The sequence below is a fragment of the Thamnophis elegans genome, chromosome 12, assembly GCF_009769535.1.
Source record: "Thamnophis elegans isolate rThaEle1 chromosome 12, rThaEle1.pri, whole genome shotgun sequence".
Lineage (NCBI taxonomy): Eukaryota > Metazoa > Chordata > Lepidosauria > Squamata > Colubridae > Thamnophis > Thamnophis elegans.
Genome location: NC_045552.1, coordinates 43940293 through 44059148, shown reverse-complemented (window position 1 = coordinate 44059148; position 118856 = coordinate 43940293). Strand labels below are relative to the sequence as shown.

The 118856-nt window shown below is 42.1% G+C and overlaps 2 protein-coding genes across 2 annotated transcripts; both read right to left on the bottom strand.

The window, feature by feature from the left end:
* Nucleotides 1–29842: 29842 nt before the first annotated feature.
* LOC116515176 (transmembrane protein 182-like) lies at nucleotides 29843–60698 on the bottom strand. The gene is made up of 5 exons (XM_032227079.1): nucleotides 60546–60698; nucleotides 56201–56324; nucleotides 46780–46878; nucleotides 43644–43781; nucleotides 29843–30174 (listed from the first exon to the last, which is right to left on the bottom strand). Exons 1-5 carry the CDS (start codon nucleotides 60696–60698, stop codon nucleotides 29945–29947), a joined length of 744 nt encoding a protein of 247 aa, XP_032082970.1. The 3' UTR covers nucleotides 29843–29944.
* Nucleotides 60699–65617: 4919 nt separating this feature from the next.
* Nucleotides 65618–102282, bottom strand: LOC116516131 (sodium/hydrogen exchanger 2-like). Its single transcript, XM_032228536.1, is given in 12 exon segments — nucleotides 65618–65891; nucleotides 66603–66663; nucleotides 76423–76557; nucleotides 79295–79399; nucleotides 81324–81492; nucleotides 82033–82103; nucleotides 84967–85056; nucleotides 93445–93641; nucleotides 95287–95504; nucleotides 97548–97798; nucleotides 99204–99667; nucleotides 102105–102282. Coding segments are annotated over 12 exon segments (2076 nt in total). The 3' UTR covers nucleotides 65618–65754.
* Nucleotides 102283–118856: the final 16574 nt, after the last annotated feature.

Here is a 118856-nt window from a genome sequence, read left to right as displayed (position 1 = left end):
GCCTTGCTTTCAGTTCAATATATTTTCATTGTGTCCTGACTTAGGCTTCACCAAATCACGAAGCAGACGCCTTGTCATGAAAAAACCCTTTTTAGTAAGCTAGTATGAATTTCTCTTGTTCACATCCAGAAAAGTCCCAGCAAACAGTCTTTCAAGGGTGCATTTACAACCACAGACCTTATCCGGCTTGGAGTGCTGCCAGGCTGATATCTTCCAAACGCTGTACAAGAAAATATTTGGGAAGGAGTCTCTGAGAGTCAGGAACAAATCTTCACACTAATTAAGTGAACTAATTGTCTCCTGCAAACTCCACTCCACTTTCACTCCTCTTTTATTTTCTCTGGGAGGAGCCATTCACCGTCCACCTGTAGCCTTACTCCCAAGTCGACCCCTGTTCTTTAGCTGTTCCCTTCGTCTGGCAACTCTGCGCATGCGCACACTGGGAACAGGCTCCAGCTGTTCTTCTGCCTCACTGATGTCTGACTCCGAACGCAGGTGATAACTGTCGGAAGGCTCTGGCCCCCTCCTCTGCCTCCAACACAGAGCCCTAATTACAGCCTTCCCCAGAGTCCAGGACTGGCCCATGTTCCTCCCCAGCCTCCTCACTGTCTGAGTCTACTGCCAGCGCCATTGGCCACTGGCAGGCCACAACAATGTCCTCTAAAGGTAGTCCTCAATTTACGGCCACAATGGAGCCCAAAGTTTCTGTGGCTAACTGAAAGAGTTATTAAGTGAGTTTCAAGCCATTTGATACCTTTCTTGCCATGGTCGTTAAGTGAATTGCTGTGATTGATAAGTTAGCCACACTGTTCTTAAGTGAATCTGGCTTCCCCACTGACTTTGCTTGACAGACGGTCGCAAAAGGAAACCACAGGACCCTGGGACACCACAACCGTCATAAACATGAGTCACTTGCCAAATGTCCGGATTTTGATCGCATGATCACAGAGATGCTGCAACCGTCATAAGTGTGAAATACAGACTCAGAATGTTCTTCCAAACTCAGAGTGACACCAGGGAATATCACTGTGTTTCTGCACCCATAAATGCTTCCTGCTTTCAAATGGTTCTGAGAACCTCTGGAGAGCAGAAGATGAAGAATGGAATGGAATGGAATGGAATAGAATAGAATAGAGTTGGAAGGGACGTTAGAGGTCTTCTAGTCCAACCCCCTGCCAACAGAAGATTATCCAACTTCTTCTTTAAAACTTCCAGTGTTGGAGCATTCACAACTTCTGGAGGCAAGTTATTCCCCTGATTAATTGTTCTAACTGTCAGGAAATTTCTACTCAGTTCTAAGTTGCTTCTCTTCTTGATTAGTTTCCACCCATTGCTTCTTGTTCTGCCCTCAGGTGCTTTGGAGAATAGCTTGACTCCCTCTTCTTTGTGGCAGCCCCTGAGATATTGGAACACTGCTATCGGGTCTCTCCTAGTCCTTCTTTTCATTAAACTAGACATACCCAGTTCCTGCAACCGTTCTTCATATTTTAGCCTCCAGTCCCCTAATCTTCTTTGTTGCCCTTCTCTGCACTCTTTCTAGAGTCTCCACATATTTTTGTGGCGACCAAAACTGGATGCAGTATTCCAAGTGTGGCCTTACCAAGGCATTATAAAGTGATATTAACCCTTCACATGATCTTGATTCTATCCCTCTGTTTATGCAGCCTAGAACTGTGTTGGCTTTTTTGGCAGCTGCTGCACACGGCTGGCTCATATTTAAATGGTTGTCCACTAGGACTCCAAGCTCCCTCTCCCATACTACTATTGAGCAAGGTACCACCCAGTGGTGGGTTTCAAAAATTGTTCGAACCTACTCTGTGGGTGTGGCCTCCTTTGTGGGAGTGGCTTGCCACCCATGTGACTGGATAGGAGTGGCTTGCCGCCTATGTGACCAGATATGAAGATGCCGACGACACTTGTCAGAACCACCTTAAATTACCTCACACACAGCACTGGCATGCATAAGAATAGGATGTAAACTTGTTTTTAAAAGGCATCTTTGGTTTGCGTTAAAACAACTTCAACACACGGAATGTTCTGATTGCACCACAAATGCAGTAGTCATCCTTACCTTTCACAGAGGCACTGAGTTTTATAAATATGAGCATGATCGTGTAGAATAATCATATCCAAGGACCAGTGGTGGGTTTCAAAAAATTTTGGAACCTCTTCTGTAGGTGTGGCCTGCTTTCCGGGTCCACTGGTGGAACCTCTTCTAACCGGTTCGGTAGATTTGACGAACCGGTTCTACCGAATAGGTGCGAACTGGTAGGAACCCACCTCTGGTACCACCTATACTGTACCTGTGCATTTTGTTTTTCTTGCCTTACTTTTTTCAAGAGGTGTTGTCCTGTACACAACAGGGCCTCTAGAAAAGGCCCCGTTCGCCTGGGTGCAAAATGGCCATGATTTTCCCTAGCAGGATGGATGTGTTCGGTGCCCATCACGGAAGTGATATGCAACTGGCAAAAGCAAAGCGAAACAACTAATACGTTACTTAAGAGGCTTCCCATCCTTACGCTGACAGTTTGTGGTGATGGAATTTAATGGTTTGGGGTGGGGGGGAGTTGAGAGAGAGAGAGAGAGAGAGAGAGAGAGAGAGAGAGAGAGAGAGAAGCCTTATAATTTGAGCTGAATGTCATTCAGTTCATTCAAACTGGGAATCACGGATATTTCGAACAAAGGTTTTCAAACTTCTTTTGAAATCAGGAAGCTGCTTCGCACAGATAAGAGGGAAGGTTTAAGGATTCTCTATCGGAAATTTCAAGGTTTTTCCTTCCTACCCCCCCTCCCAGCCCCCCCATCTGCTTTTTCACATTAACTGGTAATTATCCAGAAAGGCACATAATAGCCCCGAAATGGCAGAAGCTGACAAAAGGTTTCCCTAAGATATGTAAATTGTCAGTGATAGGCAAGATTCAACAGAACAGCTTTCTACAGCACAATTATTTATGCCAGTTTCATGTGCTTTTAGGAAGGGAGGATGGCAAGACGCTTGGCGGCTGCTTATCGCATGCGCTGCACATTAGCTTCGCAACCATGCACTAAGAAAATATGGCAGGTATATGCACACACACACATATATATACATACACCACACACACACACACACACACACACACACACACACACCACATATATATATATATATATATATATATATATATATATATATACACATACACACACACATATATGTTTGTAAGTATACACACACTATACATATACATATACATATACATATACACATGTTTTTACATGTTAGGCAGTTGTATTAGCCACTAAGCCATAAGCTTAGAGCTGAAAGGCAAAAGGGAAGCAGTATGCTCCCTCCCATATTTGGGCATACCAGGTGCTTTGACATAAAACTTAATGCATATATCTAGGCACCCATCCTTGTGTGTGTGTGTATGTGTGTGTGTGTGTGTGGTGTGTGTGTGTGTGTATATATATATATATATATATATATATATATATATATATATATATGTGTGTGTGTGTGCGCCTATGCGTTTGCCTGTAAATAGTTTGCCACATGCGCAGAACATTAAAAAAGGACCAAAAAAATGTAATGGCAATGGCGACCTGGGAACCGATTTGGGGTGCGGCCAGCCTGGATCGTTACTGTTCTGCGACCCAGGCCAACATACCACCACCGGTTAGCCACCCTCCTCTGATATATACATGCATACATACACACAAGTGAATGTGCCAAGGCACACACACTTACTTCCACAGTTCAGAAGTTTTCTTTTTCCTAGCAATTAGATGCTTTCGATAAATACAATACCAGCTGCTGTTTTTCAAAAGTAATCAATGTAATTCACTTCCTCCTCCTGCTCTGCTCCTCCTCCTCTTCTTCTTCCTCCTCCTCCTCCCTCAACCCTGTCAAACTATTTACTAAGTCTGCACTACTATTAATCTTCTCATCATTCCTATCACCCATCTCCTCCCACCTATGACTGTATGACTGTAACTTTGTGCTTGTATCATTACGATTTATATTGATTGTTTCCTAGTATGATTTGATTGCATATTTGTACCCTATGACTATCATTAAGTGTTGTACCTTATTATTCTTGATAAATGTATCTCTTCTTTATGTACATTGAGAGCATATGCACCAAAGACACCCAATTCCTTGTGTGTCCAATTGCATGTGGCCATTTTATTTAAGGTGTAATGGTACTGTAGGATTTTTTGAAATAGCTAATGAATGCCATTATGTGGTTGTGTCTTTAAGTATGAATGATTTGAGGTAAAAGCATGTTCAAATAATTGTAATCAAATAACTGTGGTACATTAATAGTAAGATATACAAAGATTTTTGATTTAAAGTGTATAATCTAATATGATCTATAAGTAATGACTGTGGAAGTAATGCACGAAAGTTATCTGTAACCAATCGACACACTTTCTACAAGATATAATGAAGGATGATTTTTTTGTGTGTTTTTGTTCAATTAAAATAAAAAAAAATTCAAAAAAAAGAAAACTCAGCAGTTTGGAGATTCAAATCCCTAGCACCGCATAACAGAGTGAGCTCCCATTACTTGTCTCAGCTTCTGCCAACCTAGCAGTTCAAAAGTGCATAAAAATGCAAGTAGAAAAATAGGGGCCACCTTTGGTGGGAAGGTAACAGTGTTCCGTGCACCTTTGGCATTGAGTCATGCCGGCCACATGACCACGGAGACGTCTTTGGACAGCACTGGCTCTTCGGCTTTGAAACAGAGATGAGCACCACACCCTAGAGTCAGGAACAACTAGTACATATGTGCGAGGGGAACCTTTACCTTTACTTGCATCCTTAAAGATATACCCTGAGAACCTTTAAGGAGCGGCTGTCTTGACCCTCTTTCTCTCAACTAAACCTTCTAAACTTGGCTGTCTCTTCCAGAATGTAGCCCTCCCTCCCTTTTGGGAATCCAGGCTACATTCCACTACAGGGGTTTTCTTACTGCAGTACTAACTTTTGTGAAATCATTCAGTGATACACCATCTTGAGGCCTTGAGAAATTCCAAATGTTCTGGATGCTTTTACAGATTACAGATTAACAGAGTTGGAAAGGACCTTGCAGGTCATCTACTCCAACCCTCTGCCTAGGGACCCTATACCACTTCTGACAGATGGCAGTCCAGTCTCTTCTTGAAAACCTTCAGGGATGAAGCTCCCACAACTTTTGAAGGCAACTTTTGTTCCATAGTTGATTGTTCTCCTTATTTCTCCTTATTTCTCCTCTACGTTGAATCTCTCCTTGTTCAGTTTCCATCCATTATTCTTTGTCTGGCATTCAGGGCCTTTGGAAAATAGCTTGACCCCCTTCTACTCTGTGGCAGCCCCTCAAATATTGGAACGCTGCCATCATGTCTCCCCTGGTCCTCCTCTTCACTAGACTAGCCATGCCCAGTTCCTGTAACTGTTCTTCATTTATTCATTTAGTGTAAAACAACTCTTTGCATGCTGTATCTAATTTGTAATTTTATTGGGTTAATCCCTAGTCTTCTAGGACATAATTCAGAAGGGGGGGAGTTTCACCAACAGTGTTCCATCAAAATTACGTAGAATAGAAACCAAAGTGATGTTAAAGCGTTGCAATAAAAGAGGGGAAAACCCAAACATAGCAATAATGCCATGTGAACAAGGACTAGGAATAAAATAACCGGAGTGAAACTAAGAAGCTTATTTTCAGCTAGAGTAAGAATCTCTTTTTTTGATATCAGGAATTACTAACTGCTGCCTTTTATACTTGCATAACTGCAAACTCTCTGGGAAAAATTATTCTGAATGTGGTCTGTTCTAACCCTCTAACCCTCACCGATTCTTTTTGGGGGTGGACGAAACAGTGTAAATTCCACTAGTTTCTTGTTTCAACCACAAGATAGTTGAGCTCCAATGTATTTGATGGTCTTGGGCTACAATTTCTCTCCAGTACTAAGATTTTCCAGATCCACTGTCCATATGCCAATAAAAATAAGACTAAAACATGTAGAGCACTAAATGTTAGGCCACAGACAATGGTGGGATTCAACCTTTTTACTCCCGGTTCTGTGGGCGTGGCTTGGTGGTCATGGCTTGGTGTGTGTGACAGGGGAAGGATATTGCAAAAATCTCCATTCCCTCCCCACTCCAGGGGAAGGATACTGTAAAATTTCCATTCCCTCCCCACTCCAAGGGACAATACTGTAAAATCTCCATTCCCACCCCACTCCAGGGGAAGGATACTGTAAAATTTCCATTCCCTCCCCACTCAAGGGAACAATACTGTAAATCTCCATTCCCTCCCCACTCCAGGGGAAGGATACTGTAAAATTTCCATTCCCTCCCCACTCCAAGGGAACAATACTGTAAAATCTCCATTCCACCCCACTCCAGGGGAAGGATACTGTAAAATTTCCATTCTCTCCCCACTCCAAGGAACCATACTGTAAAATCTCCATTCCCTCCCACTCCAGGGGAAGGATACTGTAAAATTTCTATTCTCTCCCACTCCAAGGGAACAATACTGTAAAATCTCCATTCCCTCCCCACTCCAGGGGAAGGATACTGTAAAATTTCCATTCTCTCCCCACTCCAAGGGAACAATACTATAAAATCTCCATTCCCTCCCCACTCCAAGGGAAGAATACTGTAAAATTTCCATTCTCTCCCCACTCCAAGGGAACAATACTATAAAATCTCCATTCCCACCCCACTCCAGGGTGGGATTTTGCAAAATCCCCATTTCCTTCCGATTATCTGGGACTCGGGAGGCAGAGAATAGATGGGGGTGGGGCCAGTCGGAGGTGGTATTTACAGGTTCTCTGGAGTACTCAATATTTCCGCTACTGGTTCTCCAGAACTGGCCAGAACCTGCTGAATACCACCTCTGGTCACAGAAGACTCTGCTTTGAATGCCAGGTTATTGAGTTTTTGCAGGGACAGGAAAGATCTTTTGAAACTGGAAAAGTAAGGAGGAATCAAAGAGAGAAAATGCTGTTCCATATGAAAACGTTGAGCTTTCTTTATGTATTCGAGATCTGAAAATAAAGAACTGGAATATTTCAGATTAGTGCCAGGAAAGACATTTTTTTTCTGCATTTTCCTTATAGTCACACTCAAGTTTATAGGGGGAAATTGCTTTAGAACTTCAATCAAAGGAGAAAACTTCAAAGAATTGTGGTAGGTAGTGTCTGAGGTTCTTATATTTATTTAATGACAAGGTAAACAAGGGATGGATAGAAGGGTCCTGATCAGTGGTGGGTTTCAAAAATTGTTGGAACCTACTCTGTGGGTGTGGCCTCCTTTGTGGGAGTGGCTTGCCATCCATGTGACCGGATGGGAGTGGCTTGCCGCCCAGTGACCGAATATGGAATTATGAATTAGTACTTAGGTCGGTCCAAGTAGCTATTCAGAAACTCTGGCATTGAAGCATGCAAGTCTTAAAGCTGTCAGGTTACAAGTGGTGGGTTTGAAAAAATTTTGGAACCTCTTCTGTAGGTGTGGCCTGCTTTCTGGGTCCACTGGTGGAACCTCTTCTAACCGGTTCGGTAGATTTGACGAACCCTTTCTACCGAATAGGTGCGAACTGGTAGGAACCCACCTCTGGTCCTGATTTCCACTATACTGTCATCCTTCAGTGGTCTAGAAATTGCCCAATCTGACCACTCATTCTATGAAATGTGACTCCATTTCAAGGAGCTGACTTGATAGCAATAGCAATTACTAGTGTGGGCTCTCTCTAAGCAGTCTACAAAGTCAGCATATTGCCCTCAACAATCTGGGTCCAGATTTTATTGACCTCGGAAGGATCAACCTTGAGCTGGTAAGAATCAAACTATTGGCGGTTGGCAAAACTAGCCTCCAATACTGCATTCCTGCATACGCTTGATTCCTGGTTCCATTTTCAAAAATAATAATGATTTTTTTTAAAAAAAGTAATAACCGTAGTAATTTAGATTCAAGCCCAGATCTGATCAGAGTCTGGTAAGAACATTTAACAGCGTATCTCAAAGCAAGTCCTGAACCTTTGACATGTTGTAAAAGTTAATTATAAGGTATTAATATAAATCAGCCTATTAGTGGCACTCTGCTTTCTCAGCTAAAAGAAATATTCCCTGGATATATTATTTTTTATATAGTTACATATTCTAGGAGTGTATTTCACTTTGTTTCTGTTTTCTTAGAAAGGAAGAGAATTATATATCTGATTTGTGTTTGGTTAGCTGTCTAGATTTTCAGTAACATAAAGCCTGATCTTTTTTTAAAAAAAATAGAATAACTGATTGACTGTGAACCCTGAAATTTCAGCATCATACTCAACATGTTATTTTGATTGATTTGACCAAAAATCTCCAAGCTTGGGACACCTTTGGACCTGGCTGACAGAAAGGGCTTGATGACAGATATTGTTGATAGCTCAGAGTGAAAATTTCAAACTGGCAAACTTCCCTGAAAATGTCCTAAACCAAAGAGTTTATTTTCCTTTAATCTGTAAAAATGAAGTTTGCATATTGAAAATTCAGAAGGAGGCTGATCCTATTTCACATCATGTCCCAAAGGTGCTTTTTCAAAGAGGCAGTTGGACTTTCTTTTTTTTTCTTGAAGATGTTTCGCTTCTCGTCCAAAAAGCTTCTTCAGTTCTGACTTCTTGGTTGAGAAGTGAAACATCTTTAAGGAAAACCAGGAAACTCCAGTTGCCTCTTGAAAAAGCACTTTGAGATAGACATAACCATGACAAGAGCTTAGGTGGCGCAAGTGGTTAGGGTGCAGTACTGCAGGCCACTTCAGCTGACTGTTATCTGCAGTCAGCGGTTCAAATCTCACCGACTCAGGGTTGACTCACTTCCATCCTTCCAAGGTGGGTAAAATGAGGACCCGGATTGTTGTTGGGGGCATATGCTGACTCTGTAACCGCTTAGAGAGGCATGAAAGCCCTATGAAGCGGTATATAGTCTAACTTCTATTGCTATTGCTATTGGATGACTGAGAATATCATAGATATTTCACAATATGAGATCTTAAAACTCTGCCAAACAGTATGGAAGATGTCTTATGAATCATGTATGTCTTTCTTTGGGAAGTGACCAGCCAGAAGGTTGGAGGTCTCTCTCTCTCTCTCTCCTCCCTTCCCTCCCTCTCTCTCATCTCACACACACACACATACAAACACAGAGTTTCATTTATGTTTTCTGGAATCCACCCTTTCTGGAATTGGTTTCCTGGATTTCTGGAATTTGTACCATTTCAACATTTGACATTGACAAGTTCACTTCTAAATTTCTTTAGCTCCTGAACTGTCAAGCCAACCTATAACCTGCAATTAGTAAAAAGGTAAAGGTTCCCCTCGCACATATGTACTAGTCATTCCTGACTCTAGAGGGTGGTGCTCATTTCATTTCCAAAGCCGAAGAGCCAGCTGTCCAAAGACATCTCCATGGTCATGTGGCCGGCATGACTAAATGCCAAAGACGCACGGAATACTGTTACCTTCCCACCAAAGTGGTTCCTATTTTTCTATTTGCATTTTTATGTGCCTTTTGAACTGCTAGGTTGGCAGAAGCTGGGGAGAAGTAACGGGAGCTCACTCAATTACGCAGTGCTTGGGATTAGAACCACCAATTGCCAGCCTTTCTGATCGAAAAGCTGAGCATCTTAACCACTGAGCCACCCAAACCAATTATGGTATAACTTGCAATTAGTAGAGAGACGGCAATAAAAGATGGGATAGTTTGCAACAAGAGTAGGTCCATTCATAAAATAAGATGGATGCCAATAACATTTCCAAAATTTTCCTCCACATTTTAGGCAGAGAAATCAGATCATTTCCCTAAATTTCTCCAGAAGACCATTTCCAGTGAAGTTTCCATGGGAAAGAGGAAGACCTTTTTTTTTCAGACTGCAAAAGGCACCCAGCCTGGGAGGCTGAAGAGTGATGAAAGATATGATTTTTAAAAAATTCTCCAGCAGCAGAAGCAATGACCGACGCTACCTTTGATGATCAAGACACTTCAGAAATATCGTTCAAAGAAACTCTCATGCACCCGTAGAACAGGGTAGCGAAACAGACATTCTCTCGCAGGCAAATTTTTACTTCTGAGAAAATACTGGCACACTCTTCATTTCAATACCACTTTCTGCCTTCATCTCTGTTCCTTTTTTTCCCCCCAGTGAAGTTGGTTCCCCCGAGGCAATTCACACTGTCAAAGAGAAAGATGGACGAAACGCAACAGTGGACTGATAGACACTCAATGGAATCTTCAGGAGAAAAAAAAATCTATAACATTGCGTCTGCTTTAAGCTGTAAGTGTTGCTGTAACCCATCTTCTTTGTATACCTCTGAAAACTCAATACCAGGTTACACAAAAGTGAAGTCTGTGGAAACAAGTTCCCTGTGTTTAGCATCTAATTAGCCTCCGATGTGCTGCTTTCTGCGTGTAGACAGTCACATCAAAGACGGGCCTTGTATCTCTTCCCTTCAGCACAGTCAGGCAGATAGTCAACAAGAAAGAGGAGAGAGAATTTTCAGTTACCCAGCCCCATTCAACTTGGAGTAATGATATATCAACTTTCTTTCCCCCTTGAGTGCTTAAGAAATAAACATCTGCAGTTATTTATCACTACTGTTATCAAACCTATCATCATTTCATCTTAAATGAGTTTGTCTTTACCTAAACACCAAGGACGATTGGGTCTAAGCCTGAAAACAAGTGAGATCCAATAGAGGCCAGTTCTTTATTTGCTTACACCTAATAGACAGAGTCTTGCCAGACTAAATAGAGATCCAATAGAGGCCAGTTCTACATTTACTTACACCTAACAGACAGAATCTTGCCAGATTAAATAGAGATCTAATAAAGGGCCAGTTCTTCATCTTACTTACACCTAATAGACAGAATCTTGCCAGATTAAATAGAGATCCAATAGAGGCCATTTCTACATTTACTTATACCTAATAGACAGAATCTTGCCAGATTAATAGAGATCTAATAAAGGCCAGTTTCTTCATTTACTTACACCTAATAGACAGAATCTTGCCAGGTTGAATAGAGGTCCAACAGAGGCCATTTCTACATTTACTTACACCTAATAGACAGAATCTTGCCAGATTAATAGAGATCCAATAGAAGCCATTTCTACATTTACTTACACCTAATAGACAGAATCTTGCCAGATTAAATAGAGATACAATAGAGGCCATTTCTACATTTACTTACACCTAATAGACAGAATCTTGCCAGATTAAATAGAGATACATAGAGGCCATTTCTACATTACTTACACCTAATAGACAGAATCTTGCCAGATTAAATAGAGATTCAATAAAGGCCAGTTCCTTCATTTTACTTATACTTAATACAATCTTGCCAGATTAAAGTGTAACTTCCTAACCTAACAGGTTTACTCTAGGAGATTCTAAAGTAAGATACCCTGAATCTTTTCCTCTACATTCAGTTCAGGACTCCTCAACCTTTTGTTTTCAGCCCCCTTTTTGAAATGTGCTGTCTCTTTGCTGGGGAGTCGTGATGCTACTGCTGGCATGCCACTCCAATGCTTGCTGGCTCAGGATTTCTGGGAGTCAAAGTCCCCCTATCTTTGAATTGCTAAGGTGAGAAACCCTGGATTAAGCTACAATCACATACAGATGTAACTTGTGAGTAAGCACCACTGAACTAAGCAAGGTTCATCTTGATGTCAAGATGTGCTACTTTGTATGGAATCAGCACAAGAACCATACGCAATGTCATTTAATTTTGAATGAAGCTTAGACAAATTAAGCACATTATATAAAATGATGCCCCCTGTGTTCAGTAAAGGTAAAGGTTCCCCTTGCACATATGTGCTAGTTGTTCCTGACTCTAGAGGGTGGTGCTCATCTCCATTTCAAAGCCAAAGAGCCAGCATTGTCCAAAGACGTCTCCGTGGTCATATGGCTGACATGACTAAATGCCAAAGGCGCATGGAGTGCTGTTACCTCCCCACCAAATGTGGTTCCTATTTTTCTACTTGCATTTTCACGTGCTTTCAACTGCTAGGTTGGCAGACAAGTAGGGAGCTCACTCCATTATCCGGTTCTAGGGATTCGAACCACCAAACTGCCAACCTTTCTGATCGACAAGCTCAGCATCTTAGCCACTGAGCCACTGTGTCCCTGTGTTCAGTAGGTTCCCTCATTAAAGAGGACAATTCTGCACCAACCTCTAGGGAAGGTCATCCAGATTTTAAGGGAGGGAGGAGGAGAGACATTGGAGTCATAGGGTGAGTAGCCGCAGGTTGTGCAACTTTGCTTTAAGGAGAGGTGCAGAGTTGCATACCTGTACAGGTTTATTAGATGGAAAGCTGATAAAGTTAGAACTGCATGCCATTCTCAACCTGCATACTTTTATCTATGATATACATTTTGATGAGGTCACAGGTTTATTGTCGGGGTTCCAAATAGCATCCAAAAGTAAATCAGAGTCCAAGGCAAAGTATTGCTCAAAGTTCCAATTTATTAAGAGAGCCATGTTGGCACATCTGGGAAAACCCAAATCTGAAAGCTTCCCGGTTTTCCCACCCAGTTGAAAGTTCAAGATCTTGCCCCCACACCCACAAATCCATTCACATGGTCCAATCTCCCACTGCCATGTTGGCAGCTTCACCCATCCACTCCGGTCAGATGCAGAGGTGCAGAGAAAAAGGATGACCTTGGCTTTCTAGAAAGAATTTTGTTATGGCTACATCATATCTAACTCCTTACAATCCCCCTCCCATTTTCCCACAATAGAAAAAGGCATAGTAGAATAATAGAAAGTGTGGCAGGCCAAAGATCTAAAAGAAAAGATTGCTGCAGGCCTGACATTTGCTTTTTACTCTTGTCATCTTTCACTTTCAGATACAAACACACACACACACACACACACACACACACACACAATCTCCATATGCAACTCCAAAAAATTCATTGCCTTTTTTCCTTCCTTTGCTCATTCTATGCCGCTAAGGTTTCTTTCTCACCCTTCTGGGCCCAACCCTCACATTTCCACTCGCAAAAGGCATCTGTGATTAGCACACTCCTCAGGGCTATGAATCACCAGTCACATGCCTCACCCCTAGCGCTGGAGAATGCAACAAGCTGAATTTTATGTACGATTTGCTCAGTGATTCTAGGCAGCGCCTGTTTATGAGAAACGAGTTTTTATCTCTCCCTCTCTGCTTTTCTCCTCTGCCTGTTGATCTTTTAAGGTTTTTAATTTATTGCACGGTTACTTTTATGGCGCAGCTGACATGTTTTGTGGGAAGGGAGAGGCGGAACGAGGGAAGGGCTGCTCTGTAAAACCTACCAGTTTAGATCTGGAAACATCTTTCTTCTTTCCCCCCCCCTCCTTTTGTTACGACGCGTGTCACTGACGATGGAAAGCAGCTAGGGATAGAGCCATAGATCAATGCAGTCCAAACTCAGCTCTTTGCAATTCTATCCAACACGTTTACTTCTCTTGTTGTAATTGGTGGATTAAAAAGCTCTGTTTATACCCTATCTAAGTCATCCATAATAAGTGGAGCTGCAGAATTTGCTTCCCCATCAACAGTCCTGGGCTTATTGGAGGATGATCCAAACACCAGCTCATAATAACCAATGACTGAATTCACCCATGGCTTAAAATCTTGGTTTGCTTAACGATGTTTTATCAGATAAACCTGTTCTGACCTAGGCTTCCCCAAAAAGAGTCCTGGTCCTGACAAAAACCCCTTTTGTTAAATGAATGTGAATTCCTCTCATTCACCTTCAGCAAAGGCCTGGCAAACAGTCTTTCAAAGGCGAATTTATGACCACAGACCTTATCTAGCTTGGAAAGCTGCCATGTAAATATTTTCCAAACTCAGTGCTATGCAAGGAAGACTTGGCAAGAGTCTCTGAGATTCACGGACAGATCTTCACACTCCTGAAATGAACAAACGAAGTGTTTCCTGCAAAAACCCACTCTCCTTTCACTCCTCTTTTATTTCCGATGGAGGGGCCATTCACTGTCCACCTGTGGCTTTACTCCCAAGTTGACCCTGATTTCTTAGCTGTTCTTTTCTTCTGGCAGCTCTGGGCATGCACACATTGGGAACAGGCTCCAGAACTTCACACACACACACACACACACACACACACACACACACACACACCAAATATGAATGAATGTCTCTCCTTGCTTATAGCCAGAAGATGCTGGTTTAATGCATGCTATTTTAATAACCCTGTCCTGTCTTTTATAAGAACAGCTTCCAAAAGGAAGAATCAAAAGAGCTGAGAGCTCAGACAAGGCTTGGTTCTGGTAAGAAACTTACTGTATTACTAACCAACAATATAATATAAAAGCACAAAATGCAATTTTACTCTTAAACTTACAAAATTTCACCTAACAAGTAAGGCTCCTTAAGTATAGTAGAGACAAGAAAACCACAGCCTGCACTTTGCACAATTTCTGGTGAATGCACTTACAATTAACTTTATAGTAAATATTACAAAGAAAGAGAAAGAAGGAGAGGAAGAGGGAGGAAGGAAGGAAGGAAAGAAGGGAGGAAAAGAGAAAGGGGGAGGGAGGGAGGAAGAAAATGATATTTGCAGAATTTGTGAGGAATGCAATTATAGTTAACATTGGGATAAAATATTGACTACACCCAGGAGGGAGAGAGAAAAAAGAAGGAAACCCAAAGTATGATAGGAATATAACCACAGCCGGCATTTTGCACAATTTGTGATGAATGCAATTATAATTAACATTATGATAAAATATTAAGTCAAGATCGTAGCGTGTTGATTGATCCTGATTAGCTATATTATCCTTAATTAGAAATCACACCATCTTTCAGTTGGGGCTGGCATGTTTTGCTTCTGAATGTCGCGCACAGCCCTGACAAGGGAGAAGCGTGAGTCAGCTTTCGTGCCCGCTTTATTTATGCATTTAATTGAGGCAAGGGATGGCTGTAAATACAGCAGAACAGGGCAAAGCAGTAATTACATTCTAACACTGAGAAATTTGCATGTAGGACCAGCTCAGCTATGCAATAAGTAATTCATGAATACAGAAAACAGAGGAATTGGTTACTGCTGGTTGTATATATTCATTAGATGTCTTCTGGGGGTATAGTATGTAGAACCAGGTTTAAAAAAACCACTAGCCGAATAACAGACTTGAATGGATCTTGGAAGTCTTCTGATGCACCTTCTGCTCAGAAGGAAACCCTATATACCATTTCAGTCCAATCTCGTCTTTAAAATCTTTAAATCTCCAGTGTTGGAGCACCAGAGGTGATTCCTACCAGTTCGCATCTATTCGGTAGAACCGGTTCATCAAATCTACCGAACCGGTTAGAAGAGGTTCCACCAGTGACCCGGAAAGCAGGCCACACCTACAGAAGAGGTTCCAAAATTTTGAAATCCACCACTGGTCCTTGGATATGATTATTCTACACTATCATACTCATATTTATAAAACTCAGTGCCTCTGTGAAAGGTAAGGATGACTACTGCGTTTGTGTGCAATCAGAACATTCCGTGTGGTTGAAGTTGTTTAACGCAAACCAAAGATGCCTTTTAAAAAACAAGATTACATCATATTCTTATGCATGCCAGTGCTGTGTGTGAGGGAATTTAAGGTGGTTTTGACAAGTGTCGTCGGCATCTTCATATCCGGTCACATGGGTGGCAAGCCACTCCCATCCGGTCACATGGGCAGCAAGCCACTCCCACAAAGGAGGCCACACCCACAGAGTAGGTTCAAACAATTTTTGAAACCCACCACTGTGGAGCACCCACAATTTCTGAAGGCAAGCCATTGCACTGGTTAATTGTTCTCTCTGTCAGGAAATTTCTCCTTAGTTCTAGATTGCTTCTCTCCTCCCATTGCTTCTTGTCCTACCCTCAAGTGCTTTGGAGACTAGCTTGACTCCCTCTTCATTGTGGCAGCCCCTGAGATATTGGAACGCTGCTATAATGTCTCCCCTAGTCCTTGGCCGGCATGACTCAACACCAGAGGCACACGGAACGTTGTTACCTTCCCACAAAGGTGCTTCCTATTTTTCTACTTGCATTTTTATGCGCTTTCAGATGGCTAGGTTGGCAGAAGCTGGGGACAAGTAATGGAAGCTATATTCCGTTACGTGGCACTAGGGATTCGAACCGCCGAACTGCCAACCTTCTGATCGACAAGCTCAACGTCTTAGCCACCGCATCCCCTGAAAAGCAAAATGCAAATCTCCATTTCAGGAAACTTCATTCACAGGGCTGTGCAAATCTTTAACATGGAAAATTGATTCCCCCCCCTCCTAATCAGTCCAGTCAGTTTAAAGGCTTCTGCGCATGTGCAGAAACAGTCTTTTTTAAAAAATTACTTTGATTCAATTAACTGATTCAATTCAAATGGCTGCATTTTCTGAATGATTCAAATTGGATTCTGCCTGATTCACACAGGCTAAGAAAGCACCTACTGTATTTTTCGGAGTATAAGACGAACCTTTTTTCCTCAAAAAGAAGCTGAAAATCTGGGTGCATCTTATACACGGAATGCAGCATTTTTTGGCCTCCCCAAACCCTGCCCCCTTCATCAAAATGGCCGTGCATAGCTTGTGGGAGGCTTTCAGAGTGCTCCTGGGGACTGTGGAGGGCAGAAATGAGCAAACTACAGGCCAGTTTTTTGCTCAATTCCCTCCCCCAGCCCCCAGGAGCACTCTATAAGCCTCCTAAAGGTTATCCATACCCCTTTTTTGACAAAAAAATGGGCCTGTTTCGTGAAAAACAGGCCTTTTTTGCTTGTTTTTGCCCCCCCCCCAGGAGCACTCTACAAGCCTCTGAAGGGCTATTCATGCCATTTTCACAAAAAAAACAGGCTGTTTTGGGAGGTTTGCAGATTGCAAAAACTTTTTTTTTAATTTTCCTCTTCAAAACCTTGTTGCGTCTTATACTCCGGTGCATCTTATACTCCAAAAAAAAATATGGTATTTATTGGAAAGCAAACCAGTTTTTGCCCTTCGTAAAGTGTTTTTCACCAGCTTAGTATGAGTTACTCATGTTTTCTCAGCAGATGGACTTCTTTCCAATCCAGATCCCCCCAATTTTATTTTCTAAGGTTGCTTCTGCAGTCCACGGATGGTTTAGAAATATTCTTATACATTTTTTAAAAAGATATTTTTTATATGTGTGTATGTGTAAGAATACCTCTGAATCATATATGTATGGTTTTTGTATATATCCCACCTCCTATAAATGGGAAAACCATTGACAAATATATTCTTCCGCCTTTAGTTATTCTCTGATTTAATTTATACTCCCCTTAATGATTTTTCCAATAATTCCTGGTACATTAATCATCTGTCTTTGCCTTTTTTTCTGTTCTACAAAGTGCTTCTTGTGCTGAGATCATAGAAGTATTTCAGGCAAAGTTTGGGTTTATATCTATTCCATATTCTCCATATCAAACTTCTGATAAAATGGCTTTTAGAATCCATGTTGACTTTAACCTTATCCCATGCCATGGTTGTGGCCTTCCAACTCTCAAAGGTGGGTTGTTGCTTTTTTTGTTTCTCCCCAACATCCATTCTTTCATCTGAACCAAACAACAAGCCGCAAAAAGTGTCATTTCAAAGCAGGTAAATCCAATCCCCCTCCTTTCCTTTTCATCTTATAACGCTTTATATTTTAACTTGTGATTTCTTTCCCTTGCTGTACAAGTTTCATCTTGGTTTCTAAAGCAATTATTTAAGCAGGTTTTTTTTAATTAGCATTTCCAAAAAAGAACTTCAGAAGAGAGTGTGAGAAATCTTTTGCTATTTCTTCCACAGTCTTTACTCCCCCCCCCCCCCGCCTTTAATTGGTTTTAAATGACAGAGAAGTGATTCATGCTCTAAGATCCTGAAACCACCAGCATCAGGTGACACACCAACATTTTCAGAGCCTTCTCTTTTGCAGATGCTATGACAACTCTTTTTGCCTTTTGGTACTGTCCATTGGGGTTTTCATGGCAAAGATACTGGAGTGGGTTACCATTTCCTTCTCCAGTGGATCACGTGTTTGTCAGAGCTCTCTGCTATGACCCATCCAGCTTGGGTGGTCCTGCAAGGCATAGATCATAGCTTCACTGAGCTACGCAAGCCACTTTGCCATGGTTATGGTTTTCCCAGTTGCAATGTATGGCTGTAAAGTTTGGACCATAAGAAAGGTTGAGCACCAAAGAATGGAGGCCTTTGAACTCTGGTGATGGAGAAGACTCCTGCGAGTCCCTTGGACTGCAAGGTGATCAAACTGGTCAGTTCTAGAAGAGATCAACCCTGACTGCTCTTTAGAAGGCCAGATCCTGAAGAGAAAACTCAAATACTTTGGCTGCCTAATGAGAAGGAAGGATTCCCTGGAGAAGAGCCTAATGCTGGGAACGATTGAGGGCAAAAGAAGAAGGGGACCACAGAGAGTAAGGTGGCTGGATGGAGTCACTGAAGCAGTCGGCGTGAGCTTCAATGGACTCCAGAGGATGGTAGAGGACAGGAAGGCCTGGAGGAACATTGTCCATGGGGTTGTGATGGGTCGGACATGATTTCATAACTAACAACAACATAACAACTCTTCCCTTTGATGTCTTCTGAAGTTTCATGGCATAGTCTAAGACACTAGGGATTAAAAAGTGAGTGGTTTTTCTACAGATGAGCATATAGCCTCAGGCTGGGCAAAGATGCTCGTTTCATAAATGCAAGAAATGTGCTGTGTACTTTAAGAATTCCAGAACCAGGATTATAACTTCCGAGAAACTACAGAGTAATCCCACCCACTTCAAGAAGGAAAAAGGACTGAAATGGATGGAAATATTCTAAATTCATCATGATTATTTGCATAGGATTACAGATCAAACTATGACCGAATGGGTTCACCCATCACAAGGAACTATAAACTATGGTTTTCAAATAAGAGTAGAGTAGAGTAGAGTAGAATAGAATAGAATAGAATAGAATAGTTGGAAGGGACCTTGGAGGTCTTCCAGTCCAACCCCCTGCTTAGGCAGGAAACTGTACACCACTTCAGACAAATGGTTGTGCAATCTCTTCTTAAAAACTTCCAGTGTTGGAGCATTTACTTCTGGATGCAAGTTTTTCCACTGGTTAATTGTTCTAATGGTCAGGAAATTCCTCCTTAGTTCTAAATTGCTTCTCTCCTTGATTAGTTTCCACTCATTGCTTCTTGTCCTGCCCTCAGGTGCTTTGGAGAATAGCTTGACTCTCTCCACAATCACTGGATTCCCATTACAGATCACAGATTACAAACCATGATATGGTAATAACATTTAGATGTCCAAGGTTCTCTTGGAGCCTTCAACCTAGCATATTTTCCTGAAAAAAGACTATGTTTTTTCCCTAATAAAGGGGAAGCAAATCCAAGTTTGCTGAGAATATAATAGTGAGACTGATTATTTTTTTCCCCTTCCTTACCAATTTTTTCCCTTTGCAGTCTTTCTGTCTGTTGTGTAAATTTTAATTTAGGAAATCTTCCTTTTCAGGAAAGGAACGAAAAGAGAGTAATTGAAATCCAGTACCATGGAGAGTTCCACACAGAACTAGGGAGCGGTTTGCCAGCATTAATCTGGAGTATGTTGATGGCTGTTCTCCAACTTGATGTCTCTTAGCCATGCAACATCACAGTCTCTGTGGGCATTCATGCAGTCATCAGCCACTCTTTTGGTTTCCAACATGCACATCTGTTTTCCGGCCCATTTGTCCAGCCCTTTTTCGAGGCATTTTTGGGGCATTTGGGGGACATTTTCTAGGCCGCATTAGACCATTTTCAGGGTTGTTTACAGGGTCATTTTAGGCCATTTTAAGCCTGGTTTCAGGCCGTTGTTTTACTTCCAAAATGGTCAAAAACAGCCTGAAAACAGCGTGGAAAATGCCCCCCAAAATGCCCCAAAAATGACCAAAACCAGGCCATTTTCAGGCCAGTTTTCAGCTATTTGGTGCTAAAGACAGCCCCCCACAAAAAAAAACAACCTGCAAATGGCCTGAAAAACAGCCCAAAACAGGCATGCACACCAGCCAGCTGGTTTTCAGGTTTCTGGTGCTCCAGTCGTACACGCATGCACACACATTCCAGTTTGGGCACTCGGTGCTGAAAAGGTTCACCATCACTGATCTATATCAAACCATGAGATTCCTATTGCTTTCCTTTATCGAATAATTATACTGATAGCAATAGCAATAGCAGTTAGACTTATATACCGCTTTATAGGGCTTTCAGCCCTCTCTAAGCAGTTTACAGAGTCAGCATATTGCCCCCAACAACAATCCGGGTCCTCATTTTACCCACCTCGGAAGGATGGAAGGCTGAGTCAACCCTGAGCCGGTGAGATTTGAACAGCCGAACTGCAGAACTGCAGTCAGCTGAAGTAGCCTGCAGTGCTGCATTTAACCACTGCACCACCTCGGCTCTGTTATGATGATGCCACCACCATCTTAACACAATAAATTAAGCTCAAATACCCTTTCCAAAGAAATAGTCAAGAAATTCCAAAGGAAAAGAGATAGGGAAACAGAAGGAAAAATAACTGCCAGGACAGATTTCTCTACCCAATGTTAATCACAAACTCAACGCTACAATATTGTTTCTTAGTTCCTTGAAAATGTATTCAAGTTAAGAGTCAAGATGTCCTCATTCCACTATTCTAGACAACCAAAATGTACACAACCTAAATTTCCTTATAAATTCCTGTATAAATTATGCAAAGGTACCTCCAAAATGCTCCATTCAGTTTCTTTCGAACAATTAAGTCTGTCTCATTGGGTTTTTCCATACACTCGGCATCTGTATGTGTAAACACATGTTTTTAACATGTACATTTTAGGGGTAACTGCTAGGAGTAAGGCAAAGCTTGGCAATAATGACAAATGAGAAAAAAGAGGTGCCATTTTAATGTTTATCTCACCCTTCCAATGATACTTAAAAGGAGCGATAATGCCTCTGACAACATTTAGAAAAGATGATAACAATCTGAAAACTGTCCCAGTTTTCCACAGTCATCCTTGCTTTGCAAAAAAAAAATATGATTAAAAATCCCAATAAGTAATACAAATGCTAAAGCAGGAGATCACCACTGCTCTCCAGAAGATTTATTTCTATAGCCACTTGCCAAGAGAAAGCATTTTAATCAGGTCACATAACCAGAAGAAAAGTGCTCGCCCTGTGAAGGGGGAGAACCTCAAAGAAACTAAAAGCATTTGGGGTAAAAAGCTGTAATCAGATGTGAAATCAACTGGCAGTGGAATTAGCATCTAATTGCTGATTTCCCATCTGATCTACAAACCCATTTAAGTCTGAATGCTTTGATTGTATTTGATTTCATTTCAAAGAAGTCAATAGAATTTCTTGGGGTTAAATTTGCATATGTAACTGGTTTGCCTATGGATGACTGTATCTTCCATGTTTCTCTCTGTTTCCAACACGGTCTAAGAAATACTCAATATGTTCAGATGCATTTCCATTGTTTTTAATATCCTATTCATGCATGTTAGCAGTAGCACTTAGCAGTTACACTTATACACCGCTTCACAGTGCTTTCACAGCCCTCTCTAAGTGGTTTACAAAGTTAGCATATTGCCCCCCCCCAACTATTTGGGTCTTCATTTTACCCACTTCGAAAGGATGGAAGGCTGAGTCAACCTTGAGCCTGGTGAGATTGGATCTGCAGTTTGGGCAATGGAAGGCTACATGTATATAAATAATGTCAGGCCTGCAATTATATTCCTTTTAGAATTTTGGCCTGCCACCCTTTCTCTTATTTCCTTATGCTGTTTCTTAGTATAGGTGATGAGAGGGGGAATAGACAGGAGTGAGACTGTGGAATGTATTGTTTTCATTCTTTACTAGAAGCCAAGGTCATCCTTTGTCTCCGCACCAGTACACCTGACTGGAAGAAGCTGGGTGTGGATGCCAGCATGGAAGAAGAAGGTTGGACCATGTGATGGATTGTGGGTGTGGGGACAAGATCATGAACTTTTAACTGGGTAGAATTCTGATGTCATTTCCAGTATTGGGATTAACACAGATGTGCCTAAGATGTCTGCTTTATTAAATTGGAACAAAAAGGATAGTTTTGCCTTGGACTCTGATTTAATTCTACATGATACTTGGAATGCTGACAAATAAATTCTATGCACTCTGCTTTAAAGTGTGATTTAGACCAGTTAAGTTTCTTTTTCATCCTTGAGTTTTTGGGGTAAACATATCACTTTTCCCCTACCAATTGCCTTCACGAAGAAATCGAATATGCTGGTGCAAGATGAAAGAAAGTGGGGAAATCCACATTGTTCTCATCTGAAAGTAAACATGTTTTCATTTGGTGCATGAGTGTGTGTGTGTGTGTGTGTGTGTGTGTGTGTTGTTTTGGCTCTCCTGTCTATGAACAAATATGTATGTGTTTATTCATTTGATTTAGACACACTTTCTGTATGGAATTCAATACAATATACATGACACTCTGTCGTCTCTGTTCTCCCCATAACAACACCTTTGCACAGAATGGGCCAACTTGCAATGGGCAACTCACCATGGGATAACTTGCTATGGGACAATTCAGCTTGGGATAACTCAAGAGTGGGAAAAGAAAAGTGACTGACTCAAAAATTACCCACTGAGCTTCTGTGGCTGAAGATGGCTTAGAATCTGGGTCTCCTCATTTCTAGTCCAACATTTAAGCTAGTGTGTGTGTTGTGTGTGTGTATTGTACTTGGGTCTTGTAAAGATCCTTGTAGGCTATTGAGTGGATAGCAAATCAGGCAGGGAGGGCTGCCAAGAAAAAAGTGGAATTATTCATTGCTAACTAGAATCAAATGCTAATGGGAGAAAAGTATCCTTGAAGAGAACCTTGACTTCAATTCATTAGAAGGAGATCAAATCAGTTTTAATTATGCAGTTTTGAAAAACTGCACTTATTAGGATCAATTCCAGCCTGACCTCTTCAAGCTTTTGATATTCCAGGGATGCCTCCCACTTTGACACAGTTGATTTCAACATGCGGAGAGCAAAGTCCAAACTTGTGATACTCTTATCTCACCCCTTTTCAGCAACCTTTGGGCTCGCTCCCAATCCAGAAATCTAATTCTCCAGCCCCTTTGCTACATATGAAGGCCCAGACTATGACAAAGTGACATCAATTCACCTAGATGTGTGCCAAGTTGGAAGCTGAATCAGGGGATGTAATTTTCCCCAGATCTTCCTTCAAGCATTGAGCTATTACAAAGTCAACAGGGTGTAGACCAATCGAAACATATCAAATTCAAAGGGGACTTCATCACCAAGGACTGAGAAATTGCTACAAATGAGATTGTCAACTTGCAAAGCACTTCCATGTCTGAGAATCCTGGTTTAGAATATTCTAAACCAGGGCTCTCCAACCTTAGAAATTTTAAGACTCATGGACTTCAACTCCTAGAATTCCCCAGCCAGCATTCTGGGAATTGAATTCCACAGGTCTTAAAGTTCGCAAGGTTGGAGACTTAAACCATTGTCCTTCCCAGAGATAGGAAGGAGATAGAGAGATAGATGGATAGATACAAAGAGTGAGATAGAAAGACAGAGAGACTGGTGGAAAAGGGGAGAGAGAAAGAGAGAGGGGGGGGTAGGTGGATGGATGAATTGATGGAGACAGATATAGAGAGATGAAGAGATAGATAGATAGATAGATAGAGAGAGAGAGAGAGAGAGAGAGAGATGGTAGATGGGATGGATGGATGGATGGATAGATGGTAGATAGGTAGGTAGGCAGACAGACAGACAGACAGAAAGACAGAAAGGCAGAAAGGCAGAAAGACAGAAAGACAGACAGGCCCACTCCAATATATCACTTCAGACAATCAGAACAATGGGAAGTTCTTTACATACCAACATGTAGCTTGTTTTTACACAATGATTCTTTCAATATAAATCACTCTTATTGGGGGTGGAACCCACAATGCACATGGAAGTCCATTTATTTCTTCTCCCCCTCGTGTAATTCTGTTTCAAAGGGAAGTGGAGGTAGATTGTGGATTTAGACCAGTGGTGGGTTTCACATTTTTTTAGAACCTCTTCTGTAGGTGTGGCCTGCTTTGTGGGAGTGGCTTGCCGGCCATGTGCCTGGGTTGGCATGGCCAACGTAAAATGTGGTGAAACTCACTTAACAATGCTCTTGCTTAGCAACCAAAATGCTGGCTCAGAAACTCTGGCATTTGAAGCATGCAACTCTTAAAGCTATCAAGTTAAAAGACCTTTGCACCCCTAACCCTTTAGAAAAAAACCCCAGGGGTGTTCAAATGACAGTTTTAAGACTTGTGGACTTCAACTCCCAAAATTCCTCCTCTCACTCTTCATCTTGATGATGTGAGGACGGGTGTGGAGAGGGAGCTGGAACAGGTTCTAAACGGCACTGTAGATTTGTGGAACCTCTTCTATAGAAGAGGTTAGAACTGGCAGGAACCCACCCCTGATGTAGACATTTATATTGGTACCAACAATATATTGTACATTTTGCAACTATTCCAGAGAAAAAGGGAAATTTCACTCTGAACCTTGATAGGAAGGGAGATACATTATCCATTCCAGTTTGTCTGTTGTTCCTGATTTTTTTTAAAAAAAAATGTTCTCCATTGACATATTTTATTTTAAAAATATTAAATCTGAGTTAAATGATACTGTATAGTGAAAAAAAAATTACATTGAGCCTCAACCTGCAAAGTGATACTACTGGCTTCTTCCAGTGCTTGTGTTGGATAAAAAGGAACGCATAAAATGTGTGATAAAGGATGCTTGGATCACTGTGAAATTCAGCACAAATTATCCCCTTAGGAGGGAATGAGACGTTTCTTAACAGAATTAATTGACCATTTTATTGATTCAGTGAACAGATCTCATACTAAAACTTATGCATCAATTAACACACTGAGGTGAATTTTTTTTTTTTCAAATTGGATAACATTTTAGCTCATGTTATAATTGCACTTCAGTCAGCCATCATCTCAACTGCTGTGAAATTCCTTATTTTCAAAAGCACGTTTAGATAAGAACTGAAATTATTATATTTTTCTCTGTTCCTAGGGAAGGTAAGTTGGTTGATTTCAAATCAGCTGATAAAACACTTTTTTCCCCCTTCAGCCACAGATTATTCACTTTTTTATACTAGGTTGCTTCATCTCATAAGACGTTTTTAATCACTTGCAATAACATCGATGTTCATACTGTAAATTGTTTTTATTATGCTTCATAAATTTTAAGTCACAGTAGTTGCATCTACTCAAACTTAAAAGGTAAAGGTTCCCCTCGCACATATGTACTAGTCATTCCTGACTCTAGGGGATGGTGCTCATCTCCATTTCAAAGCTGAAGAGCCAGCGCTGTCCGAAGATGTCTCCGTGATCATGTGGCTGGCATGACTAAACACCGAAGGTGCACGGAACGCTGTTACCTTCCCACCAAAATGGTCCCTATTTTTTGCATTTCTTACGTCCTTTCGAACTGCTAAGTTGGCAGAAGCTGGGACAAGTAATGGGAGCTCACTCTGTTACATGGCACTAGGGATTCAAACCGCTGAACTGCCAACCTTTCTGATCACAAACTCAGCGTCTTAGCCATTGAGCACTGTGTCCCACATCAGTAAGTAAGCCATAGGCTAAAACGAAAAAATTCAATTCCATGAGCCGGAATTAAAGCAGTTTTCAAAATTGTTTGTATTTTAAGAATGTTTTGTGTGTGTACAAACAATTTGACTGTATGTTTCAAAAGTATATTCTGAAAAATGAATCAATTTATTCCAAATTACCAAAAAAGAGTACTCCAAATGGTTTCTTGCCCACCTGATATTTAGTCATAAGTCTTGACCATCTTCTGATGTGTATCAAAGATCCATTTTCACAACACCTTAACGTGCTCAAAAGAGAAATAGGAAAGATTTTTAAACATATCCATTTTATTTCCCTGTGCTTGCTACTTCTTTAAGTGATTCTTAGAGTCTCAAAGGAACTTTTTTTTCCTCCAAGGAATGTACACAATATTCAATTAAATGCCTTCCATAAATGGCATGTTGACATGAAATGTATTATTTCAAGGAGAAGAAAGTAATAATTTTCAAATAAAACATTCATTTTCATATTCTTAATATCAGAAATTCAGCAGTTTTAAATATATTGATAGGGCTGATGGTTTTTATGTAAACTTCTTGTGGAACAAAACCCAGTTGACAGTTGGCAAAATATTTCTTTACGTTCAGGTTGATTGGGGGAATCAAGGAACTATAAAGTGTTGCAAATCTTATTGGGTTTCTGGAATACTCTTTGCATCTCTTGAAGTCAGATTGGAAATGTTAAAATTTATCCAAAGAAAATAACTTACAAAGTGAAATTAAACTGCAAAAACATGAAAGCTATCAATTTTATCCAAAATTCCCCAGCAGGATGTCCTCCAGGATGTTGAAATTACAATCTTTGGAATTCCAACTGTCATTTTTGTTCATAAAAAATCTTGGGTTTTGTATGAGAGAAGTATAAAACACAATGTTTATAGTAGCCAAAAGACCCGATTCAGGAAAGTATTGATAAAATAATACAGTTATGGGACTGGAAGAGACCTTAGAGGTCTTCTAATCCAACACCTTGCCTAAGGCAGGGGTCTTTATATTATCCCTTATATTATTTTTGCCTTGCAAATAGGACTTCTGTTCACACAAGCAAGACTTCCTTCTTTATCTTCCCGATGTAACCCGATGCGTAAAATATTTAAAAGATATGCTAAAACTATCCTTTTATATTAAGAATGGCTTTAAAAAAATCAAATTAGCATTTACAAATAGTGTTAATAGCATACATCATCCCAGCCAGATCTGATTGCACTTAACAAAAAAAAAAAAAAAAAAAAAAGCCAAGATGAGACTTAAAATTGAATACTTATCACTATGCTTGAAAGAAATGTTGAAAACAAAACCAACTTTTCACCAATCTGCCATCAGGAACAATTTGTGTCTTTTCACATTCACACATGTACTTCAGTTCAGTTTCAATCAGGCCAATTATGATAAGCATCTATTATGCCTCCCCCCCATCCACCCTTAGCTATTTCATTGCTATGAGATTTTGGCTATTCTGAAAGCCAAGAGAACATAAATACTGTTGTGAAGAGAAGACACAAAAGGGGAATATTTGTAGCTCAGGATTTAAAATGAGGGGCCCTTGGTTTTCTCTGAGCTTGGCTGTTTTCTTGCAGACATTTCATTACCCAACTAGGTAATATCATCAGTGAACCATCATCAGTGAAAGGTCTGCAAGAAAGCAACTAAGCTCAGAGACCACCAAGGATCCCTTTAAAGAGGTCATATATAATCTTCTCATGGACATGGATTACTCAGAGAGAGGAGAACTGAGTCAGTGCATAGATTGGCATTAGGAACCCAATGGTGCTGTTTTCAAGAGGCAACTGGATTTTTTTTTTGTTTTTCTTTGAACATGTTTCACTTCTCATCCAAGAAGCTTCTTCAGCTCTGACTGGATGATGGGGAATGGAATCCAGCCAGAGCTGTAGAAGCTTCTTCGATGAGAAGAGAAACGTCTTCAAAGAAAAACCAGACAGGCCAGTTGCCTCTTGAAAAAGGCCACTTTTGGGGACAACCATGAGCTGGATGACTGAGAATCTCCATAGACATCATTAGGAAGCCATCAATTCTCACAATCTTTGTTTCTTGTCTCATTGCTTACACAGGTTCATCTACTCTTATCCAGGGTGGGATTCAGCCTGTTCGCTCTGGTTCGGGGCAAACCAGATGTTAATTTTACATCTGGTTCACCGAACCAGTAGTTGCCAGGACTGGCTGGCCCCATCCATCCCAACCCGGACCTCCCATGAGTCTCTACGTGGCCCATTCATGATGCCAGGTAAGTGCAGGGCCCACACAGAGGCTCTGGGAGGGCGAAAAATGGGCCTTCCAGAAAATGAGCCTCCTGAAAGTCCAGAAACGAGCCCATTTCCAGCCTCCAGAGCCTGGAGGAGGCCGTTTTAGCCCTCCTGGAGGCTCAAGGAAAGCCTCTGGAGCCTGGGGAAGGCAAACAACAGCCTACCAGAAGTACCAGAAGTCTGAAAACGGGCCCGTTTCTGGCCTCCAAAGGGCTTCCAGAGCCTGGGAGAGGCAATTTTTGCCCTTCCGGAGGCTCGAGGAAAACCTCTGGAGCCTGGGGAGGGCAAAAATGCACCCCACCATGGTGCAGGAGACCAAATGGGTCACGTCTACCATGGCCACGCCCACCCAGCAACCGGGCAGAGAACTAGTTGCTAACATTTTTCAATCTCACCCCCTGCTCTCATCTACTCTCATCTAAGCAGTAAGAGGAACATGGAAAACTAGACAAATCACTTTCATATTCTACAGAGGGATAGCAATTGGGACCACAGGGCAAGGACCCAGGAAATATGATAGAAGTCTTGGATATCTATCTAGTATCTCTCAGGATATATCTAGTTGGTTAGACCAAAGCTAGCATGCTTTGGCCATGTCATGAGAGCCAACTCATTCAAAAAGTCAATCATGCTGGGAGTGATCATCAGAAAAAGGGGAAGGGGGCTAACCTAGTTCCCACTGGCTGAACCCTATAAAGGAAGACACCAGGATGACTATGGAGGATCTGAAGGAGGCAAAGGGAGACAGAGGGGCATGGAGATGTTGATCCACAGAGTGGCCAAAGGTTGGACACAACTGAATGGCTGATGATGATGATAAGATGGTTGTAGCTTCAGCTAGGCAAGATTGATGTCAGCCAAGCCCAGAGACAACACCCCGAAATCCAGTAGGGTTTCATCCTTTTATTTACTTACACCTAAAGGACAGAATCTTGTTTTTGAAGGCAAAGTCATGGAGCACCAATAATCCAAGCTTCCAGTGTCCAGCAAAGAAGTCCAGGAGCCCATCAGTTCAATGGGTCTTGACAGTTCCTAGTTGGAAATTCCAAATCCACAGGATAGGATAGGATAGGATAGGATAGGATAGGATAGAGGATAGGATAGGATAGGATAGAAATGATAAGGATAGGATAGGATAGGTTAGAATAGAATAGAGGATAGGATAGGATAGGACAGGACAGGACAGGACAGGACAGGACAGAAAATAGAATATAGAATATAGAATATAGAATATAGAATATAGAATATAGAATATAGAATATAGAATATAGAATATAGAATATAGAATATAGAATATAGTAGAAAATAGAAAATAGAAAATAGAATATGGAATATGGAATATGGAATATGGAATATGGAATATAGAATATAGAATATAGAATATAGAATATAGAATATAGAATATAGAATATAGAATATAGAATATAGAATATAGAATATAGAATATAGAATATAGAATAGGGAAGGGAAGAGGAGAGGAGAGGAGAGGAGAGGAGAGAAGAGAAGAGAAGAGAAGAGAAGAGAAGAGAAGATAAATTGGAAGGGACCTTGGAGGTCTTCTAGTCCAGCTCCCTGTTCAAGCAGGGGACCCTATACCATTTCAGCTAAGTGACTCTTTAGTCTCTTCTTAAAAACCTTCAGTGATGAGCACCCAAGATTTCTGAAGACAAGCTGTTCCACTGGTTAATCGTCCTCACTGTTAGGACGTTTCTTTTTAATTTCAGGTTGCTTCTCTCTTTCTTTAGTTTCCAACCATTGTGTCTTGTCCTGCCCTCTAGTGCTTTAGAGAATAACTTGACATAGAAAGCAGCTTAGAAAATTGCTTGCTCACATATCTCCTCTCAGAAACATAGAGTCTTGGAAATCGACCATTAAAAAAACAACCCAATGAAACAAGGTAAATATTAGAATCTCTGTGTCTAATCTACTTTTTGCAACTTGGGAGATTCCACAGCATTACTTAACACCCCTGGCACAATATCACTCATTCTAGAAATAAATAAGTAAGAAGACAGTTCTCCTTCCTAGGTGGTAGCTAAGGTGCAACCTCCTTCTCTTTACTCAAGCTCCTTCAGGATGCTGTGTCCAACCAGATAGAAGAGAAGACCAGACAGGAGCGCTAATGGGATCCCAGCAGTCGCAAACATGAAAGACCAGCCGTAATAAACAGATAGTGGGGTGTCATCTGGGCACCTTTCACTTCTTTCAAGGAGTATGTATTTACGGAGATCAGCAGCAAATTCTTTCCACACCACAAACATAAATATGAGCAGGGTAAATAAAAATCCTGTTGGACAGAATGAGAGAGAAAGAAAGAGAATGAAAAATGAGAGAGAAGAAAAAGCCGATGTGTTAGTGACGGCGCAAAACATCCTAGCAAGAGAAAAAGTTCAATTCCCTGGATGAAACCGACAAAAAAAAGGGCAGGTAGTCCTCACTTAATGACAGTAGTTGGGAGTGGCAACTCCGTGACATAAAGTGCAAGATCACGTGGCTATGTTGACTTACAGCAGTTGTTCAAGCAATTCTAGTTGGCCTTGTTAAATGAATCCCATGCATTTACAATGTCCCACAATCACATGATTGCTGTTTTCAACCTCCTGCTGGCTTCCCCAATGACTTGACTTGTTGGAATCAGTGGTGGGTTCCTACTGATTCAGACCAGTTCAGCCATACGGTAGTGGTTTGCCAGCCTGGGTCAATGGACTCAGCAGCGACCCAGGCTTGCCATGCCCCCAAACTGGTTCTCTAGGTGGTGCTGCAGGCGCCACCATCTTGTTTTTCGCTTCTGCACATGTGCAGAACAATTTTAATTGCAGTGTGCATGCACTCACAGCGCATACACAAGCGAACCGGCAGTAGTTCTTGCCGGAACCCACCCCTGGTTGGAAGCCAGCTGTGAAGGTGATGAATAATGTTCACATAACTGTGGCATATTGTAACAACCACAACTACAAAGACTGATTGTAAGTCTCTTGTTCAATGCGGTGATGATTGCAAAGAGTCACTGAAAGAGGGCTTACAAAATGAGGAATACCTGCACTTACAATTGGTCTAAGGTGTTATTGTTCAACCCTAATTAAAGAAGCTTAAAGCTTGGATAGATTGGTTCCTACCATCTTTAAAAAGATGCCCAAGATCTGCAAGAGTTGCCAGCTACTTTCAAATAATGGCAGATTTGAAGATCCAGTGCATAATTCAACCGATAAAGCTTTTGAACCCCATTTCAAATCAAAGAGGGATTTTTTTGGCAGAACTGTTTCTGTTAGATGGAATTATAGAATCAGAGAAGTAAGAGAAATCACTCTTCATCTGTTCTGTGCTGCTTTCCAAAAAACTTTCCCTCACTTGCTGAAATGGATATGGTGTTAATTTCTACATTTAAGTCTCTACCCAACCAAGGAATTCGCTGCTGAATTTGTGGGGTGCTTGGTGCTCTCTGAGCTTGCTTGTTTTCTTGCAGACATTTCACTACCAATCTAGGTAACATCATCAGTGCTGGAAGGGAAGGGGAGAGGAGTAGGAGTAGGCGGAGTACTGTGGGATCCTTGGTTCTCTCTAAGTTTGGTTGCTTTCTTGCAGATGTTTCATTACTCAAACTAGGTAACATTATCAGTGCTAGAAAGGAGTGGGAGAGGAAGAGGAGGAGGAGGAGGAGGAGGAGGAGGAGGAGGAGGAGGAGGAGGAGGAGGAGTGTAGGGTCCTTGGTGCTCTCTGAGGTTGGTTGTTTTGTTGCAGACATTTCACTACCAAACTAGGTAACATCATCAGTGATGGAAGGGAGTGGGAGAATAGGAGGAGGAAGAGGAGGAGGAGTACTGTGAGGTCCTTGGTGCTCTCTAAACTTTTTTTTTCCTTGCAGACATTTCACTACCAAACTAGGTAACATCATCAGTGCTAGTCACTGATGAACGTTTTATAGTCACTATCTTTTAGCTTAACCTGGCTTAGAGAGTCATTGCTGTAAGGGTAAAATGAAGGAAACTGTAGGCACCCTCTTGAACCTATAGTGGAAAGGTAAATAAATCCAACCAGGATGACTTATGTCACACAACTTTATATTTGCTGCAAAGCTATAGATGCACAAATGACCTCTCATTAAAAAAAAAATAGAACAAATAAAATGCCAAAGCAGGAGAAACAGGTGGCCAAAGCAAGGGGTTTTTTTCCTCGTGATCTAAGGTAATTGTCAGCTAATCTTCTGCACTTAACAAATAAAAGCTTCCTTCAGAATTTCAGCTGAGTAGCCGAATGATCAAATGAAGAAAATTCCACAGAGATTATAAAATGAGCTTATAAGTATGAGCCGTATAATTTAATACCTTTGCTTGTCCTCATTTTTTTCTCATTTGAACCACGTTTCTTGTTGTTGTGAAGCAATCGGATTATTATCTTAAATCTTGATTCTTTTTCATTGCCAAAATCTCTAATCCCACAACTTGCATAAACTCCTGTTTTTACATTTCTTATATTGATATCTTTGTAGCTTTCTGATTTCTGAGATTTTCATACATACATACATACATACATACATACATACATACATACAATAAGACCTAAACAGTAAATAAATAGCATGATTTTTCAGGGTGGTTGTAATATAGGCCCTACCCCACAAAATAAGCCCCCCCCCCATTAAGATTGTCAGCCAGATGGATGCATTTAGTGCCGTATTTCTCTGAAAATAAGCCCTAACAAGAAAATAAGATCTAATGCATCTTTTAGAGCAAAAATTAATATAAGACCCAGTCTTATTTTCAGGAAAACATGGTACATTCATACATACATATTCTTTTCCAAAAGTCCACATTGGAATTAGTTGATCCTGAGTAACTCACAATTTTCCCTCTCCTTTGTCATTTGCAAGATAGATTCCCTTTACAAATATTGGACCAAATGGATGTTGTTGCAATTTTGGATGGCACAACCAAGCCCCTTCATTATATCAGCCCAAGGTTCAACCAAACTTGATTCAGACAAACATGACTCCAGATGGGAGTCTGACAACAGCCAATAGAATACATGTTCTTGCACAGGAACAGGAAGCTCAAGTTCAAAGAGCTTCCTGAGAGAAGGTATAAATACCTCTCCCTCTTCACTCCATGTGGTCAGATACCCAGAATCACGTCTGCTTGGTGGTTCTGTTTTACCATTAAACCCTCTTTCCAATCAGTCTCCATGTTTCCAGTGTTTTTCTCCCCACTTGGAACTGAACCCAGATGGACATTTCTTCCAACTCTACTTACTACTTATCTCTGAACTACTGTAATTGGCCCCAGATAGGATTACCCTTGGAGGCACTCAGAAGTGATATTCAGCAGGTTCTGATCAGTTCTGGAGAACCAGTAGGAAAATTTTGAGTAATTCAGAGAACCGGCAAATACTACCTCTGACTGGCCCAGCCCCCATTTATTCTCTGCCTCCCAAGTCACGGCTGATCAGGAGGGAATTAGATTTTACAGTATTCTTCCCCTGCCACACCCACCAAGTCATGCTCACCAAGCCACACCCACTAGTAGTAGAAAAAATTGAATCCCACTACTGAGTCAGAAGTTAGAGTTTGTAGATTCATCTTTTGATACAGATAAGCTTCTATAACAACTTACACCTATTCTGTGTAACCATTGTAGGTTGCTCCCAATCCAGTTCAAAGTGACTGTTATTATTAATAATAAATAGATAATATTAAAGCCCTTTATGGCTTGAATCTCCTCCCCATAGAAACTGCCTGTCCTGTGTGTGAGCCGGAGAAAGCAGGGGGTGAAGGCTCCATCCCCACATTTGAAGCAAGGGAAGAGTTCAAAAGAAGCTCATCTTTATGGTGGCCCCAACTGATGGAACAACTTGACTTCAAGCTAAGTTTGTGTCCATGTTATCCTAACCAATTAGAATCAGGGCAAGACGTTACTGTACTACTCCTCCATCAAAAACTTGGGGAGCAAGAGGTAATAGATTGGAACAGTTCTTCTTCGTGCCAGCTTTTAATTCTGCAGTTGACTTGCTTGGTTTATGAGCTGCTGATTCTGGACTTAGTCCATGGGTTGGCAACCTTAAAGATTCAAGAAGCCCCCTGTTCAATTCTGGAGCCAACCGGAAGTCTGTTTTTCCCATCATAGACTCCTCTTAGTATAGCGTCCTTTTTCCTCTACTGTCCTAATCGAAAGCCCTATCAATTTGGAGCTGACCAACAACAGGGAGCCACAGCAGGATGAAAAAGCCACATGCGGCTCCAGAGCCGCAGGCGCTGACCCCTGACTTAGCCCACGTATTTGCGAGACCCTCAGAATCCTATCTACTTTAATAAATGAATAAATATCCTGCCACTGACCTTAAATTCACCTAATTCTACTGGTTGATATTTCAGGGCAGAGTAAGAGAAAACACTTCAAGACTGGAAGAGTTATTTATAAAACAAATATAGAGGTAGGATAAAAATAAACTTATAAAAGAGAAGACAGATACGTTGGGGCAGATAAGTAGGGAACAAGGGGAAGGGGGAGATATTTCTTCCTTCATCCTCCCTGTTCTTTCATAGGCACCCACCATAAACCACCCAAATTTTGATTTGCAGCCCACCGAGACACAGACAGCATGGATTCAACTTTGTTTGCTTGTGACATCAGCCAAACAGATCCAATTCTCCAGGAGATAATAATGAAAATAACAGTGATTGATGAATTAAACCAGGGTGAAAATATTTTAAGAGAGTTGAAAAGAGAATTGGATGTACGAGAAGATACTAGGCAGTGGAAGAGGATAGAAATGGGAATAATTCTTAGATTGAACAGCCAAGAAATAGATGCAGGTAGGATGAAAGATCCAAGAGAAGAATATGGTAGGCAAGTCCAAAGAAAGCATAGCAGTTAAAATACTGAAGCGGGCAAGAGACGATGGATAGATGGTTTCTCTTTTTTGTTGTTCTGATCTGTTTTTCTTTTTCTCTCTCTTTCCTTTCTTTTTTAGGTAGGTGACATGATTAGAAGTTAGGTAGGACAGAAAGAAAAAGTCTTTTAATAAAAGGATGACATGATTAAAAGTTAGACTAAGGGACAGAAATAAGAGATAGGGGGAATATTCATGTATACACTTTTATATAATAAAATAACAAGAGAAAACATGGAATGATTAAATAATCATTTAATATCTTAATGTAAATGTGTATTATTATTAGAAATATAGGTTGGTTGAATGTAATAACTATGATTACCACTTTATAATGCCTTGGTAAGGCCAGACTTGGAGTACTGCATTCAGTTTTGGTCACCACGATGTAAAAAAGATGTGGAGACTCTAGAAAGAGTGCAGAGAAAAGCAACAAAGAGGATTAGGGGACTGGAGGCTAAAATATGAAGAATGGTTGCAGGAACTGAGTATGTCTAGTTTAATGAAAAGAAAGATTAGGGGAGACATGATGGCAGTGTTCCAATATCTCAAGGGCTGCCACAAAGAAGAGGGAGTCAAGCTATTCTTCAAAGACTTGAAGGCAGAACAAGAAACAATGGGTGGAAACTAATCGAGAGAAGCAACTTAGAACTAAGGAAAAATTTCCTGACAGTTAGAACAATTAACCAGTGGAACAACTTGCCTCCAGAAGTTGTAAATGCTCCAACACTTGAAGTTTTTAAGAAGATGGTAGATAACCATTTGTCTGAAGTGGTGTAGGGTTTCCTGCCTAAGCAGGGGGTTGGACTAGAAGACCTCCAAAGTCCCTTTCAACCCTGTTATTCTATTCTATTAATCCTACTAGTTTTATTTGTATTAGAATGTATGCCACACTGTTCACGCATTGATACATAATAAAGTAAAGTAAAGTAAAATAAAATAAAATAAATACTTGAAACAAACAGATTTGATTCTTGGTTCCTTTTTTTCCCCCAACCAACCCTGTTCTACTTGTATGTATGGAACGAAACGCACAAGATTAAACTCTTATTATTTGTATCTCAGTTGTATCTTCAGGTTAATCGTCTTCTTCTGGGGAGAACTTAATGGTGAGAGAATTGAACCATGATATGAAACTTTTCTCCTTTCTATTCTCATAGCAATTGTCAAGGGGCTAACCAGGAAGCTTTCTAACTTCCAGGGAAGCAGGCACCTTCATTTTGTGTAAATCGTGCCACTCAACCTTCCTTGCCTTCCTTTTGCGGTTCACAGCCTCGCAAAACCTCATTGGCTAATTGCAGTGGGAAATGGGTGAACTCCTGACTTGCTTTAGAACTTGCAGAATTTATCTATAATTTGCTAATTATAGGGAAATGAACCTCGGTCCCCTTTCTTCCCACCTCCGCGCCTAGCAGAAACTTCAAAACTCTAATAAAAAATAATGAGATGTTGAGATCTTTCTTAGCAAATTTCAAGAGCACAAAAGCACGTGAAACGCATAGAGTTTACAGCTGTCACAGTATGGAACTTTTAACATGTATGGAACAGCTTTGAATTAAAAGGGTAGGTCTGTATTTTTCTGCTGATTCCATTTAAACAACCTCTATTCATGAGCTGGAAAGAATAATTGAAGACGGAGTTAGTCGTTACCATTCAGCCTATTGAGAAGGCTACCTTATCATGAGCGCAAACTATTTTCCATTGGGATTGTTACTGTTGTTCGAGGCAGATTCTTGGTATGTGCAAGAATTCATCATAAATTTCCAGAAAGTCTATGTCAGGCCTGCAGCCATCTTCTCTTTTGTATCTTTGGCTTGCCACACTTTCTATTATTCTGCTATGCATTTTCTATTGTGGGAAAGGGGGAGGGGGATTGTGTGGAGTTGGATGATATGTAACCATAACAAAATTCTTTCTAGAAAGCAAGGTCATCCTTTGTCTCTGCACCTGACTGGAACTAGATGGGTGGAACTGCCAGCATGGCAGTGGGAGATGGACCATGGGATGGACTTGCGGGTGTGGGGGAAGGATATTGAACTTTCAACTGGGTGGGGAAAACCCAGATTCAGGTTTTCCCAGATGTGCCAACATGGTTCTCTTAATAAATTGGAACTTTGAGCAATACTTTGCCTTGGACTCTAATTTTTTGGATGCTATTTGGAACCCTGACAGTCTATCGTCATATTTTGTTAATTAAGACAATGGATTTCTATACCCCAACTTTCATGATGGGGCTTAAATATGGCATACAGGGAGTCCTTGACTTATGACCACAACTGAGCCCAAAATGTTGCTAAGCGAGACATTTTTAAGTGGGCTTTGCAACCTTTTACGACCTTTCTTGCCAGAGTTGTTAAGTGAACCACTGCAATTATTAAGTGAGTAACACAGTTGTTAAGTGAATCTGGCTTTCCCATTGACTTCACTTATCAGAAGGTCACAAAAAGGGATCACATGACCCCAGGGCACTGCAACCGTCATAAATGTGAGACAGTTGCCAAGCAACCAAATGTAAATCATGTAACTATGGAGATGCTGCAATGTATGTATGTATGAAGAACAGTCATAAGTCACTTTTTTAGTGCTGTTGTAACTTCAAACAGTCATTAAGTGAACTGTTGTAAGTCTAGGACTGTCTATATCTAGACACTAGTTGATAACCCAACATTATCCAGGTATTTATTCATAGGGGGGGAAATGCCCGGACCAAACGTAATTTCTAATGTTGGATTTTTTTTCCCCTAACCAGAGGGAGCCCCCTTGTGGAGTACTGTGAAGCTGTTACCATGGCTTCATAGTACACCATGTGCTACTGCACTGTACAGTAGAAGCCATTTTACAGCAGTACAGTAGAAGTCATTTAAGGTACAACAGGCTGTATCTTAACAGAACACACACCCCGAGGGGTATTAGGGGTGTCTTACCCCCACATTATTTGTTTCCAGGGAGTAAGTCATATGTGTACCAAGTTTGGTTGAAATTCCTCGAGGCATTCCAGAGTTATGCTGGAACATAAACAATCACAGCTACACAAACACACACACACACACACACACACACAGAGATTACATAATTTACCCCACACTTGCTGTTCACAGAGAAACAGCAGCATACAGAAAGAGGCTTAAATCATCAATATCTAGACAACACCCACTCTCTGGGCTACAACCAGTTCATCAGAGATTAAAATGTTTTAACCTCCAGTCCCCTAACCATCTTGGTTGCATTTATCTGCACTTTCTCTAGAGTCTCAACATCTTTTTTATGGTGTGGTGACCAAAACTGGATGCAGTACTCTAGGTGTGGTCTTTTAATTATATATTTTAAACTTGTAATTTGTATTTTAGATTTGATGCCATATAACATGCATTATTTTAATTGGGATGCTTCCGACACAAACAAACATCGGATCTCATTGCATATGTGCATGCACATGGGTGCAAGAAAGAAAAAGACAGTGCTTTGACCGAGGCTTCCCAAGACCTGAAGCAAACTCCTGGTCCGGGCAAAAAACCCTTTTATTATTTGACTGTGAATTCTGCTCATTCACATCCAGCAAACTCTTTCAAGGGAGGATTTACAGTCACAGACCTTATCTGGCTTGGAGAGCCGCCAGGATGATATCTGCAAAACTTAGCAAGGAGTCTCGGAAAGTCACGAACCAATTAAGTGAACTAATTGTCTCCTGCAAACTCCACTCCCCTTTCCTTCCTCTTTTATTTCCTCTGGGAGGGGCCATTCATCATCCATCTGTGGCATTACTCCCAAGTCGACCTCTGTTCTTTAGCACTTCCCTTCGTCTGGCCACTCTGCACATGCTCACACTGGGATCAGGCTCCAGTTTTTCCTCTGCCTCACTGATGTCTGACTCTGAAGGCAGTTGATAACTGGCATACGGCTCTGGCCCCCTCTCTGCCTCTGACGCAGAGCCTTCATCAGAGCCTTCCCCAGACTCCAGGAGTGGCCCATCTTCCTCCCCAACCTCCTCACTGTCCGAATCTGCTGCCAGCTCCACTTGCCACTGGCGGGCAGCCACAACAGACAGAGATAAAAAGAATGTGAGAGTTTGGAGAGAAAAAACTGGAAAAAACACCATGGAATATTGTTGAGTTCTTGAAAGCCCCCCTCAGATAGTTCATGGCCCTGCCTTTGACATCTTTCCTTGACATGTGGAAATTAGCCTTTAATGAGGCTGCTTTTTTATCCCCCTCCTGGATATACAAGCCAAAAGGAAATCCTTACAAGTTGAGCTTTGTATGTCAAACATGGTTAAGAACATTTGGCAGAAGAGAAGACCCACTCCTGGATCGCCGAGTTACACAGCTTTGCAAGGCAAGTTGGGAACAAAGCCAACAAGGAACTTGGTGAGGGAAATGAACCAGAAGCAATCAATATCAAACAGCTTCTTTCGGCTGAGTAACTTTCTCTGACTATCTGACTATTCTCTGACTATCTCTGACTATTCCAAGCAAGATGATCACTTGCCAAGGTGGCGCAGTGGTTAAATGCAGCACTGCAGGCTACTGCTAGATCAGCAGGTCAGCGGTTCAAATCTCACCGGCTCAGGGTTGACTCAGCCTTCCATCCTTCCGAGGTGGGTAAAATGAGGACCCAGATTGTTGGGGGCAATATGCTGACTCTCTGTAAACCGCTTAGAGAGGCCTGAAAAGGCCTATGAAGCGGTATATAAGTCTACTGCTATTTTCCCCCTTCACTTTTCTTCTTTTTCTTTTTCACCCTGAAAGAGTTCTCCAAAACAATCTCCAGGCGAGATTTGTTAAGGTAGCTGGACAACTGCCAGATGGATGTGCTTAAAATAGCCCAAATAATTGTGGTCCGTTCTTACAAAGAAAGAATCTAATGCAATCAAAACTGCTTAAAAAGAAGGAGCCCAGTGCGATGACATCCAAAAGCCACAATTTTAATAGGGAAGGAAAGGCTTTCTATTTGCTGACTGATCCAATTTAGCCACTTGGAACATGAAGTTCCACAAGTTTTAAAGCTCGTTTTTCCCCTTCTCCTTCCACATTTTGAACAGAGAAAATCATTAGTTTCAAAGAGGGAATAAACAATTTTAACAATTTTAATAAGGGAATAATTGAAAACTGGTATATATATGCAGTGACGTCTTGTTGAAAAATGAAGGAATAAGATCTCTGTTTGAAGGTATGAAGTACAAGGATAATAATGAACATAAGTATATTTTCTGGAAAAAAATAATACTAATGTTAACTGAATATATATTGTAGAATGAAAATGAGGTTTTTAGTTATACTAGATGAAAAGTTTGAGATGGTAAATATTATTCGAGGATGTGGATGTTAAAACACTTGTAACCAAACGACATGCTGTATGCGATGATGGTTTTTTTTCTTTTTGTGTTTTTTTTTATTCTATTTTATTGTTGTGTCTATTAAATATATAACAGAGAGATACGGGGTGTGTGTGTGGGGAAACGTAGTTGGGATGGATTGCCACAGGTAGGGGAATAAGAAACAATACTAAATTATAATCTATTAAATGAAACAATGAATGTATAAGAATGATAAATGTTAAAACACCTGTAACCAAACGACATACTGTATGTGATGATGGGCTTTGTTTTTTTTTCCTTTTGTGTGTTTTTTTTCTTCTTTCTTTTCTGCTTTTCTTTTTCTATTGTTGTGTGTATATGTTGTCTATGTAACAAAAATAAAAAAAAATTATTAAAAAAAAAAGAGGGAAGGGGAGAACCCACCAATGTTACAATTGAACACCCCTCCCTCAACAGAGGGGGAGGAATAAGTCACGGAATAAAGTGGCTCGATGGCTAGGACGCTGAGCTTGTCGATCAGAAAGGTTGGCCGTTCGGCAGTTCGAATCCCTAGCTCCATGTAATGGAGTGAGCTCCCATTACTTGTCCCAGCGTCTGCCAACCTAGCAGTTCGAAAGCATGTAAAAAATGCAAGCTGAAAAATAGGGACCGCCTTTGGTGGGAAGATAACAGCGTTCCGTGTGGCTTCAGCATTTAGTCATGCCGGCCACATGACCACAGGGACGTCTTCGGACAGCGCTGGCTCTTCAGCTTTGAAATGGAGATGAGCACCACCCCCTAGAGCCGGGAACAACTAGCACATGTGCACGAGGGGAACTTTTACCTTCACCTTTATCTCCAGTCTACAACACAACTCTTGCAGCAGTTCCAAGAAGATTCCACAACCAATTGCACCCTGATTCAGATGCCCCGAGGCAGAGATGTGTTGCTGCCGGCATTACTGCGGGTTCAGCATGCAAAAAATTTTGTTCAACTGGTAGGAGGGCAGGAGCTGGGGCAAGGAATGGGAGCTCACCCCGTCTCATGGTGCTTGGGTCTCAAACCCAGGATGTTAGCTTTCCAGCTGACAAGCTCAGCATCTTTAACCACTGAGCTATCGCGCTCCTTCTTCCCTCAACACACTGTTCCACAAACTACCAACCGTAACACAGCATCTTGGGAAAACCAGTCCAAGGAGATTAGCATCAGAGGATAAAAGTCTTCTGGGCAACAAAGAAAAAAAGGACCATAACTGAGACCGGGAACACCTGTTGTGGTCCACCAGATTCGGACAGTGATGAGGTCGGGAAGCAACATGGGCCAGTCCTGGAGTCTGGGGAAGGCTCTGATGAGGACTCTGTGTCAGAGGCAGAGAGGGGGCCAGAGCCATATGACAGTTATCAGCTGTTGTCAGAGTCAGACAGCAGTGGAGCAGAGAAACAACTGGAGCCTGTTCCCAGTGTGCGCATGTGCAGAGTTCCCAGACAAAGGGAACAGCTTAAGAACAGGGGTCGACTTGGGAGTAACGCCACAGGTGGACGATGAATGGCCCCTCCCAGAGAAAATAAAAGAGGACTCCGAGACTCTTTGCCAAGTTTTGCAGATATTGGCTTGGCAGCTCTCCAAGCCAGATAAGGTCTGTGACTGTAAATCCTCCCTTGAAAGACTTTGCTGGATGTGAATGAGCAGAATTCACAGTCAATTGATAAAAGGTTTTTTTCTCGAGAAAAGTAGTTTGCTTCATGCTCACGGGAAACCTAGGTCAAAACAAGACCACTAGTAAGGTTGAACCTCCAAGGTGCTTAAAGATTAGCAGCCTTTATTATTTTAAACATTTGCACGAAATTTGCCCTGTACATCTGGTTTTTACCCCGAAGGCGTAACCCCCCCCCCCCATCCCTGTAAAACGGTCTGATAATGAGGCCACCAAATTATGGGAAGAACATTCCAGAATATTATTTCAGTGCAAAAGCTTTGCTTTGGGACTTCAAAGGACAGCCTCTTGATTTCCTTCCCTCAGAAATTTCTCTCCAGACAAATTTCCCCCTTGATGAATTATAAGCACTTTCACCTTTCTCCAAGGAACAATTACTGGGATACAAAAGTTAATTGCAGCCGATCTGCCATCCATAGCAGATGACAAATAAGGCTCCCCCATTGCAACTACTGTACCGAACGAGACTAGAAAGGCAGACAGACAGACAAAATAATTTAGCAAAACTACAGTAACCGCTGGAGGACTAAAATGTGGGGCTGTTTAGGCCGTCTGCTAAATATTACCTTGTCGCTCTAATTTATTTATTTGTTTTATGGGATGTGGCACAAAGAAAAGCATGGAAAGATACATGCTCAGCATTAGAAAAAAAAATAGAAAGATGCTTCGAATTATTCCGATTCCAATTCTCTTGTAAGGAACCCTAACCTAACAAAACCAAACTAAAGGAGAATTCCATCTAACAGACTAGAGACAACGTTGTGTTCCACTGTTCTCCAATAATCACGTTATTTTAATGACCCCATAATCCAGTGGTGGGTTCTGTGCGGTACGGCCCGGTACAGGTGTACTGGTGGCCGCTGGGAGCAGCGGCCACCATACCGGAACAATGTTTCATTGGGCCTGCCCACCCTCCTGCATTCCTTACCTCTTTTTGAGGGAAATGGGTGAATTGCGCATGTGCACACAGCATACGGCACCTGCGTGACTTCACCGAGCAGTTGAGGCATCACAGCGGTGATGTGCACATGTGTGTGCAGCACATGTGCCCGAGGTTGACGTCCGGCCCCATCCCAGCGTACCAGTTGTGACGGGATCCGGAACCCATCACTGCCATAATCCCTTGTCGGGCAGGGTCTGGGCAACTGAATGGAACTAGCAGAGTGTTTTAATGGCCAGATGCCTTTCCTGTCGCCAATACAGAGTTTTGTTCAGCAGATATATTCTCAGTGTGCCCAGAGAGAGAAATACCTGCCTCTAGTCAGGATAGAACTCACAGCCTCCTGATTGTGAGGCGAGAGCTCCCCCTCTAGGCCACCTCACCACTGTTCTCCAGTAATGTTCTAACACAGATATCACCTTGGTGCCCTCCAAAGGGACAGACACTTTTCTCAAGTCAGATAGTGTTGCCCATGTCTCTGCAGGCTAGATTGTTTCCAGCTCTGGTTCTTAAGAATTTTGAGAAGAGAAACAATCTAAGCTCTTCTGCTTTGCCCTTGTCTGCAAGAATAACAAGTCAGATAAAAAGCTTAAAAGATAGTGCATTCCCTTTTAGTAGCAAGCAAGCATTATTAGGCAACTAAGTTAAGATTCAAAGCCACCAACGGAAGGATCCAAAACTGCTTCCTTGAAATGCAGCTGCCCAAATGCACAAGAACTAGCCTAGAGTTCCAGAGCTCTTAATTCCAGCACTTCTGAAGCATGCTTAATAAAATTAACAAGATTAATAAAACATGCAACTGCCTTGGTTATTAAGTGCACATTTTCTTTCAAGTCTCTTTCTTAGGCACACTTGCATTCTGTTCCGCATGCGTCCTTAGGATTTTAGCATTCCACTAAAGCAGTGAACCCTGCACTGATCACTTACCAGCAGCCATAAGGAATCCACCTCCAACTTTATAGAATCTTGCATTGACAAAGGGCACACCGCACACCAACAAAAACACCCCTACAAGGCTGGCAGTGATGGCCAGGACAATTAGCGCTGTCCAAAATCCCCTGTACACTGTGCATGGAAGGAGAGACTGTTAGGAATATAATCTAACGGTTGGGTTGGCAATATATAAATCATGTAACAATGCTATACCTGTTTCTTTAAAGCATACTGTAAAATGTGATTGGTTGCTGTTTTCCACAATCGGCCATAAGAGGGAGCCAGAATGACTGTTAGCTCTCTGTTTGTTAGATGCTGGGCTGATCTGATCTGAGTGTTTTGGAAGCTGGCTGTTAGAAAGTGCCATGAGCTATTGTAAGTTTTGCAACTGCTAGAAAACTTTGAGTACTGAACTGATTATATGATACTGGACTATGTTATTTGGATTATCCCTTAACTGAAAGACGTTGATAACTGACTGTCTTATCCGTGTATGACTTGGACTGTTTGATGGACTCTGATACCTCTATTTCCATGAAAGTAAAAGCCTACTTAAACTGCAGTGTCTGCTAGTCATTCCCGACTCTAGGGGGCGGTGCTCATCTCCATTTCAAAGCCGAAGAGCCAGCGCTGTTCGAAGATGTCTCTGTGTCATGTGGCCAGCATGACTAAACGCCAAAGGCACACAGAGACCTGTTACTTTCCTACCAAAGGTGGTTCCTATTTTCCTACTTGCATTTTTTACATGTTTTCAAACTGCTAGGTTGGCAGAAGCTGGGACAAGTAACAGGAGCTCACTCCGTTACCCGGGGCTAGGGATTTGAACCGCCAAACTGCCAAACTTTCTGATTGACAAGCTCAGCCTCTTAGCCACTGAGCCACCGCATCCCTGACATGCATTCTAGTTTTCTCATAAATAATTTGGGATTGCATTATGTCGGATGTAAAGCTCCAACGCATAGAGAGCTTGACACACCTATACCTTTTAGCACTCATAGTTAAGCCAGATAGTTCAGAATATACAATGTAGTTGATACAATGCTATAAATGCTGGGCAGATCATAGAATCAGAGAGTTGGAAGGGACCTTGGAGGTCTTCTACTCCAACCCCCTGCTTGAGCAGGAGCTCTTATACCTTATGAGGGTTTTTCCCTTGTATCCCCAACTTGACCCTCTCCCCAAAGTACGGATAATGGGAGTGTTCTGAACCAGCCTTTGCAAATAATGATGTTATTTACTTGCAAGTAAAACAACCCCCTTTTTATAACAGGGCAGTAACAGTCTTTTATTCATGTGGATAAACAAAGTCCCAAGAAACTTGATTCTGGCTAAGGAATCCAAATTGTTTGCTGTATACTAGAAAATAAATGGTTGTCTGTTACAACCAGCTACTCTCAAATCCCTCCTATTTATTTCCCTGCCAGGAAGGTGCTGGTTAGCGTCTATATCTTCTTTTCTCTGAGAGCCGGCTAATTGCTGTCCATTGCTCTCCTCTCCTCTCTATGCATTAGTGCATCTGGGATGGGCCCCATCTGTTCCTCCCCCTTGCTCAGCTGAGGCTCCAAAGACAGCTGCCTCTCCAATTGGGGGAGGACAGAAGGCCCCAGGCTCTGCCTCTGATTCTGCTTCCCCATCAGAGCCTTCTAAAGGTTTTGACGTTGGCCCAGGTTTCCCCTCCTCATCCGCCTCCCCCTTGTCTGACTGCTGCTATCTCTGCTGGCACCCGACGGGCCACAACAGAGAGTTTGCATATAGCTGAAGGAGTCTATAAATCAATATGAATCAATATTGGCTCTTCGCTTTTATTATGAATTGCTTATATTACTATATAATTGTTACTGATTAAACCAATATTTGCTGTTTGCTTCTGGTATGATATACTGCTAGAAATCATTTATTAAGAATTTGTTATTGGCTTCTGCTTATATTATTGTATACTGTCAGAAATTAATTGTTTGCTAGCATAGCAAATTGTAACCTTAATACTGGATAGTATTACTGCAAATGTTATCTCACTGCTGCATCTCGCTTCTATTCTTGGCTTCAAAGCTAGGCACATTCTTGAAAACATAGAAGAAATTGTTACACAGGAATATCAGGCCCCATAGATAAAGGAATCAAACTAGGGAATTTTCCTGGCTCATAAATCCTTAAAGCATTCTGCTGAAAAAACAACTTGGCAGACGGGGGTTGCCACCCTCTACACAAGGCTATAGGAATACTTCATAGATAAGGTAGACAGGAGTTTGAACAAAAGAACACTTTAAAGATCCCATTGGTAACAAATTTTTGTCTCTGATTGGATAAACTTTGTTTCTCTCTACCTAAAATCTATATTATACTCTGTAAGGAATACAGGGTGTAGCTATTCCTTACATGCATTTTATTTGTATGTTTTGGATATAGTTTGTCACCCAGCTTTTGCTATGGCCATAAATAAAAGCTGATTTTGTGTGTGTGTGTGTGTGTGTGTGTGGTATGCCCAAATATGGGAGGAAGTTTACTGCTTCCATTCTCTGTCTATCGGCTCGTCACAAGAGACCATTCAGACAGAAACCCAATATTTTTACTGTTTCCTTTGTTACATTTGTGTTGTATTTGTGCTGATAAATAAATAAAGGGAGACTAGTATAGATCTATTTCAAGCTATTTAGCTCTCATCAGCTAACCATACCCTTACTGGGATTCGAACCTGGGCTGTATTACATATTAGGCAGATGTGTTAACCACTAAGCCACAAGGTTCTCCTCCTTTATCAGCTGAGCCAGGGAAATATGTATGTATGTATGTATGTATGTGTGTGTATATATATATATATGTATATATATATATATATATATATATATATATATATATATATATATATATATACATATATATACACATACATACATACACATACATACATACACACACACACATACATACATACATACATACATACATACATACATACACAGCCATATATATATATAATTGCAAGCCTCATCTGGAGTCTCACTCTCTTTGGCATTTCAGTGGCTCGGGGAAACTGCTGGCACCTTACCTAGCCATACATCTTATCGTACATCTTAGCACCATTAACGAGGCCTAGGTATGAAGTTGGATTCAAGTTTTCCCCAGCACATACCTGCAGTTGCGTCATACGAGGGGTGAGGATGAGGCCCAAGCACAATAGGCATTGGAAACAGGTAGGCGTTCATACAGTGCTTAGGATGAGCTTGGCTGGCTGAAGAAGAAATGAAAAATCTCAATGGGGTAAAGGCACAAAGAGAGCAGAGAGGAAAAAAAGGGGAACGATATCCGGAAAAGAAATGAGCCAAAAATAAAGAGAGAAATAAAGGGAGATGGGAAAGAGAAACGTGGGGGAGAAATACTCAAAAAATCAATCGAAAAGTGTGGAGGGGGGATACAGAAGAAAAGATAGAAAACACATAAAAAGAAGAAAAAGAGAAAAGAAAATTTAGAAATAGGAGAATAGCAGAATGATGTGATCCAGTAGAAAGAAATATTGCTAACAAGGTAAAAATATGTTTTAATTAGAATGGGTGGGAATTATATTAAGAACCTTAAAGCTGTTAAATAATTATGTTATGCTGATTATATAAAACTTGAAACTTGAAGATTCGTATTGTTAATGGAAAATTAATGGAAAAGAAATGATAAATTGTTTATTTTTAAAGAGAAAGAAAAATTATATTGCTTGTACATGTTATAAGAAAACTAGAAATTGGAAAATAGGACAAGAAAAGTAATATGGCTAGAATTGGAAATAAAGGAAATATAAAGTAAAATGAACTGTGTCTTTCGGTGGGAATGTTAAAGGGGGAATTTGGACCACACTCTGTTCACAAAAGAAGATTTATTGTGTAACAAAAATAAATAAAAGACTTAAAAAAAAAGAAATGAAAAATCTCTCTGAGTCTGTTTCTGTATAGCGCTGAATGGCTACATTTCCAATTCTACACATACAGGTTGTCCTCCACTTACATCCGTTCATTTAGTGACCATTTGCAGCACTGGGGAAAAAAACCCATCCTCATGATCCCAGGCTCAAAATTCAGAGGCTTAGCAACCGGTTCATATTTATTATTTATATTTATTCATATTTTGGACACGCAAAGTCAATTGAGACGCCGGATTTCACCCCACCACAGGGTTACTAACTTAACTGTAAAGAATTCACTTAACGACTGCAGCAGGAAAGGCCATAGAATGAGACAAAAGTCACAACTGTCTTGCTTAACAACAGAAATGTTAAGTTCCAATGTGGTCATAAGTCAAGGAGTAACTGTCTGTTAATACTGGGCTTGATTCTGTAAGGCAACTCAACTATTTTCATATTAGGGCCAATTCTTCCTTCCAGCTTCCTGGCACTCTCTTTTCCACTGTTTTGCCTGGGGATTTCAAAACCTTTTGATGGCAACAATGGATGTTACCTCTTTATGTGTTTATATTACCTCTCTAATACTCTGCAGCTGCCTTGCTCTTCCTGGCTTCCTCGTCTGTAAAGGTCCTATTTGAAGTACCAAGCATGTATGTTGGAGTAACAGCTTTTCTTGGGACACAACAGATGGGAAGCCCAGGCAGGTGCAGCTTATAAGATGATTGACTCATCCGATTGGTTCTTGCCACATTCACAACCCTCCTTCAGGCATCTCACAATTAAGGTGTATGTGAGAACAAGTAACTGCCTTCATATTACAGCCATAGTGTCTTCTGAGGATCAACTTAGATCAACCTTCTTAAATCTCTTCTTACACAGTCTTGAACCTTTTTCTTTGACACAAAATTATCCAAGAGAAGAGAAATAGAAGTAGTAGAGGAATGGGAATGGAATGGGAATGGGAATAGGAATAGGAATGGGAATGGGAATGGGAATAGGAATAGGAATAGGAATAGGAATAGGAATAGGAATAGGAATAGGAATAGGAATAGAAAATAGAAAATAGAAATAGAAAGAAATAGAAATAGAAATAGTAGAGGAATGGAATAGGAATAGAAATAATAGAAATAGAAATAGAGGAATGGAATAGGAATAGAAATAGAAATAGTAGAGAATGGAATAGGAATATAAATATAAATATAAATAGTAGAGGAATGGAATAGGAATAGGAATAGAAACAGAAATAGAGTAGAGGAATGGAATAGAAATAGGAATAGAAAGAAAAAGAGTAGAGGAATGGAATAGAAATAGGAATAGAAAGAAAAAGAGTAGAGGAATGGAATAGGAATAGAAATAGAAATAGAAATAGTAGAGGAATGGAATGGAATAGGAATAGGAATAGAAAGAGAAAGAGTAGAGGAATGGAATAGTAATAGGAATAGAAATAGAAATTGTAGAGTAGAGAAATAGAAAAACAGAAACAGAAACAGGAACAGAAACAGGAACAGGAATAGAAAGAGGAATGGAAATAGGAATAGGAATAGGAATAGGAATAGGAATAGGAATAGGAATAGGAATAGGAATAGGAATAGGAGAAATAGAAATAGAAAACTAGGACCTTGGAGGTCTTCTAGTCCAGCCCCGCTCAAACAGGAGAACCTATGCAATCTCGGACAAGTGACTGTCCAGTCTTTTCATTAAAAACTTAATTCATTAATAAGAAAATATAATAATAAAAATAATTAATTAATAATGAAATAGAGTTGAAGCTTGTTCTCAGAGGAGATGAGCTTCTGCTGTCACCCTGACCACGACCAAATAGGGTGCCAACTAAAAATTTCCCAATGCATTTTTTTGCATCTGGTCATGAACAAATACTCGGGTAGAAATCGAACACAGCCGCGATGATTTCCCCTTCCATGCCTTTTTTTTTTTTGCATGCGCATGCGCAATCAGTCTTGCTTCCAGTAACAACCAAATTGGGTTGCGACCAAAGTCCTGGAATGGATTACGGTCATGACCAAAAGTTCCACTGTACAGTGTTGTAGCCACTGATGCTGTGTGTGTTAGGAATCACGAGAGATCCTCTGAGCTTACGGTGTGGTTTAGTGAGATCCAACCTGTGAAAATCCACTGAAGAGAAGCCCAAACATTTGCAAAAGAATATATTAAAATCTTGAAAACGATAGATTTTTCTGATGCTCTTCTGGACCGTCTGAATTTTGTGGAATTGCAAAATCAGCCTTTTATCTCCTCTTGTGAAGCAATTAGCTAGGTGAGGGTATTTAGTTCTCTTCACTAAACCCGTGATAAGTGGCAGCAATAAAAGAGAATATTTGTAGCTCAGGGTTGAAATGCAGGGTCCTTGGTGCTCTCTGAGCTTGGTTGTTTTCTTGCAGACATTTCATTACCAAACTAGGTAACATCATCAGGGCTAGAAGGGAATGGGGTTTGCTCTCTGCTTATATACAACAGTTCTCTGCAATTAGAACTGGTTATATTCAGTAAGGGACCCGGTGGCTCAGTGGCTAAGACATTGAGCTTGTCGAGCAGAAAGGTCGGCAGTTCAGCGGTTCAAATCCCTAGCGCCACGTAACAGAGTGAGCTCCCATTACTTGTCCTGGCTTCTGCCAACCTAGCAGTTCAAAAGCAGGTAAAAAATGCAAGTAGAACAATAGGAACCACCTTTGGTGGGAAGGTAACAGTGTTCTGTGCGCCTTTGGTGTTTAGTCATGCCAGCCACATGACCACGGAGACGTCTTTGGACAGCGCTGGCTCTTTGGCTTTGAAATGGAGATGAGCACTGCCCCCTAGAGTCAGGAATGACTAGCACATATGTGCGAGGGGAACCTTTACCTTTAAGGATCCTTTATCTCTCCCTTCTAGCTCTGATGATGATTCTTAGTTTGATACTGAAACGTCTGCAAGAAAACAACCAAGCTCAGAGAGCACCAAGGACCCCGTACTCCTCCTTCCCCTCCTCCACCCCTTTTAACCCTGATGATGTTACCTAGTTTGGTAATGAAACGTCTGCAAGAAAACAACCAAGCTCAGAAAGCACACAAGACCCCTCACTATAACTGAGTTCACATGCCATGTTAAGCTTTGGTTTGCTTGCTTGCATTATTTGTTGAATAAGGAACATCCTTTAGCCACAATGCATAGTTTACAAACCGTAACTCGCCCAACTTGCTATGAGACATTACAGTCTAGGAACTTACTTACAGTTGCCTATGGCTCTGCTTGGCAAGCACTGAATTTCCAAGCCTTTCTTGTTTCCAGAGAGGAACTTTCTATAGCACATCCATGCAGCTCAACCACACGTTAACAACCATGTTGCAGGCTAAGAGAGAACAGATGCTCGCTTTCTGCACATTTGCTAAGGAAGCTTGCAATTACAGACCTAATTCAGAACTGATGATTTCGTTGTTCCTTGCATGTGTGAAGCATTAAGCGTCACCTACGCCTTAATTTTCCCAAGAGAAGCAAAATAAAGGATAGAGGCGAAACCTGCTTAATGAAACACTTTGTACAGATTGCAAAAAAAAAATGTAACCCTTTTTTTCAATAGAGAAACTTAAGATGGGATTTGGCAGAAAGTTGACTTCTCAGCACAACCTGCCACATTAAATACGCACTTTGTCTCTTTTCTAATTGCTGCTCCTTATGTAGCTTAACCATGAAACCGACACCAAAAAAACAGAACTGGATTATCAGCATGTTCAGAAAACTTCCAAAAGGAAAAAAATATGCCAGTGTACCCTGGCCCCAGAATGGTGATCAATTGAAGAGGAAAGAAATATATATAAGGTAAAGGTTCCCCTTGCACATATGTGCTAGTCATTTCCGACTCTAGGGGGCGGTGCTCATCTCTGTTTCAAAGCCAAAGAGCCAGCGCTGTTCAAAGACGTCTCCGTGGTCATGTGGCCGGCATGACTCAACGCCAAAGGTGCAAGGAACACTGTTACCTTCCCACCAAAGGTGATTCCTATTTTTCTACTTGTATTTTTTATGTGCTTTCGAACTGCTAGATTGGCAGAAGCTAGGACAAGTAATCGGAACTCACTCCGTTATGCAGCGCTAGGGATTCGAACCGCTGAACTGCCAACCTTTCTGCTCAACAAGCTCAGCGGCTTAGCCACTGAGCCACCGCATCCCCTATTGTATATAACCAGTTCTAATTGCAGAGAACTGTTGTATATAAGCAGAAAGCCAACCCTACTCCTTTCTAGCCCTGATGATGTTAATTAGTTTGGTAATGAAATGTCTGCAAGCTCATTTCAACCCTGAGCTATAAATATTCTCATTTATTGCTACCACTTATAACAGGTTTAGTGACGACAACTAAAGATCCTTTATTGCTTTATAATCATATATATATACATATACATACATACATACATACATATATACATATATACATATATACATACACACACACATATATACATACATACATTTATTTATTTATTTATTTATTTATATTAGAGTCACAACCCCCGATATGCCCAAATATGGGAGGAAGATCACTACTTCCATTCTCTGTCCTTCAGCTCGTCACAAGAGACCATCCAGACAGAAACCCAATATTTTTACTGTTGCCTTTTTGTTACATTTGTTGTATTTGTGCTGATAAATAATAAAGGGAGACTAGTATAGATCTATTTCAAGCTATTTAGCTCTCATCAGCTAGATTCCCAGTAAGGATATGGCTAGCTGATGAGAGCTAAATAGCTTGAAATAGATCTATACTAGTCTCCCTTTATTTATTTATCAGCAGAAATACAACGTGTGTGTGTGTGTGTGTGTGTGTGTGTGTGTGTGTGTGCTGGTCTTGTTGTATTTGGGTCTTTTCCCATGTAAGATTGAGATTGTGTTGGCAACGTTTCGGCGAGGTCTCACTCACCATCTTCAGGCTGGTGTTTTCGGCTTAAAACATGGTCGGAGCTGCCGTCTTTCTATAAATCTTGCTGTGTGTGAGTGTGGAGTGCTGGCGTTGTTTCAGTAAGTGGATTGATTGGCTGTGTGGTTGTATCATGATTGGTAGATTGGTGATGATTGGTGCTGGCTGTGGGTCCGTTGTTGTTTTGTGTTGTAATGGCCTGGGTGGTGGGTGGGGCTCGTTTGTTGTCTAGGGCTGGTTTCCAGATGTCTACAAAAATGTGTGTGTGTGTGTGTGGTGTGTGTGTGTGTGTGTGTGTGTTGCATTTGTGCTGATAAACAAATAAAGGGAGACTATTTCAAGCTATTTAGCTCTCATCAGCTAAACATACCCTTACTGGGATTCGAACCTGGGCTGTATTACATATTAGGCAGTTATGTTAGCCACTAAGCCACAGGCTCTCCTCCTTTATCAGCTACACAATGACACAATACATACATACATACATACATACATACATACATACATACATACATACAATTTTATGTAATTGTATATAAAAATACAGTTAATCCTTGACTTACAACAGTTTATTAGTGACCATTCAAAATTATGACCCTGAAAAAAATTATTTATGACCATTTTTCAGATGGATGACTATTGCAAGATCCCCCTGGATGATCAGAATTCGGACGCTTGCCAACTGACTTGCGTCCTCAGGGTCATGGAATCCCCTTTTGCCACCTTCTGACCAGCAAAGTCAACGGGACACAGCAACCGTCATAAGTGTGAGTCAGTTGCCAAGCATCCAAATTTTGTTCACATGACCATGGGGATGCTGCAATCGTCATCGGTCTGAAAAATGGTCACAAGTCACTTTTTCCAGTGCCGTCGTAACTTTGAATGGTCACTAAGTGACCCGTTGTAAATCGAGGACTACTTGTCGTAATGACATTGCAGGATTGGAATTAAAAATAAACGGATTGGGTTTTCCTCATTTTATCTCCAAGTCAACCTAGTTATGTTACGTCCACCCCCAGGGCCGGATTTAGATGAAAAGAGGCCCTAGGCTATTCCACTTATGAAGCCCTTTCACCTCCCATTTTTAAGTTTGTAAATTACATGAGAGACAATAAAATACATCATTACTGTGATATATATCAATATATATAGCTGGCCTCCCAACGGAGGGCGGCTCTGCTCTGCGGCAAAGGCAGCGAGGCCAGCCGCCTCCCCTGCTGCACTCAGCTGCCCGGCTCGGCCCCCTCGCCCTCACCTGCCTGGCTACTGGGAGCGGCCGCGCCTCTCGCCCGACCGCCGGTGCCAGGAACGTGGGCGAGCTCCCCAACTGCCACGGCGCTGGAACGATCTTAACCAATACATTTTTATGTTTGTTTATTAGTCGTATGCGTAGAATTTCTCCTTATTTTCGGTTCAGTGTTTTAGTGTTCCCTGTTTTTAGAATAGTGTAATTTTAATTTTGCTAACAATTTGAATGTAGGCCCCTCTTGATCTTGAGGCCCTAGGCTGAAGCCTAGTTAGCCTATAGGAAAATCCGGCCCTGTCCACCGCACAATCACGGCTACTATTTCAGAGTTACTACAACCTTCCAGGAACAGGATTTCCCACAGGTATTAATGACCCCAAAGCTTATCGTGACGAAGAGTAATAGGATGAATGTTAAACAAATTAATTAATGATTATCCACTTTGCTTTAAAATGTTTCCCACCGAACGAGAGCCCTTCATAATAAATGGACATTCGTTCGTGCAAAATGACTAATGAAATTTCTACTGCATTAATTATTGCAACGGCAGAAAGGAAGGAAGGAAGGAGGGGGAGAAAAAGTCCAGCCAAATGAATTTTTCTCTGATCGGTCTCATTAACAGAGACACCAAGAGTAATAAAAGATCTCCTAGTTATCTCGTCTATCTCAAGCCATGGGAATGCGTCTCGAGTGAGGCTTAATTTGATCATTTGACTTAAGGTAATATCCTGTTAAACAATGCATTCTAATAATTAGGCTTAGAAGGGTCTCCACGATGACATTAATGTGCAATCCAACATTATCTGCGCTTTATCAGCTCTGGAAGTTCAAGGCAAGGAATCATCTTGGGCTCTGTTGGTGTGCTTTGCACATTTACCCATATTTTTTGGACTATAAGATGCACCGGTGTATAAGACGCACCAAGATTTCGAAGAGGTAAGTAAGAAAAAAAAGTTTTTGTCCTCCCCGGGCAGAAAATGAGCAGAAAATGGACCATTTTTTGCAAAAATGGTGGCATTTTTGCCTTCCCCCAGACCTGCTGAAGCCTGTAGAGTGCTCCTGGGTGCTGGGTGAAAGCAAAAATGCCTCTGTTTTTGCAAAAAATGCTCCATTTTTCACCAGTTTTTTTGCAAAAATGGGATGTGGGGGTGAGGCTTTGGGAGGCCAATAATGGCTGTATCCGGTGTATGAGACACACCAACATTTCCATGCTCTTCTAGGTGGGGGAAAAGGTGCATTTTATACTCCAAGGTGGGCATCTTCTCAACCACAGTGATGGCAAAATGATGGCAAAAGTACCTTGGGACATTATAAGTATAAGTATAATCTTTATTGTCGTTGTACTGAAATACAATGAAATTGGTTACAATTACAATGCAAATTCCACCCTTTCGTGCTTATAAGGGTAGTCCTCGGCTTACGACCCACAATTGAGGCTAGATTTTTGGTCGCCAAGCGAAACATTCATTAGGTGAAATTTTGCCCCCTTTTGCAACCTGTATTGCCATAGTTGTTAAGTGAATCACTGCAATTGTTAAGTGAATCTGCTTCCCCTTTTCTCATCAGACGGTGGCAAAAAGTGATTGCATGACCCTGGTACACTGCAACCGTCATAAACATGAATCAGCGGCCAAGCGTCTGAATTTTGATCACTTGAGGATGCTGCAAAAAGTGTGAAAAACAGTTGTAAGTCACTTTGGTCAGTGCTGTTGTAACTTTGAACAGACGCTAAATCAGTGTTTCTCAACCTTGGCAACTTTAAGTCCTGTGGACTTCAACTCCCAAAATTCCGCAGCCAACTGGCTGGGGGATTCTGGGAGTTGAAGTCCACAGGACTTAAAGTCGCCAAGGTTGAGAAACACTGCGCTAAATGAACTGTTGTAAGTCGAGGTGTCAGACCTGGAAGCCATCTTTTACCTTTGGGCCTTCAGTCCTGCTACCTTTTCTACTGTGGGGAAAAAGGGAGGGGGGAATTATTCAGAGTGTGGATGAGATGTAGCCATAATAACATTCTTTCCCAGAAAGTCAAGGCCACCTTGACCTGCAGCTGTCATGAGGTGACTTGGGAGGTGTCTCCAATTTCGGGTGGTGCCTGATTCAACCATATGATGGACATGTGGATGCTGGGCAGGGACTTGAACTTTCGTTTGGGTGGGGAAAACCTGGAAACCTTCAGATTCGGGTTTTCCCAGATGTGCCAATATGACGTCTCTAATAAAATGGAACTTTGAGGAAACTCAGGCCTCGGAGTCTTCTTTTGTTGTAGGTGTTACTTGGAACCGTGATACAAGGTCTACCTGTATAGTGAAATTTCTTTCATTGGCCCTCCCAGGATGCCAATTGGGGAAGTGTGGGGTGGGTGGAAATTTCCAAGATGACCTACTGAGAAAAAAAAGGCATACACTTGGAGTCCTAAAACAAGACAAAACCTGGACAGATGAGCGAGAATCTAAAACAGAAGACCTCCCTTTGAGATAATATACGATCATTCTGACGTTGCTTCCTCTCGTACTCACTAAACCAGAAGTTCCATATCGTCTCTCTGTAACCTTCACCAAAGAACCAGCATCTCCAAAAGAAACCCTCATGGTGGAAAGTCAGGATCCCTTTGCCGCTTTCTTCCCAGACTGGCTTCCCATCCTGTTTTCAAAACAAACCAGAACCATTTAGAAACAAGTTTCACTTTGGCTTAGAGAAATTACATTCTCACAAACAGTCTGAGTCCAGCCCTTCCTGAATTCTGTTAATTCTTATGTCTATGGAGATTCTCATTCCTCCAGGTCATGGTCACTGTTCCCTCTAAGGTGCGTGGCTGCGCGGCCGCGCACGTGGCAAGAAACCTCCGCGCAGAGGTTTCTAACTGCCGCGCAGAGATTTCTATCAAAGCAAACGTGGGGAAGTCCTTTGCAGGCAGCTAGAACTGGCCGCCCGCAAAGGACTTCCCCAGACTGGGAGAGATATTAAAAAAAAACGGCGGTCCTTCTAGCTCGCTTTGTTGCTTGGTTTGCTGCAGCCCTGGGGAGCCATGGAGAGGGCGAGTCAGAGGCAGCCCAGCACCTGGCGTCCCCCCCCCCTGCCTCAGCAACACCGAGATGGCTCTCCTGAACGCCTGATCTGCCGGTATCTCCCCCCTCCCGCTTTCCGCCTTCCGGAAGCCCATCGCTTCGGGCGCTTCAGGCTCTTTCCTTTCCTCCCATCCCTTGCCCTGCTTTCTGCTCGAACGGAATATCTGCTGCTGCCTCCTCCCCCCCCCCCAACAGCACTGCCGGATTTGCCACCCAACGCTGTGGCTGAGGTGAAGCCGCCAAAGCTCCCGCCAGCACCCCTGCTTAGGTGAGGTGTTCCGAACGGAGGGGGAGGCAGGCACCACCACCGCTGCCATGGGTGGGGGCGCCTGCGGGAGCTTTGGCGGCTTCACCTCGGCTGCAGCGCTGGGCAGCAAATGTGGTGGTCCTCTTGGAGGAGGAGGGGGAGGCAGCAGGAGTTATTCTGGTGGGGGGAGGCTCGTCGGCATCTTCAGCGGCAGCCCTGCCCCCTGTGAAAAAACCCGAAGATGGAGCAGATCCACGCAGATGACGTCGCCGCCACATGACTGGAGGAGGAATTCTGGGAGTTGAAGTCCACAGTCTTAAGCTGTCAGGTTTGAAGATCCCTGTGTTTTTTTTCCCTAAAGGGTTATGGGTGCAAGGATCTTGTAACTTGACAGCTTTAAGACTTGCATGCTTCACTGCCAGAGTTTTTGAGCCAACATGACTGGAGGAGGAATTCTGGGAGTTGAAGTCCACAAGTCTTAAAGCTGTCAGGTTTGAAGACCCCAGAGGTTTTTTTTCTAAAGGGTTAGGGGTGCGAGGGTGTTGTAACAATAGCTTTAAGATTTGCGTGCTTCAAAAGCTAGACTTTCTGAGCCAACATTTTGGTTGCTAAGCAGGACCGTTGTTAAGTGATACTGATATTATATAACACTTTTAATTAAGCGGGTACCTTGAATAAACATAACTTTGAGTTTCAAATAATACTGATTTTGTTGTTGTCTTAGGTGACATCTGTTAAAAAAATTCAGGTGCTCAGGCATGAAAATGTACCGCTCAAACACTATACTTTTCCGCTCACGCTGAAAAAAAATTAGAGGGAACATTGGTCATGGTTGTCCCAAAAGTGGTTTTTTTTCCCAAGAGGCAAGTGGACTTTCTGTTTTTTCTTTGAAGACGTTTCACTTCTCATCCAAGAAGCTTCTTCAGTTCTGACTGGATGGTGGGGAATGGAAGGATTTATACTCCTTGCAGACAGCCGGTCATTTGCATTCTTTTAGAGGGTTGTTGAGGCTCTTTGGAGGTTGATCTATGTCTTCAGGGTCAGCTAAGTAGTGCAAATATACTTAGTACCCTAGGGTGGTTTATGCTGATTGTTTATTTGGGATCCATGACTATCATTAAGTGTTGTATCTAATGGTTTATGAGGAACACATTTTTTATAATGACTGTGATAATGATCTATCACTATTGTTGTATGTATGCTGAGAGCTTATGCACCGGAGACAAATTCCTTGTGTGTCTAATCACACTTAGCCAATAAAGAATTATATTCTATTCTATTATTCTATGCTATGCTATTGTGCTGTGCTGTGCTATTCTATTCTATTCTACTATTCTATTCTATTCTATTCTATTTTTTCTAGTCTAGTTCTATTCTTTTCTGTTCTGTTCTGATGCTTGTGGAGCCTTCTTGGAACTGCTGAAAGGACTGTTGTAGATAGGAGATAGAGGATGTCGTATCCCCCCCACCCTCTGTTGAGAGAGGGTTGTTCAATTTTGACATAGATGACCATAAATGTGGACTTTGCTGTCTTCAAAAGATTCTTATCTACTGCCAGTTTGAGTCTGTTGATTCTTATCCAGTGTCAATCTATTGCTGACCATTAGCTGACTACATTCTTGTGAACAGGTATGAATAATAAATTATCTTAGTTGAAACTTAAAGCATGGTCCATAGTTTTTGCACCTAACATTTTGTCCTCTAAGTGGGCCCATTCTCCTAAAGTTACCATGTGAGAGATGGGAATTTTTAGATGTCACTTTATTTTCTACTATCTTCTCTGATCCTTTTTCCAGATGAATTTTACAATAGCAATAGCACTTAGACTTATATACTGCTTTACAGTGCTTTAACAGTCCTCTCTAAGCAGTTTACAGAGTCAGCCTATTGCCCCCAACAATCTGGGTCCTCATTTGACCCACCTCGGAAGAATGGAAGGCTGAGTCGACCTTGAGCCTGTGAGATTTGAACTGTCAATTTGTAGGCGACCGGCAGTCAGCAGAAGTAGCCTGCAGTACTGCACTCTAACCACTGCACCACCATGGCTCAATAGATCTGAACTGTTCACTTACAGTCAGGTTTTGAGATTAGGTAAAGGGTGTCCTACGGTGGCCCACCCCACATCTGCCCTGCCTTAGTATTTTAACAGAGAACCAAAATCCCCCACCACCTCACCCCGAGCTGTGCAGCCATCACATTGTTTCCACTTCTGCTATTTCTCTTTAAATGATTGTCACCACTTCTGAATTTGCATCTCAGGTGTAAAATTGTAAACGTACCTTTTCTATCAAGCTTCATTCTCTTTTGGGGAAGATTGGATTCATTAGCCTGGGGGGGCTAATAAAACCGTCTCTTCCTCCCAACCTATCAGGCAGAAATATTGTATACCTAAAATGTTCCCCCCTCTTCCTCTTTTGCTGGGGAAATAGTTAAGAAATCAAAGAGGAGCTAAAGGTTTGAAAGGGCAGATAGCGATTTAGCCATTTGTTTTCTGCAGGAATGTTCCTAATTTTTAAGTAAAGCAATGGAGAAATCACCCACTGACCCTTCCAGGATCAATCCATTAAATCTGTAATATTTCCTATGTAAGATTTACCGATGATACACAATGCGATCCAACTGCTTAAGAAAGCATTCTATCTCAAGGGTACATGGAATGTACTTTCTATTTGCAGAATACAGATTGACAGAGTTGGAAGGGACCTTGAAGGTCTTCTAGTCCAACCCCCTGCTCAGGCAGGAAGCCCTATAACCTTTCAGACAAATGCCTGTCCAATCTCTTCTTTAAAAAAACAAAACCTTCCAGTGTTGGAGCATTTACAACTTCTGGAGGCAAGTTATTCCACTGATTAATTGTTCAAGAAATCTCTCCTTGGTTCTACGTTGCTTCTCTCCTTGATGAGTTTCCCTCCAGTGCTTCTTGTCCTGCCTTTAGGTGCTTTGGAGAATAGCTTGACCCCAGGGGTGGGTTTCTCACCCCGTTCCAACCAGTTCGGTTGGAACAGGGCCAGCGGCGTCCTCGTGCACGCGCGCAGTGCACGCATGCGTACTAGCGCCTGTGCGATGCTCCAGCTGCTCCTGGAGGATCACGCAGGCGCTGTATGCGTTCTGCGCATGCGTGGAAGCGCAGAACTTGTCAAAACCGGGTAAGAAACGCAGGCGGGCGGGTGGATCCTTCGGCGTTCCTGGAAGTTACTTACTTCCGGGTTCGGCGACCAACCGGTTCGCGGGGACCGCCGCAAACCGCCTGAAACCCACCCCTCCTTGACCCCCTCTTTTTGTGGCAGTCCCTGAGATAGTGGATCACTGCTATCATCTCACCCCTAGTCCTTCTTTTCATCAAACTACTCATACCCAATTCCAGCAACTGTTGTTTGTATGTTTTAGCCTCCAGTCCCCTAATCATCTGAGAATAATAGTCCCAAATTCTGTCTTTTCCTCTTGTTTTAAGCAATATCCTTCAAATCAAGCCACCATGACCCCAAACTCCCAATAACGACATTCTGGAGTTACAAAAGTTTGGGGTTCTTTTTTTTTCCTTCCCTTTACCTCTTCAGAGGAGTGGTTGTTGTTCTCCGCTTCAAATCCTCCACACTTTTCCGTCACCAGCAGCCAGTAATCTGTCCCGAAGGCTACTAGAAAAAGGAAGACGCCGAGGACGCCCAAAATTGCAGCTAAAAGAGCTGCTATTTTGATCTTCATGGTGGGGAAAGGAAAGGGAAAGAGGGGCTTGAGCCAAGGAGCCTAGAAGGGGGAGGCCTTTTTAAAAAAAAATTAAGAAAGAAAACATCCAAGGGCTGAGTGTGCTAGGAGCTGAAAGGAGACCTATTTTAAGAATGGGGACTGGCAGCGTTTCACGAGTGTATGCATTGCACGAGGCAGCAAGGAGACAGCTCTGGGTTGAGTTTCCAGACAGCTGAGGCATTTCAAGCAGGATTAGGAGTGAAGGCTGGAACGAGAACGCTTCCCTCCAGTCCAGAGAACGCATAGAGAAAACATGTTTTCTGCTTCATGCCTCCAGCTAGACAATCTATTTCAGGTTACAACACGACTGGCCTGGACAGACAGGCACCACTGCTACTTGCCTGGACAGACAGGCACCACTGCTACTTGCTGTCCAGTAGGCTAGGATGGGCATGCATGCAAAGGCCCCTTTGCCAAATTTGGAGAGGTTGGCAAGTCGACACCTAGGATGGGTGAATCTATTGAGCTTGGCTCCTCCCATGTTTGCAAATGTGTCTAGTTTAGTTTGTCACCTGGAAGATGTATGTACACACACACACACACACACACACACACGTTAGGCCCAGGATGACGATCCTATGGCACGCGTGCCTTTTCTGAGGGCATGCGAGGCATTTCCCTGTCAGCATGCTGGCCCATTTTCTGCCCTCTGGAAGCTTCAGGGAAGCCTCCTGAAGCCTCCAGAAGGAGAAAAATGCCCTAACAGGAAACCTGGAAGCTGGAAAATGGGCCATTTCTGGCCTCCGGTGGGGCAGGAGAGGCCGTTTTCGCCCTTCCCAGGTTCCAAGAAAGCCATGCGCACATGTACAGGGGCCACATTGCTGGGGGGAATTAAATTATGGGGTGGGCACGCACAAGTGTGCTTTTGGTACCTGAGGCAAAAAAATGTTCACCATCACTGCTATAGACCATATCAAAGCACAAGGTTCAAACACACATCACCGATAAGATCTTATACAAACAAGTTAAAATAAGGGTAAGGGAAAATACAATAGTTATAGGATAAGATACCATATAATTTCATACATAAATGTATAAAGTAGAATAAAATGACATAAAATTATATTTCGGCATCACCCTTACAATCTACCCCAATCAGTCACACGTATGCAGATCTCAACTGAACCATTTTTGTTTAAGTACTGTGCGGTATTAAATGTTATTTTCTGGTTCTGGCCGCACATAAGGGAAGTTGTTATGATATGGGGATCCCAATGGGTTCTTGGTATATGGACCAAGGTACCTGTCTCCCACTCCCTCATACAAGCAACAATCCAATAGGATGTGAGCCAGGTCTTCTACCTCTGCCTCTCCGCAAATGCAGAGATGCTCGTTGTAGGTTATAGAATGGAATCTCCCATATCTGACCATTGTGTCAAGCTGTTCAAATCTTGCTCACGTAAATATCTCCCTAAGATATTTTGGCCATTGTAACTTCAAATAGCTGTCTACTTGAAAAGTAAACATACATACATACATACATACATACATACATACATACATACATGTTCTGAAACCCCCCCTCCGTACGGTGAGTCACGCCAATACAAGGTTACTGTTAGCCAATTTATTCACAGTAATTACTCACAGACAAGACTTTGGCAGCAACCCAAACTCCCACAGATAAGAAATACAAACAAGAGCTTCTCCAGCTTTAGTAAAATGGTTGTGTCCTGCAAAAGGTCTCCTCCCAAAGTCTCTTCTTATATACTCTCTTGGGAAGAGCCTAATCACAACGACCTGGGCCCGATTATCTTCTATGTCTCCATAATTGCTGCCGGCGCTTATCTGCCCGTCTTTGCCTGGAGTCCGGGACCAACTCCCTTTGCTCCTCCCCACTGTTCCAGGGCCTGACATCTTCACCACTGTTCCAGGGCCTGACGTCAGGGACAAACCGCTGCTCCATTCCTCAGGCACCTCCTGTTGGCCAACCAGCCTCTCTGGTCCCTGCTCAGAGTCTGAACCTTGTCCAGGGTCCTCCACATCGTCCTGAGCTGACTCATAGGGTCCCTCGCTATCGGAGTCTTTGGCAGCTCCAATGGCTCCTGCTGGGCCACAAAACACACACACAGAGACACACAGAGACACACAGAGACACAGAGACACAGAGACACAGAGACACAGAGACAGAGACACACAAATATATATATATATATATATATATATATATATATATATATATATATATATATATATAGATAGATAGATAGATAGATACACACACACACACACACACACACACACACACACACATATATATATATATATATATATATATATACATTTGTCTACATTTTAGTACCTACTTTTACAGATGTGCTTGTAGTTTCTGCTCGCCATTCGTCATGAAACAAACATTTCTTTTAAAAAATCTACCCACTATCATTTATTTATGTCCATATCTATGGAGATTCTCAACCATCCAGGTCATTTTTGTCCAAAAAGGCAACTGGACTTTCTTGGTTTTTAGCTTGAAAACATGTTATTTCTCATCCAAGAAGCTCCTGCATTGTCTAACAAACTTGTTTTGTCTTACAAATCATATTCCACTTATACACTCTTGTGTTTGTGTTTGACAAAGCTGAACGGATTTATCTCTTTCAACAAGCTTTTCATGTTGAGATGATACAAAGCAGCTAGGCAAACTGCATTGTTTCACTCCCAGTGCGAGAGCAATTCTTTGACATGCTCTGGACAGCCCACACATTTCTGTTGCATTTGAAAGTTCATGTTCTGTTTCTCACCCAGGCAAGTTCTTGGCATATTCCAGCCAAAAAAAAAGGGCACTGGCAGCAGATTTGGACAGTGAGGACACTGAGGAGGAACATGAGCCAGTCCTGGAGTCTGGGGAAGGCTCTGATGAGGGCTCTGTGTCAGAAGCAGAGAGGGGGCCAGAGCCGTATGCCAGTTATCAGCTGCCTTCAAAGTCAGACATCAGTGAGACAGACGAACAACTGGAGCCTCTTCCCAGTGTGTGCTTGCACAGAGTTGCCAGACGAAGGGAACAGCTAAAGAACAGGGGTTGACTTGGGAGTAAGGCCAAGGCGGACGATGAATGGCCCCTTCCAGAGGAAATATAGGAGGAATGAAAGGGGTGTGGAGTTTGTAGGAGACAATTAGTTCGCTTAATTGGTTCGTGACTCTCTGAGACTCCTTGCCAAGTTTTGCAGATATCAGCTTGGTAGCTCTCCAAGCCAGATAAGGTCTGTGACTGTAAATCCTCTCTTGAAAGACTTTGCTGGATGTGAATGAGCAGAATTCACAGTCAATTAATAAAAGGGGTTTTTGTCAGGACAAGGAGTTTCCTTCATGCTCTCGGGAAGCCTAGGTCAGAATAACTTGTGGACAGAATCTTGCCAGATTAAAGGAACTATCTGCATAATTATAGATATCCTCTATGAACTGCTAGGGAGGTTCTATCTTTGTCCTCTTTCTGCCTACCAGACATTCCCAGCAACACTGTTTCTTTGCTCTCTGGGAAAGCTCACCTCCCTCCTGCAATTCCAGACTACATTCTGATGCATCACAACATTTACCCTGGCTGGCTTCCCTTGAAAGACAAAGATGACAAAAGATATAATATGCTTCAACAAGAAACACGTTTATTTGCAAAGAGACACAATGAACATAGAAGGAGCAACCTCTTAAGATAAACAACACTTTCCAGGGCCCCTTAGAACAATCTCATAGGGCAAATGTGAATCTGAGATTCCCCAGTTCTGACTAATATGGATTAGTCAAGAATTAACATCCAGCATCAGGAAAGTTGAAGTCTAACCCACTAGGGACCAGGTGGCTCAGTGGCTAAGATGCTGAGCTTGTTGATCAGAACACTCGGCAGTTCAGAGGTTCGAATCCCTAGCGCCACGTAATGGAGTGAGCTCCTGTTACTTGTCCCAGCTTCTGCCAACCTAGAAGTTCGAAAGCACGTAAAAATGCAAGTAGAAAAATAGGAACCACCTTTGATGGGAAGGTAACAGCATTTCATGTGCCTTCAGCGTTTAGTCAGGCCGGCCACATGACTATGGAGACGTCTTCGGACAGCCCTGGCTTTTCTGCTTTAAAAGGAGATGAGCACCACTCCCTAGAATTGGGAACGACTAGCACATATTTGTGAGGGGAGGGAATCTTTACCTTTAACCTACTATATTATGTCAAGAAAGGTACGTCCTTTTAATAGCATGATGCTCATTGGGGATGTTCATTGTCAAGAGTGTGCCAAGAAGAGCATGGCAGGCTGGGGAAATCTAGGAAATCCACACATCTTCAAGTTGCCACGGTTGAGAAACAATGCTCTAAAGCATGCTTCTTGTTTACAATCACTCAAGCAAGGTGTAATTATTGATCTAACACAAGCAGATTCTTGGCTAGCCCTACACTAGAAATGTACTCTACTATCAATCCCCCCAAGATCAGCCATTTCTCCTCATCAACAATTGGATTTAAGTTGACTGCAAAGCAGTTTTCACACACACTGAACTTCATGGAAAACAAAGCTTCTTCAACTACCTTGAACATGGGAATGGAAGGGACGGGAGAAAAGTGAGAGGAAGGGAGGAAATTAGGAAATGATAGGGAAGGGAAGAAAGGGGAAAGGAGAAAAGTGAAATTAGGAAATGATAAGGAAGGAAAGAGAAGGGAAGGGAAGGAAATGGAAGAGACGGGAGAAAAGTGAGAGGAAGGGAGGAAATTAGGAAATGATAGGGAAGGGAAGAAAGGGGAAAGGAGAAAAGTGAAATTAGGAAATGATAGGGAAGGAAAGGGAAGAAAGGGGAAAGGAGAAAAGTGAAATTAGGAAATGATAGGGAAGGAAAGAGAAGGGAAGGGAAGGAAATGGAAGGGAAGGGAGAAAAGTGAGAGGAAGGAAGGAAATTAGGAAATGATAGGGAAGGGAAGGAAGGGGAGGGGAGGAAAGCCAAGTGAGAAAAGTGAGAGGAAGGAAGGAAATTAGGAAATGATAGGGAAGAGAAGGGATTGATTAGAATGAATGAAAAGAAAAATGCACAACTGTGTGCTACTTCTCCTTAGAAATCGCTAGTTGGTCAGTTTCTCCTTCCACATGCTGAATTGCATCTGACCACCCAAGTGAAATAAAACCAGTTGACTTTGAGCGTCTCAATTTCGGTAACGATACTTTTCTGGAATGTTTGGCTGTAGAAATAAAGGAAAGATAAGCATCCAGTGAGAAAGTTGTGCTAACATTAGTAAAAAAAAAACATGAGTAAAAGAAAGCAGAGTAGGATTTCAGCACCTCTGTCTGGTAAAAAGCATTCTCTGGGTTTCTCCCCCACAACAAGCCATTCTCGGGCCATTGAAAAAAAAGAAGAAGCAAAAAGGCAGCATCTTGTGACTCACTAGATGTCTGCTGTGAGTCTTTTCGGGAAACAAGATTCATTATGCAGCTGGGGCTGGTTAGAAGCAAGTTTGGAGATAAAAGGATGGATGCTGCCACGCCCTAGTCACTGGAGTCAACGTTCCTTCGTGCGTGCCTTGGTTTGTACAACATTGTTTGATCATCAGTTGTGGTTTCTGTAAGATTCACTTGGATAAGTGCTCTGTATGTCTGTAACCCTGATTCATAGAGACTTTGGGAAGAAGTGTTTTGCTTTCGTTTTGTTCAAATTGAGTTGCCGTAAGAAAGATTTGTTTTCATTACGTTATCTGGTCAAAGACTTGTATTTATGTTATTTTTGGGCTCGAAGCCAGTTTGAACTGTGAACTGATAAAGAAAAGTTCCTTTTAAGTTTAATTGTCTGCCGTGTGTTAAGAGCCGTGAAGGGGGGGACAGAACAGATGCCCATTTGATATATTCCCCATTTTTTAAAAGTGGGATTCAAATGAGAATGAGTTATTCCAACTTACTGGTCAGGGACCTGTGGAGCTTGAGTTTGGGATCCGTTTCCTCCGCGGATGAGTCCTCTTCCTACAATGAAGAAATGATTCAGTGGAATCGTTAATCACTTAGAAATCATTGCAGCCTAGAGAACTAGAACTGGCTATTGGGAAGCAGGGCGTTTTGGAGATTTGTAGCTCATATGCTAGAGTACCTGAGTCAGATTCAAAGCCTGAAAGGTTTCCAACTGATTAATAACATCATTGATTAAGTTCAAGGACCACCGTACAGTAGTGGTCAAAAATTGTGGAAACCTTTTGGGAAAAGTGTACAGTTTTTGAGGTTTGATAGCTAATAACACCCCATTTTTAATAGTAATATATACATATATACATATATACATATATACATATATACATATACACATATACACATATACACATATACACATATACACATATACACATATACACATATACACATATACACATACACACATACACACATACACACATACATACATACATACATACATATATATATAAAGATAATTTAATCAAGAATGCAATGCAACAAAGTTTGTTCAATTATCTGTATCCTATGAAATGTGATAGCCAAATAACCAAAAAAAGAAAGCACAACTTGCTTAAGTAGCTTTGCTTCATCTGATTGTAGCCAATGAGCATGAATGTTTAGAGAGCCAATCAGATGTCATCTTGTTTTGGCAATGAGCCAATCAGATCACAGTAGGATTCAGTTATTGGTGTATTGAAGCTGGGAGGAGGACATTTGTCAGAGATAATTTTTGTATATCTCATTTTTTCTATGTGTTTCACTTTTCTTCTTTGTAACTGCTATTCTAATAGCAAATCCTTCATAAAAGTAATTGCATTACATTCTTGCTTAAATTATCTTTCCATTGATATATAATTTTATGGTACTATTCCACCACCACAAAGTGGTGTTACTAGCCATCAAAACTCAAAAATACACTTTTTTCCCCAAAAGGTTTCCACAATTTTGGCCACTTCTGTATGTTCTTAAACTCCAATCCAATAGAGCTTTACTACTGGAGTTGGAAAAACTACCCCAAACACCCCCCAGCATCAATATTTTAATCAAGAACATTGAAATCTCATGTATTCTGGCCATCCTATGAAAATTCTGACATTAGTTACCTGTTACCTTTTTAAAGCTATTTTAAATTTATTTTGGAAAGCAGTTAGTATGTTTGGGACTGAGAATACTCAAAGGGCCATGGCTAAAGACAACCTTGGATATGACACATGCTTCCAGAAAAGGAGAGTTGCATTTATTATCTTTATTATCTATCTATTATCTAAATGTTCATTTAGTTACATAACTGTATTTCTCTATTTATCACTGAGCCGTGGTGGCGCAGTGGTTAGAGTGCAGTACTGCAGGCTACTTCTGCTGCCTGCCAGCTGCCTGCAATTTGGCAATTCGAATCTCACCAGGCTCAAGGTTGACTTGGCCTTCCATCCTTCCGAGGTGGGTCAAATGAGATTGTTGGGGGCCATAGGCTGACTCTCTAAACTGCTTAGAGAGGGCTGTAAAGCAGTGGTGGGATTCCAAAAAATTTACTACCACAGTTCTGTGGGCATGGCTTGGTGGGCGTGGCTTGGTGGGCATGGCAGGGGAAGGATACTGTAAAATCTTCATTCCCACCCCATTCCAGTGGAAGGTTACTGCAAAATCCCCATCTCCTCCCGATAGGTTGGGACTCAGGAGGCAGGGAATAGATGGGGATGGGGCCAGTTAGAGGTGATATTTACCAGTTCTCCAAACTACTCAAAATTTCTGCTACCGGTTCTCCAGAACTGGTCAGAGCCTGCTGAATACCACCTCTACTGTAAAGCTCTATAAAGTGATACATGTCTAAGTACTCTTCCTTCCTTCTTTCCCAGTGATTAGAATGTGGTATTGCATGCTAACTCTGCCCACTGCCAGGAGTTTGATCCTGACTGGCTGCAGGTTGACTCAGCCTTCCATCCTTCCAAGGTAGGTAAAATGAGTGCCCAAATTGTTCGGGGCAATATGTTGACTCTGTAAACCACTTAGAGAGGGCTATAATGCTCTGTAAAGTGGTATATAAGTCTAAATGCTATTGCTATTGCTATTTCTACTGCAGCTGTGCTTGTTTTAGTAATACAGACAAAGTCCAATCTACCTTGGTTATAACAATCTAGTCTGGAAAGCAGCATATTTGACAAAAACAGAACAGAAACTTGGCCCGTTTATGAGAAGGGTAATGTTTGGCTTTGGACCAAGCTGTAAAAGACAGGCTTGTTAGGTAGATAGACTCATGTGTATAAATACTTTGTCCTTTTGATAAGCACTAATCTTCATTCATCAAGAACTCCTGTTAGCAGGTTGAATGCTTTGAGATGCCTGTAGCATTTCCAACTATCAAAAGCTGTTGTCTGACGGACGCTCTGTCAGGTTTCTGAAAGGTGCCCTAATTAATTCATGAACCTCGAGCCAAGTTTCAAACAAAATCCAGTCATTTATTAGGAACACCATTTTGGCATTACCCCATTGCAGTCAGATCTGACCTCATTTAAATTATGGCTGAACTTTGTCCCTGTTTCAACTAGATTCCTCGCAGTCAGGCCACCAATCAACTTTGGATACCTCCCAGTCCAGTTTTCCCATGCTGTCTTGTTCCTTGTTTTTTTTCTTTCCACAAAAGAACCTATGCTCTTTCCCTTGGCTTGATTCTCTATCTCTTCAAAGTGGACAACAGGTTTTGCCATTGTAAAGAAGTTGAATGGCTCCTGAGAAGGATAGCCGAAGGGATACAGCAGCCCCCCCCAAAAAAAAAACCACACTAAGATAAATTGTTCCTAAGCACCACACACCTCCAGGTAATAACATTTCGTAGCCTTTGATGATGAAAAGGTCAACGAGGACATTGAATGACCAGTGTGTTTTGTTATGTTTTCCTTGGTTTTGAGAACACTTCAAGTGTGACATTTATGCTGCAATGTGCTTTCTTCACTTGAACTGTTCTTTGTCCACTGACACTGACTTGGAAAGAAACGGAGTTAACCTGAAGTTTTTTTGGCCTCAGAATCAAACCAAAATCTGAAAGAAGAGGACCACTTTCTTAAATTTGTATATATGTGGCAGTGGTGGGTTCCAACCTCTTCTGTAAGTGTGGCCTGCTTTGTGGGAGTGGCTTGCTGGCCATGTGACCGGGTGGGAGTGGCTTGCTGGCCAGCTAGGAGTGGCTTGCCAGCCATGTGACTGGGTGGGCGTGGCCAACTTGTAAAATGTGGTGAAACTCACTTAACAATGTTCTTGCTTAGCAATCAAAATCTTGGCTCAGAAACTCTGGCATTTGAAGCACGCAAGTCATAAAGCTGTCAAGTTACAAGACCCTTGCACCCCTAGCCCTTTAGAAAAAAAAACCCAGGGGTGTTCAAACTTGACAGCTTTAAGACTTGTGGACTTCAACTCCCAGAATTCCTCCTCTCGCTCTTCATCTTGAGGATGTGCGGACCGGCGGGGGGAGGGAGCTGGAACCGGTTCTAAACGGCACTGTAGATTTGTGGAACCTCTTCTATAGAAGAAGTTAGAACTGGCAGGAACCCACCCCTGGTATGTGGGCCTGTGTGCTTTTAAGTCAGTGTCGACACCAGGCGTCTTCCTGGACAACTTCTTGACGGTAGTTTGCCATTGTCTCCTTCCTAGGGCTGAGAGAGAGTGACTGGCCCTAAGTGTCCACCTGGATCCATATTTAAAGCGGGAACTAGAATTCAGATATATTCAGATAACTATTTTGTTTGGGAATCATAAACGATAAACATAACAAGGGGGTAATCGACTTAATAATACATATTATTATGGAAGCAAGAATGGAGCAAGAATGGTCTTTACCCCAAACTGGAAAAATAGGGAAATTCCACAAGAAGAGAAAGTAATTAGGAAAATTCTGAGTTGCGCTGAAATGGATAAATTGATGTGGGAATTGAAGAACAAAGACAAATCAGAATATTATAAAATCTGGGATAAATTTTATCGATGGTCGGAACAAAAAAGGAAAAACCCCAAATAAGCAATGACAAAGATTTATAGAATGGAGATTAGAATTATGTATGAAATTATAACAGTGAAAATGTTTAAGACAAGAACAAAGCAACATGGAGGGAAATATGATTTCCTTATATTTGTAAATACTGAATAGACCAATTATAAAAAAGCATGGTGGTTATAATAGTTAACTTTATATTCTAGTATGTGTGGCAAAAACATTGCCAGGACAGTTATGCTGTGTCCAATGTTTTAATATGTGCTTAATTTTTTAAAAAAACCTTTTAATAAAAAAAATAGAATTCAGATATATGAATCCTAAAAGACAGAAGGTCCATCACTGGAACTCTTGTTTTATCATCCTTCTCGTCAGGACTGTTGTTTTAATTTAGCAGTATCAGTACGGGGGGTTAATATCGAGTGATGTGGTGGCCTAGAGGAGGAGCTCTCACCTCACAATCAGTTCAATCCTAGGTAGGGGCAGATATTACTCGCTCTGGGCCCAATGAGTAAATATCAGTTGTGAACTCTGCCCTGGCGACAGGAAAGGCATCCGGCCAGTGGTGGGATTCAAAAAATTTCCACTACCGGTTGTCCAGAACCTGTCAGAACTGGCTGAATCCCACCTCTGCATCCAGCCAGTAAACATTCAGCCCCATTCAGTTGCCCCAACTTCACCCTGATGCAAGGGATTTCAGGGTCATAAAAAGACAAAGAAAGTATGAGTGTTATTAGGGTTATTGGGACTAGATCTGTTGTTTTCATGTAAAGCATGCAGTAAATCACGAGCTTGGGAGAAAAATATATTTACTTTGTTCTCTGATATAACTCATCCTTTGCTATCATCAACTGCTATTAAGCTCACTGAGAAAATGAAGGTGCATAGAAATACTTTTATCTCTGTTTCTCTCTCTCTCTCTCTCTCTCTCTCTCTCTCTCTCTCTCTGTTTCTCTGTCTGTCTGTCTGTCTCTGTCTCCCACTTTCTCTCTTTCTCTCTCTCTTTCTTTCTCTTTCTCTCTCTCTCTTTCTTTCTTCCTCTCTGTGTCCCTCTGTCTCTCTCTCCCTCTCTCTCTTTCTTTCTCTCTCTCTCTTTCTTCCTCTCTGTGTCTCTCGCTCTCTCTTTCTTTCTCTCTCTTTCTCTCTTTCTTTCTCTGTGTGTCTCTCTCTCCCTCTGTGTGTGTTTCTCTCTTTCTGTTTCTCTCTCTGTGCATGTGTCTATCTCTGTCTGTCTCTGTCTCTCTGTCTCTCTCTCCCACTTTCTCTGTCTTTCTTTTTCTCTGTGTGTCTCTATTTCTTTCTTTTTCTCTCTCTCTTTCTTTCTTCCTCTCTATGTCCCTTTCTCTCCCTCTCCCTCTCTCTCTTTCTTCCTCTCTGTGTTTCTCTCTCCCTCTTTCTCTTTCTTTCTCTCTCCCCCTCTCTTTCTTTCTGTCTCTCTTTCTCTCTGTGTGTGTCTCTCTCTGTGTTTCTCTGTCTCTCTCTCTGTCTCTCTCTCTCTCTCTCTGTCTCTGTCTCTCTCATACACACACACACACACACACACACACACATGAAAAACCAGGACTAATAGCAGCTTTGGGAAAATGCATTAGTGAGGATAAGACTAATAGCTTTCTCCATTTCTCAGTGTTGCTGATCCTTTCAAAATTAGAGGGCTCCAACCATGAAAACCTGTGCTTAATCAGATAAAACAGAGAAAGCTTCCAGATACTTTTTTTCCCCTTACATCTTTGTCAAAAGAGAAAAGAACAAGGCATGAACCAGAAGCTCACAACTAACAGGACAAGCCGGCTCTTGCACAACTTCTGTCCTTACCACAAAGGGAGAAGTTTTACCCTCCAAGTAATTTATCTTCGTAATGGATTTTTACAGAATTGGCTTAGACTCACTGAGCATATGATACAATAAAAGAGGCAGATGAGTTATTTTGTCATCTAGTCTTCCTGGTGGGCAGAAACATTTTAAATGCGGGGTCATCTTCCCTTGGAGTAATTGTGTAATATTTACTCCAAATCTGCCTACCAATTTGGGAAAATGTTCACATCCTGCAAAAGGAGATACTATTTTTGTACCCACTTTTTCCAAAGTGTTTTATACTTTCTAAATTTCTGGGAATTGATTTGTGGCTGATTTTATTGTTTCAAGATGGGGGGAAATGGTAGCAATGTTCCCCCCCCCATTACACACACACACACACACATACACACACACACACACTGCAGTCAGTTAGCTTACCCAGTTTTCTGATTTAAAAACAAATACAGCACGGACAGGGTTCTGCGGAGAATGTGGATTGCTAAAGAAAGGATTGCTCATTGAAAGGTAGAGTACACATAGAGCTCCCTTGGACAAATTGTTAATAAATAACTATTGGAATATCACATTCTACCTACGAAAATTGCATCAATATTCCCTTTTGCTTTACTCATGGGTTATTCCACCCCTGGACTTTGAAGAAGCAGGATAGAAGCATTGATTGCTTTTCAATTTTGATATTGGGGAAGACTTCGGAGAATACCATGGACAGCTAATCTTTCTTTCTTTTCTTTTTTCTTTCTTTTTTCTCCCTCCCTCCCTTCCCTCCTGTAATAAATTCTTGTTCAATTTGCTAAGTAAGTAAGTGAGTAAGTAAGTAAGTAAAGAAGGAAGGAAGGAAGGAAAGAAAGAAAGAAAGAAAGAAAGAAAGAAAGAAAGAAAGGTTGAGAGAAGGGAAGGGAAAGAAAAGGAAAGGAAGGGGAGGGAAAGGAAAGGAAAGGAAAGGAAAGGAAAGGAAAGGAAAGGAAAGGAAAGGAACCAATGGGTCATCAAACAAATCAACTCAGATTTCTCACATGAGGGACACATGACCATGTTCAAATTATCATATTTTGGACACATTGCTTAAAGACTCAGCTCTCTGGAAAAAAAACTCTAATCCTGGAAAAAGTGGGTGGACAAATCCCTCTTTGGAAGTTTTCTACTTGGAAACCTGGTAAAAAAGAAACTTTCTAACAATCTCTCCAGTCTGATCAGCAGTAGCATCGCAACTTGAAAATAACAACCAGTAACTAAAAATGGGAGAGAATCTCAAGTGAGAATAAAATTGTTAATAATAATATTGTTAGATTATTTTATGATAAATTGCACATTTACTTCTCCTTTTAGATTTGGATACCATTTTCATCCAAAAATGCCCTGTGATGTTGTAACCCTTAATTAACACAAACAGCTAACAAGGGCTCAGTTGATGGTTATTAAGAAAGAAGTCCTTCAGATGTCCCAAAGATGCTTTTTCAAGAAGCAAATGAACTTTCTTTGTTTTTCCTTCAAGGCGTTTCACTTCTCATCCAAGAAGCTGCTTCAGAACTTCAGTGTGAGAAGCGAAATTTCTACAAGGAAAAAACAAGTCCAGTTGCCCCTTGAAAAAGCACCTTTAGGACAACCATGACCTGGATGGCTGAGAATCTCCATCGACAAGTCCTTCAGATATAACAAGAGCTCTGACCATACTTCATCTTCCTAGCAATGGCCCCAGTTGTGATTTGTCTTCCCAGGGAAAATCTGGGAATTCATCAGACATCAGGACATCTGTCCAACCCACGTATGTTTGATTCAACTTGCACTTACTCTAAATTAGCTCTGTCATACTGAGATCATCTGGAGTGACAAAGATGAACTGAATTGGGGTGATCAAATTTCCATCAAAGAAGTCACATTAGGAACAAGCCGTTTGCCTTTTCTTTCTTCCCTATCACAGAGAGCAAAACTCCCAACTTTTCCCGTTTGTTTTTTTTTCGAAACTGAGAAAAAGGATGACCAGATTTGAATAGGTTAGGACAGTCATGGTGAACCTTTTTGGCATCAAGGGCCCAAACTGGAACACCTGTGCATGTGAGAACATGTGCGTGCACCAGAGCACCCAAAATTTGAAGACCAGCTGGCCGATGCACGCATGCCTGGTTTTTTTTTTTTTTTTTTTTTTTTTTTTTTTTTTTGGTGTTTTGGGGGCATTTTTCAGGCTGTTTTCAGGCTGTTTTTCTAGCTATTTTCAGGCTAGTTTTGGGGCCATTTTCTGGCCATTTTCTGGCTGTTTTCAAGCCAATTTTCAGGCTGGTTTTTGGGCCATTTATCAGGTCATTTGGGGGACCGATTTCAGGGCATTTTTTGGCCTGAAAACAGTCCAAAAATGGCCACAAAATGGCCCCAAAATGGCATGTTTTTTTAAACCAGAAGAGCAGCTGGCGACAGCACATGTGCCCACAGACAGGGCTCTGCGTGCCACCTTTGCTATCACGAGGTTAGGATTTTTTTTTTTAATGGCCCAAAGTTGAATCCTTGCAAAGCTAGTCATTAGATTTCTTTAACTTGGATGAAATTGAAAAATAAAGTTAATAAAAGATCTTTGCAGCTTGAGCGAAGGGCATCCCTGTCCAGAGAAGATGCTTCTTCATCATTTAGGACCAGAGGTGGGTTCCTACCAGTTCGCACCTATTCGGTAGAACCGGTTCGTCAAATCTACCGAACCGGTTAGAAGAGGTTCCACCAGTGGACCCGGAAAGCAGGCCACACCTACAGAAGAGGTTCCAAAAATTTTTGAAACCCACCACTGGTCCTTGGATATGATTATTCTACATTATCATGCTCATATTTATAAAACTCAGTGCCTCTGTGAACGGTAAGGATGACTACTGTGTTTGTGGTACAATCAGAACAATCAGTGTTGAAGTTGTTTTAACGCAAACCAAAGATGCCTTTTAAAAAACAAGTTTACATCATATTCTTATGCATGCCACTGCTGTGTGTGAGGTAATTTAAGGTGGTTCTGACAAGTGTCGTCGGCATCGTCATATCCGGTCACATGGGTGGCAAGCCACTCCCACAAAGGTAGCCACACCCACAGAGTAGGTTCGAACAATTTTTGAAACCCACCACTGTTTAGGACAGTGGAGCGCTAATTTTATTGTTGAGTTATCATTTAATATTTACTGTTTTCAGCCGATGGTTTCCGTCTCTCTCCCCACCTTAAGTGCCCTATGCTCTTCCCACCCAGAAGGTTAACTGATAAATCCACGTTTAACATGCCTTTCCAATTTTTCAAATTATGTTTCTCTTTGCCTCTCCTTCCCTCCCTGCCCTCCCCTTCTTTTTCTCTTGCAAATGTAGTTATATGGGCTCCATCTTGTGGCCAAATAAAAGATAGACTTTGAAATGAAACTAGACTTACTAGTAAAATGAATTGCCTTACTCTTAGCTTAGATCTCTTCCATGCTAGCAAGCCACACCAACTATTACAAACATTATTCAGTTATTATTTACTATTATTTCAGAGGTTAGATGTCTCTAGAAAACAATGTTGACACCAATATATAGAGACGACACCAGATTGAGAATAAAGGTAAAAGTTCCCCTCGCACATATGTGTTAGTCGTTCCTGGGGGGCAGTGCTCATCTCTGTTTCAAAGCCAAAGAGCCAGCGCTGTCTGAAGGCATCTCTGTGGTCATGTGGCCAGCATGACTAAATGCCAAAGGGGCACAGAACACTGTTACCTTCCCACCAAAGTGGTGCCTATTTTTCTACTTGCATTTTTACGTGCTTTCGAACTGCTAGGTTGGCAGAAGTTGGGACAAGTAACGGGAGCTCACTCCGTTATGCAGCGCTAGGGATTCGAACCGTCGAACTGCCGACCTTTCTGTTCGACAAGCTCAGCGTCTTAGCCACTGAGCCACCGCATCCCGTGGAAACTTTAGCTCACAGTAAATGCTGAATGAGCTGACCATGATCTGAATCTACTTCCATGATCTAACAGCCATTGTACCTCCTCGCTGAGATAATCCGAGGGACTTCTCTCTGGGCAGATTTGCAAACTTTTGTGCCTGAGGATGACGATTTCTTTGACTTGCTCTGCTGGTTCTGCTTCACAAGGAAGTGTGTGTCGATTATAGGCTGACACCTGGTCATGGAAAATGTAAACAAACCAACATCAATATTCATTCTTTCTTTCTTTCTTTCTTTCTTTCTTTCTTTCTGTCTCTGTCTCTGTCTCTCTCTCTCTCTGTCTCTCTCTCTCTGTCTCTGTCTCTGTCTCTGTCTCTCTCACTCTCTCTTTCTCTTTCTCTCTCTCTCTCCCTTTATTGGTCATCTAGTCTTTCTGGTGGGCAAAGTGGGAACATTTTAAATTCGGGCTCATCTTCCCTTTGAGTAAATGTGTAATATTTCCTCAAAATCTGCCTACCATCTTGGGAAAGTGTTCTTTTCCTGCAAAAGGAGATAGTATTTTTGTACCCACCTTTTCCTAAGTGTTTTATACTATCTAAATTGCTGGGAATTGATTTGTGGCTGATTTTATTGTTACAAGATGGCGGGAAATAATAACAATGTTCTTCCCCCATTATATATCTCCCCTCCCACCTCCCCTCCCCCCACACACTCATCCCTAATTCACGGTTCCACCACAAAACCGCGCTCGACTAAACTGCGTCTGACTAAACTGCGTCGCTGACGTCATCAACAGGGCGACAACAGCGCGGAGACAGAAGCACGCTGTAAACCCTAAACCTAAAATTAACCCCTAAACCTAAACCTAACCCCCCTAAACCTAACCCTAAACCTAACCCTTAACCTAACCCTAAACCTAACCCTAAACCTAACCCTTAACCTAACCCTAAACCTAACCCTAACCCTAACCCTAACCCTAACCCTAACCCTTAACCTAACCCTAACCCTAACCCTAACCCTAAACCTAACCCTAACCCTAACCCTAACCCTTAACCTAACCCTAAAGCTAACCCTAAAGCTAACCCTAAACCTAACCCTTACCTTAAGTTGAATCGGCTTGCTTTCAAAGCACTATTTAAAGCGCACTTCTTTCTCCGCGCTGGCTGTTGTCGCCCTGTTGATGACGTCAGCGACACGGTTTAATCGGGCGCGGTTTAGTCGAGCGCGGTTTTGACGGGTCACGTAATTAACACCATTGTAAAATGCACCTTCACTTGGCCAGACTGCTTAGCAAGGGCTGCTCTAGCAGTGAGGATGACTCATATGGCTCTAGGGAGGGATCCTTGGTGCTCTCTGAGGTTGCTTCTTGCAAACATTTCATTACCCAACTAGGTAACATCAGTGCTGGAAGAGGGGGAGGTTTTGAGGTGGAAGAGGAAAATGACAACTTGGGGTCCTTGGTGCTCTCTGACCTAGGTTGTTTCTTGCAGATGTTTCATTACCCAACTAGGTCACATCATCAGTGCTGGCAGGGGAGAGGGAGGAGGACGAGGAGGACTGTGGGGTCCAGTGACGTGCAGTCAGCTTTACCCCTGGTGAGGCACTTTTTAGACTTGTGCACTTCAACTCCCAGAATTCCACAGCCAGGCATGCTCAGTTCCGATTTAAAGCGACAGCATTTTTGCCCCTTGCAAAATAAGTTTTCCCATTCTTTTTCTTCTCCCTCCCCCTCCTTCCTCCCTCTCTCCCTCCCTCCCCCCTCTCTCAAACAGACACACGCACACAGAGAACTTTGATCCCTCTCTCATTCACTTACTCTCAAACACAAACACAGAAGTTGGATTGGATATATTTTTCCAAGGCTTGAAAGCAGCTCCTCTGCCATACCCCTCCTTCCCCTGCTGCCTTCCGATCAAACTTTTTGAATTCCTCCCCCCTCCCCACACACGCACCTTTTCCAGCTGTTTCAGAGACGATTTCAACTCTGCTTCTCTCTGCCCTCCCCTCATGAAAGGCCAGGGCTCTGTCAGACTGAGCTAGTTGCTCCCAGAGAACTCTAAAAAGCCTCTAAAAATGCCCTCTACAGGAGGCGAGAGAATACGTCCCACATTTGCATAAGGAATTTTTTGCTTGTTAACCCTTGCTTAACTCTTAAAAGGCAAAAAATTCCTTATGCAAAAGAGGCCCCTAGTTCTCTGGCCTCCTCCTATGGTTAACACAAAGCACGGTTCCAAGTCACTGTGAATCTGGCAGCAACTACCTTGGCTTTAATTATTTTTAAAAAATTCTTTAAAATCCTTTCCTTCTCCTCATGACTGGTGAGGCCACGCCTCCCTTGCCTCTAGTGACTGCACGTCCCTGGTGGGGTCCTTGGTGCTCTCTGAGCTTGGTTATTTTCTTGTAGACATTTCATTACCCAAACTAGGTTATGTCATCGGTACTAGTTGACCAGCATTGAGGATGTTACCTAGTTTGAATAATGAAATGTCTGAAAGATAATAGCAAGTTCACAGAGCACCAAGGAGCCCTCTTTTCAAATATTATTTATTGGTACATGAGAGAAGGGACTCTGTGATAGCCAGAACTTCAAGGACTGGCCATAAGTCCCACTTCTTCAGAGATGTTGTAAGTTCAAACACTTGCTGAATGAGGGATTGTTAAGCAAGGATCACCTCTATGGTCAGAGATTATTAGTAACAATAGAACATTTGTAGCTCAGCTGAATTGTAGGGGACTTGGTGCTTTCTGAGCTGGGTTGTTTTCTTGCAGATATCTCGTTACCAAACTAGGTAACATCTTCAGTGCCAGATAGAAGTGAGGTTTCCAGCACAAATGATATTAGTGAAAACAACCAAGTTTAGAAAACACTAAGGACCCCACAGCACCAAGTCTCCGGCTTACATGAAACCCCTTCAAAGCTTTTATTGATTCCCCACTTCCTGGAAAATATTCTCATTGGAGAAATATCTCACCATCCTCCTTGTTTTGTACAAGTTCTTCTCCAATATCTTCTGGATTTCATTCATCTCGTCTTGACTGAGACTCTCGGTGTCAACACTTATGGTAACAGGATTGTCCTTTTTGCTAGAAAGGGGGTGGGGAGAGGAAATGAGCCATTATAGAAAAGGGTTAACATTTATTTATATGTCAATGGACCAGGCTGATTTTGAATTCCAAAAATAGCATCAAAGCTCAGGGGTGGGATTCAGCCGGTTCGGGCTGGTTTGTGCAAGCTGGTAGCTCCAACAATCAGCTGGGGAGTGAACTGGTAGGTCCGACGTTCATGTGGGGAGTGAATGGGTAGCTCGGATGATCAGCTGGGGAGCGAACCGGTAGCTCTGACGATCAGTTGGGAAGCGAACTGGTAACTCCAACAATCAGCTGGGGAACAATTTGGTAGCTCCGACGATCAGCTGGGGAGCAAACCGGTAGCTGCAATGATCAGCTGGAGAGCAAACCAGTAGCTCCGATGATCAGCTGGGGACCGAACCGGTAACTCCAACGATCAGCTGGGGAACAATTTGATAGCTCCAATGATCAGCTGGGGAGCAAACCAGTAGTTCTGACGATCAGCTGCAGAGCGAACCGGTAGCTCCGTTGATCAGCTGGGGAACAAACCGGTAGCTCTGATGATCAGCTGGGGAGCAAACTGGTAGGTCCAACGATCATCTGGGGAGAGAGCCGGTAGCTCTGATGATCAGCTGGGGAGAGAACCAGTAACTCCGACAATCAGCTGGAGAGTGAACCGGTAGCTCTGATGATCAGTTGAGGAGAGAACAGGTTCACTCCAACGATCAGGTGGGCCTGCCCACCCGCCTCTGTGCTTTCCTTACCTATATCCTCTCATCTGATTCACACAGCAGAGCGGATTGCCATGCCTCAGCTGTATTATTCCCCAAGAAGTAACGTGGAAGGTAAATTTTGTTAAAACTGCACACGCATGCAGAACTGGTTGTTAAACCAGCAGGATCCCACCACTGCTTGAAACTCTACTGTATCTCTCAAAACAGATGGAATGAGCAATTGTAGTTTAAGATGCTGGATTTTAAAAAATGCCGACTCTAGTCCACCTTCAACTGCCAAAAATTCTTTGGGTGGCTTTGGGTCAGTTAGACCAACTTGTATCTCAAGGTTGTTTTGAAGACGAAATGGAGAGACCAATGGTGAAATTCAATTTTTTTTTATTATCAGTTCTGTGGGCGTGGCTTGGTGGGCGTGGCTTGGTGGACATGGCAAGGGAAGGATACTGCAAAATGTCCATTCCCATCCCACTCTGGAGGCCAGCCAGAGGTGGCATTTGCTGGTTCTCCAAACTACTCAAAATGTCCATTACCAGTTCTCCAGAACCTGTCAGAACCTGCTGGATTTCACCCCTGCGAGAGACCCTAGTAATTCTGCAAGAGAGACAGACAGACAGACAAATAGAGACAGAGACAGAGAGACAGAGAGAAACAGAGAGAGACAGAGAGAGACAGAGACAGAGAGAAACAGAGAGAGACAGAGACAGAGAGACAGAAACAGGAACAGAGACAGAGACAAAGAGACAGACAGAGACAGAGAGACAGAGAGACAGAGAGACAGAGACAGAGAAAGAGAGAGACAGAGAGACAGAGACAGAGACAGAGACAGAGACAGAGACAGAGAGACAGAGACAGAGACAAAGAGACAGACAGAGACAGAGACAGACAGAGACAGACAGAGACAGACAGAGACAGAGAGACAGAGACAGAGACAAAGAGACAGACAGAGACAGAGACAGAGAAAGAGAGAGACAGAGAGACAGAGACAGAGACAGAGAGACAGAGAGAGAGACAAAGAGACAGACAGAGACAGAGAGACAGAGACAGAGAAAGAGAGAGACAGAGAGACAGAGACAGAGAGATAGACAGACAGACAGACAGAGACAGAGACAGACAGAGAGAAAGAAAGAGAGAAAGAGAGAAAGAGAGAGAATCAGAATGAAAAGGCGCTTTCACTGTGTCAACTGAAGAAAGGAAGGACTCACAGCAATGCTTTTTGAGATGGTCTCCAGGAGAGCTGACCTGCTTCAGCTAACTCAATCGCACGCTTCCTCTCCAGTTTCTCATGCAGCAGGACAATACTTGATTTGGGTTGCTTATATTCCCGGAGCAAATATTTCTGCAAGTGTTTGCTGTTGAAATACTCTAATCTGTCCAGAAAGGAAAACAGAAAAGAAAACCAGAGTCAGGGAAAGACAGAGAAGGAAAGTCACTCATTAATGTCACTCGTTTAAAAAAAGCAACACTCTTGGTGTGCAAGAACTACTTGAGCACAAATTTGGGAAACACAAGCGACCTGCTTGGCATTTGATTTGATTAGATTAGATTAGATTAGATTAGATTAGATTAGATTAGATTAACATTGGTTAGATTAGATTAACAGAGTTGGAGGGAGGGAGGGAGGGAGGGAGGGAGGGAGGGGAGAAAAGGAACAGAGAGTGAAGGTGAGAGAAAGAGAAAGAAAGAGGAAGGGGGAGGGAGGAAGATGGATGGGAGAGAGGGAGGGAGGGAGAGAGGGAGGGAGGAAGGAATTCTTCTTATTATTGTGAAATAATAATCTGCTTTGTAACACAAGGATGAATACAGCTAAATCATCCCTCAAGGGAACTTTATACAGTCATGAAATCAAATGTACAAGCTTTTCCCCCTCTTTATACATGCAGAGACTTGTATTTTTAACAAATCCTTACTTGTCTTTCCAATAATACTGTCCCCAGTGTCCCGATATATCTTCAATCCCAGCCAACAAATGATCCAGGAACTGAACACAGAGCGAGAGAGAGAAAGGAGGATTTTGATTTACATGTTTGTATTGTTGTTGAGGCATAAAGGATGGACTCCAGGCATCTGAAGCCTCAAGACAAAACCAGAAACACACTGGGTGGCAGAAGGCTTCACACTGCTCCTTGCGTGTCTCTGTCTGTGTGCGCGAGTGAGTAAAACCACAGGGAAAATTCTCCCATACCTCTTACACTCACTTCGATGAAAGAGAATTGTCCTCTTGAAATTCGTTTCAAAGAGCAGAATTTTGTGGAAAACTCTGAGGAGTTGGTTGACAAGCCAGTGATACTCCGTATAATTTTTGACGTACCCGAAACATTCGTTTCATTTATGCTTCATTTATGTTATTCCATTTTTTCTCTGTCCACTTAACTAGCTTAGTGGGGACTAATGATACGAAATGGAAGGCTTGACAAATCACAGGCAATTTGGAACTTATGTGAAGATTTGGATTACTAATGGTTTCGCCTTATATTTTCTCATGCAGATTATTCCTTGGAACCTGACCTGTCTTGATAAGCACTAAAAATTGATAATTGTTTGAAAAATATAGTTATACAATTAATAAATAGATTGATGTACTGCTGGTGTTAAGCAACAATAAGGTAAAGGTTCCCCTCGCACATAAGTGCTAGTCGTTCCCAACTGTAGGGGGCGGTACCAGTGGTGGGATTCAGGCCTGGGTACAGCATGGAAACTGCTTTGGTCGCCCTGACTGATTATCTCTGGTGGCCCATGGATAGAGGACATTCCTCTATCCTGGTGCTTCTTGACCTCTCAGCGGCCTTCGATACCATCAACCATGGTATCCTTCTGTGACGCCTGGAGGAAGTGGGAGTGAGAGGCACCGTTTTACGGTGGTTCTCCTCTTACCTCTCTGACAGATCGCAGTCAGTGTTGGTTGGGGGGCAAAGGTCGACCCCTAGGCCCCTCAAATGTGGTGTGTGCCACAGGGTTCAGTCTTGTCCCCCCTCCTATTTAACATCTACATGATGCCGCTAGGTGAGATCATGCAACAGCACGGGATAAAGTACCACCAATACGCAGATGATACACAACTGTATATTTCTGCCCCATGCCAGCTCAGTGTAGTGGTGGACGTGATGTGCCGACGCCTGGAAGCTGTTAGGATCTGGATGGGGGTGAACAAACTTGTGCTCAATCCCGATAAGACTGAGTGGCTTTGGATGCTGCCCCCGAAGGATAGCCTAGACAGTCCATCCTTAACCCTGGGGGTGAAATTTACACCCCTCAGAGAGGGCTCGCAATTTGGGGGTCCTCCTGGATTCACAGCTGACAATGGAACATCATCTGTCAGCTGTGACCAGGGGGGCCTTTGCCCAGGTTCGCCTGGTGCACCAATTGCGGCCCTATTTGGATTGGGAGGCACTTCAAATGGTTACTCATGCCCTTGTCACCTCAAGGCTGGATTATTGCAACGCGGTCTACATGGGGCTACCCTTGAAAAGCGTTCGGAGACTGCAGCTAGTCCAGAATGCGGCCGCGCGAGCGATATTGGGTGTACCGAGGTACACCCACGTTACACCTGTCCTCCGCGAGCTGCACTGGCTACCAATTGGTCTCCGGATGCAATTCAAGGTGTTGGTTATTACCTTTAAAGCCCAACATGGCTTAGGGCCAGCGTACCTTCGAGACCGCCTACTGCCACATACCTCCCAGTGGCCAATAAGATCCCACAGATTGGGCCTCCTTCAGATGCCGTCAGCCAGACAGTGTCGACTGGCGGGGGCCCGGAGGAGAGCCTTCTCTGTGGCTGCTCCGACTCTTTGGAATCAGTTACCCCCAGAGATCCAGACCTTACCCACTCTCATGGCCTTCAGGAAAGCTGTAAAAACCTGGCTGTTCCGGCAGACCTGGGACTGTTGATCTCATTGTTGAGGTCCAGCCCCAGTTAGAATGAATGCATGTGTTTTGTGATTTTAAACTGTCTTTTTTCTTATTTTTTCTTTCTTTCTCTTTTTCTTCTTTTGTAAGCCGCCTGGAGTCCTTCGGGATTGGGCGGCATATAAATTTTAATAATAAATAAATAAATAAATAATTTAACAATCGGTTCTCTGCCCTAATGACCAGCTGGGTAGGTGTGGCTTGGTGCTCATATGACTGTGGGCATGGCCAACTCACCATCACTCAGGTTGATGGGCGCTTCACCTTAGCTGTTACAATGTAATAAGGGTTAACCGGAGAGGCAGTTTCTGTAAGCAGGGCAATAAAGGTTAGGCTAGAAACAACACCAGAACGTTTCCTTCCTGCCTTCCTTACAGGATTAGCCCTGAAAAGTGGGGGGGAAAGTGAGATTTCTTCCAACAATCGGTTCTCCGAACTGCTTAGAAAGTTAACAACCGGTTCTCCTGAATAGGTGCGAACTGGCTGAATCCCACCACTGGGCGGTACTCATCTCCGTTTCAAAGCCGAAGAGCCAGCACTGTCCGAAGAAGTCTCCGTGGTCATGTGGCCGGCATGAGTCAACGCCGAAGCGCATGGAACACTGTTGCCTTCCCACCAAAGGTGGTTCCTATTTTTCTACTTGCATTTTCACATGCTTTTGAACTGCTAGGTTGGCAGAAACTGGGACAAAATGGGAAGTCACTCCGCTACGCAGCGCTAGGGATTCGAACCGCTGAACTGCTGACCTTTCTGATCGACAAGCTCAGCATCTTAGCGACTGAGCCACCTCGTCCCCTTAAGTAACGATAGACATCCTCAAAAAATGAGGACAAACATCCAGGTCTACCACGCCATCCTCTTTCTGAGCTGCTTCAGATTTAGAAATAACATTTTGAATAATTCTAGATCATCTTCCAATGTCCGGCTAAGAAACTTACCCGGATATGAATTTGTTCTCCCACGGTGGGGGCACTTTCTTGTTTTCGAGTGACATGCAGCCAGTCCACAAGAGGACGGATGGTCATCCCCTGCAACATAAGAGAAAAAACAGAAGGAGGAATGGGTAGATCCAATTCAAATGTTGGTTCAATTGTCAGATAAATCACAAGGCTGGAAAGATACAAGTGATGGAGAAGTAGGGAGCAGATTTGAATGTAGATCTTAAACTTGAACTGGGCACCGCCTCAGATGTAGCCACTGTAGCTTTTCTTAAACTGGGAATTGCGTCTTGTTTTTAGGCTCTATTTATTCCCCATAATCTAATTTCTACCTTTCACTTATATTTTTAGAGGGGGAGGAGGAGGTGGAAGGGGAGGGGGAGACTCAGGAAAGAGTAGTTTCAAAAGTTATTTTTTTAAAAAATAAACATGGAGGCTGACTCAAAGTTTTCTTAGGAAGGATGACCACCTGTCAGAAAAGAAGGCAAGATAAGTAGTGGTGTCAGAAACAGATTAATGGAGTTGGAAGCGACCTTGTAGGTCATCTAGCCCACCGCCCCTGCCCAAGCAGATGCTACACCATTTCTGACAGTCTCTTCTTGAAAGCCTCCAGTGGTGAAGCTCCCACAACCTCTGAAGGCAACTTCTCTTCCATGGCTTGATTGCTCTCAGTCAGAAAATATATCCTTATTTCTAGGATGAATCTCTCCTTGATCAGTTTCCATCCATTGTTCCTTGTCTGGCCCTCGGGTGCTTTGGAAAATAGCTTGACCCCCTCCTCCCTGTGGCAGCCCCTCAGATATTGGAAGATGTTATCATGTCTCCCGTGGTCTTTCTCTTCACTAGACTAGCCATGCCTGCAACTGTTCATCATATGTTTTAGCCTCCAGTCCTCTAATCATCTTTGTTGCTCTTCTCTGCACTCTTTCTAGAGTCTCAACATCTTTTTTTATGGTGTGGTGACCAAAACTGTATGCAGTACTCTAGGTGTGGTCTTACTAAGGCTTTATAAAATGGTATTATAGAGTGATATCTCTTTTAGTTTGCCCTTTAGTTATTAGGCATCACTAAATGAAGCTTTCGAGTGACATGCAAGATTCTCAGTCATCCATGACCTGGATGACTGAGAATCTCTATAGACATTTAGTTATTAGGATTTTGTTTTTAACAGTGACACTCTTGATATTGCTGAACTGCCACATATTCAACAGCCATATATGAATGGTGCTGTTAGAAGTCATATCTGAGGATCATTTCTGCTGTCTCCTCCAGAGGAGTCTTCCTTCCTCTTCAGCATCTTCCAGGAAGTCTGCATCATTCACAGCAAAGATCAATCTGACTGGAAAATTCCACAAGTTGATTTATCCGTCTGAAAAGAACCCAATTTAGGTTGGGTAAAGATGTTCAAGGGGACGCAGTGGCTCAATGGCTAAGATGTTGAGTTTGTCGATCAGAAGGTTGGCAGTTTGGCAGTTCAAATCCCTAGCACCGCATAACGGAGTGAGCTCCTGTTACTTGTCCCAGCTTCTGCAAACCTACCAATTCGAAAGCATGTAAAAATGCAAGTAGAAAAATAGGGACCACTTTGCTGGGAAGGTAACAGTGCTCCGTGCGCCTTTGGCGTTGAGTCATGCCGGCCACATGACCACAGAGATGTCTTCGGACAGCGCTGGCTCTTCGGCTTTGAAACAGAGATGAGCACCGCACCCTAGAGTCGGGAACGACTAGCACATATGTGCAAGGGGAACCTTAACCTTTTAAGGATGTTCAAACAAAATACTAGCTTAAAAGACTTCAGAAGAGCTTAATAAACCTATGGGGAACCAATTAAGGCAACCAACATGGAGTTGAAGTCCTACCAGACTTCTATTCCAGGTGCAAAATGTCCTCTCCAGATCTGTTTGACCTTTTAGCAAGCTTTTAGAGACCCAACTTTTTCTGTCAGAAATTAAATTTACCACAAGGTGGCACTAGATGTCAAAAAAAACCCACTCAAATTCTCAGTCCCTATTTTCCTAAGAATCTTGGGGTGGGAAAGTCGTGAAATGCTTCCCATGTTTTTATATTTTGGGGGGAAGGGGTATATTTCTTGAAGCCAGTCACAGAGAAAACCACAAAACGTCTGTTTTAGGCAATTTTAGTGCTCACAATGCATTGGCCAGAATATAAAGCTAAGCTTAAAAAATGGGGAAAAAAACATGCTGAATGCTGGCCTTCCCCAGCAGGTGACATATCTGTTAGACTTTGCCATTGGTCCTGTTGGGAGAACATAAGCTCACCATGTCCCACCCACAAAAAAAAAAAAGGAATCCAGTTGCTTTGCTCCTCCAAACCCTTTTGAGACCTGCCAGCTATGAGGACCTAACTAAAAGAAGATGAGATGAGTGATTGACTGGCTGAGACCATATTTTCAGTTAACAGATCAACAGAGTTGTAAGGGCCTTGCAGGTCATCTATTCCAACCCCCTGTTCAAGCAGGAGACCCTACACCATTTCTGACAAATGGCAGTCCAATCTCTTCTTGAAAGCCTCCAGTGAGGAAGCTCCCACAACTTCTGAACGCAACTTCTGTTCCATAGGTTGATTGTTCTCACTGTCAGGAAATTCCTCCTTGTTTCTAGGTTGAATCTCTCCTTGTGTCAGCGTTCCAAATATCATCCAAAATTAAATCAGAGTTCAAGGCATAGCTTTCATCAAAGTTTCAATTTAATAAGAGAGACATGTTGGTACATCTGTGGGAAACCCGAATCTGAAAGCTTCCTGGGTTTTCCACCCAGTTGAAAGTTCATGATCTTGTCCCCACACCCACAAGTCCATCACATGGTCCAATCTTCCTCTGCCACGCTGGCATTTCCACCCATCTAGTTCCGATCAGGTGCAGAGGTGCGGAGACAAAGAATGACCTTGGGCTTCTAGAAAGGAATGTTCTATTTTGACACCTTTGTGAGTTTCCATCCATTATTCCTTGTCTGACCTTCAGGTGCTTTGGAAAATATCTTGACCCCTTCTCTCTGTGGCAGCCCCTCAAATATTGGAAGACTTCTATCCTGTCTTCCCTGGTCCTTCTCTTCACTAGACTAGCCAGGCCCAGTTCCTGCAACCACTCTTCATATGTTTTAGCCTCCAGTCCCCTAATCATCCTGGTTGCTCTTCTCTGCCCTTTTTCTAGAGTCTCAACATCTTTTTTATAGTGTGGTGACCAAAACTGGAGGCAGTACTCTAGGTGTGGTCTTACTAAGGCTTTATAGAGTGGTATTAGTACCTCCCTTGATCTTGATTGTATCCTTCTATTAATGCAACTTAGGATTGCATTGGCTTTTTTTGCTCACTGCTAGCTCCTATTTAGCTGGTTTTCCACTAACTCCAAGATCCCTCTCACTATTACTGCTATTAAGCCTGGTTTCACCCAGTCTATATGTGTTAGAAACCTTCCCCAAACATCTAGTTTCTGTCTGCATCCTCCATGCCTTTCTCTCAGCCCCAAAACAGCCCTGGGATGACAATGACCCTAGAGATGTCCTTATCCTTTGAAGGCCAAAGTGCACTTTGACCATTTTGAGAACATGCCATGCCCACTCATCTAAAATATCTTTCATAAGGATGTGATCAGTTGCAAAACATCCATATAAAGAATAGAGTGGCGATATTGCTTCCAATATTCTCCACTATTTCAACGTCATTTTTAATTATTATTTTTTTATGAGCAGGTAGTTGTCAGGCACGAAAGATGAGGTCCACCCATGAAGGTCCAATTAAACTGATTTATTGCTATTCATGCCTGTGCAAGGGAATCTTCTCAACTAACAGTTAGCACCTGCTAGAGCTGGATAAGGGTCAACAGAATTCAAGATGGTTGGACTTGTTTCACTTATTTTGAGCCGTGATGGTGCAGTGGTTAGAGTGCAGTACTGCAGGCTCCTTCTGCTGACTGCCGGCTGCCTGCAATTTGGCAGATCGAATCTCACCAGGCTCAAGGTTGACTCAGCCTTCCATCCTTCAGAGGTGGGTCAAATGAGGACCCAGATCAGTGGTGGGTTCCTACCGGTTTGGACAGGTTTGGCCAAACCGTTAGTGGTTTGGTGGTCTGGGTTGCTGGAACTGGTAGTGACCCAGGCCTGCCACGCCTCTGATCTGGTTCTCCATCTTGTTTTTCAGTTCTGCACATGAGCAGAACATTTTTTATTGTACTGCGCATGTGCTCGCAGCGTGCATCAAGCATATATATGCACCAGTGGTGGGATTCAAGTGATTTAACAACCCGTTCTCTGCCCTAATGATTTCTTCCAACAACCAGTTTGCCAAACTGCTCAGAAAGTTAACAACCGGTTCTCCCGGAGTGGTGCGAACTGGCTGAATCCCATCACTGATACACACCCATGAGTGAACTAGCAGTAGTGGCTGCTGGAACCCACCCCTAACTCAGATGGTTGGGGGCAAAAGGCTGACTCTGTAAACCACTTAGAGAGGGGTGTAAAGTACTGTGAAGCAGTTTATAAGTCTGAATGCTATTTCCATTGCTATTGCCTTTCCTTCCTTCCTTCCTTCCTTCCTCCCTCCCTCCCTCCCTCTCTCCATCCATCCATTCATCCTTCCCTCCCTTCCTTCCTTCCCAGTGATTAGAATGCTTTATTTTTGGCTAATTCTGCCCACTGCCAGGAGTTTGATTCTCACTGGCTCAAGCTTGACTCAGCCTTCCATCCTTCTGAGGTTGGTAACCCAGATTGTTGGGGACAAGATGCTGACACTGTAAACTGCTTAGGGAGGGCTGTAAAGCATTGTGAAGCGGTATATAAGTCGAAGTGCTACAGCAGTGGTAGTCAACCTGGTCCCTACTGCCCACTAGTGGGCGTTCCAGCTTTCATGGTGGGTGGTACAGGTTTTGTCCGATACTGAAGCACTTTCCTTTTTCAATTTTAATTGACTTCCCTACTTTATAAATCACCATTACTGTGGAACCGGTGGGCGGTTAGAAAATTTTACTACTAACAGAGATACAAAAGTGGGCGGTAGGTATAAAAAGGTTGATTACCCCTGTGCTACAGAATTGCTATTGCTTGTGACTATGTAAAGATTCTAGTTTGATTCCACTTTTAACTCCTCCTCCAAGTTCTGCCACTCCTTCCCCTACAGTAGGCCAGTTTCTGCAGAAAGCCCTTGGGTGAAGCCTCCCTCCACTGGTATTTTCTGAGCACCCCGTTGCTTCAAGAAAAATAATAGGCAGCATAAATACAATGCTGAAGGTTAAAACTTTGCACTGCAGCTACCCAGCTTCCCATTTAGCTGTATGTGAAGCAATTATTATTTGCTTGCACATACATGCAAATCCAAAATATGGCTAGCTCAATCCCTCTTTCCATCTGAATCCTGAAGATAAATATTTCCCAACCTTTACGGCCAGTGAACTTCAGCACCCAGAATTCCCCAGCCAACGGGGAGATTCTGGGTGTTGAAGTCCAGACGTCTTCAAATGGCCAAAGTTGGGAAACAGTGCTATAGATCAAGACAGTCTCCCTCCATTTTATACAACATGTTTGCACATATTGCTGAATCTGTGACTAGCAGTCTGTGAGGCAATTCACTAATGGAAAGAAATTACCCAAGAATTACCCAGTTCCAGTAATAATGCTTGGCTGTTTCACTTCCCCAAATTTCATATTTTCACATTTCACAATTATTATGGGTTTTTTTTTTTATTTATCTTGGGGGAACCATTGTGAAGCGATAAGAAGGTTTTAACAGGGGAGGACCTCAGTCATCCCCCTGCAAATGCTAGCCAATCTTAATTTGCAATTCCATATCTCTTACTTCCTATGTTGCTTCTCTCTGAATGGCTGGCTAGGAATGGTGGGGGTTTTGCTCAGATATTCTGCAAGTTGCATGTTGATCCAGTTTTTTAAGAAAAAACATCAATTCATTGGCTACTGATTGTCTGTGCACACGTACTCCATTAAGATCTCTGAGAGATTATATATCATAAAAAAGTGCAAGTAGAGCTGGGCGTGGAGCAGTGGTGGGTTTTCAAAAAATTTAGAACCTCATCTGTAGGTGTGGCCTGCTTTGTGGGAGTGGCTTGCTGGCCATGTGACCAGGTGGGAGTGGCTTGCCGGCCATGTGAGTGGGTGGGCATGGCCAACTTGTAAAATGTGGTGAAACTCACTCAACAACGCTCTTGCTTAGCAACCAAAATGTTGGCTCAGGAACTCTGGCATTTGAAGCATGCAAATCTTAAAGCTGTCAAGTTACAAGACCCTTGCATCTCTAACCTTTTAGAAAAAAACCCCAGGGGTGTTCAAACTTGACAACTTTAAGACTTGTGGACTTCAACTCCCAGAATTCCTCTTCCAGTCATGTTGGCTCAGGAGCTCTGGCATTGAAGTGTGCAAGTCTTAAAGCTGTCAAGTTACAAGACCCTTACACCCCTAACCCTTTAAAAAAAACAGGGGTGTTCAAATGTGACAGCTTTAAGACTTGTGGACTTCAACTCCCAGAATTCCTCCTCCAGTCATGTTGGCTCAGGAGCTCTGGCATTGAAGTGTGCAAGTCTTAAAGCTGTCAAGTTACAAGACCCTTGCACCCCTAACCCTTTAGAAAAAAAAACCCAGGGGTGTTCAAACTTGACAGCTTTAAAACTTGTGGACTTCAACTCCCAGAATTCCTCCTCTCGCCCTTCATCTTGATGATGTGCGGATGGGTGGGGGGGAGGGAGCTGGGACCGGTTCTAAACGGCACTGTTCTATTGAAGAGGTTAGAACTGGGAGGAACCCACCCTGGCGTGGAGTTAAGAATGTCATCAGTTTAGAATCATTACGTTGCCACAAATGGTCTAAGTCAAAGCCCTCATAATCCCATTGACCATTATCCAGCACCAATTTAGTACTGATCTATCTCTAACTAGATTCTTGTGTATAAAGTTAAGCAATAAATCTTCAACTGTAACTTAATGCATTCAGTTTTGGTTGCCATGATCTAAAAAGATGGTGAAACTCTAGAAAGAGTGCAGAGAAGAGCAACAAAAATGATTATGAAAACATATGAAGAACAGTTGCAGGAACTGGACATGATTAGTTTAATGAAAAGAAGGACCAGAGGAGACATGATAGAAGTGTTCCGGTATGTCGGGGGCTGCTACAAAGAAGAGGGAGTCAAGCTATTCTCCAAAGCACCAAAGGTAGAACAAGTAGCAATGGGTGGAAACTAATCAAGGAGAGAAGCAACTTAGAACTAAGGTGAAATTTCCAGACAGTTGGACAGGTGGCGCAGTGGTTAGAGTGCAGTACTGCAGGCTACTTCAGCTGACTGCTAGTTCGGCAGTTTGGCTGTTCAAATCTCACCAGCTCAGGGTTGACTCAGCCTTCCATCCTTCCGAGGTGGGTAAAATGAGAACCCGGATTGTTGTTGTGGGCAATATGCTGACTCTGTAAACCACTTAGTGAGGGCTGAAAGCCCTATGAAGCGGTATATAAGTCTAACTGCTATTGCTATTAATCAGTGGAACAGGAATTGTAAATGCTCCAACACTGGAAGTTTTTAAGAAGAGATCAGATAACCATTCTTCTGAAGCAGTGGAGGGTTTCCTGCCTAAGCAGAGAGTTGGATAGAAGACTTCCCAAGTTCCTTCCAACTCTATTATTCTATTCTATTTGATTTACTCCTGATCTTTTGGACCTGACAATAGTTGGAGACTGAGATATTTCAGAATTTCCAAAGAACGTGGCTGCTGACCCATTTTAGATCAGAATTATAATCTCAGCTCATTGGTCAAAAATGAACATCAGAACAAATATTTAAGAATATGTTCCAGATCTCTCTCTCTCTCTCTCCTCCCTTTCTTTCTCTCTCTCTCTCTCTCTCTCTCTCTCTCTCTCTCTCTCTCTCTCTTTCTCTGTCACTCTGTGTGTGTCTTTTTCTGTCTCTGTTTCTCTCTGTTTCTCTCTGTTTCTCTTTCTCTCACTCTCTCTCTTTCTCTGTCTCTGTCTCTGTGTGTGTGTGTCTTTCTCTCTGTCTCTCTTTCTGTTTCTCTCTCTCTCTTCTCTCTGTCTCTGTCCCTCTCTCTCCCTCCCTCTCTTTGTCTCTCTCTCTCTTTCTCTCTCTCTTTCTTTCCCTCTCTCTTTCTCTGTCTGTGTGTGTGTGTTTTTCTGTCTCTGTTTCTCTCTGTTTTTCTCTCTGTGCTTCTCTTTTTCTCTCTCTCTTTCTCTCTCTCTTTCTCTGTCTCTCTCTCTCTCTGTGTGTGTGTGTCTTTCTCTCTGTCTCTGTTTCTCTCTCTGTTTCTCTCTCTTTCTCTGTCTCTCTCTTTCTCTGTCTGTCTGTCTCTCTCTCTCTCTTTCTCTCTTTGTCTGTCTCTCTCTTTCTTTCTCTGTCTCTCTCTTTCTCTGTCTGTCTCTCTCTCTGTTTCTCTGTCTCTCTCTTTCTCTGTGTGTGTGCGTGCATGCCAATGGGTAAAAGAATTCTTCCCACCGGACCCAAAATATGCTTGAATACCTGTACAAAGACAGTAAAGAAGATGACAACTGTGGTTGCCGCAGTGAAGAGCTTCTTCCTCTGGAAATCAGGGAGCAAAACCACCAAGGAGAAGCAGATGGCCCCTCTAAGGCCACCATAGGCAATAATGAACTGGTCCTTGCGGGTAACTGCATTGATGTGCAACCGGTTGATGATGAAGGTGAGCACCAGAACACCTAAAAGAGACGAAGCAAGGCAATCGGTTTTTAAAAGGGTAGGAAAACCAAGGATCGCCCATTAAGACCATCAAACTCCTGTAAGAGTTGCCACAAACCCTGTTTCCATTAAGATATCAAGGTTCTGAGCCCAAGCAAACCAGAACTCAGAGACTCAGATCTCTCTCAAAGAACTTCTTTATTGGACACATCATATCGGCACGGTTACATGTAAAACCAACTCTGGATATTTCCCATGGTTTCTATATAGTTAATATAGCAAACGATTCCCTCCCCAGGTGTCACAGGTCACCTTGTCCAATTAGGTACATTGGCAGGCTCCTTAGGCAGTTCCACTCCTCATCCGACACCTATGGGGATGACCTTGCTTCCCATGAGATTTCACAGATTAACAGAGTTGGAAGGGACCTTGTAGGTCATCTAGTCCAACCCCACACCCAAGCAGGGGACCTTGCACCATTTCTGACAAATGGCCGTCCAACCTCTTCTTGGAAGCCTCCAGCGATGAAGCTCCCACAATTTCTGAAGGCAACTTCAGAACAGGCAACTGTGTTCCACTGGAGATAGATCGGTGTTGTGTCTGGCAGTGCATTCCATCTGCCTCCCCCTTGCTCCCCCCCATACCACGTGGCAACTGAGAACCAACAAAATGGCTTCTTCCAGGTTGAGTTTAAGGGTCTTGAAGAGTGTTGAATGATAGAAGTGCCCAGCATGCTAGGCTGGGCTTATGTGAGATTAGTTTATAGTTCAGCATGATGGGCAATCCTAGCCCTTGTGTTAGCATGTGGTGTGAATCGGGCCCTCATGTCACATAAATGATGTAATAGGAGCAGAGCAACTGATTTTTGTTGATCTGGGTTTAGGACTTGAGTTCACTGTATAAACCTCATCAGAGCTGAGCTCAGTGCATATAAGATTTTGCCTGTATTAGTTGATGGTGGTGGGAGGAGGAGAAGGAGGGGGAGGGGGAGGAGGAGGAGGAGGAGGAGGAGGAGGAGGAGGAGGAGGAGGAGGAGTGGTAGTGGTAGTGGTAGGGTAGGGGTAGGAGAAGAGGAAGAGGAAGAGGGAGAGGGAGAAGAAGAAGAAGAAGAAGAAGAAGAAGAAGAAGAAGAAGAAGAAGAAGAAGAAGAAGAAGAAGAAGAAGAAGAAGAAGAAGAAGAAGAAGAAGAAGGGAAACCAAGGAAAAATAAAGGACCATGTATGCATGTATTTGCCAATATGTATGCATGCATGTATTTTAACTTCTTCCCCATTTTTCCCAGGTCTATCCCTCTCTTGCTAAAACTATAATCTCTCAATTGCTCCATAGTCCTTCCTAGCCAGCATTGGACACCCCCCCTGCCCTCCCTCCGCTCCCCAAAAGCTGTACTTGGAGCTCTACTCAATGTTCCTGCCAATTTGTAACTTCAAACACCACAGAGGGGGGGAAATTAAATCCACGAGGAGTACCGTATTTCATTGAATTGAAACTTGATGTTAATTCAATTTAATCGCAGACCAAATTCAGTTCTTCCTCCTGGCACCACGCCTTGCCTCTCCACATCCTCTCTGCCTGCCACTTCAAAGCAAATATGGTTCTCCCCCAACCACCCATCAGAGGATAATTTGCCCATCCTTGAAGCAGATCGTTTTCCCTCCTCCTTACCCAGTGCTCTCCAAAGGAGACAGAAAATGAGGGTGAAGAAAATGTAGGGCCAATTCCACTCGTGATTGTCCCCAACAGTGGAGACACCAAGAAAGATGAAGATGAGGGTGTCACTCACACTGCTCCACATCTTCATGAAGTATTTAATCGTTGTGTGGGACTTGAGGGAGATGTTAGCTTCCACATAACGCTTCATGCCCAAGGCACAAGATATGATTCTGAGGAGAGGGGAAAGAAACAATTTAATACTTTTCCATTCAATCCTTTTCCATTCAGTTGGGGCATAGCCAACTTATCGGAGCAGGATAGGAAAATGAAAAGTTGAACCAAATAAAAATTCTCAACTTCCAAAGATAGTTGCTTCTCACCTGCAGTAATGTGAAAATACCAAAACAAGGATTGGAAGCAACTTGGGTGTTTACAATACAATACAATAGCAGAGTTGGAAGGGACCTTGGAGGTCTTCTAGTCCAACCCCATGCCTAGGCAGGAAACCCTACACCACTTCAGACAAATGGTTATCCAACATCTTCTTAAAGACTTCCAGTGTTGGGGCATTCACAACTTCTAGAGGCAAGTTATTCCACTGATTAATTGTTCTCATTGTCAGGAAATTTCTCCTCATTTCTAAGTTGCTTCTCCCCTTGATTAGTTTCCATCAATTGCTACTTGTCCTGCCCTCAGGTTCTTTGGAGAGTAAATTGACCCCCTTTTCTTTGTGGCAACCCCTGAGATATTGGAACACTGCTATCATGTCTCCCCTAGTCCTTCTTTTCATCAAATTAGACATATCCAGTTCCAGCAACCATTCTTTACATGTTTTAGCCTCCAGTCCCCTAATCATCTTGGTTGCTCTTCTCTGCACTCTTTGTAAAATCCTCCACATCTTTTTTACATCGTGGCGACCAAAACTGGATGCAGGATTCCAAGTGTGGCCTTACCAAGGCATTATAAAGTGGAATTAAGACTTCATGTGATCTCGATTCTATCCCTCTGTTTATGCAGCCTAGAACTGTGTTGGCTTGAATGTTTGAACCTTTTGTGGCTGGGAAATCTTGGGCCATGGGACAGGCATCCCAATTTTTTTTCCAACACATAAGTGTCCAAAATCTGACAAGATACCAGCAATCTCAGTTGTTTCATAAAACTCTTAAGTTAGTTTGCGGTCATTGAGTACAATCTCAATGCAAGGAGGAAAAGCTCTCTCTCTCTCTCTCTCTCTCTCTCTCTCTCTCTCTCTCTCTCTCTCTCTCTCTCTCTCTCTCTCTCTCTCAACATCTCTGTGGATGGATGGTGGTTCTATCACTTCTGTTTCTTCAAGTTTCTTCTGACATTCAGTCAGAACCTGTCTCACTGTAACTTTAATCCATTACTAGCTGATAACCTGGAGTTGCCCAGGTATTTATTTATCCTAATCCTATATTAGACAGGAAAAGCCCTGATGTTGTTGAAAATGTCTGGACCAAACATAATTTCTAATGTTGGATTTTCCTCCTTACCAGAGGGAGCCCCCTTGTGGAGGGCTGTGAAGCCACTACCATGGCAACTCCACTGCGCTGTACAGTAGAAGCCATTTTACAGCAGTACAGTAGAAGCCATTTTAAGGCACAACAGGCTGTATCTTAATAGAACACACACCCTAAGGGGCGTTAGGGGTATTTTAGCCACCCACCCCCACCCCCCACGGTATTTTATTCCAGAGAGTAAGTCATCTCTGTACCAAGTTTAGTTGAAATTGTCTGAGGCGTTCCATAGTTATGCTGGAACACACACACAGCAAGACAGACAGACAGACAAATGGATATTTCACAGATGCCATTTGGTAAGTATGGTCATCAGGGGCTGTTAGGAAGACCAGTGAAAGGAATGCAGTAGAAAGTCTAAAGCCATTGGAAAGGAACTCTTTAAAAAAATCAACAACTCTCTCTGTAGGGGGAAGAAAATTTGGGAGGAAACTATCCCTAAAATTTAAGGCAGTGGGTGAGTTCAAAACACAGCTGAATCACTGGAAACTGAAAGCAAGTTCTCACACTTCTGAGTTCTGTGTTTCTAGTTTTTTTTTAAAAAAAAACTGATGAGAACTGCATTCTATCTATTTATTATCACTTCCTAAAACTTGTTTTTGTCCCTATTTTTTTTTCCAAAATGTGTTGAGGCTCAGACCTTAATGGCTACCACGATGGTGCTGAAACTTTCAAACTAAGATTCATTCTGGTCAATACTGAATTTCGGAAGCCATTTTCAGCTTCCATTTTACTTACGCCACAATGCCAGAGAGATGGAACATTTCTGCAGTGAGATAGGATAAGTAGCTGTAGAGGAAGACGAAAAGAGGTTCAATCACCAAGATATTTTTGGTAAAGCGAGTGGTGAAGGCTGCAGTCACAGCGTAGAGAAGGCCTACCAAAAGCCCACCGATGCCAACTACAAAAAACTTCCCAATGCCCACAAACACATCTACAGTTCTGATGGTTGGCATTTCACAGAAGGAGCGGAACAGCCTGTAAAGCACCTGAAACGAAAACGGAAGTGATGCTGTTTTTCCCAAGAAAAATAAAATGCCAGAATATCCCTTCCAGATTTCTCCAAAGTTATCTTCCTTGGAGAAATGGGCTCTTGTTTTCTACCTTATTTTTAGGATATATGAAAAGACCTTTTAAGTTTTTTCTAGCCTAGGGGTTTTTTGTTTTGTTTTGTTTGTTTTTGCATAATTTATTGTTGCAAAGTAGTGGAAGTATGCTTGCCATTCTTTTTATTATATATTTCTAAATCTTTATGGAGGCCCACACCTTCCAATCAGAGAAAGTCCCATGAAAAAAATCCTGGGATCTAATGCCAGTCTGAGAAGCCAAAGAGATGTGAAGGAGAAGAAGAAATAGGTCAGATAAATATCCATTTCTAAATAAATATCCACTCCTAAATAAATATCCACTTCTCTTCCTGTAAAGCAGGGTTTCTGAAACTGGGCGTGTTTGTTCTGAATTAGGCTTCCCAAGAGCATGAAGCAAACTCCTTGTCCCGACAAAAACCCCTTTTATTAATTTGCTGTGAATTCTGCTCATTCACATCCAGCAAAGTCTTTCAAGGGAGGATTTAGGGTCACAGACCTTATCTGGCTTGGAGAGCTGCCAGGCCAATATCTGCAAAACTTGGCAAGGAGTCTCGGAGAGTCACGAACCAATGAAGTGAACTAATTGTCTCCTGCAAACTCCACTCCCCTTTCACTCTTCTTTGATTTCCTCTGAGAGGGGCCATTCATCGTCCACCTGTGGCCTTACTCTCAAGTCGACCCCTGTTCTTTAGCTGTTCCCTTCGTCTGGCAACTCTGCGCATGCGCACACTGGGAACAGGCTCCAGCTGTTCATCTGCCTCACTGATGTCTAACTTGGAAGGTAGCTGATAACTGGCATACACGTCTGGCCCAGGGGTGGGTTTCACAGTTGCTTGTTAATTTTTCAGTGCATGTGCATAACATTATAAAACGAGTAAAAAATATGCTAGCAATGGCATGGGTGACCTGGGAACCGGTTCGGGGGCGTGGCCAGCCAGCCGTCCTTATCAGTTCGGCAACCCAGTCCTAATGTCCACTACCAGTTTGCCCAAACCGGTGTGAACCTGTAGCAAACCACCTCTGCTCTGGCCCCCTCTCTGCCTCCAACACTGAGCCCTCTTCAGAGCCTTCCCCAGACTCCAGGACTGGCCCATCTTCCTCCCCAACCTCCTCACTGTCCGAATCTGCTGCCAGCTCCCCTTGCCACTGGCAGGACGCAACAACCTTCAAGACACCTGGACTTCAACACCAAGACTTCCTCCAGCCAGCATGCAAAAGGCTGATTTAAGGAAAAGATCATCTTATGTTGAAGCCTTTGAGATAAATACTTTGACATGCACTTGAACCCTAATAGTTCAATACTTACAACACTCACAGCATCGTTGAGCAGAGATTCCCCAAATACCAAAATGTGAAGCTTTTGATTGACATGGATCTCCTCAAAGACTGAAAGAACAGCAACTGGATCAACAGCAGCAATCAAGCTACTGAATAAGAGGTTATGAAGCAAGGAGATATCCCCCAGCTGGAAGGCATCTGCTTGACATATCAGGTAAAGAGAAAATCCGATGCCAAAGACGTTCCAGATTGTGCCCACCACGGCATACAAGAGGATGGTTCCAATGTTCCCAAAAAAAGGGCGGCTTGGCATGAAATAGCCTGCATCCAGGACAATGGGGGGCAGGAGATAGAAGAAGAAGATATCACTGTCCATAACGGGAGGTGACTTGTCATTCAAGCCAAAGATTATGCCTCCCATGATAAGGCCAACCACGATCAGTAGGCAGCTTTCAGGGACAACGGATGGTAGCTTTTCAAACAAATGGAAACCTGACAAAGATAAGAGGACATTATTGAGAAAAACCCAAGACTCCCAACATAATTTAGTTTCATTGTTTGACGGATACTTGAACCGGCTGCATTCCAACTGTAGTGTGAGTGGAAGGCTAAGGTAAAGGTGAAGATTCCCCTTGCACATATGTGCTAGTCGTTCCCGATACTAGGGGGTGGTGCTCATCTCTGTTTCAAAGCCAAAGAGCCAGCACTGTCCAAAGATGTCTCCATGGTCATGTGGCCGGCATGACTAAATGCCAAAGGCGCTGTGACCTTCCCACCAAGGATGGTCCCTATTTTTCTACTTGCATTTTTACCTGGTTTCGAACTGCTAGTTTGGCAGAAGCTGGGACAAGTAACAGGAGCTCACTCCATTACGCGGTGCTAGGGATTTGAACCACCAAACTGCCAACCTTCCGATTGACAAGGTCAGCATCTTAGCCATTGAGCCAAGGCTAGGGAATCCTAAATTTGATTTTTTTTTTCTCAAGTTATGTGTGAATTCATTCAGAGGACCCAGCTGGAGAAAGCTGGTTTTAAAACACAGTGGTCATTCAAAAGCATTTGGGGCTCTTTTCTAAGAAAAGCCAAATTCACTAGGTCAGTCTTAAAATTTTGAAATTAGCTAAGTGAGAAACAATTTGGAAGCTTAGAAATCAAAGTTGCATAATTCTGTGCAATTCTGTACATTTCCCTAATCTTACGCAAATCACAGGATTTCTAGAAAATATTTTTAACGTAACAAATGTTTTTGTTTCTAGCCAAAAAATTTTTAACACATTAACAGAGTTGGAAAGTATCTTGTAGGTCATCCAGTCCAACCCCTCGCCCAAGCAGACCCTACACCATTTCTGACAGATGTCACTCTAGTCTCTTCTTGAAAGCTTCCAGTGATGAAACTCCTGCAAGCCGTTCCATTGGTTGACTGCTCTCATTGTCAGAAAAGCTATCCTTATTTCCAGATTGAATCTCTCCTTGTTCAGTTTCCATCCATTGTTCCTTGTCTGGCCTTTGGGTGCCTTGGAAAAAGGTTGACCCCCTCCTCTCTGTGGCAGCCCCTCAAATATTGGAAGGCTGCTATCATGTCTCCCTTAGTCCTTCTCTTCACTAGACTAGCCATGCCCAGTTCCTGCAACCGTTCAGTGTATGTTTTTGTCTCCAGTCCCCTAATCATCCTGGTGGTTTTTCTCTGTCCTCTTTCTAGAGTCTCAACATCTTTTTATAGTGGGGTGACCAAAACCAGTAGCCTCCCACTGTCCAGTGCGATCCCACAGAGTTGGCCTCCTCAGGGTGCCAGACAGTGTCGGCTAGCGACCCCCAGGGGGAGACCCTTCCCTGTGGGAGCGCCTTCCCTCTGGAATGAGCTGCCCCCGGAGCTTCGCATAATCCCCGACCTCTGGGCCTTCCGACGCACCCTAAAAAGTTGGCTTTTCCAGCAAGCCGGTCTTCTGATTGATAAGTTTTGCATCTGATTAGCATCTGGCCTGATTAGAATAAAATACAGGATTAATTTAGTTGTTAATTTTAATTTAATTTTTAAAATTTTATTGTAAATATCAATTGGGGGTTTTTTGGGATACTTTATTTAATGTCCCTTTTAATTTTTGTAACATGTGTTTTCTTTTATGTTGTACGCCGCCCTGAGTCCTTGGGAGACGGGCGGCATATAAATCCAATAAACCTCAACCTCAATACTCTAGGGGTGGTCTTACTAAGGCTTTATTTTGAAAATCCACTGTCACAAATATTACTAAGTTCTTTAAAAAATGTAATACATAACCAACAAATGGAGAACAATAATATTTATTTTACATTCACCTGTAGAATCTTGATGTAAGACAAAGTTCCTGAATTTTCAGCAGTCGTAAAAACGGTATAATATATCTGTGCAAACCGTTGTACCCAAATAATGCAATACAACTCAAAGAATTGTTGCAAAGATATAGAGTTATATACTTTCCTATATATGTGCATAAATGTTTGTTAAATATGGTGCTTTTTGCGGACATTGACTGCAGAAGCTCTCTACGTGATAATATCTTTCCTGGAACACACAATGTGATACTCCAGAAGAAGGCAGCATCAGTGAAAATTTCTCACAAATGTTACAACAACTGTAAATTTTAGTCTCACAAATTTCACAAACTGTACATCAGCTCTTTAAGCTACACCAATATTTTTTCTTCAGTCCTCAAAAATAATTTTCTAAGCTTATTAATATACATAATGAATAATACCGAAATAAATACAGGTGGGTCCTCAGCATATGACCACAGTTGAATCCAAATTTTCATTACTGAGCAAGGCAGTCATTAAATGAGTTTTGTCCCATTTTATGACTTTTTTGCCCTAGTTGTTACTGTCCTGTCCTGTAGTTGGACTGCCTCCCAAAAATCTCTGTTTAGAAATCACTCTTTGCATTTCAGAAACATACCTATTTTGGCCAAGGAAGCCAACAAGATCCACAACGTAATCTCAAAGGGAACCTGGACATGCTGATAATCGAAGAAGCCTGCAGCATCTTTGGATTCATTTGTCCAATTGGTCTCCCAGTTTGTTTCACCCAGAGACTCCAGAACTGTAGTGTTCTGGAAACTGGCAGTCCTTGGCATTGAGGAGAAGAAGAAGAAAGACCCTAGAAGACAGAATCTGGGAGCAACCATCTCACTTAGGATGAATCCCATCTCCTTCCACCTGCCGTCGTTCCGTCTGCCTAGGGAAAATCAACGCTGGCAGATTATCTTCTCACCAAGCATGGATGTCCCTGCTTGCATGTTTCCCTTTAGGCTGTTCCAAGTTGACTATATCCTCTACTGTCCTCTGAATTACATAAATGGAGCTGCAGTACTGGACAGGGCGAAACAGAGAGTTGCCTCAAGGCCAGAAACACGCAACTCCCAATTAAAATAAGATTTACACGATGCAGCCTATGGTTAATTAAACAGAATTGGGAGTGACTCTGTTCAAAGGAGATTTCAGTTGTAGGAAACTGGAACTGCAGTCCTCAAGTGAGATAAATACGAGATTTATTCAGAAAAGGCCCAACATGAGGATGTCACTCTTGGCTCTCGCAGAATTAGGACTGACGGGTTTGCAGATCTGAATGTTACAGACTTTGGTAATGAAAATCCTAGAGGAGAAAGCTGAAATTTTGAGGGGCTGCCACAGAGAGGAGGGAGGTCAAGCTGTTTTCCAAAGTATCTGAAGGCCAGACAAGGAACAATGGACGGAAACTGACCAAGGAGAGATTCAACCTGGAAATAAGGAAAAATTTTCTGACAGTGAGAACAATCAACCCATGGAACAGAAGTTGCCTTCGGAAGTTATGGGAGCTTCATCACTGGAAGATTTCAAGGAGACATTGGACTGCCATCTGTCAAAAATAGTGTAGGGTTTCCTGCTTGGGCAGGGGGTTGGATTAGATGACCTACAAGGTCCCTTCCAACTCTGTTAATCTGTTAAAAAAAAACTAGGCTTACTAATTGAACTCATCAGAACATCAACCAGGATCAAAGTCCTAAAACATGGGCAAAGTTCATGTCAATAAGTCCATAAATAAACCAGCTCCATTTTGGCTTCATCCATATTGGGTAAACTGGTTGTCTGAAGAAGTTTTGCTTCTTTCTGAAGAATTTCTGAAGATGTTCAGTTATATAGAGCATTGCTTGTGGTCTCTAATGTCTAAATCGTTAAGTGGGGCAGAAATACCTCTCAGTAGTGAATGAATTCTCCTCAAAGTCCTACCTCACGTCCTCCAACTAAGTTCCAATCATTTCAATTCTCCATTCCATGTTCAAACTCTTGTTTAGGGAATGTCATATTTGCTGGTCAGATTCAAGAGTCCCACCTCTAGCTGATGCGTTAATATTCACTTCTAGAGATTGATTTATTTCCCCCCTATCCATAAGAGAGGAAGAACAAACCTCTATCTATGCCATCATATCTGTATGGCCAGAATGTTGTATTATAGACCTCCTTCCTTCTATCCTTCCTTCCTTCCCTCCATCCTTCCTGCCTTTCTTCCCTTCCTTTCCCCAACCCTTCCTTGCTCTCCTTCTTTCCTTCACTCCTTCCTTCCCTTCCTTTCCCAACTCCGTCCTTCATTCCTTTCTTTTCCTTCCTTCCTTCTTTCCTTTTTTCCTTCTTTTCTTCCTCCCTTCCTGAAAAATCAAAGATATAAGTACAGATTAGGTGAGAGAAACAGTAACTGTGAGAGGGACCTTGGAGGCCTAGTAGATGACCACTTGAATGTGAGCCAACAGTGGGCATCAGCAGCCTAAAAAGCTAATGCAATCCTGGGTTGTATAAACAGAGGCATAGCATCAAGATCATGTGAAGTATTAGTGCCACTTTATAAATATGTTGTTTGTAAAACCCCAGGAAGATCACAGCTGGACTACTGCAACCAATTTTGCTCACCATACTACAAAGAAGATGTTGAGACCTTGGAAAAAGTTCAGAGAAGAGCAACTAAGACGATCAAAGGCCTGGAAACAAAATCATATGGAGAACGGCTGCAGGATTTGGGTTTGACTGGTCTAAAGAAAAGAAGAATTAGGGGTGACATGACAGCAGTATTCCAATATTTGAAGGGCTGCCACAAAGAAGAAGGGATCAAATTATTCTCCAAAGCACCAGAGGGTAGAACAAGAAACAATGGATGGAAACTAAGCAAAGAGAGAAGGAACCTGGAATTAAGGAGAAACTTCCTAACAGTGGGGATAATTAACCAATGGAACAGCTTGCCTCCAGAGTCCAGACGTTGTGGGTGCTCCATCACTGGAAGTTTTTAAGAAGAGTCTGAATAGCCAGTTTTCTGAGATAATATAGAATCTACTGCTTGAGCAGGGGGCTGGCGAGAAGACCTCCAAGGAGGTGGTGACCCTTTGAGAGCTGTATGCAATCAAATTTCATTTTAATGTATGGCAATTAGTATACATTTAAAGTGGCAATAAAATTATTCTACGTTCTTTCCAGCTCTGCTCTGATTCTGATTCATTGATTGATCCTGTCCATCCATCCTTTTTTCCTTCTCTCTCTCTCTCTTTCTCTTTCTTTCCTTTATTCCTCTCTTTCTTTTTTCCTTCCTTTCTCATTTCTCTTTCTGTTTTTTCCTTCCTTCCTTCTTTCTTTCTTTTTCTTTCTTTCTTTCCCCCTTCTTTCCTTCTTTCTCTTTCTTTCCTTTCTTTCTTTCTTTCTTCCTTCTCTTTCTTTTTCTTTCTTTCTTTTTCTCTTTCTTTCTTACCTTCACTCTTTTACTATCAATAACACAGCACATCTGGTGAGAGGCCACTTTCTCAAGCACAGCAGTGTTATAGGGAGATTCCAGATTAGGGTCTTTTTGAAAAACAGATGAAGGAAGTAAAACCAGCCAGAGCCTTGACCATTAGCGTAATGCAGAGAGGTGGGATAAAAAAATGTGCATACAGAGAGGGCTCCTGCAAGAGATTCCAGGCCTCTCACCCTATCGGCTTCCTCACTACAAAATGCTTTTTGTTAAACAAAGGCATTTCAGATGAACATAACTGTTGCTGACATCCCAGAATCAATCTTTATCTCCTCCAGCGATGCATTTTCATCCGGATCCTTGTTAAATCAATGACATGACGTGCATGTCACAAGAGAGGGAGAAAGACACGACGAGAAAGGTTGTGTTATGTTTTTTTTTAAAAAAAAAAAATGCAATCGATAAATAATGTAATCAAAAAAATAATGCAATCATTCGCTCTACGAGAGTTGGCCAAAAGCATAGAACAGAAATGCTGTAAACAAACAAGGAATGCTGTAAACAGCAGCCTGACATAAATTATCATTTAAAAAACACCACTTTTCTTCTGAGCAGCTTACATTTGCCTATTGACCAGGATAGGGAAAGGGAAATCACCCTCACAAAAGCTTCTGAAGACATTGACAGGTTAATATAAACCTGTAAGAATAATATAAGTAATAATGAACCATGCTTATATAATTTTTTTCTTCCTGCATTTTCAGGCAAATTTTCTCAAGGCGCCCTCCAGATTGCAAATCCCAAACTTTCAGGAGAAATATGGTGAGCTGAAGAAAACTTGGTGAAAGCAAAGCCAATGACTGTGGTGAAGAGCAAGGAACTGGTGAGTACACTGCTTCCTCAGAACCTCTCCACTTAAGGAGAGGATAGGAGATTGCCCACATGCGCTCCAGACAGCTGCTCCTCACAAAGCAACTGCAAGACTGCAGTTTTCTTTTCTTTCTCTTTTGATTTTTTTTAAAAAAAAATTGATTTTCTATTAATGACATTTGTTAGTGCTTAATAAACATTGTGTTGTCTGGGTATTTAGTTTGCTTATCAATATAGATCACATTCTTAATTTCCACCCCTTTTTTTCCAATCACTGATAAAATAGATCCCATGTTTGACAATATTCTGTGTCTTCTTTCTGCTTAATTTTCTTTTTTTTAATTTTTTTATTTTTAACATAAAAAAAATCTCATCCATTACATACAGCATGTTGTTTGGTTGCAAGCCTTTGTGCATCCATATTTTCAATTACGTATACAATCACAAAATTTCCGTCTGATATAACTAGGTACCTCACTTTCATTGTACATCATATATTCAATTACGGTTAATATTTCTTTCTTTTCAGCGAACCTAATTTCCTTGCATTTTTTATTTAATAAGAATATACCTTTATGTAATCACTTATCTCATTCTGATTATTTTTACAGTGTAAAAGAATTTACCAACTGTTTATGTTTATATATCGCTACTTTCAATTATGCATAATCCTGCCAATCATCCTTTCTGCTTAATTTTCAATGTCAGTCTATCCATTTCTGCACAGTTCTTTAAAGGACACTAAATTCACAAATCTCATTTTCTAATCACTTTCACAAATTGCCTATTCATAATCTCAAAGTTATACAATACAATACAATAGCAGAGTTGGAAGGGACCTTAGAAGTCTTCTAGTCCAGGCAGGAAACCCTATACCATTTCAGACAAATGGCTATCCAACAGCTTCTTAAAGACTTCCAGTGTTGGGGCATTCCCAACTTCTGGAGGCAACTTCTGTTCCACTGATTAATTGTTCTAAGTGTCAGGAAATTTCTCCTCAGTTCTAAATTGCTTCTCTCCTTGATTAGTTTCCACCCATTGCTTCTTGTCCTGCCCTCAGGTGCCTTGGAGAATAGTTTGACTCCCTCTTCTTTGTGGCAACCCCTGAGATATTGGAACACTGCTATCATGTCTCCCCTAGTCCTTCTTTCTATTAAGCTAGACATACACAGTTCCAGCAACCTTTCTTCATATGTTTTAGTCTCTAGTCCCCTAATCCTCTTTGTTGCTCTTCTTGAGTTGTACCGAAGGATGTTGAAAATTATTTATCGGATTTGTTTATGTTCAACTCAGGAGTTTTGTGACTTGCGTGCTTAGGATACTGGGCAAGAGGTCAGCAAGTCTGCGTTTGAGACCCGAGTGTTGCTCTAGGGTGGGATTGAGCTCCTGTCCTTTGCTCTAGCTCCTGCAAGGGACATGAATGGAGCCCTTCTTGATATATTCTTCATTTTTTTATTAAATTGTTTTTCTTTTTTCATTCTCTCTTTTTCTCTGCTTGTATTTAAAAGTCTTAATAAAAATTAAAAGCCTTAATAAAAATTATCTTTAAAACAAAGGATTGCAAATCCCGATAGCGTTGCAAATGATAAGGGTGATGGGGACTTATTCCATATTTGTTAAGCCTGTTTTATTCACTGATTTTTCCTTTATTAACGTGTATAAATCCACATGCATCCACGTATATACGCCAAACATACCAAGTAATAATATGATTTTAATATCACCCAATTTAGCTCAAGACCAGATTTTTATTTCAAAACAAATATCTTCATGCATGTTCTTCCTTCATTTTTTTCATTTCATTTCCAAAGTTACATTTAACTTTGAAGAAAGTCAAATAATCATAATGCTTGTAATATTAATATCGAAAATTGTAAAAGGAATATCCATTTCCCCTGCTTACCTATACTCAATACTCTAAGGCACCGAAATATGAAGAATCATAAGTATATTATCTAAAAATCATGGTGTTTAAATAACATATTGTATTAAAGCTGAGAAGATGGAGCAATAGCTAGTTCCATATTGACACTTTAAGGATTGATTTTTAGTTTCTTCAAATGCCACTGATTTAATCACTATAGGTAAAGGTAAATGTTCCCCTCGCACATATGTGCCAATCATTCACGACTCTAGGGGGTGGTGCTCATCTTTGTTTCAAAGCTGAAGAGCCAGCACTGTCAGAAGACGTCTCCATGATCATGTGGCCAGCTTGACTAAACACCGAAGGTGTACGGAACGCTGTTACCTTCCCACCAAATGTGGTTCCTATATTTCTACTTGCATTTTTATATGCTTTCGAAGTGCTAGGTTGGCAGAAGGGATTCGAACCACCAAACTGCCGACCTTTCTGCTCAACCAGCTCATCATCTTAGCCATTGAGCCATCGTGTCCCTTACTGAATATTATATAGGCTATATCGTATGAGAGCCAGCTTGGTCTAGCAATTAAACAACCAGGCTGGAACTCAGGAGCCCATGAGTTTTAGTCCCACCTTATGCATGATTTGGGCGAATCACCAGAAGATGGTGAATTCTAGTCCCGCTTTAGCAGAGGTGAGTTCCTACCAGTTCGCCCCTATTCTGTAGAACCCGTTCATCAAATCTACCGAACCGGTTAGAAGAGGTTCCACCAGTGGACCCGAAAAGCAGGCCACACCTACAGAAGAGGTTCCAAAATGTTTTGAAACCCACCACTGGTCCTTGGATATGATTATTCTACACTATCACGCTCATATTTATAAAACTCAGTGCCTCTGTGAAAGGTAAGGATGACTACTGCGTTTGTGGTGCAATCAGAACATTGCGTGTGTTGAAGTTGTTTTAACGCAAACCAAAGATGCCTTTTAAAAAACAAGTTTACATTATATTCTTATGCATGCCAGTGCTGTGTGTGAGCTAATTTAAGGAGGTTCTGACAAGTGTTGTCGACATCTTCATATCCAGTCACACGGGTGGCAAGCCACTCCCATCCAGTCACATGGGTGGCAAGCCACTCCCACAAAGGAGGCCACACCCACAGAGTAGGTTCGAACAATTTTTGAAACCCACCACTGCGCCTTAGGCATGATTTGAGCCAGTCGCCAGGGGATGGTGAATTCTAGTCCTGCCTTAGGCATGAAACTGATTGTCTGCCATTTTGCCAGTCACTTTCTCTCCACCCAACCCACCTCATAGGGTTGTTGTTGTTGTTGTGTAGAAAACAGGACGAAGAAAGAGTATTCAGTATATTTACAGTTATTTTTAAAAATAATAAAGTGGGATAAAATAAAAATAAATATTTTTAGTACACTTCACCATATCTTCTACTTGTTATAGTTCAAATAAATAAATACAGAAAAGCAGGGGTGTTGAAAAAAAGGGGGAGTCTGAGGATTATATCCCAAAACTAGGGATGCATACTGGATTTGGGGAAAATAAGAAAGAGAAGGCTATTATAAAGAATAACCCAAATGCCATTCTCTTTCCCTTAAAGAGGTTTTCTCTTCATTTACTCACTGGTGCCATAACTGAACTATGGACATGTTCAGTCCCTTAAATTCCAAGCTCCCATCTCCCCCAGTCAGCCCAACTGGTCACCAGTTCCCTTGATCCCACAGACCTTGTGAGACCCTAAGCAAGGCTGCCTCGTTATCGCCCAACGTTTTATGCACCCTCCACAAAATGCAAACACGCTATACCGCTCGATGTAATCTTAACCAGATTGCTGTTTGTCAGCCTTGTTTACCAACACGCATGTGCTCAATCGGTCTGTTTAACATAAATATGATTATGTATGCAAATCAGCACTTGGCTTCCATCTGGCTGGTTCCTGAGAAGGCGTTTTAGAAAGCGAGCTGCGGCGGGGGTCAGAAAACTCACCCTGACATCCATTTCCAAGGCACTGTGGAGTGAATTTGTAGCTGCGTGTGACATGACCGTCCATTTTCCAAGGGGGTTATTTATCTAAACAATTATTTTCTCATATGGCCGGGGAGATCAGGGGAAGTATGAGTGCCGCTTTACAAAACCCTAGTAAGGCCACACCTGGAATATTGCAACCAATTTTGGTCATCATACTACAAAGAAGATGTTGAGGCATTGGAAAAAGTTCAGAGAAGAGCAACTAAGACGATCAAAGGCCTGGAGACTAAACCATATGAAGAATGGCTGCAGATTTTGGGTCTGGCTAATCTAAAGAGAAGAAGAATGAGGGGCTGGCCTGATAGCAGTATTCCAGTATTTGAAGAGCTGCCACAAAGAAAAGGGGGTCAAATTGTTCTCCAAAGCACCGGAGGGACAAGAAACAATGGATGGAAATTAATCAAAGAGAGAAGCAACCTGGAATTAAGGAGAAAGTTCCTAACAGTGAGGACAGTAGGACAGCTTGTCTACAGATGTTGTGGATGCTTCATCACTGGAGGTCTAGACCCATGATTGCTAACCTATGGCATGGGTACCACAGTTGGCACATCAGTGGTGGGTTTCAAAAATTGTTCGAACCTACTCTGTGGGTGTGGCCTCCTTTGTGGGAGTGGCTTGCCACCCATGTGACTGGATGGGAGTGGCTTGCCACCCATGTGACTGGATATGACGATGCCGACGACACTTGTCAGAACCACCTTAAATAACCTCACACACAGGACTGGCATGCATAAGAATATGATATAAACTTGTTTTTTAAAAGGCATCTTTAGTTTGCGTTAAAACAACTTCAACACACACAATGTTCTGATTGCACCACAAATGCAGTAGTCATCCTTACTTTTCACAGAGGCACTGAGTTTTATAAATATGAGCATGATAGTGTAGAATAATCATATCCAAGGACCAGTGGTGGGTTTCAAAAAATTTTGGAACCTCTTCTGTAGGTGTGGCCTGCTTTCCGGATCCACTGGTGGAACCTCTTCTAACCGCTTTGGTAGATTTGACGAACCGGTTCTACCAAATAGGTGCGAACTGGTAGGAACCCACCTCTGTGGCACATGGAGCTCTATTTACCAGCACATGAGCCATCGGCTCCGGTGCTCACTTGCTGATTTTCAGCCTTTCGGAGGGCCAGGTGAGGCCATTCTTCACTGTCCCCAGGCTTCAGGAAAGCCAACGGAGCCTGGGGAGGGTGAAAAACGGGCCCAATGGGCCAACCTGAAATCCAGAAACAATCCGTTTTCATCTTCCGGGGAGCCTCCAGGGGTCCGGGGTGGTGGTGGCATTTTCACTATTCTACTCATGGGTATAAAATAACAGCAGAAGTTAGAAATCTAGATATGTAAACAAAGATGAAGTAATTTGTGCAATTGAATAATGAACATTGAATAATTAAGATCAGTAAAACATATGATTCTTTGGAAATGAATGGTTATAAATGTGATGTTTATAATGCTTGATGTTATTAATGGATACTTATAGATAAAATTGAACAGAGGGCTTAATCAAATAACACAACATTTTCAACAAGGTTCAGTGAAGATGAAGATGTACAGGTATTGAAAATAATAGTTGCAACTATTGTGTGCATAAGATTTACTATCTGTATTCAATAGAGATTGTATCCAGACGGTATACTGTTATCGTGAATATAGACATTTTATAGATAACCAAGAAAATTGTACAATAAAAATATATCAAAAAAGAAAAGAAAAGATTGGACAGACAGTTGTGTTGGGTGGGCAGAGGGTTGGAGAAGAAGACCTCCAAGGTCCTTAGATTCTATGAAAACATCCAACAAAGGGGATTTTTGTGAGTCTGCATTTCTGTGCTGCCCTCTCGTGTTCACAGCTATCCATGCAACACTAACAAGCTCTTCACAACAGCACGCAAGGATCAAAATAATAGGAGTGTGGCAAATCTGTTTGGAAAAGCAGATTAGCCTCTGAACCCACCCCAGACGAGAAATCCCAGAGAAAGGATTTCAGGCCAGCAGGGAAAGATAATATTCAACTTTTTCTCAACTGAATCCCTTTCAGCTCTTGGTGGGACCCGATTGCTGGAAACAGCAGCTACTAGGAGAGAAAGGCAGGGTGTGGGGGGGGGGGAGGACACACAAAAGCCAACACAAAATGAATGAGTTCACTCCACACACATGGATAGTGGGTGGGATATTTAGTTATCTTTTTGGAGTAGATTAAGCTTTTTCTCTTTTGAAAAGGTTGAGTGATCCCCTCTAGAATTCTCGCTACATTTGTTGGTGGGTTTCCAGCCTCCTGCGAAACGATGGGAAAATACGTTGGGTGATTTTCCAAAAAACTCGTGGCTGAAATTGGGAGACATTCCACGCAGGTCACCAAAAGGGGATTGACCCTTTCTAGACAATTCTGCTTGCCCAACCGAGGTGTTTACCATGTTCAGAAGAACTGGGATATGATCAGTGAAGTAAAGAGAAGGACAGGGAAAGCTCGAACAGAATTCTTCAAAATGGAGAAGGTCTTCTGCAGTCCCGACATAAGCCTAAGGCTGAAAATCAGGCTTGTCAGATGTTACCTCTTTTCTATCCTGCTCTACAGAGTGGAGAGTTGGTCTCTGACAGAAAACCACTTGAAGACACTAGAAGCATTTGAAATGTGGATTTACAGGCAGCTATTATGTATAAGTTGGGCTGACAAAATCGGAAAGGAGGAGGTGATAAGCCACCTGGGAAAGCAAAGGGAGATCATCAAAGCCATTAAAAAGCAAAAGTTAGAATCTTTTGGACACGTGACGCAACACCCTTAATCCTCCAGGGAAAGATTGAATGCAAACTAGATGCAGGCAGAAGAAGAACATCATGGCTTCAAAATCTAAGGGACTTTGGACAAAACTGAGCAACACTTTTTTGTGTGGCTGATGATAAAAATAGGATTGCCAACATGATCACCAATGTTAGGAGGAGGAGGAGGAGGAGGGGGAGGAGGAGGGGGAGGAGGAGGAGGAGGAAACCAAAGCAATAATGGAGATGTTGATACCAAAAATATGGAATTCTCTCTTTCATTAGAAAAGACCAGTTGCCTTCAGAGCCTCTTTTAGTACAAAAGAAATGGATCTCAGAATCAGATCGCTGCTCTTTTTTAGCCCTGGCAAAGTGTATTCTACTGCACTGAAGGGAGTTGAAAGTCCATGCTTTTTCTTTCTTTTCCTCCTCTTCTTTCTCCTGTTTTTCTCTTCCCTTTTTCCTTCCCTATTTCTCCTGTTGCTTTGCATTTTCTTTGTATGCTACATTATAAACTCATACAAATTGTTATGCCTGAAAACCTTTCCCTTCTCATCTAAGAAGCTTCTTCAGTTCAGGATGAGAAGCGTAACATTTTCAAAGAGAAGGGCTAACAGGCGACCAAGACAATGGAGATGTTGATACCAAAAATATGGAATTTTCTCTTTCATTAGAAAAGATCAGTTACCTCCAGAGCCTGTTTTAGTATGAAAGAAATGGATCTCGGAACCAGATAGCTGCTTTTTTGGCACTTGCAAAGTGTTACTGATTTAATATAATTACAATAATTATTATTTTCTTTTGACAGGCGGACAAAAAATGCATGTGAAATGGGGAAGGGGGACTATAACACCAGAAGAAAGCCAATTCGGCGTGGTGGGAAGGACTAAGCTAGAAACTGGGAGACCATAAGTTTTAGTCTTGTCTTAAGCATGAAGCCAGCTGGGTAACGTTGGGCCAGTCCCCCCCCCCCGCCTCTCAGCCCTAAGAAAAAGACAATGGCAAATCACTTCCAAAATTTTGCCAAGTAAACCGTAGGGACTTGTCCATATGGTTACCAGGAGTCAGGATTGACTCAAAGGCAGACAGATTTTTTTAAAAAACAGACTGTAATGGGGGGGGCAGATCTGCCTCCCATCCTAGAGTGAATGGTGTGCGTGGCCTACTGCCACATACCTCCCAACGGCCAGTAAGATCCCACAGATTGGGCCGCCTTCAGATGCTGTCAGCCAGACAGTGTCGGCTGGCGGGCCCCCGAAGGAGAGCCTTCTCTATGGCTGCTCCAACCCTTTGGAATCAGCTACTCCCAGAGATCCGGACCTTACCCACTCTCATGGCCTTCAGGAAAGCTGTTAAAACCTGGCTGTTCCGGCGGGCCTGGGGCTGTTGCCCTTATTGTCAAGGTCCAGCCCCGGTTAGAACGAATGCGTGTTTTGTGAATTTTAAACTATCCTTTTCTTATTTTCCTTTTCTTTCTTTTCTTTCTTCTTTTGTAAGCCACCTGGAGTCCTTCAGGATTGGGCGGCATATAAATTTAATAAATAATAATAATAAAGCTCTTTCTCAAGGAAGAATCACCTTTTTACAGGTCTGTTCCAAGCTGCAAATATCTTTCTTTTAAATATGTAGGGGAAACACTAAGGTGTTTCTTTTTTTAAAAAAAAAAAAGCCACTCCGTTTTTCACGTGAACTAACTTTTTCACTCTGCTTATTTAATTTTTTATTCTATTCTGTCTTGGGAAGTGGGATGATTGATTCTTGGTCATTGCCAGGACAAGTCCCTGCAGTTGATTCTTGGTAAGGTTTTTGAAAGAAATTTGGCCTTTCCTTCTCCCTCGGGCTCAGTGACTTACCTGGCTGGTTCTGTGCCTAAGGCAGGACTAGAACTCGGCGTCTCCTGATTTCTAGCCTGGTGACTTGAACCACAACACCGAACTGTCTCAAGCTGCATTTATTATTGTGTAAACACCCCCCCCCCGCAGAGAAATACATGGGTTAGAAACGCTTGAAATGAATGCAACATCTGTTCTGAATAATCTGCATTGTTTATTCATTATGTTTGGTTAACGGTTTTTTTTTTTTGCAAGCCACTTTGAATTTATAGTGTGAAAGAAAATGAATAACGTGTTATGAATATAAGGTAGTGCCAGAGAGGCTCAGATGCTCCATAGAAAATCACAGGGAAGAGCTCTTCTTTGTATAAATTATGCGAGAGAAACAGGAAGAGAAACAGAGAGACAGAGGGAGACACACACACAGAGAGAGACAGAGACAGAGACAGAGATAGAGACAGAGACAGAGAGAAAGAGAAGGAGAAAGAGAGAGAGAGAGAGAGAAGGAGAGAGAGAGAAAAAGAGAAAGGCAGAGCGAGAGGAGAGAAAGAGAAAGCCAGATAGAAAGAAAGACAGAGAGAAAGACAGAAAGGAGAGAGAGAGAGAAAAAAGAGAAAGACACACAGAGAGAAAAACAGACACAGAAAGACAGAGACAGAGACAGAGAAAGACAGAGAGAGGCCCCTTTATTTAAAAATGGGAGCAGAATTCTCAACAAACTGGAGAAAGAGGTTCAAGGTTCATTTTATTTATATGCCACCCTATTCCCGGCGGGACTCAGGGCGGCGCACAAACCCAAAGGAGGGGAAGGGAAACACAAGAACTACAACAAAAAGTACAGGGAATTTAAAACAACCAACAGCCACACGATTCGAGGGGGGAAGGGAACTCATCGACCCCAGGCCTGCCGACACAGCCAGGTTTAAACGGCTTTTCGGAAGGCCTGGAGAGAGGTGAGGGTCCGAATCTCTGCGGGGAGCTCATTCCAAAGGGCTGGAGCCGCCCTCTCTCTCTCCCTCTCTCCCCCACCCTCTCTCTCTCCCTCTCTCTCTCTCTCAACTGCTTCCATCTCCATTTTATGGAATACTTTAAACTTCTAAAAATTCTAAGAATTACAGCCAAGTGAACTCCCCTACATCGGGAGGCAGAAAAGGGGAAACAGTCAAGCACAGAGAAGACATGGTCCAATTAGAGCAGGGGTAGTCAAGATTTTTAAACCTACCACCCACTTTTGTATCTCTGTTAGTAGTCAAATTTTTTAACCGCCCGCCGGTTCCACAGTAATGGTGATTTATAAAGTAGGGAAGTAACTTTACTTTATAAAATGTATAAAGCAGAGTTGCAGCAAACCCCTACCACCCACCATGAAAGCTGGAACGCCCACTAGTGGGAGGTAGGGACCAGGTTGACTACTTCTGACTTAGAGCATAATTATTTGCCTTTGTAACCCTGTTGTGTTAGCGAGGTCCTTGATGCTCTCTGAGCTTGATTGTTTTTTTCTCAGAAGTTTCATTACCCAGCTAGGTAACATCATCAGTGCTGGCACTCCAGCCCTGATGATGTTACTTAAGTTTGGGTAATGAAATGTCTGAGAAAAAACAACCAAGCTCAGAGATCATCGAGGACCTTTCATTTCAACCCTGAGCTACAAACATTCTCCTCCATTGGCCTGCAGTGTTTATTTCCTCTCCTATAGCTTTTTTCACTCCCTTGTTAATGGTACTTTGTTACATTGTGAAAGTGACCACTAGCCACAACTGGCTGAGATGGAGTTGGTGATGATGTGAGATCTTTGAAGGTTCTTTAAAGCAGATCATTCAGTCTCCTTCAGTTATAACTTTGGTTTGGTTTCTTATACTTGTTAATGCACACATTACTTGTTATAAGAGGAAACGTTCAAGAATTTCAGTGTTCTAGTTCCTAAAATATGGAAGTTACCTTAGGAACAACTTTTATTTGGTTGAATTTGACAGAGCCGAGGTGGCGCAGTGGTTAGAGTGCAGTACTGCAGGCCACTTCAGCTGACTGCTAACTGCAGTTCAGCAGTTCAAATCTCACCGGCTCAGGGTTGACTCAGCCTTCCGTCCTTCCGAGGTGGGTAAAATGAGGACCCAGACTATGGGGGCGATATGCTGACTCTGTAAACCGCTTAGAGAGGGCTGAAAGCCCTATGAAGCGGTATATAAGTCGAACTGCTATTTGTGGTCTCTCTATCCATCCATCCGTCTATCCGCACAGACAGAAACATACATATATTAGGGGGAAAAGTTACTCTCTTGATTTTAAAGGATGGATCCACATTGTGTTATTTCTGAAAAGTTTGTGTGCTTTAAAAATGAGAAAACGACACATTATGTGACATATAAGGGTGGGTTGCTGCTGGTTTTACTACCCATATGCACAATTTGCAGTGAACTGCCCATGCGCAGTCACTAAAAACCAAAATGGCGGTGGCCCAGCAGCGGCAAAGGAACCAGTTTGTGGGTATGGCAGGCCTGGGTCACTGCCGGTTCTGTGACCCAGGTCTGAATTCCACTACCAGTTCAGTTGAACTGGGCTGAACCGGGAGCAAACCCACCTCTGTTATGTGACTATAAGATCTAAACTTAATGATAAGCTCAATAATGGACTTATTTCCATATACATATTTATGTTTATCGTAAGGAACTTTTCTTTTTTATTTGAACAGAATAAAAACTATTCTAAAATTTATATCGATTTAGATCAGATTGGGGTTAACTGTAGGGGTGATGACTTACTTCGAGCATATTCTTGTTTTCTTTGTATCTATTTGTATATTTGTTTTATTTTTTTGAGTTGGCCAGATGACTAAGCCAATAAAGATTCATTTGGATGATAATGTTGCTCTTTTCTCCATTGGACTGTAGACCTCTCCACTTTTTATTGTAGACTTCATTTTGTATTTCATTATTTTAACAATTTTTTAAAAAAATTCCCAGAAATGGAGTAAAACCCATTCAAGCAAAGAAATCCAAGATTTTGAGGCTAGAAGAGTATTTGGGAAATTGTGTGTGTGTGTGTGTGTGTGTGTGTGTGTGTGTGTGTGTGTGTTCCAATCTAATTCTGGAATGCCTCGAACAATTTCAACCAAACTTGGTACACAGATGACTTACTCTCTGGAAACAAACACTATGTGGGTAAGACACCCCTAACATACCTTGGGGTATGTGTTCTGTTAAGATACAGCCTGTTGTGCCTTAAAATGGCTTCTACTGTACTGCCTTAAAGTGGAATTGCCATCGTAACGGCTTCACAGTATTCCACAAGGGGGCTCCCTCTGCTAAGGGGAAAAATCCAACATTAGAAATTACATTTGGACCAGACCTATAAATAAATACCCAGGCAACACCGGGTTATCGGCTAGTAGTTCTCTAAAAAGACTTGTAAGACAAGATTTGCTCAATTCCAAAATGGCTGCCAGAGGGACATCAGTTACCAAGCAAATTCATCGCAATCTTACTTGTCCCCTCCCAAGGATGTTCTCAATTAATCTTCATCTCTGACCTTGTCTAGACATACTTTCAGGTTAAAATACCAGGCTGCAGCTGCCCAGTTTTACTACAGTAATCAGAAGGCCTGCTGCTCATTTTTTTTTTTTAAAAAAAACTTCAAATAATTGTTTCATGAAATAAAAAATGCCAGATGGGAAAAAGAATCTCCTGGGAAAGTCCTGTTTTGAAGTTAGTTTTGTGTTTCTGGATATCATTTAGGAGACTCCACCATTAGATGAACAGAGACATTTTTTGCCAGTTAGTATGGATCAATTCATTAAAGAATCTCAAAACTGCTTTGTTAGTGTCTAAGAACTTTCAGGGCTTTATATGTATAAAGTCCCGAGTCATATTTCCATTTCAGAAAAAAAAAGGATCAACAATGAATTATCTTAAGTGGTTAGAAACTGACATGTCAAAAGCAGAAATCCAGTTTGTTTCTGTTCCCCTATCTTTTTTAATCGGAAAATTAATGTCACAAGTTTTTAGGTCATGTTATGGTTTCATAAATATCTTGCCATGAAGAATTCTACAATTTCCACTAGAATCCTTCACAACTTTCTCCAAATGCATTTCGCTTTCCCCCGGAATGTATTCCTGATTATTTTTCCACAGCAGATATAAAGCTTTTTCTTTTTAAAGGCTGATCTGGAGAAATATATGAACTTTACAGGACAATGTTTTTGAAATGCAAAAATAAACTGAGGGGATGAAAGCAGATACATTTGTAGTCCAACCCTTAGACAATTACAACTCCCCAAAGTGAGTAAGTCTCTTATTGTAAATGTCCTACAACACCTTAAGGAATACTGTACAATTTAGAATCAAGCCAGGGTCAAAAATAGTTTCTATGGTAAGTGTATTTTTCTACCACCACTATTACCACTACTCTAAAATTCCTACTATAATGCTATTAGAATTAAGGAGAAATTTCCTGACACTGAGAACAATTAATCAGTGGAACAACTTGCCTCCAGAAGTTGTGAATGTTCCAACACTGGAAATTTTTAAGAAGAGATTAGACAACCACTTGCCTGAAATGGTATAGGGCTTTCTGCTTGAGCAGGGGGTTGGACTAGAAG

Bases quoted from the DNA above. Each gene is read 5' to 3' on its own strand.
- LOC116515176 (XM_032227079.1), bottom strand. From the start codon at position 60,698: ATGAAGATCAAAATAGCAGCTCTTTTAGCTGCAATTTTGGGCGTCCTC. The intron at 56,325-60,545 runs GTAAAGGGAAGG...TTTTGAAAACAG, and splicing joins ACAACCACTCCTCTGAAGAG to GATGGGAAGCCAGTCTGGGA. The intron at 30,175-43,643 runs GTAAGTGATCAG...TCTGTCCAACAG, and splicing joins TGGATTCCTTATGGCTGCTG to GATTTTTATTTACCCTGCTC.